General features: G+C 38.3%; 1 long non-coding RNA gene and 1 pseudogene across 4 annotated transcripts; both read right to left on the bottom strand.

The window, feature by feature from the left end:
- Positions 1 to 39237: 39237 nt before the first annotated feature.
- On the bottom strand, positions 39238 to 108397 carry LOC143669035 (uncharacterized). Of its 4 annotated transcripts, none has more exons than XR_013168660.1 (4): positions 108255 to 108397; positions 89609 to 89807; positions 43449 to 43587; positions 39238 to 39422 (listed from the first exon to the last, which is right to left on the bottom strand). It is a non-coding gene; the product is annotated as an uncharacterized LOC143669035 (long non-coding RNA). The 4 variants fall into 4 exon arrangements; XR_013168661.1 differs by lacking the exons at positions 39238 to 39422; positions 43449 to 43587 and adding exons at positions 62618 to 62922; positions 86862 to 87008; XR_013168659.1 differs by lacking the exons at positions 39238 to 39422; positions 43449 to 43587 and adding an exon at positions 62618 to 62922.
- LOC143669124 (acidic leucine-rich nuclear phosphoprotein 32 family member E pseudogene) lies at positions 83666 to 84390 on the bottom strand (annotated as a pseudogene).
- Positions 108398 to 111305: the final 2908 nt, after the last annotated feature.

Raw genomic sequence — 111305 nt, 5'->3', positions numbered from 1 at the left:
CGAACCCGGGTCTCTGGTGTGACAGGTGAGAACTCTGCCTGCTGAGCCACTGTGGCTCACCCTTTAATAGAATTTTTAAAAGCAGTTTTAGGTTTACAGAAAAATTGTGCAGAAAGTTATGGAGAGTTCCCATATATAGTCCCTCTCCATCCCTACATGCTGAGTTAGGATTTTTTTAAAGGTTAAGGATCTTAAATGTTAATATTTAAAGATGGTGAAAACTAGCATATGTGAGTGTATATTTATATAAAATGTTTCCTACTGTTCTAGTTTGCTAGCTGCCAGAATGCAACACACCAGAGACGGATTGGCTTTTAATAAAAGGGGATTTATTTTGTTGGTTCTTCAGAGGAAAGGCAGCTAACTTTCCACTGAGGTTCTTTCTTATGTGGAAGGCACAGGATGATCTCTGCTGGTCTTCTCTCCAGGCCCCTGGGTTCCAACAACTTTCCCCAGGGTGACTTCTTTCTGCATCTCCAAAGACCTGGGCTGAGCTGCGGGTGCTGAGATGAGGAATGCCGAGCTGCTTAGGCTGGCTACATTGCGCTCTCTCATTTAAGCACCAGCCAATTAAGTCAAACGTCACTCATTGCAGCAGACACGCCTCTTAGCCGACAGCAGATGTAATTGGCAACAGATGAGGTTCAAGTACCGTTGGCTTATGTCTGCAGCAACAAGACTAGGTATGCTCACCTGGCCAAGTTGACGACTGACTCTAACTAACACACCTACTAATTGTGCAAAGCACAACTTGCTCAACTGTCTATGATTTAGATCATTTGCTTTCTTCTGTCCTTCCCTTTCTTTCCCTCCTTCCTTTTTTCCTTCCTTCCTTCTCTCCCTCCCTCCTTCTTTCCTGCCTTTGTCCCTTCCTTTCTTCTTTCCTTCCTCTTTCTCTTTCTTCTTTTCCTTCTTTCAATGAGTCACTGTTTCTATTATTGAAAGGAAGAGAATCATTGATTTTGATTTCACCTTTTGACTAAACCCTTTCTTCTTCCATCATTCCTTTTGGGGCATTCATTAGCCCCCCTCAGTAGCTCTGGCATGGCCAGGTGGGCATACCTACTGACAGGTAACACCTTATGATGTCATCTGAACCTACGACGGTGTCCTTGCTCATTGGGATGTGTTCATAACACTCACATCCTCAAATGTTTACATCCTCAAATAAGTACACAATGGTCTATATAAGAGGGTAAAAATTAATAACTCTTCAGATTAGTACAAAGAGAATTGTTTCTAGCTTTATCCATCAAATTATCAGCATTACATAGAAATAAATCATAATCCTCATCCTCATGAATCTTCTATCCTAAAAATAGTTGTCTGACACACCTAGAGCTAGATCAGAATATAGACAAACAAAATGGCTATTTCATTCCAATGGAAATATTCCAAACTAAACTAAGAAACACCTAGCTTTCTTCTGCCCTTCCTTTCTATCCCTCCCTCCTTTCCTTCCTTCCTTCCTTCCTTCCTTCCTTCCTTCCTTCCTTCCTTCCTTCCTTCCTTCTTCCTTTCTTCCTTCCTTCCTTCCTTCCTTCCTTCCTTCCTTCCTTCCTTCCTTCCTTCCTTTCTTTCCTCCTCTCTCTTTCTTCTTTTCCTTCTTTCAATGATTTCTTGATTTTCTTTCTATTATTGAAGGGAAGAGAACCAATTATTTTGCTTTCACCTTTTGACTAGGCCCTTTCTTTTTCCATCATTCCTTTTCTTCCATTGTTATTGTGGCAGAAGGAAATTGAAGGAAATAATCTAAGTGCTAGTGATATCTTGTTAATTTTTCAGCTAAGTTTGACTTTTTCTTTTTCACATTCTTTATCACTTGGAACCATTCCTTATTTTAATTTCCCTTTGTCTTCATTTCTATTGTTCACATATCTTCCTTGAAACCAACTTACTTTGAGAAATTGAAAGCACTGATTTTCATTCTGGAATCACTTTATTGTATTTGCTTTGAGGGGTTGATGTTAGCTTGTGAGTTTCTTGAGCCAATTTCATGCGTTCAGCCTAGTTTATGTACATGCCTCCTCAGATGTGAAAGTTTCTTTCCCCTCGTTCTATGTAAAGTTTTGGGTACCATGTGTCTGCAGTCTTCTGCTTATTAAAGTTCAGTGCTCGATTGTCTATGATTTAGACCCAACCTACCTGTGTAGGTCTGTGACAAACTGATGTTTCCATCATTTCTAATGAGCTCAATGTGGTTGCTTCACATTTCGATGAAGTGAGATTTTTTTTCACAAAATTGACTTGTAGTGTGTATTTACTCTTTCCTTTGCTCTCGGATGCTTTATTCATCTCAGTGGTGGTATAAAGGGGAAGTCCCTGTAGACCCACTGTGCAGCCACTTACAGGGGCCTGAGGGCATGGCTTCGGATCATTGAATGGACACCCACAGGTGGCTTCCTCAAAAAGAGAGGAAATGATCTGCCTTGTAGATTTGCTTAACTTGCATTTCATTTATTCTAAGAGCCAACAATGACGTGTGCACTGCGGTTCAAGTTAATTCTGTGCAGTTCATTGTTTATAATGATAGAGTATCTGTAATATTTGCCAGGGGGCCTATTGTACAAGGCTGGCCAGTCCCTCTTCAATCGCAGTAACTTTGTTTTCTAGGATGAACTAGGTAGTTAGCCCAGAGTTCCTTCTGCTCATCCTGGACATGCCTTGATACTCCAACAAATGTCAGGTCTGAAGGATTTTGTTAAAAACAACAGGGGCAGCAAACTGGGTAGAGGCCAACATTGGAATTCCATGATCATGTTTGCTAACAATAGCAAACACGTTAGTAGGGAGTTTACTGAATCGTCCCAGGTGGCATAAATGAGGACATGGGGAAAGGAGAATGTCAGCGAGGGAGAAATGCCCAGAATGGTTAGGGTATTTATCTACCACCTCCTATCCTTTGCTGGTGGCACACTGTCCCAAGGGATAGCACCTCTCTGCTGTTCCCAGCTGCTTGGCATACTAGCCAGACAGATTGGCATGGTTTGGGCCAATCTGCAAAAACCCAAAGCAGGACAGCCGAGTGAAGGGAGCTGTCAGTTTCCCCAGGACCTGATGACTGCTGATGCAGGTGAGTTTGGAAGCATTGAGGATATGGGCAGGCAGCCCCAGTATCCTCCACACCAACTGCTTCAAGTGTCCTTACAGGCACCTGGGTAGGCTGTGTTCTGATGAGGACTGTTTTGAAGATTTTGCAGAACTTGATGTGAGCTTTCCGAGGGCTCTAGTCTGAGAAAATCTATTCTGGCTGAAAAGAAATCAAAGAGATATTCAGAAGAAAAGAGCAGTGCATCCCAGATAAATTACGGAGAATGGGGCAGGACAGTGTGGCTGAGTCATTATGCATGCAACTCAGGCTCAGGGCTCTGACTTCCTGGGTGTGAATTCCAACTTGAATGCTTATGCTTGTGTGACATGGAGCCAGTTATGGAACCCCTCTGGTCCTGCGTTCTCTTCCACAACATGAAGCTGCTCATAGTACTTGCCTCTCAGAGATGTGTGAGAACCAGGGGAGATCTTAGCATGCTGAATGGCACATTGAAGTAAGTGTCACTCATCGTAACAACAGCTGACTGCTGTTTCTTGACTGAAGGGATGTGCAATTGCGGAACTGGTGTTACTCGTAAAAGCATATTGTTCATACGTGCCATCAGTCATCATTAGATGTAATATTTAACAAATGGAATCTACACTCTGCTGAAGGTATTGCTTTTATATTGTGGTCATGTGCTTCAACATTGAAATCTGGGTCACACTTACGGGTAGGATAAATGCATCCCAAAATGCTGCTTAAATGATTCATTTTGGGTATCCAAGAGAAGACCCCAGTCGACGGGAGAGTGTCACTCCCTGTCACAGAAGCAGTTGTTTCAAATTTAAATAGTAGGGTTCCAATAGGGTCCAGAAGACACATGCAAAACAAATTTCAGAGACTTTGCACACCAATATAGGTAACTCTGGCTTCTGCTTCATTGGACGTAGATTCAGTTTTCTGATTACAAACTCGAGCATATGGAAAGCCAATTCTTGAAGAAGAAAGACCATTGTAAGGAAGAACATGTCATAAAAAAAAATCAGAATAAAATCCAGAATGTTAAAGCAGTCATGGATACTGAAGTTTAAAGGGATGTATCCTATCTAGGATGAGATGCTTCGTGATACTGTAGAACACCTAAGTGGCTGAGATAGAAGTCAATTTTAGTCATGGCCCATTACTGTTAGTAATCTCACTTACAAAGAATTTCCTCTTAGAGTAGTTTACAATTAGTAAAGTTCCAAAAATATCACAGAAAGAGGGAAAATACTCTCCCAGAAATGTCCCTCGATATGGTAAAACTTTGGCCTGGTCCCCATTTCTGAGACTCTGGTCCTAAGCTTCAAAGTCCAATTTCTGCTTATACCTGCGAAGGATAGGCTAAGCCTACTTAAAATTATGCCTTAGAGTCACCCCCAGAGAACCTCTTTTGTTGCTCAGATGTGGACTCTCTCTAAGCCAACTTGGCAGATGAACTCACTGCCCTCCCCACTAGGTGGGACATGACTCCCAGGGATGTAAATCTCCTCAGCATTGTGAGACAGAACCCCTGGGATGAGCTGAGACCCAACATCATGGGATTGAGAAAGGCTTCTTGACCAAAAGAGGGAAGAGAGAAATGAGACAAAATAAAGTCTTAATTGCTGGGAGATTTCAAACAGAGTCAAGAGGTTATCCTGGAGGTTATTATTATGCATTATATAGATATCCCTTTTCAGTTTATGGTGTATTGGAGTGGCTGGAGGAAAGTACCTGAAACTAATGAGCTGTGTTTCAGTTGCCTTGTTTCTTGCAGATGATTGTATAAAGATATAACTTTTACAATGCAACTGTGTGATTGTGAAAACCTTGTGTCTGATGCTCCTTTTATCCAGGGTATGGACAGATGAGTAAAAGGAATATGGACAAAAATAAATAAATAATAGGCAGACAAGAGATAAAATAAATTGGGTAGATGGAAATACTAGTGGTCAATGAGAGGGAGGGATAATGGTATGGGATATATGAGTTTTTTCCTTTTTATTTCTCTTTCTGTAGTGATGCAAATGGTCTAAAAAATGACCATAGTGATGAATACTCAACTATATGATGATATTGTGAGCCATTGATTGTAAAAAGAAATCCAGTTTCTAAACCTTCAAAACCAAGATATTGATCCTGGGAAATTAGGATAATATTCAGATATTACCTCTTGAAGGATCTTTCCTAAGGGACCATGCAGCTTCTCTGCAACAGACTTATGTTAATCAAACTTATAAAAGATTGATGTATAATATAATAACTTGTCTGGAATCAGGCCCTGATATCTGATACCAAAGTCAAAGTATTAATCAAAAGATTGCTTATGTACATTGAATAAGATATAATGAGAATGGAATAATTTTATGAGTGATCTCATATGGAAAAAAATCATTGTTGCCTCCCAGTGGTTTATACCCCACCGATGACTTGAATTTCTAGCTTCATTTGGCAGTGTTGGGTTAACACTAATAAATTATTGATCTAAACTAATATCCCCCTTTTAAGCTCTATGTGGATCATCTTCTCTTTTGACACCTTTTCCCATCCAGGGTGTCTTGATTAGGCTCCAGCATTCATAGTTATACTTGTATTCTCTCCCTTTCTGCCTCCTTTAGATGATTCCAAGACAGTCCTTTTGGGCTTGGATTTTGCCCAGACTCTCCAGCCATGTATTTACTGGAAATCCCTTGGCTTATTTATGCTGCTAGCTGATCCCACCTGGCTCCAGTGGTCTACTTTTGCTTTCAGAGAAGAACATTTTCCCAAGTCCTTGGGATAACTCACGTAAAGTTTTTGAGGCCATTTGAGAACATTCCTCAAGTTTGCCAAGGCTTTCCTCAGAGCAAAAACAGCTAAGAAATTGGCACAGGCATGAAATAAGAGGATAGCTTTGCTGTCTATAACACTGCTAACATTTAGCATGGTGCTGAAACATGGTATGGTTTAGTATGTATCTGTTATCACTGTTTCCATATTTATAGATCTCATGAAAATACCTCTTCACCATTAGAGTCACTCTAGAGTGAGTTTCCACGAGACCATGAACTGTGGAATAAAGAAAGACAGGCATCCTTAGTATTTTGTATAGTGCCTGGGATGTAGCAGGTACTCAAGAAATTGTCATTGGATGGAATTGTGATAGCTTGCGATGGACTCAGCGGTACTTCTGTTAAACTAAGGAGGTGCCATCGTGAAACAGCCTGCCAGAATGATGTCAGTTGAAGCCAATTATGTCTCTTACTAGCATGTATTGAAGATGAATCATTTGTCCACTGTGAGCCTCAGTTTCTGCATCTGTAAAATGGAGGTGATAGAATCTAATCTCGTAAAGTGGTTGAGAGGAAATGGACTATCTAAAGAACCTGCGGCAATGCTTGACAACACAGAGGCACTCAAATTTGAGTTCCTAATCCCCTACCCATGGTAATTTCCTGTGGTTTTCCTGAACTGTCTCCTTATGTCAGCCTTCCTAGCTCTTAGGGACACTTATTATTTGATCCTGACAAGCCAACACTGTAATTCCTTAGCATGGAACCCCAATTTGGCATGCTATGCCTGTTCTCATTCTTCCTGTTCAAACTTCAACCAACCCTGGCTTGATCTCTTGCCAGATCCAAGAGATTTTGGAGTAATATAGCCCTGTTTCTTTAGTAACTTTGGAGCAATTCCTGTCTCTGTAGATTGGATTATGCACCCCTCAAAAGACTTGTTCTTAATCTTAATCTGCCATTCCTGGGGGCATGAATCATTTGTAAATAGGACCCTTTAAAGATGCATTATCAGTTAAGGTGTAGATTCATTTATGAATAGGGTCTTCTAAGGTCTTGTTTAGGTTTGACCCAACTGAATTGGGGTTGGCATTAATCTGCATGCATGGAAGCTTATAAAAAACCACATGTCAAGGAACACAGGAGAAGATCAAAGACATTGCCATATAGTGGGAGGCAGAGATGCAAGTCAAGCAAGGAACCCTAGGGTTATGGTAAGTCAGAAACAGAATGCTACAAACTCTGCTAGATAAAGGTTGACCTTGTGGATGCCTTGATTCTGGACTTCTAACCTTCAAAACCATGAGACAATAAAGGTTTGTTAAAGTCAACCCACTGTGTGGTATTCATCATAGCAGTTCCAGCACTTCCTGTCTCTTCTCAGTACTTCTCGGATGTTGGTAGTAGCAAGCTTCTTGCTGTTCTCGTTGCCTCAGATTGGTATTGTCAACAGCTGGACCTATAGTCTCTGGACCCTCTTCTTCTCAACTAGGCCTAGTTCTAGCATAGCCCAATGGGATTAATAAAGACCCTACAATTGTAAGGTTTTGTAAATGTTTAATGATCCATTTCTATATCTGGAATTTCAGGAATTTTTATGCCATTTCAAAACATCAGCTATCCAAGGTAAAGAGGAAAAAATCAATTTGGGATACCCAATGCCACCATCTTGGATTTCATTCCAGTGCTGTTGGTTTTCATTCCTATCAAAGTGAGGAATAAGTTAGCCTAATTCAAAACCCAAAGCAGGAGTTCTGGGTCTTGCAGGGCTACTGCAAATATGCAATTCTTTTCTTCCATAAAAATAAACTTTTCTGGGGCCACGGTGGCTCAGCAGGCAAGAATGCTTGCCTGCCATGCCAGAGGACCCAGGTTCAATTCCCGGTGCCTGCCCATGTAAAAAAAATAAATAAATAAACTTTTGACTTTTGTCTCAAGCATCACCCTCCTCCCCAAACAGGAGTTCCATGTGCTTGATCCAGCCTGGGATTCAGAGTTCAAGGAGCATCAGCCTGGCCCTGGAGTGGAGAAAGGGGAAGGAGAGTGGTTATGGACAAGGGGTTAGACTGGTGCTTATGTGAAAAGTGTGGCATTAAGGATGAACCAAGAGGAAGCAGCAACCATGTGATAAGCCAAAGCCAAAACACATAAAATACCCATGTTAGATGAACTAAGTTATAGGGGAGAGCAGCCACAAGGAAGAAAAGACAACAGGGACTGAGGATTTGGAGTAGAGAGTAAAAGGTGGAATCTGCCTTTCCCAGAGGCTGCAGGAATGTTATGTAGCTACTTTCTGCAGGACACTTGCTTTGTCTGGGAGGGAATGTCAGGGCCCAATCTCCAAGCACCCATTGTTCCCACATTTGGCTGTATTTATTTTCTATTGCTGTGTAACAAATTATTACAAACTAAGAGGCTTAAATTTATTCCCCTTTATGAGCTCCCAGTTATGTAGGTCTGAAATCTGGCTGGCACAGTTAGGTCACCAGCTCGGGGTCTCATGAGGCTAAAATCAAGTTGGCAGCAGGCCTGCATTCTCATCTGGAGACTCGATGGTGGTGGGTAAGTGGGTGTGAATCTGCTTCCAAACTCATTCAGATTGTGGGCAGAATTCAATTTCATGCAGTTGCAGAACCAAGGTCCCCATTTTCCTCCTGGCTGTTAGCCAGGAGCCACTCTCAGCTCCTAGAAGCCACTTGCATTCCAAACACACAGCCCATTCAAATTCCAACCAGCAATCACATGTTGAATCCTTCCTGCGTTTTGAGTTTCATACCTCTTTTGCAACTAACCAGAGAACACTCCGGCTTTTAAAAGACTTTTTAAGAGCTCATGTGATTAAGTCAGGCCCACCCGGAATGTCTCTCATTCTTAAAGTTAACTGTGCCACATAGCATAACTTAATCATAGGAGTATCATATTCACAATATTTGATTATGCAGGATGTGTGCAGAGGTGGGGTGAGATGGGTGTGGGATAAGCTGGAAATTTGGGGGCACCTCTTAGAATTCTGCCTACCACAAAATCCTATGTGATTTGTTTCATCAGTGGGATCCTATCGGCTGTTATTGATGTATAAACCTGGGTGACATTATGCCGAATAATTGCGTGTGTATGTATGTGCATGTGTGTATATTATCAGTGGTGATTCACTTTGCTATTTTGGATTTGTATTTCACCACAAAATACCAGTTGCTGCTAAACATATCAACTCCCTTTTGAAGGATGATGGAGAAGGTCCAGCCAGGGCATTAGCTAAGTGAGCTGGAATCAGGGCCTGGGCCCCAACAAGCTGGAAGTAGAGAGGACATGCTGTTTGAGGCGGCCAAGAGCTAAAGGGGATGAGTCGTAGCCAATGTTATGGAGGAATACTAAAATCCAACCGGAAACCAGAATCCAAGTGCCAGTTCTAAGGGGCTAGAAAAAGACTGAAGTTTGAAATGAAGGCAGAGAGGAGCTTGGCAGCATGGACGTGAAATGGAAGACAAACACAAAGAGGCTCCTAGGTGATTGCTTCAAATGCCCCTCGGGGGAGGGGTCTGTCTGTCTGACTTGGGAGTTGAGGCAGAAGCACGTTCCCTTTGCCTTCTCATAAAGGAAAAGGTCACCTAGATAACATATCCCTGAACACATTAAAAAAAGGAGCGTTTGCTGTTTTCAAGGAATAATTCCCATAACAACATTTGCTCCTGACTGCTCTGGGCCAGGAAGGCAGTCATTCTTTTCACAGTGTACATCACCAGGAGCATGTCGAATGTCACAGACAGTACATCCTTGCATGTGGCGACTGACCTTTACCATAGATGACCTTTCCAAGCCCCCAGATAACCATGACCCCTTTTCTTGAACACCAAATCCCATCTGTTCTGATACCCTCTGTCTCCATCATCAATTTTTCCTTCTACTGGGTTATTTCACCTGCCTTTAAAAAAACCTTTCTTGACCACACCATTTCACCAACTATTTCCCCATTTGTCTGCTCTTCTTGAAGCAAAACTCTGGCTTCAATTACTCTCCTCCAGTTCTTTCTTTAATTCATCCAACCAGGCTTTCACCCCACTACCCCACTGAAACTGCTCTTGTCACAGTCATAGATGAAGTTTTAACTTCGTAACTGTAAGAATTCCAATTCAGCTAGAGAGAAAGGGTTCATCTTTTATTTAAAGAAGTATTTTTAAATTCCCTTAATATGCCAATAAGATCTTCAGTGTTGCTAAACTGTTTGTATTTTTGCTCCTTCCCTTTTCATACCAGGCTTGTTAAATTAATGCTTTCTTTTTAGCATTACAGTTGGGTCACAGAGTAAAATCCCCCAATTGTTATCTACTTGATCTAGCTAAGTATCATAAAGAAACTTCAACCATAATGACCCTCCAGATTTAGGAAAATGGCCATAAGATTTCAAGTTTTGGCTGGTGGTTAACCACCAACTGTGGTCTTTATTTCTTGTGGTGAAATGATGTGCCTTTCTTTGCTAAATCCTTTCCTGGTGTGTATCGGCATTAATTATTGTCTTCTAACTCAGTCATTTTAAAAAATAAATGTGCCTGTAAATATGGAGCCTAAAAAAATCTTATTTATTTATTCCATTGCCCAATGCACTAGTCAATTCTCAGGCCTCACTTTCTTGATTTCCCAACAATCTGGCACTGTCAATCACTTCATCCTTGAGATGATTTCCTCACTTGCTTTCCAGTATTCCACATTCTCTGGTTTCTTATTTCCACCTCATTGATTGTTAGGTGCAATCCAGTCCACCCTTCTTTTTTTCTTTTTTGTTCCCAGTCCCTCTTCTTTGCTGGTCCCTTCTCTTCTCCAGACTTCTTCCAGTTAGAGTGCTCCAGGGATCCATGCTTGGTTGTCTTCTCTATCCACACTCACTCTCTTATTGACCTCATCTGTCTCATGACTCCATGAGATGGTTGCCCCATTTTATGGTTCCCTAAATACATATTTCCAGAGAGCTGTTTTTTAATTTCTTACTTGAAAAGAACATGCAATGGATTAAGTTGACAATAGGAATTTATTGGCTCTTGGTTTCAGAAGCTAGAAGGTTTGCCTCCTCCCAGGTTTGGCATCTTCTGCCTGGCTGGCAATCTTTAGGGTTCCTTGGTTTTCCTGTCATGTGGTAATGCACATGGTGGCATCTTCTTCTTTCTCTTTTGGGTTTGGTTGACTACTAGCTTCTGGCTGTTCTCCAGGGCTTCTCTCTCTCTCCATCTGACCAAACACTCTGCCAATAATGGATTCCAGTCATCTGGATTAGAGCCCAATCTGATTCATTGAGGCCACACTTTAACTGAAGGAACATCTTGAAGAGATCTTATTTACAGTGGGTCCACACCCACCAGAATGTGGACTAAGACCGAGAACATGTCCAAACTGGATTACACAATTTAATCTCTATAGTCATTATAACAGATGCCTACTTGATGATACTACTTGGATGCCAGATAAATACTTTGTCTTAGTTTGCCTGAGCATCTATGATAACTTCCACACAATGGGTGGGCTTAAACAACAGGAATTTATGGCTCATGGGCTTAAGCCTAGAAGAATTCCAAAATGTAGGTATTGGCAAGGCTTCCTTTCTCCTCAAAGGCTGTGGCATTCTGATACTGGCTTCTGGCAATCCTTAGGGTTCCTTGGCTTTCCTGACACATGACAATGTCCTCTCCTTTCTCTCTTGGTTCCCACTGATTACCTGCTTCTGACTCCTGACTGTGGTTTTCTCTTTATGAGGAGTATAGGAATTGCAATTACTTGCTCAGGTGGGCCACAACTTAACTAAAAACATCTTCACGAGGTCCTATTGACAATGGGTTCACACCTACAGGGACGTGGGTTAAGATTTAAGAACATGTGTAAGGTGGGTACATAATTCAACCCACCACACACTTCAAAGTCAACATGTCTGTTCTGGTTTGCTAGCTGCCGGAATGCAACACACCAGAGACGGATTGGCTTTTAATAAAAGGGGATTTATTTTGTTGGTTCTTCAGAGGAAAGGCAGCTAACTTTCCACTGAGGCTCTTTTCTTACGTGGAAGGCACAGGATGGTCTCTGCTGGTCTTCTCTCCAGGCCCCTGGGTTCCAACAACTTTCCCCGGGGTGATTTCTTTCTCCACCTCCAAGGGCCCGGGCTGAGCTGCAAGTGCTGAGATGAGGAATGCCAAGCTGCTAGACTGTGCTACATTGCGTTCTCTCATTTAAGCACAAGCCAATTAAGTTAAATGTCACTCATTGCAGCAGACACGCCTCCTAGCCGACTGCGGATGTAATTAGCAACAGATGAGATTCACCTACCATTGGCTCATGTCCACAGCAACAGAACTAGGTGCTTTCACCTGGCCAAGTTGACAACTGAATCTAACTACCACAATGTCCAAACAAGAATTCCTGACCTTCCTCACAAAACCTGCTTGCCTACTGTGCTGGTTTTAACTGTTATGTGCCCCAGAAAAGCTGTGTTTCTTTAATGCAATCTTCTTGGGACAGATCTAATGTTGGGTAGGACCTCTTAATTAGATTGCTTCCATGGAGATATGATGCCACCCATTCAAGGTGGGTCCTAATCCACTTATTGGAGTCCTTTAAGAGAGGGAAATTTGGAGAAAAGTTCAGACAGACTGACCCAGGAGAAGCCATAAGGACCCACAGAAGCTTAGAGAGCCATTTTGAAAACCAACTCAAAAGAAAAGGGCCAGCAGATGTCTCCATGTGGCTTCCCATGTGACAGGGAACCCTGGACGTGATTGGCCTTTCTTCAGTGAAGGTATTCTCCTGTTGATGCCTTTATTTAGACATTTTCTTGGCCTTAAAACTGTGTAACCTAATAAATACCCTTTGTTGAAGCCAATCCATTTTGGTATATTCCATTCTGGTAGCATTAGCAAACTGAAACATCTACCTTCAGCCTTCACCAGGTTAGATGACTATAGATTCCATTTCTTCTTTCAATCCCCACATCTGATATCCAACTACTGATCACTTCTCACCACCTTCATTGCTACCACCCAGGCTGAGACATCCTTCTCTCTTGTCTAAATCATTCAAACAGCCTCATACCTGGTCTGTCTGCTTTTGCCTCTTTGCAGTCTTTTCTCAACTCATCAGCTAGAGTTTTCCTTTAATATGTCTTTCCTCTGATCAGAACCCTGCAATGCCCTCTCCCTTTCACTCAGAGTAAGGGATCTCCATGATCTTCCAGCCCCTCTCTCCTCATCTGTTGCCACCCGTCCCCCAGCTCAGTCCATGCAGCTCACTGACTTATCGATGCTCAATCATGCCTCTATAAGGCCTTTGTATTAGTCATTCCCTCTGCTGGGAATGCTCTCCCTCAGATATCCTCATGGCTTATTCTCTATTCTTTTTCAAGTCTTTGCTCAAATGTCACCCTCTCAGTGTGGCCTTCCCTGACCACCCTATCGGACCCTGCAATCTGTAGGCCTCCTGTGCCCTGATCCCACTTATTTTGCTCTATTTTTATTTTCTCCATATCACCTTCTAACTTACTAATTAACTTAGTTCTCTATTGTTTCCTTTTTAGTGCCTGTCTCCCTTCATTAGAACATAAGCTCCATGAGGGCTCCTAATTGGCTTGTTCACTGATATATCCCAAACAACCAGAGCAGTGCCTGACACACAGTTAGTACTCAAAAAATATTTTCATCTCCAGGATTTCCTAGTTATCTTGGCTTATTCTGGCTCATTTCTTCTTTTGGTCACCTCTTTTCAAGTATCCTTATCCAGCAAATCTTCTCCCTCTGCTCTCCTCCTTCCTGGGTAATTTTGCCCTTTTAGACTTTCTTGATTTATCTGCAGCCTGGGTTCAGCAAACACCTGTGCAGGTTCCTCATTCCCAGGGAGGCTCCACTGCCCAGGCCGTCAGATCAGAGGGATTTTATGCTCAAGGTTCAATATCTGATTCTCAGTTACTCAACCGAAAACCTGCTCAGGTGCTGTAGAGGAAAGTGGCTGTGCGCTAAGCCTTGTGTATCTTTATTTCAAGTGGGGTATGATGTGCAGGTTACTGGCTGGAATTTGTTAATGTCTTGAGCTAAAACACATGGATGGTGATGTAAATAGTCACCATCAGTGTCAACTAAATGCAGGTGATAGGACCGAAAGTTACAAGGGAGTCACTCTTTGTAGAAAGGTCAAAGAAGCCTTCTCTGAGGAGGAAACACATAGCTGAGACATGATTTCTTAGCCATAGAGATGGCTAAAGAGAAGACAATCCAGGTGGAGGGACTAACACTTGTAAGGGTTTTGAGGCAGGAAGAGTTTGCTATGTTCGGGATACTGGAAGAAGGACCATGTACACCCATGTGAGGGTGGCAGGAGATGAGGTCACAGAGGTAGACTTGAGCTGGGCCTTTCAAACATGGCAGAGAGCCTGGAATTTATGCTGAGAGTAACAGCAAGTTCCAGAGAGTTTTTTTTTTTTTTTTTTTTTTTTTTTTTAAAGAGAGAGGGAGGAAGGGAAGGAAAGACAGAGAAGGAAGGAAGGATGGAAGGAAGGAAGGGAGGAAGAAAGGGAAACATCTTTAAACATTTTCTTGTTTTATTATATTTTGTTTGTTTGTTTGTTTTTTTACATGGGCTGGGGCCGGGAATCGAACCGGGGTCCTCCGGCACGGCAGGCAAGCACTCTTGCCCGCTGAGCCACCGCGGCCCGCCAGTTCCAGAGAGTTTTATGCAAGAATGACACAAGCATTTCCTTTAAAAACTAGACATGAACACTGAACTCTTGGCTACAATGAAATTGTGACCAATAATTCAATTTGATAACTCCTTCCAAGATAAGGTCTGCAGTTTGTTAAGCCTTGTGAACCAGAAGTTCTTTGTTAGATTTTACGTACAGTTAGGAAAGCATCTGTTTAATTTGAGACCTGAATAATGAGAAGGAATCAATCAACCAAAAAGTTGGGGAGAGAGCATCAATGAAGGCCCTGGGGAGGGATGCAAGGAGGGAGAGGAGGCAAGGCTGGGGCTTGGTGGACAGGGAGAGGGTTGTAGGATGAATATAGGGAGGTATAGGGGGAGGGCAGGTGGCCAGATATTGCCAGGTCTTGAGGGTCATGGCCAGGCAGTCCAGGATGGCAAGGAGCTGTAAATAGAAGGGGAAAGGACGATTTCAGTTTTTAACAGCTCACCCAGGTTGCTGTGTGGATGGGAGGTGGCAGGAGTGAAGGTCAGGGAACTGGTTAAGAGGTCAGTGCAGTTGTCCTGGCGAACTGTGATATGGCAGCACCGGGATGGTGGCCTTAGGTGGAACAAAGTGGAACGAGTTGAGAGGTATGTTGGAAGTTACATTGACAGAATCACTTTTGGTTGTGTTGATGATTGGGTGTGGAGGTGAGGGAGATAAGATATCAAAAATGATCCCCAGGTTTCTGGTTTGAATAACTGCTAGGTGGCTGGAAAACGCTTTAAAAAGGCAAGACCCATTGCTTCGTCATCCATTGATTGCTTTTCAAGCATCTCCTCTAGTTTCGTGTTAGTTCTTTAGTCTTACGCTCTCATTGTCTTATTGTCCAAAGTTTCTTTACACCTGGCTTTGTAGAAATGACATCTTTTTTCTTCTTCCATTAGCCCCAAATTCATTCCCATTAAGTAATAAAGAGTGCATTCAAATGGGTAAATTAGTTTTGCTGTTAGCCTTCTAATTTAGTGAACTCCAGGAGCCAGTTACATTGGTCATCCGAACAGACCCTTTGAACAGCAAGACAATTGTTATTCTCTAGTGCCTCTCTTCAACCCCCCTCTACTCTGAAAAGAGTAAAGTTGCAAAGATATCCCCACCAACAATTTGACACCAACTTAGTGAGTTGTGTTTAGGGGTAAATCGTTCACATTTTCCAGCTTTACCAAGAAAATCTGTTGCTTAGTTTAATTTAAGGAATATGTATTTTTGGTTGCATAGTCTAATTTTAGCGCTTTTTTTTCCTTTTAAATTTGACCTTAAAAGTTGGACAAAATAACTCTGTTTACATAGAACTGTTCTATATCATATGGAAGCTTATTTTTTTACTTTATCCTTTTTAGCTACATATGTTGTAAATGAATAGATTCCCAGTATAAAAATTCAAACCAAGAATTATATGGGAAAAATATAGAATAAAATATGTAAATTTCCTTCATATGTAAATGTCGATAAATACAATATGCAAGCAAATAGGTATGTAATTGTATGATATTGATTGATAGGCAACCTGCTTGTTACACAGAGGGAAATATGTTGAAAATCTTTCTAAATGTATATATATAACACTATGTCATTCATTTTCAATAATTGGAAAATATTTGAATGTCTGAATGTTCTATAATTTTTTTATCATTCCTTTTTTAAAGGATAATGAAGTTGTTTCCAATAACTCAGTGTTATAACAATCAAAATGATCTTTCCTCTATATGCTCCCAGGGTACACATTTGAATATTTTTGATAGATTCATAGAAATGAAATTATTGGGTCAAAAGATAAGTGCATTTCATCATGCCAACAATGTATGTGCGTTCTTGTCTTCCCATACAACCTTTAATATTGAATATTAATAGTCTTCCTTTTTTTTTTTTTTTGCCAATTTTGTGAAAAGACTTTCATTGTTTCAATTTGTATTTCCTTCTTTAGTAATGGGTTAAACATGCATGTTTGCCATTGTTTTTTTCTGTGAATAGCCTGTTCATATTCTATATGAATTATTTCTGTTTAGTTGTCTTCTTATTTATTTGTGGAAGCTCTTTATATATTTTATATTTTAATTCAATGTCTTTTATATAATTAAAATGTTTTTCAGCCTGTGTCACATCTTTTCATTTGTTTATGGCATTTTACTACGTATAATATGAAGTTTTTATGACATTAAATCTTTTACTTTTTCCACATGGCTTCTAGATTTTTTATCCTATGTGGAAAGGTCTTCCCCACCTTAAGATTATAGAAAAAATTCACCTTTATTTTATTTTATTTTTGCATGGTCAGGCACCAGGAAACATTACCTTTATTTTATTCTATACTTTTTACATAGATTGAAAAATTATTTAGCTCTATATTGCTTTGGAAATCACTTTTGTCCATGGTTTGGGTTAATGATCTAATTCTCATTTCCAGAACATGTAAGTTTTTAAATATTTGTTGAATGAATAAACTTATTTTTCTCCAAATGGATTCAAATGATCCCAACACCATTTGTTGAATATTTAATCTGTTTCTTCACTAGAGTGAAATGTCATTAATAATCCACACCAAATCTTCGATTATAGGTAACTCTGTTTCTAGCCCTTTATTGTGTTCCATCGATTTCTTCTTATGTTCTTAAAACTCCCACTTTAATTGCTATAGATTTAAAGTATGTGTTTATATTTCTTAGGCTGAATTATTAAAATTTCCTCGGATATTCTTTTATATTTTATCTTCTGAACGAAATTTAGGGTTAGTTTATGAAACTCCAGAGAATTCCTTTTCAGGATTTTTAAAAATTCGAAATACATAGAATTAATAGACTAATTTGTCTCTTGCTTTTTTCCCATAATGCATCCATTATGACTAGAGATGTTTGGTCTTCATTTCTGGAAAAATAAGAATTCTCACTTAATATTAGTGATTAGGATTATTTAAAATAACTGGAAATGTGTGTGTGAGTGTGCTTAGCTTTCTTTAGATGTTTCTTAGCAAAGTGTAACAGAAAATATTCAATAAGTATTTGTTCATTGAATATTGTTATAATTAAAGATATAAATAATTACACTATTTAGTGTAATAGACTTTTAGCTTGTAATATTGGAATAACTTTAGACTTTAGAACTCTCTGAAAAATAGTTTAGAAAGTTCCTGCTTACTTTCACCCAGCTTCCACTTATGTAAGCATCTTTCATAACCATTGTACAATTATTGAAAGGAGATAATCAATGGTCAATACCATACTATTCACTACTTTACAAACCTTATTCACATTTCATCAGTTTTCCAACTGGAGTCCTTTTCCAGTCTGGGACCCAATCTTTAACCCTGTGTGGCACTTAGTTGTCATGTCTCCTGCGTCTCCTTCAAACCATGACAATTCCTCAACCTTTCTTTGCTTTCATGATCTTGACACTTTTGAAGAATACCAGTCAGTTATTTTGTAGAATGCCCCTTAATGTACAGAACCAATATTTGGGTTCTTGGTGTGGTAATTGCAACCAGGTGGTCATTGCTTCCAGGCCCTCTCAGCAGATAGAGCTATGAAATGTGTGTGTGTGTGTGTGTGTGTGTGTGTGCATTAAACCACGCATACACACACATCTTATTTCTGGGTCTACCCAGATGTATATATATTAAAAGCCATGAATTCATGCTAATACCTCTCATTTCAATCCCAGCGCCATAGGTTAATTCTATTCTTCTCCATTTCCTTATTTGTAACTTTTTTTTCTCCAAAAGCAAAATACCTGGTTCTCATGATTCACAATATACTTACTTACTTGTTCAATCCTAGTATAAACACACATAGTACCTATAGAATTTTTCAGCTGGAAAAACCTTGACTGTTGTTTAGTATAACTCTCCAATTTTACAAATGAGAAAATCCAGACCCACAGTGATTAAGTTGCCAAAGGGAAGAAGCAAATTACTGAAGAAAAGAATTATAAATTACAGGATTTAAAATTTCAATATTGTGTATATTTTCATAGGAGGGTTTAGAAAGAACAGGAAATGTCGGGTCAGTGCTAAGAGGAGGCATTAATTCACATTTTCACCACTTAATGTTATACAAGCTGACCATTCTGGCTAAAATTAAAACATTTGGCCAGCATGGCTTATGTATACAATATGGCCAAAGGCCAGAAAAATTGGACATACTTTTCATGTGGTGTTAAGACAGCCTTCGGAAATTAGAAGAACCAAGTGCTTCATTATCATGTCTAATTTCCACAGTTGTAGATATAGTCAAATTCACAGAGGTCATTAAAGTTTATTGAACTTGTAACATGAAGTAGAAACAAAGGAAGGATTTTATTTCTTCTTTCTCTCATAAATAGCATCAACATCCTGCCTTTTTGTGACTAGCCACAAGTTCTGACATTACTGAAGTTGAGATGAAGAGAATATTTAGAAGTCTGGACATCTATTTAATTTTTGAGCCTAAAAATTGATAATTTTACATAATGTGTTGGAAACCTGATTGTTAATCTCCTTTAATATTTTTCTCTTCTGTGCTATGGACATTGAGGATTCTTGTTTGACTGATGTCTCAAGATCCTGATTTCTTTTTGTGATTCAGTGTTACATTGGAGAGGAGGAGAATTTTCACTCTTATTGTCAAGGTGGCAATGAGGAAATGTATGCACCGAGTATCTGGAAATTGAAACATGGTGTTTGTTTTTCCATAAAACGTGACAAATGATGGTCAGGGTCTAAAGTCTGTTAGCAACACGATGAATGTTGGTTAAAGAGCTTGTTTGAACCGAAATTCTGCATTCTATGATTCCCAGATTCTATGGAAAGTATTTCCAAGTAATTAACTTACTCACATAATTTTGAACTCAACTCATTTTTAAGTCGGTGATACCTGTTGAATTGGATCCTGTTGAGTAGGATTGAATTGACGAGAATTGTTATTTATTAATTGCCAAGTATTTAATTCATATTTTCAACAGATTTCATCCTTGCCTTGGGTAGAACAAGCCCTCAGAAATGGCTAAAGATGCCATTGTTTTAGGCTTTGATGAGCTCTGCAAAGCTGGGGTTAGGTCTCCATTGTCTTTCAGTGGGGGAGAACATAGCTAACCCAAGTGAAGTTAAAAAGACTTAAAGCTCACACATCTTCAGTCATTTCACAATCCTTCCTCATTATCTTCAAAGTGAAGAATTGTGGCTACTCCCCAGTTTAACTGCACAGTTGCCCTTTGATATTTTTTGTCCATCCATTTGCACTTGGCTATACATTATAACTTCATGCCATCTATAATAAAAAATTTAAATGGGGATGAGTATATAGAATAATTGTAATGAAAACCACCCTCTGGGGATGTGAGTTAGTCATTCACCTTTATCCTGATTCAAGAAATTTATGGACATTAAAATTAGAGATGTGGGAAATGTGCTCTTGGCTTGTATTATCTAAGGAACTGGAAATGGTTTCCAAGTTATTTGATTGAAAAGGAAAGCTATAAAATTGCCATCCCACAAAACATTGAAGGGTTTATTGCTTGAATAATTCTGAAATAAAAATTCTTACCTCCAAATAAGTGGTGGCCTTCTTAAAGAGAATGTTCATTTTGCATAAGACATTACAATAAATCTGTTTCAGAAAACATATTATTTTTTATGGTTGGAATTTTGTGGAATGCTTTTTATTGTTTATCCAGGACAAAAAAAAAATGCTCAGAACACCTCTCTTCTTTCTTTCAACCCCCCAAATTAAAACAGTTTATAAAAAAATCTGTTTGATTAAAGACAGATACCATTATTTTGAAAAACCAACCAAGAGGATTTGTGAAGAATGGTGAAGAACTGATTCAAATACACGCACATTTGCAATAATAACAGAATAAGCAGAAAATTATCCTCTGAATAGATTACAGTTTTTATTTGTGTGCTCTTTTCAAATCTGTCAAAATGAGGATGTTAAAATTTATAGGGACTTAGCCTGCTTAAATTTTCCCTACAACTCCTATTAACTTCAGTGGACCTCATGGTGAGAAAAGAATAGTCCCCAGCATATGTCTATATGACCTGCTGAAATGGATCCTATAAATTGTATTGCATTACTAATCTTCTCGTTTTTGATCCATTTCACTTTTGAAACAAGAAATTGTTATGGTAAAAACATTTATAAAAACAGTCTGCCTGTCAATGGTAAACAAAGACACTTGAAAAAGTTATACCTGATACGCATAAATATTCAATTTGTGAAAATTTATTGAAAACATTCAGGAGGAGAACGTGGATGATATTTCAAATCCTGAAAGGATAAATGTTTTGACCTAGGAATTAAGATCCTGGGGAAGAGATGTCAGTTGAAAATTCTACTTTTTTTTAAAATAATCATATGATCTTGTTTAGTACATTTCTTAGAAAACTGTTTCTGAAATAGAACTGACTAAACATACAATTACATTAAAAAGGACTTGCCAAGATTCTAAATAATTCAAGTAAAATTCCAAGCACAATCATAACGTTTTCCATATTTTAAAGCAGTGCACCCTACAAATATGAATATGTTGCAAGGCTAAGATGATCTTTGGAAATGCTTGAAACTGCAGATATACTCCTGGGGGTTCAAGAGTGTCCCATGAGCATTAAATTTTACATGTGTTTATTTTAATGATGATCTAAAAAAAGACTATTCAATATTGTTTGGATAACTTTTTTATAACTAAATGCCATAAGTGAACTCAGTGTGTTTGTATTTAGGACTATACTGCAGTCAATTTGTTCTACTTTGATTGTTAAAAGCTAACAAAGGGCAGTGCAACGGTGGCTCAGTGGCAGAGTTCTCGCCTGCCATGCCAGAGATCCGGGTTCGATTCCCAGTGCCTGCCCATGCTGAAAAAAAAAAAAGCTAATAAAAACTGAATAGAGGCAACAAACGATGAATTCAGGGCAAGTGAAGTCCAAGGTGTACCAGAGAAAGTCTCTTGAGACACAGAGATAGGACTGGGCCATCATTCCATCCGTAGGGATAGAGGCACGTGAAATGCAAAGAGCTAGGCAACTTCATTTCAAGATGGTCGACAAAGCATACTGTTTGTCTCTTCTTTTTCCCAAGAGCCATTCAAATGGGAATAAAGGAATTTAAGTAAAACACTGTTTTCAACCTTTGGCAGTAAAGAGAACAAGTGAGATAACAGTGGAGATTAAGATATTTCAACAAATTTTGGGAAATTGGATGACAGGTGTTGATAGTTGAAGGAAATCAAAAGACATTGCAGCTTAGTCAGTGATGATAGCACTTTATGAATATAACTAATATGACTGAATCACACTCTTGAAAGTGGTTAAAATGGGAAATTTTGAGTTGTAAATATGTTCCTACAGTACAAAATTTTTTTTAAAGTACATGGACATTTAGACATGGAGAAGGCTGGATATAAGATGCAGGACTGAAAGTGGGATGATCAACCATCTTGATTTTCTGGGACAATCCTACTTTTAGCCTTGAAAATCCCACTTCTCAGAGAACCCCAATCAACAGGATGGTTGGTCACTCGAATAGAAGGCATGGGGTGTTATGTAAAAGTTTTCGTACAGATTGACCTGCTTCCCCCATCTGCTTCCTCCATAATCATTTAGTTATTTATTAACTGTATAACACAGTTATTTATGAATTATATTATTATAAAATATAAAACTATCAAAATTATCACCATCAGGAAATAAAAACAAACCTGTGTACAAGCCTGTGTAAGTAGTGAATTGACAAAATGAGCAAATGGCAAAATATTTTAATTGTATTAATTTTGTATTTTTGTTTGTATTTAATTACTAAGTTTTCTGATTTTATATGGATGGAGTCAAGATATGAACCTTAAAGTTTGTTTCTACTTTGTTGTCTGTAGACAAGAATTTAAGTGTATATTTCTGTGTGAGAATTTTTTAAAGGGCAATGTACATTAAGTTTGACAAACACTTTATTTTTCCTTATTTAGGTAGCCTGATGATTTGACCTCATAGACTTTGTTTCTTTTGGTTTCCCAGCACTATTGATCCATGCTGAGCTGAACTTCACCTTCCACTCACGTAATAGAACAGAGCAGCCACCACTCCCAACTTGATTGAGGCACATGTCACAGCACAATTCTTTGTTTCTTTGAAGGGTCTCAGTCTCTGTTATGGGATGTTAAACCATCAGTCACAACCCCCCCCCCCCCCCACCACCACCGAGATAACACAGGATTGCGATAACTAGAGTCTTTTTTATAACACCTAAGGTGGACCAACATCCCATAAGATATACTGCTTCAAGAAACTATTTGACTGTGAATAAGAGGTCGAAGTGAACATGCATTCTTAACATACATTTTTTCTAGAGACCCGCAACAGACATTCCAACTTAGGAAATCAAGTCCTGTCTCTCTGCCTCAAAGAACATTTATTTCATGTATTTGAGGGCAGGGTTAGTGGAAAGAGGTATGAAAATAAGCTGTCTTCTATCTCAGGGTGCTCTTGGCCCATGATGTCTAAGTGAATATTGGAGAATATGCAGCAAGTATAGCTATAGTTTTCAGTTTTCATATTCATCAATAATGGCAGTAGAAATGTCTTCAAAAGCTCTTTTGAAGCAAAGAGATCTATAAAATCATACTGAGGCACTTGCACATAGGCTTCAGAAAATGAAACATATTTTTGTGTTTGGGATTTCAATGAATTAGGTTAAGTGGGAGGGTGCCCAGCACATTTATTTGTGAGGCAGGGAGCTTAAGATACTTGGTGTTATTTTGACTGCTAGACCCTATTAAAATAGTCATACATTCATTTTCTTGCAGACTTGGAATTACTTTAAGAAAATTAAGTGTAATATAGCTGTAGAAACTAAATTTTGGCGAGGAATTAGATAACCACCATTAGCAATATTTGCAATAAGTATCCAGAACTAGACATGATCTAAAATATTTCTGACCAGGTGTGAAGGGTTGAGTTGTGTCCCCCAAAAATATATGCTGAAGTTCTAACCTCCTGGTCTCTTTGAATGTAACCTTTTTGGAAATAGGGTCTTTGCAGATGTCATCAAATTAAGACGAGATTATCCTGGATTTAGGAAGGCCCTAAATCTAATAACTGCTGTTTTTATATGAGAAAGGAGAGGAAGATTTGGATACAGTCAATCAAGAGACAGAGGGAAGGAGGCCACGTGAAGATGGAGGCAGAGATTGGAATGAGGCAACTGCAGACCAAGGAGCACGAAGTGTTGCTGGGAGCCACCAGAACTTAGGAAGAGGCAAGGAAGGGTTCTTCCCTAGAATGCTCAAAGGAAACCATGGCCCTGCCACACCTTGATTTCTGCCCTCCCAAATTTTGAGAGAATACATTTCAGTGGTCTTAAGCCACGTAATTTGTGTAATTTGTTGCAGCAGCCTTAGAAAACGAAGACACCCGCCTTCTGTATCTCTATATGCATTTCAGAGTTAACAGTGTGGGGCCCAAACTGTAAGGCAGGCAAGAGTTTGTTTTTGTGACCAGTTCTTTGACTTTTACCTTTGATTATGTCCGATTTGCTTCAAGAGCCTGGTGTCTTTCTGCCCCCATGCCTCATGAAAACAAGTAGGACCCTACTACTGATAATTTACATTTGAGTAGGAACAACCTCTTAACCTTACTCTTGCTTTAAATCTCTTCACTCTAATTTTGCAGTGAAAGGATTTGTCCACTGATAAAATAAGTTTGGCTAGCTACATGGCAGATGTAATATTTTAAAGCTGATGTTGGGGGTTGAACCGTGTCCCCCACCAAAGACAGGTTCCAGCTTCACCCAAGTTCCTGGACCCTTTTGTAAATAGGGCCTCTAAAGATGCTGTTATCAGTTAAGGTGTGGCCTCATTTGTGAATAAGTCTTTGAAGATCCTACTTAGATGAGGTCGAATTGAATCATGATGGACCTTAATTCATATGGCTGTAATCCTTAGAAAGAGAGGAAATATAGATTGGAGGGTGGTGCCCGGACTACATACTCCCTCTCAGGGCTTTATTTTTTAATGTAATCCTAAAAGAGATGAGAATTATTTAAGGACTCACTAAAAATAGAAGAGACCGTGCTATATTTCATTTGGAATAATAAATTGAATTTGTACCAACATTTTAAAAAAAAGAGAGAGTGAGAAAATATAGACAGGCATACAGGCATTTGAGCAGGAGGAAAAAGAAGCCAGAAGGAGAAGCCACATGGCAGAGACAGAAATACAAACCAACGAACCCCAAAGACTCTGAGCAAAATCATGGACTATTGAGATCTTGATTTTGGACTTCTAGCTTCCAAAACTGTGTAACAATAAACTCCCATTATTTAAGTCAATGTGTCGATGGGTATTTGTCATAGCAGCCCTAGGTAACTGTGACAGCTGGGTTGTTTTATCATTTGTTATCCACGGAATCATACAACTCCTGCTTACATGGAAAGACAGAGAGTGACATAGAGATTGGGGTATGGGAAGCTCTACCATTGCTTTCTCTGGAAAAATAACCTTGAGGCTGGTCCAGTCGGATTTTTTGAAAGCCTATGAACAAGAAGGACTAGATTGTTGAGGTGTCACTAACCAGATTATTTGTTTCTTTTCTAGTTTCAGCCTTGATTTTCAGACTGCCTTGCCTCAACAATCTTCTTGTACTGCCATTTTTTTCTACTTCTTTTCGCCTCTCTTCCTAAGCACAGGACAAGCCATCCCCTTTTTGCACTCTTTCCTAAGATTTAAATTCCAGAGATATAAGACCCATTATTTATTGCTCTCTTATCTCTTCCTTCCCTCTTCATTGCATGGATTTATTGCTGTAGTTACCAGAGGCAGTTTTCCAGGAATCAGATTAGCCATTGCCTTAAGCCCATTGACATCCAGGGTACTGGAAAATAGCTGTCCTGTCCTGCATTGAACTAAATTATGACAGTCTCACGAGGAGACTAAGCCTTATTCATATCTCTAGACCCAGTACTCTTGTTCATGACATTTGGGAAATGTCTGTTGACTGGTTAAGTGACTGCTTGAATAAATGATTGAATAAAATTAAGTGGGTGGGAAACAGTCAGATGCTGTTTAAAGACCTTTGGGCGTGGGGTGGGAATTGGATAGACAAAATAAACTGGGCAAATGTAAGAAGACATGAAAACTGACACAAAGTATTGAAGGTGAAGAGTCCCACGATTCTTATTACTATGGAGTTATGTAAGACTTCAATTTTTCCAGGAAGTATGGATATGTGTAAGTGTGTACACACACCTACCTATGGATTAACTATACATAATATGACAGAAATGAATATGTATTTAAAAAATACTAACAAAATGAAAAGAGGGAAACTATAAAATGTGGTTTGGATGAGTAAGAGTTTTATTAATTATATCCCCATAAGAATCTAGTAATAATCATGAAGCATTATATTATTAATATAAGGCAGTAATTTTATTGTAACTGACAGAACATGACATTAAATTCATGAATATGTGTTTTATATTTTGCATTGTATAGGTAGTATACGTTTTGTCTTGACTTAAAAAATCTATATGACGGCAGGTCACAGTGGCTCAGGCAGTGTTCTTGCCTGCCATACCAGAAACCCGTGTTTGTTTCCTGGTGCCCGCCCATATAAAAAAAAATCTACATGAATACCACTGTTGACAAATTTCACATACCACAATGCCTGACAGATAGTAGGCCTTATTAAGCATTTATTATTGAGTGAAGTTGTAGCAGGAAACAAGCAGAAATTTTCAACTGTGGAACTTTACCAGCAAAAATTAAGTATAAACTCCCCTATATAACCAATGAAATTTATTGGAAAGCATATATATCAGAGTAGGCACTTTTTTCAACAAGATTTTTGTGTTTGTGGTTTCCTTGTCTAAAACAAATCCAAAATTGCTACATATAAGCACACACATATATGTGTACATAAAGGCTTTTATGTATATTTTTTTCTTTTAAGGACAAAGACTGATGGTCAGTGTAAAATGAAAACTTATTTTGATTATCATCAACAAATCCAAAAATGATGGAGGTTGTTAAATAGACATAATGATGTATCTTGTCCATGAGACTCATATTTGTTGGTCTTTTCTATTGAAATCAGAGAATGAATAGCATCAAAAGTCTACTGGTGAAAGGTGCACATAAGATAATTCCTATACTCAAGACAGGGACAAGAAAGCTTCAATCTGTGGAAAAATAACAAGAAATTAATTTCTAAATGCAAAGGACTGAAGGTTTAAATTGAGGAGCTGGGCCTGAGTCACATCTGAAGCAAAGCGCTGGAAGGATAGTAAGCAAGAAGGGCTGTAGTTGTGCAATCAACATGGACAGGAACTCCAGGCCTAGAATGGGTTGACAGGCATGGAGAGCAGGAATGTGTACTTCAAGGAACAGATTCTGGACCACAGAATTTAGAGTCATTTACCACCTTCCTGCTTTTTCCTATTAGATGGCATTCATAGCTCTATGCTCCACGGAAAGAATAATGATCAGGTAGGATTTCCTCCAGCTTCCCACCCATTTGGGCCATGTTATATTCCAAACGGAATGACTGAAAAAACTCATCCCTTGACGTATAACAGTAGCATCTTAAAATGTCACAGATAAAGAAAACAAATTCTGTAAGCAGGTAACGTACAAAGGCTAGTCTTGGACTTTTCCTCCACTACATTAGAAGGCAAAAGCTATGTGAAGGAGAAGGTTATGGTCTAAGAATTCTATATCCAGAGAAGATGTCATTCACATGTGATGGTAATAGGATTTTTCAGATATGCAAAGGCTTCAAACCATCCTTGTACACTTCCTAAAGAAATGTGTTGAAAGATGAGTTAAAGCCAATTAAGATATGAATGAAATCTAATAACTTAGAAACAAGAAATTCAGGGCTCAAAAGGACTGAATGACTAGGCAATGCAGTTAAATAATTAATGTTCTTAATGGTATACAAAAGGTCTTTGAAAATCAACCAGAATAACACCAGATTCCCTTAAACAGACATGGCCAATATATGGATAAAATAATATCAACCGTTATAAATGATCAGAGGAAGGCAAATTAGAATTTAAAAATTTCATCTATAAAATAGGAAAAATGAAGATATTGATAAGTCCTCAGGGCTGTGAACCAAACTTTTCATTCACTGCTAATGGGTACTTGTGTTTTCGGAAAGTAGTTTCATAATTGTGAATTAAAAGTCATAAAAACTGTTTACTTGACTTTTAAACTTTTACTGATTTATCTTAAGGAATTAAGTAGAGGAGTGCACAAAGATGTACGTATACAATGTTCATGTGAAGATGGAAAATTAGATGCAACTCTCCAGTAATACAAAAATGGTTGTCTATAATGGTCCATTCATATAAGTGAATACCATGCAACTCTTACAAGCCATGTGTTGAAGACCAGTTAATGACCTTGCACTACAGTACTGTATATAAAAAGGCAGAATATACATTTATGGATATTCTCAATTTTGTTAAATATATTTAAAAAGAGAGTTTAAAGAACTGGAAGGATATAACAAGATGCTACCAGTTCTTAATTATAGGAAGTAAAGTTAAAAGTTATTTTTTTTCTTCTTTGTGCTTTTCTATATTCCCCGATATTTCTTGAGTGGATTTTTGTTAAAAAATACTTTTATAAAATAATCTAACAAAGGTTATGCTTTAGTTTGCTAAGGCTGCTAGCATGAATATACAAGCAATGGGTTGGCTTTTTTTGGGGGGGGGGGGAAGTTGGCTTTTATAAAGGAGGGTTATTAAGTCATAAATTTACAGTCTTAAGGCCATAACAATGTCCAAACTAAAGCATCCAGAGAAAGATACCTTGGCTGAAGAAAGGCTGATTTGGGAAGGCATGTGGCTGGTGTCTGTTGGTCCTTTGGCTTCTGGTTTCAAACAGCTTCCCCAGGGGTGTTTTCTTTCTGCATTTCCAAATGTCTCTCTGTGTCAGCTCTGAGCTTTTTCCACAATGGTTCCCTCTTAAAGGACTCTAGTTAGCAGATTAAGACCTACCTTGAACGGGCAGAGACACATCTCAACAGAAACCACATAATCAAAAGGTCTCGCCCATAATTGGGTGGTTCCCATCTCCATGGAAACAATCTAATCAAAAGATCCCACCCTAGGTTTCCTAATCCAAGGTTTAGGAAAAAGAAAATGGCTTTTCTGGACACATAACAGCTTCAAACCAGCACAGGTTATTTAACAAATGTTTTTGAAAAGTTACACTTATTAAAGAAAATTAGCAAAGGCTATTTATTAAAAAAAACAAATAATTCTTTATTCTGATAAACATATAAAGAAACAAAATATTTTGTACTGCTACTGAGGCAAGAGAAGAGGGTGCAAATTAGCACAATGTTCGTGGAAAAAAATTTAGAAATTGCACATGAAAAGCTTCAAAATAGGGTGGGCCACGGTGGTCAGCAAGCAGAGTTCTCGCCTGCCATGCCAGAGACCCGGGTTCGATTTCTGGTGCCTGCCCATGCAAAAAAAAAAAAAACAACTTCAAATAGTTTGCTCTTATTGACCTAGCAATTCAGTTGATTGGGAGTACTCTTAAAGGCATTAAAAAAATAAACTGAGAGATTTATATACATTGATGTTTATTGCAAAGTGTTTGGAACAACCCAAATGTCAGTAGAAAAGGAATGGCTTTAAAAAATAATGGGTTCATTTGATGTAACTCTAGTCACTCATTCACACTCATGTTTTCTAAAATTATTTAATGACTTGGAAGACACGGTATAACAATAGGTAAAGAAATGTGGGAGACAAAATTGCCATAGGACGAAACAGTTTATTAATATGTAAACAAATGAAGAAAATGTACCAAGATATACTTAGTAGTTGTCTCTGGATAGTGAAATGATAGATAATTTTTTTTTAAATTGCTATATTTTAAAAACACACATATGAACATAAAAATAAAATCTTTAAACTGTTCTCTACGACTTAAGAGATAACTCCCAATTCCTGCTAATCTGGGCTCTGTGTAATGTCCAGACTCATGAGACACCACCTCCCAATGATATTTTGCCATATAACAAGTCAATGAATTTTAAGCTGAGCAAGTTGGGAGCTCCTGTTGCGTGTCTTTGTGTATGTTGTTTTGCCTCCAACAATAGTCACCACTCTTTTTCAACCCATTTTGGTTAATGGTTAAATAAACAGATCAAACATCGATTAAATATCACCTTCATGGGAAGCTTTCTAGATCTTTCAAAATAGGTAAAGTGCCCTTATTCTCTGCTTCTGTGTCACCCTTGACATTCTTCTCTTATGGCACTTATTACACTGCCTGAAGATGACTTATTTGCCTGCTTCTTTCACTAATAGGTAAGAGCCTTGAAAAAGCAGGGTGAGGACCTTCTGTATATTCTCCTGAAGCTTGTGGGTACTATAGGTACTCACTGGTAGTTACTCAATGAAATACTTTTGAATTAACAGATTACTGACTACATGCACTTAAAATTCTTAAACACACAGTCACCCATCAAACCAAGCACCAGCGAAAACAATCTACATGGATTCATTAGACCATTAGAATTTTTACAATATGAGATAGTATTTGTCAATACGTGACATATATATATTAGTGTCACAAATGTATTTGTATTTACAGGCTTATGGTGCAAGATAGATCTAATAGGATGCAAGTAGAAAGAAATTTTACTTTTTCCAACTACTGCTTCTGCAGACCTTGCATTGTGGACTCATGTGTCTTCCTGCTCCTGAGTAAAGTATTGTCAAGTCCTAGAGCTTTTGCATCCCTCTCAGATAAAAACAAACCTTCTGTCTCTTTCAGGTAATGGGAAGTCTGGGCCAGTGGAATGTCAAAATGCCAAGTTCTCAACCTGTTTGAAGTCTCGCTTCCTTTCCCAGTTGGGGTGTAATGTAGTCAGAGCTGCAGTACAGAGGAAAGATGTCAGTTTCTTCCCATTTTCGCTTCACCTCTTGTCTACCCAACTGGCTGCTATTTGGATCCCCTCCTGGGTTAGTGCAGGGAGAGGAAGGAGTTTGAAAGTAATACTTGCTTGGCACTGTTTTAATCTGTGTTAGTGACTTCAGGATAGGTAGATTCCAAATGCTGAGTCTTTCTCTTAGAGGTTGTCTCCTGGGATTTATTGGAGACTCTCTCCCTCCCCTCCATCTCTGAGGATTGCTCACCTGTCCATAACCTGGATGAAGGATTTGCAGATTGGTTTCTTAACAACCAACCCCTTCTCTCAGCTTCTGCATCTGTTGATTCCACCTCCAGCCTCTTTCATGCTAATGTAATCATGTCCCTGATGAAGTATTACATTAGGTAGAGTCCTTTTAAAGATGAACTGCAGCCTGACCCTCTGCAGGCTACACACACACACACACACACACACACACACGCACATATCTCTCAATCTCTCCTCTAAGAAAACCCTCCCCTGCAGTGCTCTTTACTCTGACAACCCAGAGCTCTTCGCATCAGCCATCATCTCTTTCCTTTAGACATTTCAGGACGTGAGTCAAATGCCAGTTTCTGACACTACCAAACTGCAGAAGATCCACATCAAGCTTTTCATGTGGTTCTCTTTAAGGTCCTCTCCCCTCACTTGGCTGGGGGTAAAGGGAAGCACCCTTCTCCCTTTCTGTACCAGGGAAAGAGCACTCCAACAACTCTCTCCAAAGAAATCTTCGCTATTGTCTTCTTCAACTAGGGAGTGAATTCTTGGCTGTCTCATATAGCCTGGAGGTGGTTGGTGGACTCATGCTGGAAGAACCAGTTCCACAATCTCTTAATTTGGCTGCACATGTGATCTAGCACCTTCTCGTAGAGTATGGATCTTTGGTAATGATTGCCTCATTCTCCATATTTAGGGTCTCTGTCTAAATTCAAGACAAGAGCGCTCATATTTGATGTCCTGCTACACATGTATGTCTTTCCAGTTACTTGTTGGTGTTTTCAGTCACACCTGCCCTTATGGATGATTATGCAATCAGTAGTGTCAGGAAAGCAGAAAGGACAAATGCATGTTATAGCCAAATCTCACATAACCAGTGTGGGCAGCAAGGGAAAAACATTGGTTAACTTACGCATTCTGTTTTTGTTTGTATTTCTGTTGTTCAGATGATTATGGAAGTAAAGCTCTTTGTCATGATTATGATTGAGAATATATGTACATTTCCATTTGGGTGGAAACGTGGAAAAGAATAGATTCAACTTACAATAGCACAAAATCAGAACAGAAATGCATAGATAATTTATTTTTGAAATAGAAGGAAAAATAGTAGTACAGTAAAGATAATAGTGCTGCAAAGATATTCCTTGGGCTTCCCTGCCTTTTCCAATCTCCCTTGCATTTGGGTTGGGGTTAGGTGGCTAGTTATGGCAAATGGGCTAGTGGCTGTTAAGAGTTTTGAGTTCGCCATACTTTTTCTTCCCCTGCTGAAGCTCCCTTGTTGAAATGACAGTATCACAAGATGGTAGATCCATTAGCCTGAATACCTGAATGATTCTGTGGAACAGAGCCCCTTTCCAATAAATACGAATATGTAGCATGAGCAAGAGATTCATCTTTGTTTGTGCAAAGCTATTGAAATTTGAGGATTTATTTGTAACCATGAATATTATATCCTATCCTCAGTAGTACAACTAGAACTAATGAATTCTTCTTCACTGTAACTAATTAGCTAGAATTTTGTTCCTTCCTTCCTTCCTTATTGTGTTTTTGCCTACCTCCTACTTCTTTTCCTTCACTCCTTACCTTGCATTGATAAGTTTCTCCTTCACGGTTTCCTCTGTTTCAGAATTCTGATTATCAAGATCTATCAAAATTATTTTGAACCATTTTTGACTGTCTGACTCCACCCCACTACTCTGCCACACTTCTCATCCTCAACAGCTTAGACTATTGTGATAATTTCTCATCAGTCCATTGGTTTATTTATCTAGCACATTATGTCACACAGCCTTGAATATGCAATTTGCTCAGAAACCTGTAGCTCACAAATGTAATCTGAACTCTTCTTAGGCTGCCAGTTAAGGTCCTTCATACCAGTTCCAAATGTGCTTTGCAGTCATAACTCCTGTTATTCCCCTACATTTCTCCTCTTCCTCAAATCAGGCTGGTCTCCCTTCCCTATTGTTGCTCACAGTGGAAGCCTTCTTACTAGGCTGCCTGAGCCCTGGCTACCCTTTGAGGCCAACTCAATTACCTCCTTTCTAAGGCCCCCCTCCTTGATAGGTGGTGGTTGGTGTCCCCTTCTTCCTCTGAACCAATTTGACTGCTCACCTGCATACGTTTTCACATTTTAGGGTCCCAATACCTGTCAAAGAAATGTTTGTTGGGCCTTCAATGAATTCTTGTAGATATCTGGATTCAGACTCTAAGGAAAAATCATTTTCATCAATCCTGAGCTTTAATAACAGTCTCAAGAAATAGCTTAAAGCATGTGAATCAAATCTAATTTTCACATTGTAAGCATCAATCAGTGACTCAGAAAAGGTAGAAACCTGATCAATAATACTGAATTGTAAATGTGCATTACAAAGGTCCACTTATTGTTTAAATGATGAACATAGCTTTTATTTAATTGGTCTCTTCACCACCTAAAATTTGAATCTTGCCGAGGGAATTGACAAATTCACCTCTCTACATGAAGTATAAGCCTATGCCCTTATTAAAAAGTCGCTTGTGTCTCTGTCGGTTAACCAGTGAAATGTGCTCTTTAAGAATCCAAATATTTTTTTGAAATTTATTGCTTTTATATATATGGTTTTTTTCACAAATAAGAAAAAAGAGAGAAGGAGGAGTATAACAGAGAAGATAGGATTTAACAAATGAGTATGACTACTGAATCATTATATTGATATTTCTTTTGGTCTCCAGTGTCTTGGAGCAACTGAAGAAAAAATGAAAAATCATGGAACTGTAACCCATACCCAACTTTAAAATCTGTTCTATGACTACTTGTTAAAATGTCCTTGGAAATTTATTGCTTTTTGGTATATATGTTATATTTCATAATAAGATTCCAAATATTCAACATGACAACATTTATCAGCACATAGTATATCAGAGGGGGTCAGCAAACTATAGCCTGTGGACCAAATCCTGTTGGCAACTTATTTTTAACTATAAAGTATTATTGTACCACAGCCATGCTTATTTATTTACAAATTGTCTATAGCTGCTTTCTCACTGCAGTAGCAGAGTTGAGTAGTTTTGATAGAGATTATGTGGCCCACAAATTCTAAAATATTTACTCTCTGGCCCTTTACAGAAAAAGTTTGTAAACTGTCAATCCTAACTATACCCCACTAAGCCTTTAATTATAAGGCTGAAAGTTATAACAGTGTACCTGTAGTTTTTTATTTAGCTCTCAAGATTAAAATCCATTCTTACTATCTATATTAGTAAAAGTGAGTTAGGTTATGCTGCAGTAATAAGCATCTCCCAAATCTTAGAGTTTTAGTACATCAAATATTGATTTCTCCCTCATATCATGTCCACTATGGGTCTTGGAGGCTCTGTTCAATGTGATGATTTGCAACGTAGGCTGCTTCCAGCTCTAGGTTCTACCATCTCGTACACCTCCCTCAACTGTGCAGATTTAGAGATTGGAGTATGGTTCACAGCCTTTGTATGCCTCTTTCTGGAATTGACAAACTTTAGTTCCTCTCATATGCATTGGCCAGAAATAGTTACATGTCCCTGCTTACCTGAAAGGAGGCTGGAAAACACGAGACCAAATAATATTTGTGAGCCTGTATATCTTGGTCACACTAATACTTTGATAATGTTTTAGTTTCCTAAGAGCAAATCTTAAGTGATTTCTGGAACCAAAAATGAATAGTCCCATCATCAGTATTGTTGGAGAGTCAGAGATAACTACTACTGATAGAATGATTTCTTAGCAACATCTATTAGCTATTCATGAATTTATAATCCTTGTAAATGGTGGGGCTGAGATTTTGTGAAACACCATAAATAATTTTTTTCTCTTTTGCTGTTGTCAAAGAAAAACCTTTGTGCAATTGAAAGTGCAATAAGATTAATAATTCCAGTTGAGAAATACAAAAACCTGAATACAAACAGCCTGGCATCAGACTGTAAGACGTTTAAGCACTATTATTAATCTCTGTCTTCTTTATAAATGAGAATGGAGTCCACTTCAGATGTCACACATGTTACCGTAAGAGATATTATGTGTTTTGGCTTTTTCATATATGTGGAACTCAAATAAGTAGAATAAAGAAAAATAAATGCCACAAAAAGTAAGTCTTTCCAATCCAAGCTACTACTCCCTAGCTGAAAGAGAATGAAGGAGTAAAAGGAGGGCTCAGTAAACTGTGAAATCATCTTTCCTCTGTCCCATAGAAGGAATTGTCAAAAGAAGAGATCATTGGGTGGGAGAAAGAACCACAGACAATGTTTATAGCCACTATAGCTGTGATTGTCCCACCTCTGGTGTGGTGTCCATCTAGAACTTGTCAAGTTAAGGTGATTCCCTATTCGTCTGCTGTTTTGGTTTGGTAAAAACTGATGAAATCTATTATACTGGAAATGGGTTGGCTTTTACAATGGGGATTTATTAACTTACAATTTACAATTCTGAGGCCATGAAAATGTCCAGATGAAGGTGTCAACAGGACAATACCTTCTCTGAAGAAAGGCTGCTGGCAATCCAGGCTCCTCTGTCACATGGTCAGGTACATGACAGTGTCTGCTGGTCTTTCTCTCCCGGGTCTTGTTGCTTCAGCTTATGGCTCCTCCATCTGTGCCTTCCTTTCTCAGCTTCTGTGTCTTTTTCTGTTTGCGTCTCTGTTTCATCTCTTAGCTTCTGTACGTGTTTTATCCTCTACTAAAGGACTCCAGGAAAAGAAGTAAGACTTGCGCTGAATGGGGTGGGACACATTTCAGTGGAAATAACCTAACTGGAAGTTCTCACCCTCGACAGGTCTGTACCCACAGGAATACATTAAAAGAACATGGACTTTTCTAGTGTCCATATGACTTCACACCACCACATCTGCCTTTTTGCCATTGGGTACTCTCCTCTATTAATTATCTCAAGAAAAATATATAATATATTTGGCAAAGTCCTGTAATGCAATAAGGAATAACATATTTGTAATAGATGACGTTTCTGAAAAGCCGGACCCCAACAATCCTGAATCAATAATCTATATTTCCAATCTACCTTGCCAAATATTCCTTTTATCCTGGTTATCAGGAAGCTCAGAGCCTAATTTACAGTTTAATTTGCCTTAACTGTATGTTAATGCCCTTTCCCAATTCTTCTATAAGAATTTTCCCATCACTTTGAATTTTATACTGACGGGATATGTTTTAACTATAATTTGCCGCAAAAATATTAGGGAAGTTGATGCGATTCATCTAACATTATTTCAACATTTATTGAGCAAAACTTTTATCTACAAAATCTGTACTAGGCTATGAGCAAAGTAAAACATAAGTAAAACACAGCCCCTGCCCTCAAGCAAATTATGATTCATAACTATATAAGCAAATACGCAAACAAATAAGTAAGCACATGCACAGATACAAACAGAAGGTCCAGAATCCCACACAAATCAATAATACATTTCAGCTGTTAAGAAATTAACAGAGTTCCTATCCCAAGGTTGGAGTTGGTACAAATAGATGTTTATTGAATGAAAGAATGAATGAATGAATGCCTGGTTAAATGACATCGTGTTGAGTGAAATAAGCCAGATACAAAAGGATAGATACTGCATGATTCCTTCTGCATGAAATACTGGGAATAAGCAAATTCAGAAATACAGAAGGCAGAATAGTGTTCACCACGGGTGAAGGGAGAAGGAATGGGGAAGTATTGCTAAATGAATATGAGTTTTGATTTTGGATGATGAAAATAGTGAGGAACTAGATAGTGGTGAAAGCTATACAGTATTGTTAATGTACTTATTGTCAAAGAATGGTCCACTTAAGATGGTTAAAATGATTTTTATATTATGTATATTTCACCATAATTAAAAATAATTATTTAAAAATATATATTTTAAATCTAGGGATTTTTAAATTTTTAAAGAATCAATTAAAAGATTAACTCTAGGGTGATCTGAAGAGAGAACATCTACCTCTTAGGTCTCCACTGGAGCTCTGCCCTGCAATGCCATTGGGGTGCAGCCCATTTCACCATACTATGGGATCCCAGTTTATCCTCTCCTCACTAATGCATAGGTGGAGGGGTCCCTGGTATAGTGAAGACACCCCCTGCTTTGAGCACATGAAGTGAAATCTAGAAAGAGCTCTCTGAATAGCTCAGAAGACTTCATTTACAGGTCAAGTCCAATTAAGCGGATATACAGAGCATGGGTAAACATTTCTTCATCTGCCATTCAGTGAATACTTGCCACACGAAAGATTTTTTGATGGATCTGAGAGGGACAAAAAATTTCTCAGTATAAAGTAAGGTATCGGATGGTTCAAACTAACAGGATCATTGATGTTGCCTACTTTTATGAAACTAGTGATTTTTTACAAATATGCAAGGTATGGCTTGTAAAAAAATGTTTGTTGAGCATGTATGCTAGCTCGGAACATCTGTTGTTAAAAAGTCTGGAAAGGTCATTTCTTTAATAGGTCTGATGTATTTGAAAGTATATTATATCTGCCAAAAATGAGCAATGGAATTCTTTCTTAGCAGCAAATCAGTGAAAAGGGAATTGTACATCTCCATTTTAGTTTGATAGTACTGCCAGAATGCAATACACCAGAAATGGACTGGCTTTTATAAAGGGGATTTAGTTAGTTCCAAATTTACAGTTCTATGGAGGAAAGGCAGGTACCGTTCATCTGAGTTCTTCTCTCACTTGGGAAGGCATCCAGTGAAGTCTACGGACCTTCTCTCCCATCTTCTGGGTTCAAATGGCTTTCCCTGGGTTGATTCCTTTCTGCATCTCCAAATGTCTGGGTCTGATCTCCTTGGAACAGTGCTAAGCTATTTCTTTCTCTTCCTACTTCTCTCTTTTAAGCCTCCAGCTAATTAAATTAAGCCTCACTCATTGCAGAAGACACTCCCTTAGCCGACTACAGATGTAATCAGCCATAGATGACTTTTTCAATCTTTGATTTAAGTCCACAGCAACAGAACAACTGGGCATCATCACCTGGCCAAGTTGATACCTGAACCTAACTACTACAATCCCATCAGGCATTCGGTAGTCCTGTAGACCGTCTTCTGAAAGGCCCATATATGGTCAATATACTTTGCTTTTCCTTTCTTTTCCTATCTTCTCTCTGGAAATGAGGAAGGTTAAGGCAGAGAGAGCAAGGAACTTCATAAAGACACTATAGCCTGGGACTGAATTGAATTCCTCCTACCTCTCTCATTATCCAAGATGTTCATGGTGCAAAAGTGCTCTTTGTCACACAGATTTCAGCTTGTAAATGTGTTGTAAAACCTAGGAAAGACTTGCTAGAGTGGTTTGATCCTGTTTGTGCAATAAAAATAAGTGAAGGTTGAAAGTATTCTGGCAACCACAAATCATCTCAATAAGGCAGATTTTGTTCTGTTCACCATCTTTCCATATTCATCAGCCCTTTGCTGAAATGTAATGGTTTAGTTTAAAAACCATCAATATGTGAATGACCTGCATGTTCATAGGATGCTCAAGAACAGAAGGAACCAAGGAAAGAAACAATTGGTCAACCCATTCTTTGAAAGCAACTTGCAGTTGGAGATAATTCAAAGATTGGAAGAGGATTAGGATTCCACTCCAGGTTATGTCTTAAACTATTTTGCATTAAGGCTCCAATGACTTCTGATTTGTGGCATCAACATCAAAGAAAAGATTAATAAGAGCTATAAACACTCTTGAAATTTTCTCTGACAGGGTTTTTATAAGGTCCCTGACAGTGGGGACCTTATAAACAATGGAATAACCAGCCTTCTTCTGGCTCCCAGGTGCCTGTTCTACCAGGCCAGGAGAAGATGTAAACACAGGGTTTCTCTTCCCAAACACATGTGCTATGTAGGTAAAAATGTAGTTGATCTTTTATCTGATTTTTACTATGCCCACCTTCATAACTTATTTACATGATCTTTCCATGTCTTATTTATGTGACATCTCTTTCTGGCTTTTACAATAACCTTTGCTTGTTTATGGAGAAACTTCATCAGAACTATATTTTTGGGTACTAAAAAGTTTGTGATGGGTCTTGACTATACAACGAGGGCTGGCTCTGAGCAAAACTGTACCTAGGAAATGTTGAGAGGTCAGCACTTTTGGAATCTCCTTTTTGACATTCTATTTCCTCCAATTTATCACACATTCCTTCCTCTTCCCTTCCACCAGTCACCATTCCCAATCAAATGTCATGACATCTGGCCTATTGGCTTGCTCTGGCTCCTGTATGCTCATGACCTCTTCATTCTCCACCTAGGCCTGACTTCACCCATAGAAGCTTGGTGGTGCCATAGCTACTCTCTTCCTTGTAACTCGAGGCATAGATAGGATAATCTGTGCTCCTATGTGGAAGGAGATGCACCTCCAGACACTCCTTTCTCTTCCAAATAACCTGCATGCCAACAGTGGCTTCTTGGAGACAGCATGCTTAAGGGATCACAGCAGGATCTTGTAAGAGCATAGATGCCCTCCACTCAGCCCTGTGTGCTGTTGATTCCTTGCATGTGGGGTGAGACCTGGGAACATTTACATTGATAAAGGATCACAGGGAACTCTTTGCCATCAGAAACGAGATATGTATTTGGAATGGTTGCTCTTACTCCAAGGAGAACTCAAATATGATGAATTTTAGATCAGTACGCAGAGAAGGTGAGACCGTAGAAGGAGTTTGCTTGGATGCAGTTGCTTAAATTGAGGTGGCCAGGGATCCAAGGTAAGCCTTTTCCAAGCATAGTAAATGTAGGGCCTGAAGGCTGTCACCCCGCTTCTACTTTGTTTGCTGAAAGGGAAGGAGAGAAGATGTTGAAATCAGAGGAAAGTAGCTCAGAGACAACTAACTGAAAGTCAGTCAAGAGGCTTTTATATGGAAAACTCCCCTTCCAGGGATAGAACCCATTTTTTTTTGAAACAATGTCTTTCTTGAAAGCATTTTGTTTTGTTTTTTCTAATGGAAACATCTCCTAGCTGACCATATGGGACCTACACATTTGTGTAATTCAGCAAATCCTCAGAAATTTTGATTTCAGAAAGCCTATGCTCTTAAAAATGATTGAAGACTTCCAAAATCATTTTTAAGGTAGATATATCTATCAGTATTTACTGTCTTAGAAATTAATACTGAGAAATTTTTAAAAATATTTATTTATTAACCCATTTAAAATAACAATAATAAACTATGACAATAATATCAATGATGGGCCTTAATGAAAAAGTCTTGCATTTTCCAAGACAAAAATAATAAGTGAGAAAAGTAGTATTGTAGTAACTTTTTACAAATCTCTTCAATGTCTGGCTTAATAGAAGGCAGCTGGGTTCTCATATCTGCTTATGCATTTTGTCTGTTGAGTCTATTGTCATACTACATGCCTTTGGAAAATATCAGTGTATGCTCATGAGACAGTGAAAGGGAGAAAAGTCAGATAACATCTTGGTATTATTAGCAGAGCAGTTTTGACCTTGTGGAACCCCTAAAAAGGCTTTGGGATCTTCAGCAGATCCTACACTTTGAGAACTGCTCATTTTGTTTCTTAGTTCTCACATGGGCAGGATTTTATATGTAGGTATAATGGAGTGTTTTTCTTTGTGGACAAAACTTCCCAATAGTGGTTCTGAATACCGCTCTTTTGAATTATAAAAAAAGAAACATGTTGTTGAAACTGCATGCAAACAGTTTTCTTTTGCAAATGTTTGCATGCTAAAGAATTCCCATGAGTTTTGAATTTGGGCTCATGTTTATTCTTTAGAACTACATGGGAACTTGCCCCTTCTGGGAATAAAAAAAGGAACCTAGGAACTGATATAAATGATGGTAGAATGTATGACGTAGTTAACCAACTTGGGGCATGGTTCACGTTGCAAAGTGGCCAGTGTTGAGTAATTCCAGGGAATGTTGTATCATGGAACAGCAGCTTTTCCATTTGAAGAGCTTATTCATTGAGCTTATCAGATGTGAATGAACATCCCTTGCTGAGTGTTCTTGGAAGATTGTGTAAAGGGGTAAAAGAAATCTGTCATTGATCTTGTGATTAGGATAGAGATTGAGTGAGAACAGGTGGGGAGTGTGGGGAGGGGTGACACCTTAGCTTACGATATTGTGAAAAACAGATTTCTATATGAGCAGGATGGCTAAGGGAAAATAAGAGGTCATCCTATTGAAACAACTTGTTCTGTTGTTTGCCTCTTTCCTCTGAACTTGTGCATATGTCTCTTTGTTGTATCTTTCTGATTAAAAAAAAAAGTTTCTCTGACTCAGGTCAATCTCACATCTGTCCCCTGGTTCAAGGTGACTTGTGATAAACAGGTCATGTCAGCCCCAGGGGGCTTCTCTTGGAATTCTAGGGAACCTGGACCTTTGCACGTGCAGCTGCCCTGGTCAGCGCTGCTGGTGACCATATGCTAATTGTGAATGTGGCTGTTGACCCACCATTCTCCAGTGGTGTAGCTGACCTCTTCTTTACAACCTTCTGGACATTTAAAAACTGATTCACTTCATGGAGACAAACTAATTGAAATATGTACATTCTAACATCCCAAATGGGAATTAAGATATTTTCCTTACATTTGGAAATCTTGATCATTCTTCATGTCTTCACAGCTAATGACCATATTTGTCCATGTTTATGTTAAAGCTTAAGTTGAAAAAAAGACTTGTAGTTAAAGTGTTAAAATTTTTTCATTAAGTTGAAAAAATAATAATTCTTTGATTTTTAACAATTTACTTCTAGACATAAACACCATTTCAAATTTGCTCTTATAATTCGACTTTAACATTTTTAGCAAAAGTACAATGTCACAACTCTAATTTCAATAACAAAAAAATCTCAAAAGTCTTAAAATAAGTCTCAAATAAGAATACTAAACTTGGAATTTCCCTTGCAAACAAAGAACCACCTCAGCTGGGAAATTCCTTCTTTAACCCAATAGCTGCAAGATTTCTCTGTTGCTCTCAGTCAAGACTGCCCTTGGCAGTTTTTCTTCTCTTTGACAATGCCCAGGTCCTGGCCACAGAAGCTCTAAGCATCTCCTTCCCAGGGCTGTGGAAGGGCCCTTGGAAACCTTAGCTTCCCTTGCCTCCTACACTTACTAATGCTCCTTCTGTGTCTTCTCTGCTGTTTTTCTATTTCGTAAGCAGTCGCTGTTCCTCTTCTTTACCCCTTACCAGAGCCCAGTGAGAGTTTTCAATTCTCCCCCAAAGCCTCTCCTTCTGTCCTCCTGGTGGGCTCACTTACAGGGTGTTCTAGTTCGCTAGCTGCCGGAATGCAACACACCAGAGACGGATTGGCTTTTAACAAAAGGGGATTTATTTTGTTGGTTCTTCAGAGGAAAGGCAGCTAACTTTCCACTGAGGTTCTTTCTTATGTGGAAGGCACAGGATGGTCTCTGCTGGTCTCCTCTCCAGGCCCCTGGGTTCCAACAACTTTCCCCGGGTGACTTCTTTCTGCATCTCCAAAGGCCTGGGCTGAGCTGCGAGTGCTGCTGAGATGAGGAATGCCGAGCTGCTTAGGCTGTGCTATATTGCGCTCTCTCATTTAAGCACCAGCCAATTAAGTCAAACGTCACTCATTGCAGCAGACACGCCTCCTAGCTGACTACAGATGTAATTGGCAACAGATGAGGTTCAAGTACCGTTGGCTTATGTCCGCAGCAACGAGATTAGGTATGCTCACCTGGCCAAGTTGACAACTGAATCTAACTAACACACAGGGCCAGTGCACAAAGGTTCGGGGCCTGGCTAAAGAATTGGAGCGCAGTCCGAGAGTTTGTGGGTGCTTCCTTCGATTGGGGTGCACCACGCTGTTGGGTCTGATGCAATCTATCTTTCCTGTAGCCTACTCCATGTCTGACTTCCAAGCATTGCCTCCGTACATATCTTTCCATTTCAAAAGCGATTTCTTGTTAATAGGCTCAGCCTTATGGTAAGGACAGAAATAAGTTCTAATGGGTGATAAAATAATCCAGTGGAAAAAAAAAGATAATCCAATGGGGGACCATACAAGTTACATCTGTCCTTGCGTGAGTTACTGCTCACAAGTAGATCTGCCCCCTTTAGTAGCAGGTTATAAATGTCTGGGAAGCATGAAAGACCCACATTCCAGGTTCCCTCACTGAAACTGGGGTTGTTTACCAGATGGTAGAGCCCTGATGCAACATTGAGGCGACTATTTTCATGAAGGGGGAGGTCAGATTTTCAGTGACGGCAAACATTTTGCAGAGGAAACACTGTAAGCTAATGAACATCCTTAAACTCCAACATGTGATGGATTTGTCTAGTTGCAGAATAGACATAGCCATGTGGAACTATAGAAAACCTATGCTTACCGCCGACCTTTTGAGTTATTTGCATGAAAAATCTCTGCAATTGCTTTATCAGCCCAGATGCAAGGAAATGACTATTTCAGGCTAGATGATATAGAGGACAGACCAGGGCAGGAAAAAGGGAATTGCAGAAGATGATGGCACCCCAAATTACATCATAAAATGAAGAAGCTGGATGCTTCTCTTTAATCCTTGGGTGAGGATTTTACCAATGCAATAACACAATATATTTTTAATTTAACAAATTGTACCTAATTTGGATTATCAGTCTTTACTCAGTTTAGTTCATTTTATCAGACACTTCCTGTGTGTTTCAAGTCACGTTATAGGCATGGGGATGCATCAGACCTCGTCCCTGAGCTCAGGGAAGGCAGGGCCAGTAGAAAGGACAGACAGACAATGCAGAACAGCTTGATAGAGTTGAAGGAGGCCCAAAGGGTCAGAATGCCTGGTTCAGTGTGGGGTCAACCTAAGTCTGAGAAGTGCTGACCTTGAGCAGCTGTGAAGGAGGAGAAAGGCTGGCAGGCAACTTGGTGAGGTTTGCAGACATCTGGGGGATGTGTCATGGAATAGCAGCTTATCCATTTGAAAAGCTCATCCATCGAGAAAGTCAAACCAAGGAAGGGTTCCTGTATTAATAGAGAAGTAGCATGCCCAGAGAATTAAATAAAAAAAATAAAACACAACAAAACTTTAATGCTATTTCCCCTTTACTTCACAACTGAATGCACAGTCTGATTAAATCCAGAGAATAAAGAACCACCATTTTGAGCAGGCTCAGCAATTTTCATTTTCATCTCAGTTGTATCCACTGAGAATTGTTTCTTATTGCTATCAATGGCATCTGCTTTAATCTTTATTTTTTAATTAATTCTTTATTCATTCTTGCCTTTGCAGTAGAGCCACTACTTTGTTGATTTTTCTTTGACCAGCTGCCTTGCTCAGCTATTCTTTTTTAAAAAAGAAATAATATATCACAGATGCAGGTAACACATGTTACATACCTGATCCTCTTTGTCCTCTCTTCTTCCCCAGGGACAACTACTATCCTTATTTTAGGACTTTTATTTCCCATACATTTTTTTGTACTTTAACTATACGTCTTTTGTGTGTATTTGCAATATTGCTTTATTCTTGCTTTAGATTTTATACAAATGGCATTGCACTGAGCATAGCTGTCAGTAACTTGCTTTTCTCCTCAATATCATATTTCTGATATTGATCTATATTAACCCATGTAGTTTATTCATATTACCTTCTGTATAATATTCTAATATCTAAGTACACTAAAATGTTTGTATACATTTATGCTCCGTTCCCATTCCAAATTTTTCCATTTCTACATGCTGTAATGAACATTCTGGTTTGTATCTGTTTGTGCATGTGGACTTGAGTTTCTCTAGGGCATATTCTGAGGAGTGATATGGCTAGATGATAGGAACATGACTCAATATTGTCAAATTAATTCTCAGGCAGTCCTAGTTATACTCCCATTGACAATGTATGAAGGGCCTCTTAAACTTAGAATGGTCAAATGTTAACATTTTTACCAATTTGAGGAATGTGAATTTTGTCAGGTTCTTTAATTTCTTTTCCTGCTCCTTCAAGCAGCTTTCATTCATTCCTAAATGTATAAATTTCTCTGCAACTGAAGACAAATAAACAAAAAAGGAAGCTTGCATGTTTTTTAAGACTGATGCAAACTTTCTCTTATTGTTAAACAGAAGGTTCCATTTGACTGTTCAAATGCTAGGCAACCTAACAATTAGACTTTTCATACTTACAAATGATGTGGAAAATGTATTCTGCCATTCCTGCCTTCAGTTAACAGTGCATGTAAGTCTTTCTGTGAAGCATCATTTACTGCAACTAATTTAAGCTAGGATATATTATGCAAAGCTGGAGAATCCTGCAGGAAGCTGCTATATTGGAAAGTTGAATAATTGTAATTAGGCAGAGTTTTGAAAATACAATGACTTTAACCCACAACAAATGGCTACCGAATAACAACCAAACTTGGGAGAGTTACAATCAGAGAAAGAAAACTATCAGCAACATAACAAGAGGAGATGCTATTACTGAAAAAGAGAGGGGGTAGTTATCAGTGGTTTTAGCCTATAAAACAATCATTGTCTCGGACAATATGGAAAAGAATGATTGGGAAGGCAATATTTGTTATTTCTTTTTTCCTTCCTCTAGCTAAAGCTACACACATGAATAATGTGCATGGCTACATATTCAAATCCAAGAAAAAAATCATAAGCATTAAAGGTATGTGCATAAAAGATATGTGCTTAATTATCTGCACAAGAAAGAGCCAATTTAGAGCGAAAAGAACTAAGAACCTTAAAATAGTGTAAATAACTACTTGGCATTTGATTATTGCATAAACAAAAAGGAAGGCAGAGTTAAAGATTAAATAATGATATAATTCTATTCATTGTTGAATATTTCCATGAAAGAATGCATTAGTAATTCAACGTGTAATTGTGAATTTATACAATAAAAAGCAAGATGATTGTCCTGAAGGTGGTTGCAGCAGTTATGTGGTATTCACACCCTACAACTATTATTTCATGCATGCGTACACGCATGTCCACACTAGCGCTACCACTGCTATCACCACAGGTGCACACATGCCAATGTAATATCTCAAGCATTTTGTAGGCAAAGAAAACAAGGAAATGGCTGTACAAATGATGACATTATGTGATTGGTATCTCTAGAATGGCCAACTATTTGATTCAATTACCACCATGCACCCAGTAATATATTGCACAACTTGTTTTAAACCATTTTTCAAAAATTGTTAAGTAGATGGACACCTTTGGGAAGCAGGCTTCAATCAAAATCTAACAGCCCTTGGAAGATTTCATTCCTTGATACTTAATCCATTTCCCAGACTACTTGCCCTGTCTTCTCCTGCCTCCCCCGTTCCCCCCGATTGCTCATATTAGCCATCTTAAATCACTTTCATTTTCTTCTACAATCCTTTTTATTTCCTATTCTGTTACATTTTAAGTCAATTTCTAGCACTATTGGGAAGAGTTTTAAGGATTTTCAAGGTCAAAAACATTATCTGCTGTAATAATGTGAAATCATGTAATAATTCTCAAAAATACCTTCTTTCAATTAAGGTACGATTGAACCTACCGATTTAAGTTCAAAATGAAGAACAAAGAAGGTACCCAGCATATAATAATGTGTTAAATATACATATATTTTATCCCACAGAAATTTTTTATACATGTTTATGGCAGAACGATTTTTTCTAAATTGACTGATTTCCCACTAGTCTCAATTTGGCAAAATTGGTTGTGCTTTTAAGATAATTCTGCATAGCCTTCAGAAACATTAAATACATCCAGATATGTGTGTGCATGTGTGCACATATTTTATATATTACAGGTTATAGTCATAATTAAATATTTCTAAAAAGTACAAATATTTCTGTACCACATGAAGGAAAAATATGTTATTCCTCATTTCTCCTTTCAGACTTCATAAAACGTAGAAACTAGAGAGTTATCAAAATTACCCATATCATTAATAGAATAATATAATGTTTCTAAAATAGTTTTAATTTGAAAAGCTTATACTGTTCTACAAACATTATTTAAGTTCTGTTTTGACATGAAACTGACATTCTAAAAATTCAACCTCCAGAATGGAGAAAAGAGAGGAAAAACATTTCAAAGGATGAAGACACTGAGTTACAAAAATACCCAATTGTGTAGTTTGAGAAGCTGCCATAAAAACCAAGTGAAACAAGGGAAATAAAGAGAAAAAATGTAAACATCCCAGCAGATCTGAATTTTCCATAATACCTCGGGTTTTGTGAATTTACTTGCCCAGGGCACCAAGTATCAGTTAGTATAGGATGTTTAACTTGCTTAAATAGGTCTCTGAAGAAAGGGATCCAAAGGAGTAATTTCCTGTGATTTCTTTTCTTATTCTTACAAATCTTCGCATTTGTTTTTAATTTTATATTCATAATTTGTGTTCTTTTACTTAGACTGCTCCTCTCCAAATAGGGTTGCCAGATTTAGCAAATTAAGATACAGAGCTCTCAGGTAAATTTGAGTTTTAAACAATGAATATATATATACATATTCTAATATATATATATATATTTACAGTCACATTGTGAAAGCTACATCATATATATATTAGTATAAGAATGTCCCATGCAATTTTGAGGACATGTTTATACTAAACAATTATTTGTTTGTCTGAAATTTGAATTTAACTGGACATCCTGTATTTTATCAGCTGGCAGCCCTAACCCCAAAATACAGAATCTTTAAGTCCCACACCACCTGGTTCCACCAGGTTTCCCTCTTGAGCAAGGGGAAGTACTAGGGAGTGAGGAAGACTTCAAAAATCATTAGAATCATTTTATTCTAGGATTGGAAAGAAAAAGCTTTAAGGAACCTCTAGTTTCTACAAGCGAGGAACCTCTAATCTTCCACTCTCCTGGTTTATAGATGAGGGAATTGTTGTAAAATGAAAAAGTTAGCTGGAAAGCAGCCCCCTGCACTTGAGAATTGCCCCATGGAAGGGTTCCCTGAGACTTTACTCTCACCCCAGACCATGCTTTTCAAAATTATTCTTTATTCTGGCTGCATGTTTACCCCAGGGCTGCTTCCAGAGGCAAATTGTGAGTCAGTAGGGTTTGGTTTGGCTCTTTTCATACACTGAGACTTCAGCACACCAGGGGCCCTTGGTGTTTTCTGACTATTACTGGTGTCATGCTTTGCTTCTCCACCTAGGGCTTTCCCCTGTCCCCGAGGTGGGACACACCCAAGGTCTCTCCAGTTCCCAGCAAACCCACTGTGCTGGAAGGAGGTTTTGCAGGGCAGAGTCTGCTTTGCTGTCCCTTTAATTCTAGAGCCTTTTGAGAATCTAACAAAAACTATGGATCTTTTGGTTCCAAATATGCACTTATGCACCCGGACAATTTTGCATCTAACTCCAGGGGACGCAGAGAGCTCCCGAAGCCCCCATTTTTGGATGCATAGGTGAAGTGTCACAGCATGACATCATGTTATGCACCTATATATACAAGAAGGTTGTGCCCCACTAAAATGCACACGCACACACCCCCACACACACACCCCCCCCCCAAGAGTAAAGTGTATACGTCATGAGGAGCCCAGGACCTCATACCAGAGCGGGGCGTGTCTTGGAGCACAATATATTCATCCATGGAGTGGGGGCACTGCAGGTCACTTCTGGAGATGCCATGCTGTATATTTTTTATTTTGCATCAAGGACTATTCCTGAGAAACCAGAGAAGTACTCTAATGAGGAACTTCGGGCATCCACAACAGACTGCGTGGGTACACTTCCGCCCGTGGAGAAATTTCCCAAGATGTCTCAAAGCACATTACAGCATCACTTCTTCCCACAGATGGGGCAGACTCCTAAAAACGGTGACTGTAATAGCCGCCTTTAAATGAGCAATCGCGCCTTCTGCAGGCGTAGATTTAAGAACATCACAGAGCAATGCCTCAGTGAGGGTGGTCCGATGACTGTCCCCTTTATTCAGGCTTCCAGCTGACCTGCTCAAAACCACGCAGCTCTCACGGGGTGGAACTGAGCTTCAGCCCCAAGGTGGCAGGAAGCCAGGTGTCTTCGCCTGCCCCTGAGGAAGCCACCCAAAGCCCTTGGAAGGTCTAGCCACAGCTGCCTGGTAGAGATAACAGGCTGCAGGATGTGCCAATCTCCTTCCTTGCCTGGATGCAAGCACCTGACCAGGAGGAAAACAGTGGTGAGCATTTCGGGTCCAAAGTCCCGTTAAAACAGAAGAGTTTGGAGCCACTTTTTTAAAGCCACGTGAAATTTACAGAGTGTCTTTCTCTCTCATAATTCTCTTCAATACACACACACGAGACCTGCCGTTCAGAGCCATTTTCTAAAATTGTGGTAATCTTTATATAGCAAAACCTGCATTTCAATCATTCCCGGTGTACAACTCAGCAGTATTAATTGCCTTAACGATATTGTGCTGTCATCACCACCATCCATTGCCAAAACCTTTTCATCACCCCAAACAGAAACTCTGTACCCATTAAGCAAAAACTTCCCCATTTCCTCCCTTCCCTCAGCCCCTGGTAACTTCCTACTTAGGTTCTGCTCTATGAATTTGTGCCTGTTCTTGACATTTCATCTAAGCAGTACCCTACAATATCTGTCACTTTTCTAGTCTGCCTTCTTTAGCATAACATCTTCAAGGTTAATCCATCATGATGAGCCTTGTAGAATATATTAAAACATCACTTTTTAAATGAAATGAATAAGACATTAATATTCTATTAATATCTTATTAATATTGATATTATTAGTTGCTGTCAATTAATAATAGTATTCCATAGTGTGTTTATACTACATTTTGTTCATCCATTCAACTGTTGAGAATGCTCCACCTTTTTTCAGAGCCATTTTTTTTTGAAATCACATATGTCCTGTCTTTTGGCCCAGTGACCTGAACCAGCTGTTTAGGTGATAGAAAAATACTGAATTGACTGTGGTAGGGCTTGGTCACCTAATTAAGACTGCGATTCAGTAGTAGGTCATTTCCTTCCCAGCCTGATCGGTTCTCACGTGTGGAAGGCGTTGCCTGGTGTAATCTCTTCAAGGGGGTCTCTAACCGCCCTCAAGCCTTTTTCCAGCTGGGACCTCCATCTCAGGTTCCTATTGCCTTTAGGGGATTCTCTGGTTAGAAGGCCCTGCTTATGACCAGCCAGTGTGTACACTTTGTAAATGTAAAACTATTGTGAATTTAATGTCTAAGCAGCTTTGTTTAAGAAAAGACCTGTTCTTGGGCCACAGAACCTCCCTCCTTGCTCTCTCTAGCCAGCTTTTAATTACAGATGTTTGCTCACCAAGGCAACTGGGATCCCCGGGTGACCTCATCACCACTAAAAGAAAAACAAGAAAAGTAGCAGTCATTCCCTCTTAGTTGGAGCATACTTTTTTTTTTTTTTTTTTTTTGCATGAGCAGGCTCCAGGAATCGAACCTGGGTCTCCAGCATGGCAGGCAAGAACTCTGCCTGCTGAGCCATTGTGTCCCGCCCTGGAGCATTGCATTTTATTCATCGGGACAGCACATTAACGGGACAATTTTACCTTGATAATGTTGCTGGATGCTAACTATGTCTTGGTTGAGTCCTGGCTCTCTCTTTGTAGACTTTGAACCACTTGAGAAAAGGGAATGTCTTCTTTTCTTTGGAATTCTTTGTTCTTTCCACACACACACTCTCTCTCTCACTCACAAAGCTATGCGCACACACGCTTGCTCACAGCCATATATATTCACACGCATACACTCAAACTCGTGCACACTCTCTCAAACACAGTCACACATACTCTCACACACACTCATGCATGCCCACATGCTCAAACCCACCCACACACTCACATTTTACATGACTCAATGCGCTACTTTACACTGAGTTAGGATTCCTTCTTCCTCGTATCTGTTGGCATAGAAATGCCAAATGTTTCAGGATAGACGCATCCAATTTAGAAGCTTCACCAGGTCAGGAATAGGGAGAAACCAGATTTTAATCTCTGGGGAAGCAGGAATTTGCCTTGGAACACTGAGATCAGAGTTGGCCAGTCAGAAGGATTAAAAGTTTGGACAGTAAAGTAGAAGAGATCTCTGGACTAAGAGGTAAGATCCGAGACACGGTTTGTCTGAAGTTCTGAGCTGGGAAGGCTGGGAAGAGCAAGGGTCCCCAGGTGTGGCAGTGACTTTTGATACCTTGCTGGCATCCCGATGCCCTCACCATGCCATGCACATTAGTCCAACACCCAAAGGCTAGAAGCTGCGTTTCTCTGCTGTATTCTTTCCCTGGGTATTGAAGCTGGCTTTGCCCATCTGCAAGGCAGGTCAGAACTGGTGCCTGTATTGGATCTCTATGCTGCCTAAGGAACTGCCCCAGTGGCTTAGTGAAACAACCCCTTATTATTTTTCACGATCCTGTAGGCCAGAAATCCAGCCAGGGCCAAACTGGGGGTTTTCAGCTCCCTGGGTTCTTGGGCCACCTGCTCAATCGTATTCAGCTGACAGCTCCTGGGTTAGAAGGTCCCAGAAGGCTTCCTTTATGTGTCTGGACCCTGGTGCCGCTCTGTGTGGCCTCTTTCTCTCTACATAGTGCCTCATCATCTAGTATCCTTTTCAGGATGGCAGCTGGCTTCCCTGGGAACCACGGAAGGGAAGCTTCTGAGTCTCTTGCTGGCTCAGAATTGACATGACATCATTTCTCTGCATTTTATCGGTAAAAGCAAGTAAAAGTCCTCTCATGATGGAATGCCATACAGGTCAAGCCAGGCAGCACCCAAAGGATTGGCCATTACCAGACCACACCGTCAATTTTCTCCCAGTCCTTTGGCATTCTATTTTCCAATTAAGGGACTGATGCTAGTTTGTTGACCCTTGTTTAGAGATATTTCAGTATAGCCCAAAAGAAATGAATATTTAAAGGAATTCAGACTCCTGAGTTGGACGCGTGGGGAATTGTTTGGAGAAGAGAAGAACTGCTGCATACCCTCAAAATAACGCCATTTAGGTAGGGAACTAGGAATTAGACCGATATAGCATGGTGCAAAGCTTTCCTTTAGTGTCTCACCTCTGCGTTCAGAAGTATCTCCATGGTCTGAAAGAGATAACTCGGGCTTCCCAAAGGATTTGCTTATGTGGTGTTTCTGGGGGTGAACTCCCCCCACGGCAGTTTCTACACAATGTACCTGCCAAAGCATTTTAAGGAAAGTATGACTGCCTGACAGAGCTAAGCTGCAGACTTTGGCAGACACCACATAATAGAGACACATTTCACATTTATTCTTTGGAAATCCCGAGGCGAAAATATTCTTCTTCCTTCCTTTAGGCTCTGTGAAATGTTCTGTTTGGCCTGCCCTCCAACAAGCTGTCTACCTCACGCTTTTAAATTCACCTCTCACATTCATTTCCTCTGGAAAGCTCTTCCCAGGCCAAAATAAACTCCCCTGAATGGCGTTCAACCCTGTTCATTCCTCTAGCGTCGTGGGTCTCCGTTACCATGGACAATTTCCCCCACAAAAGTGGCCTTAATCTCACCAAAATAGTCTGCTTGCAAATGTTTCCGTGCTTGTTTATTTAATTGCAGTTTCAAGTCCGCTCCTCAGCAGAAGGCTCTGGGACCATTGTTTCTACAGCACACGGTGCATATTGCAACTCCCAATAAATTGTAAATGAATGGTTTTGCTCTCGTACATGTTTATTATGCAATTCCTCCATCATCAGCATTATCATCTCTGAATGGAGGTGTAATCATAAAAACCCTTTTTCAAATTCCGCAGCCTCATCTGTGCTTGCATCAAGTTTCCTACTATTTTTCTTTCTTTTCAAATAGCTTTATTGCTTTTGTAAAACTGCTGAATATTCATTGTAAAAATTCTAGAAACGTGGAAAAGTACAATGAAGAAGACACAAATCCCCCCAAATCCTACCATTCAGAGAAAACTATTATTAAAATTCTAATGAATACTCTTCCAGACATTTTTATATTTATATGCACAAATGGATACATGCATATATTTTTACATAAACGTAGCAAATCTTTATATTCTGCCTTACAAACTTTTTTGCAATTAGTCATATACATTGGACAGATTTCCATGTCAATGTATATATATGTAGAGAGAAAGATATATATAAATCTATATCACCATTTTTAAGGTTTTCATAATATCTTTATACCTATGTTCTATCCACAGCCCTGTACTATAAATATTCATGATATTTCTCAGTTTGCAGTAATCTAAAGAATATAGTTGTGAGCACCTGAGTGCATGTAACCTTTGTGCTTTACCTTGGGGGTAAATTCTTGGAAATGGAAATTACAGGGTCAAAGGAAACACGAAATATCACGTCTTGGTTTATGTTTTGATATGCATCGACCATTAGCTGTAATCAGTTTACACCAATCGTAAGTGAGGCTTTTCTCTCTTGCCTTGTCTCATACATCATTGCTGAGCCCAAGAATATTTTCGGGGGGCTGCTAATTACCACCCTGGATGAGCCATAACTCAGTGGCAGCTCTTTGACATTGTTTCCCTCATCAGCACTGCGAAAGGTATCAGCTTATCGCCTTCACTCTCTTGTCACCCATTTACCACTTTGTTTTCATCATCTGAACGGCATGATCTCACTGAGTTATCACACACAAGGATTTTATGACAGTCGATTTCTAGAAGCACCTGAACCCATTATACAGCATAATTCAGACTTGATGTGAAGTGACAGTTACTTGCAGATAGCTTTGGCATTCCCTTAGAGAAGACAATTACTCAACAGGAATCATTCAGAATCAATTAATTGAGCCGTGGCTCAGCTGCAGTGCTGTGACACTTTGACACCGAGAAAAAGAAGCCACTTGTGAATTCTGAACTGCATTTCTGCCTGTAGTTTTACACTGATGAGCTCATTAAGGGCACGAGGTCCTCAGCAGGGATTTTGTCCATCTAACACCCTCAGCTTCCTGTGAAGGCTTTGGGAGAGACCAATTCTTCACCTCACATTTCTGACAGCTAATGTGGGAATAGTGAATTAAAATATATATTTCTGTTAAATGAATGTAATTAAGTGAGGGTATTCATGAAAAATATTTAAAAAGCTTGTTTCTGGTGTGATCATGGCTTTGAGAAATTAGGATATATTAATAAGCATGTATGAAACATGTCTTAAGAGTCCTGGAAAATGTGCCTTGAAAAGGTATATAGGAGTAAAGAGATATTTTGGAGACACGGATTTTTTTTTTACCTCTTTTGTGTTATTTCAGCTCTAGTGGTTTCTTAATAATTAGCTTTGCCTTGAAAATAATCTTCTCTATTGTCTTTGACTAACCATCTCCTATCCATAGGCCATCCATGGTTCCCACACTCATGCCTGTCCCACCTCCACTCCCTGCCCTGCCTTGCAATGAGATTCTGAATTCATCCTTCCACAGTGTGGTCTAGACATCAACATTTTGAAAAACTAACATGAAGCTGAGGTTAAGAACAACTGATGTAAATCAAGACCCTTAAAATGAATCAGGTGCAAAACATTTTTAAAATTCTTCCCGTTTTCTCTATAGCTTGCCCAACTCCAACCGGTTAATATCCTCCCATAACTTTAATGGTTCATACAACTTTTACATTGGAAAGCAATGACATAATCCCTAAATTAGGGGAATGGATTTTTCACAGTGATAGAAAATTACTACCTACGTAAATTTCCTCTTTCCACACTGATAAGGTAAACCTAGGGCAGGAGTTCCCAAACTTTACTGTGCATATGAGTCACATGGGGAATTTCTTAAAACTGACATTATCAGGCCATGCTCTTGGAGATTAGGATTTTAAGGCTAGGAAAACACCTAGAAATCTGTTATTGTGACATGCACCCTTGGGTGTTCTGATGAGACGGAATTATGGACCACACTTTGCAAACACTGATGGAGGTACAGACCCCCCACAAATTGGATCATGTATTCCCCTCTTGGTGGACATTCGGGAGACTTGGCAAGAGCAATTTAGAACTTGGAAAGGATGTCAGCTTGCTTTCTTTTATTTTCAGTACACAGGCTCATACATAATTCCTCACTGTTCTTAGCAGGTTTCAGATAAGTGCCTGAAGCTCACTGTCAAAGAGAAAAAAAAAATCATCTAGTTACAGCTTAAATTTTTGTATGGATAGGGGATACAAGAACAAAGGATATAATGCAAATAAGTGCAGTGCGTGTAAATTGGTTAGAAGAGATACAGAGACATGGAAAACAAACTTTTTTTTGGTCCTATTTGCCAATGGCAAGCAGCAAGGCAAAATTAAGTATAACTCTGGGTATTTTTAAGTAGCGTAAGTGATGCAATGGACAAAATACCCATTTAGAATTGCCTTATGCAAAAATAAGTGTGTTGATTCAATTAACTGAAAGATCTATGGATAAAAGTAACTTCAGGTACCACCCAATTCAGCCTGCAAATATGTCCATCTGCTACCTCTCATGGGTCTCTCTCCTTTGGGTTACCTCTAAACCATGTTGGATGTGGCGTTCCTATTAGATTCAGGCATTCTCCAGATTTCTAAAGTAACTACAACTGTTAAACCCTCTCATCTTCAAACCTAGTGGAAGAGAGAGAAAGTTTGGTTTGCTTGCTTTCCCAGAAACCTCTCCAAATGGTCTCCTTGACTCTGTGTAATTTGAACCGATCACTATGCCCGCGTGTACGTGGTTTGCTGATTGTCTTAAAGACCAAGGAAATCCAACTGTTGGAATTGGACGAGGATTCGACTCCATCTGGGAGCACGTGAACTGACTACAGTGGGGAAGTGATTTTTCTGAGGATAGTCTGGTTAGCAAAGACAGGCAATGTCTGTTCAATGACTGTGAAAACGTGGCGGTTCACTAGAAGTAATGTTTACTAAACATAATTGTTTTCCCATGGCAGTAGCTGTGCTTTCGGACAGTTTGAGAGGTCTCAGGGAATTTAAAGAACAGGAACTACTGCAATACTTTTCTTGCACAAAAGGGTGAGGACTGAAGCAAATGATCATGGGATGGTAACTTGTCACTGTAACTTGGTTTTGACCTCCCTGAGCAAATGTGGGATCAATTTAAATTTAACAAGATGTGACTTACATTAAATAAAGGTTCCCTGCAGCTAAAACCCCAGAAAATACAAACTGGCATTTCTGTAGGTATTTTGAAAAGTGAAACGTGCCTAGAATATTGAAAAGCGGCTACTGTGTCAAAAGAGAGGTGTTTATAGGATTACCTCATTGGCCATGCTTTCTTTACCTCACTGTCACCTTCCAAACTGCTTCCAGAAGATGATTCAAAACAATGCATCTTCCTCATTTATTACAGTGAATCATCTCTTGAAAGTGCCTAAAGGCCAAATCAGCACATTTTTATAGGGTTCTTCATCCGCTTTTATTTGTCATTTCAGGTTCTCTGTCTCCACTACTTCTCCTTGGTTTTTAAGTTTCCCTTTTTCTGTTGAACTGTAGTTAATTCTCTACAGTAAACATTCTATTACTTGTTCTAAGAATGCTTGAAAGAGACCTGCAGAATATTCATTTGTTTATACTTATTAATACATTAAAATACACCAAGGTAAAATAAGTACAAGTCATCTGGTGAAAGTTAAATAAGCCTTCGGAAAGTAAAATGAAGTCAAAAGAGAGAGGAGTCGGTGAAAAGCAGGCCATGAAAAACTGCATCTGTGGAGCTGACTTTGGGTTTTCTAGTGGCCAACACACACACACAAAGAGATGTGATTATTTACTTGAATCATAAGCTTCTTAAGGTAAAGACACAACTTTTCCTGGTTCTGTGTTCTAAAAGAATTTCCTCCTGGGATTCGCGGCCATGTGAAGTAAGTAGGTTTTATAGATTTGTTTCTTCGAGTGCACTTACCTGCCTGTTAATGCCATCATCTCAAAAAAATAAAAATGTAGTTCTATGTTAAATCAGTTCTATGAGGCAAAACGGAAAGGGAGAGAAAAAGAGTTCGGGCTTCAGATAGCCTGGCTTCATCCTAGACAGATCTTAGTTGCTTAGAGGAATAGATGGATTGTTTATATCTCAGGCAACCCCCAGTAAATATTGTTTCTTTCCCAGAACTTTTGATAATACTAAGTAGCGCTGATTTTGAGATTAACTTAATCTTGCTTATTACATATAGACCTATGTACTTTAAAAGATGTCCTAGTTGAGGGTTAGCTTTATATCTTCTATGAAATTTGAGTAGTCTGTTAGGAAACTAGCTACCCTATCTCATTCCTTCACTTCACCTCTGTGAGCCAAAATATTCCTTGAAAGCTATTTTGGGAGTCAAACTTCTTTGCACTGAGATGAATTTTTTTTTTTTAATGAACTTGAAGGCAGTTTATTAGGCAATTCGTAGACTTTTAATTCAGTTTACAAACTTTTTCTAATTGTAAGTCTAGCAAATTTTATCACTCTTAAAGAATGTTTGAATTCAGTTTGGGTGCGTTCACAAATTTAACGAAAGTGTTTAAATCTTCAAACATTTTAGATTGCATTTATAAATTTGACGTTTTATTTTATTTTAAAGTACATACATTTCAATAGTTTCCATACCAAAAAAAAAAAAAAATCTTTTCTTAGCCCTTAACTCTAATACACCATACAATTTGCAATACTAAACTAAACTTAGTAAGATTTCATCATAAAAATCAAAAGTTTAACTCATATACTTAAAAGTATTTTAAATTAGAGTTACAGGACTGTCATTCTATTAGATCAAACTCTCTTAAAACAATAAGAAGTACTAAATATGCACAAAATCCTTCTCAACATGAAAATGTTAATGATACAGCTTTAATTTTTAAGACTTTCTATATTTTTTCTCCAGGCTTGAAAGATGGACACCATGCAGTATATATTGTGTGAGTTGCTTTTCATGCATCATAATGCTTTCCAGGAGTAACCTGAATCAATGGTTTGCCCCTCCCTTAGAGATCTTTGTCCTGTGTTTCCTGGTGTCTTATATCTTAAAAGCATTTTTTCCATGCAGTTTTTCTGTTCTGTAAGTTGTTTCAGATGAAAGGATGAATCTGGTCTCTGTTACTCTACCTTGATTGGAAGTAGAAGTCACCATACGTTCTTTAATACATTTATCTGTATGTGCTTGTGATAGCCTTGGCTTCTTTTTGCCTCTGCCTTAACCTCCTAGAGGGTGGGCATCTGCTCTAGCCCCAGCGGACACACCATCATTGATCTAAACCAGTTTTTACAACCTCATTCTCTTTGATGGGGACACTTAGGAATGATGGTGTGAGGGTGGTGGAACCCCTCCCCATCAAAATAACCATAACTGGTGAAACTTATGTTTCTAAAACTCCAACTTTAGAGTCTCCACAAATGAAGGGTGTGCTGCGAGTAGAGAAACACTTATTCAATAAAATTTACTAAATACTGGTAAGAACATCCTAAACTCTCCCAGTTCAGCTAGATGGAAGCTCTAGCCCTGGAAGATGCAGGCAACAACACAAACCTCCCTCTCCCTCCTCCACCCCACTGTTCCAGCTCCTAGTGATATCCCTGGAACTGGCATGCTGCCAGCATTTCTTACCCCCATCCCCACTTCCAAGCTCCATGTTGCAGAAACTCATGCAAGAGTGGCAGAGAAGTTTGGAGCTCTCTTCCCATATCAAACCTTCTTTGAGTGGAAGCTTTATCCCAGGCATGATTCACTGAGTGCACTGGATTCTGGTTGCTCTCACCCCAGCTTGCTCATAGGATGAGGTTCCACATGAAAGACACAAGCCAAGAAGGACAGCACAGTAAAGATGGGGAGTCACTAGAGAAAAGTCTGCCACTGTCTCTGCCCCAGGCTCCAGAGGTTTTGCTCAGGAGAAGAGACAGTCTATAAGAACAAATAGCTCCATAACTCTCTTTAAGGGAGCTGGCTTTATTCAGAACAGAGCACAGGGAGGTTCAAACTTAAGGGTGCTGTTAGAAATAATGCAGATTTTGGTGGTAAGCAATTAAGAGGAGGACAGTAGACTGATGATAATGAAAAGCTAAACCATGGACGAGCTAGAAGTTTAACAGAAAGAAGCAGGAAAAGAGCAAAGAGCCTTCCAGGGATCAGAACAAGCCTCAAAGACTGGCCTCAAATACTACCCTTACAATGGGATCAGAGTAAGAATGGGGAGAAATTTATGCTCCAGGATATTGTGGAAAAACAATAAAGAAATTAGCTGGAAATTAGTGGTGGCAACCACTGTCATGATATTAATAAAGGCAAGCAAGAGAGAAGCTTAACAGAGAGATCAGAGAAAAGAGACAGTTGAGGAGAGCACTGCTTAAACCACTGTCATCCCAGGGTGACCGAGGGCACCCAAAACTGCACCCTCTAAGGAGCAACATCAGAGGCTGAACATTGCAGGGAAAATACACTTTACTGGCATAGTCTAACCAAGTCATGAGTTTTCAACAGACTTTAATAAAAAAATTTACTAGAAATGCAGAGAAACAGGAAAGTGTGATCCATACACTGGAAAAATAAAGAAGGTTACAGAAACTACCTTTGAGAAGGCCAACACATAGAACTTAATAGACAAAGAATTCAAAGAGAGATATAACTGTATTGAAAGAACTAAAGGAAACTATGCTTAAAGATGTAAAAGAAGGTGTGATGACAGTATCTCATAGAATAGAAAACAAAAATAAAGAAACAAATGATGCAAAAGAACAAATGGAAATTCTGGAGTTAAAAAAATTCATTAGATAGTTCAAAACTATTTGAGCTGGCAGAAGAAAGAATGACTGAATTTGAAGAAAGATTATTGGAGATTATACAATTTGAAGAACATAGAGTAAAAACAAAGAAAGAATTCCCAAAGCCTCAGAGAAACATGATATAATTAACGAAAGAAAAAGCATAAAAGCATTCAAAGAAATTCCTGAAATCTAAGTTTGTTGAAAATTATTATTCTAAACATGAGAAACTTCAACAAACTTTAAGTATGGTACTTGTTAAAAGTTCCACAACCAAACACTTTGCAGGAAAATGTTAAAAACCAAAAAGAAAGAAAAAATCTTGATAGCAGCAAGAGAAAAATGACTAGTCACATACGAGGAAACTCCAACAAGAGTGACAGCTGACTTCTTAGCAGGAACAATTGAGGACAGAAATTAGTGGGCTGATGTTCAAAGTCCTAAAAGATAAACTGTCAAAAAGAATCTTATATCCAGCAAAGCTACCTTTTAAAAAATTAAGGCAAAATAAAGACATTTCAAGGTAAACAAAAACTGAGAGAATGTGCTGTTAATGTACCTGTCTTACTAGAAATATTAAAGGAAGTTCTTTAGGGTGAAAGTAAGTGGCACCACAGAGCTTTTTTAATCCATAAGCACTTTCAAGAAACAAAGAGCATTGGTGAAGGAAATTATGAGGATAAATATAAGAAATAGAGCAATTGCATATTTCTTATCCTTTCTTCTCTTGATTTAAAAAACAATTGTATGAAACAATTATTTATATAACTGTATTGTTGATTCTGTAACATAGAGAAATTTAATATAATTGAAAATAATAGCACAAAATGGGCAAGTGTATTGGATGTACTAGAGTAAAAAATGACACCAGATGATGATTAAAATCTATAGAGAACCAGTAGTAATAAATAAGAAGGTTAATAATAACAAATCCCATAAATATAAATTTGCTCTCCTTTCTTCTCTCAGCTTCTTTAAGTGGCTTAAATTATATAAAGTAACAATTATAACAATGTATTGTTGGGTTTGGAACATGTATACATATAATATGTATAACAACCAAAACAAAATGGGGAAGAGGGACTAGAGTTGAATAGATGTAACATTTTTATATCTCACTAAAATAAGTTAGAAGAAATCTGAAGCAGTGTCTGATAAATTTAGATGAATATTGTGAGCCCTAGAGAAAGTTCTAAGAAAATATCTCAAAAATATAGTGAAAAATCATTAGATGAATTAAAATGTCATACTAGAAAGTATTCATTTAATGCAAAGGAAAGCAGTAAAGTAGGAACAGAAGAGGGAAAACACGAGAAATACAGAAAACAAAAAGTAAAATGTGAAGTGTATATGCATCCACATCAACAATAACATTGTGAATGAATTAAAGAATCCAACCAAAGGCAGATTATTAGCTTGTATAAACACCAACCAAGATCCAACTTGGTATATTGTGTACTGGAGATATATTTTAGATTGAAAGTTGCAAAGTGGTAGAAAGTATAAGGATAGAAAAAGATACAGCATGCAAATAACAACCATAAGAGAAATGATATCATGCAAAATAGACTTTAAAATAATAGAGAAAAACATTAAGAGGGACATTAAATGATGATGAAAGAGTCCATCTATCATGAAGATAGAACACTAATCGCTTATGCCCTTAATTATGCAGCCCCAGAACACATGAAGCAAAAACTAACAGAATTGAAGAGAGAAAATAAAACAAACTGCAGTACATTAAAAAGGATTGAATTTATCAAAGTATGTTCACCAGCCACAGTGGAATGAAATTAGAACTCTGTAACACATAAATCAATAGCAAATGAATAAATAACAAATAAGCTCACGAGGATATGGAAAAAATTAAACAACTCACTTCTAAATAACCAGTAGGTCAAAGAAGAAATCACAAGGGGAATTGGAAAAGATATTGAGATGAATGAAAATGAAAACACACCACATCAAAACTTATGAGATGCAGCTAATACAATGTTTAAACAGGAATTTATAGCTTTGAATGTCTACTTTAAAAAAGAACTATCTCCAATCAATAAAACCTTTCTTAACATACTGGGTAAAGAAGAACAAACTAAACCTAGAGGAAGCTGAAAAAAAAAATAGATATTATAGCAGAGATAAATGAAATAGATAATTGAAAAAACATGGAAAAAAATAAATGAAAACTGTCTTGGTAACCCAAGCTGGTAAGATAAATATGACACAATAGGTTGATTAGAACATAAACTTATTGCTTTATGGCTTCAGAGGCTAGATAAATTGGACTTCATAAAACATAAAAGCTTTCATGCTCCAAAGAATATTATCAAGAAAGTATAAAGATAACTCACAGATGAGAAAAAATATTTGCCAATCATATATCCGATAAGGGACTTGCATCTGAAATGTATAAAGAGCTTTTATAGTTGAAAAATAAAGAGACAAATTACCCAACTGAAAAAAATGGACAAAGAACTGGAACAGATATTTCTCTAAAGAAGATATACAAATGGCCAAGAAACATATGAAAAGATGTTTAACATCATTAGCCATTAGGAAAATGAAAACCCAGCCCACATTGATACACTACTTCAAACCCATTAGGATGGCTATCAACAGAAAAGCCAGATAATATCAAGTATTGGCAAGGATGTGGCATACTGGCGGGAATATAAAATGGCTCAGTTTCTTTGACAAACATTCTGGAAGTTTCTGAAAATATTTAAGATGGAGCTACCATATGATCCATCAATATCCCTAGATATACTTAAGAGAAATGACAACATTTATCCAGACAAAAACTTTTATGGATGTTTATAGAAGCATTATTCATAACAGATACAAAGTAGAAATAACCCAAATGTCCATCAGTGGATAAATGGATTAACAAGATGTGGTATATCTGTACAATTGAGTATCACTTGCCAATAAAAAGATATAAAGTACTGGAATTTGCTATAACCGGATGAAATTTGAAAGTGTTCCACTAAGTGAAAGAAGGCAGTCACAAAAACCGCATGTGTGATTTCATTTATATGAAATGCCCAGAATAGGTAAGCCCAAAGAGAAAAGAAATCTGTTTGTGTTTGTCTAGGTGTGTTGGGTATGTTTTGGGGAAAATGGGGAGTGATTGCCAATTGGCACAGGGTTTCTTTTGGGGTGATAAACACGTTCTAAAGTTGTGGTGATGCTTATACAATATTATGAATACATTCTTAAGAACGCTGAATTGTATACTTAAAATGGATGAATTGTAGAGTATATGAGCTATATCTCAATAAAGCTCCTAAAACTTGAAAATATCTCATTCCCCTTGTTTAGTAATTTGTTTAGGTATTGGTTAATGAGATGTAATAAAAAAAAGCTTTTGTGAATCACTTTATTTCCAAATACAAAAAAAATAAGACTTCTTCAGAGAAAAGCCCTTTGCTTCTCTATTTTTTTTTTCCTGCCTTAAATTCTTATGTGAAGCCTGGAGCTGCAGCAGTCATCTTGTGGTCATGAGGCAAGAAGCATAAGGATGAAATCCAGCCCACTAAAGGCAATGGAGGGGAAGCGTGGAAAGAATCTGGCCTCTGATGGAATCAACTGAGAGCGCTGGCAACCATCTCCATCACAAATATTGTTATGTGAGAACATCGTTGGGCTAGCTTTTCTGTTAGTTGAAGCTGAATGCATTCTTAACTGGTAAGAGAAGGAAAGGCAAAAGGTTTGTGTAAAGAAATGGGCAAGAACATAATAATTATATAGAAAGGAAATGAACATTTCCTCAATATCTACTCCCTATCAGGGATTTTCATATATATAAATTTTACTTTGTTTAACCTTCACAACAATATCATGAGGTAGGCATCATTATCTCCCATCGACAAAGGAAGAAACAAAGGCTGATTGAGGTTAAAGAACTTGTTGAAAATCACACAGTTAGGGGCACATGGGAATTAGAACACCAATTGGACAGACTAATGTTTGTTGTTTATGTTATTACACACTGCTCCATTGTGTTATTACCGTGGCTATCATTTGAATATGCAATAACGTTTCACGGTGCTCACCTCTCAGTAGTTATCAGAGTTTTCCATCAGGTTTTTTTCTTTTTCTTTCCTTTCTTTTCTCTTTTTCAGAAAACACTCCAAATTTCCACCTCATTGCTAATCAATGCCTTAGCTGGATCTTATATAAACTAAGTAAGTCAGTCCCTTAGCAACCAACTCTACCACAACATCAAATATCAACTTGCTTTAGTTCTAGGACTTAGAGATATAAAAATATTGACTCACATCAGAAATTTTTTCCTTAACGGTTCAATATCTCTCCGAAAAGAAACTATCTTCAATTAATACTTAAAGCAGAAAACATGACATTTTTAATGTAAAAAATTAAAATTTTAAGGTCAATTTTATTTTACTTTACATAAAACCAATCTTTTTTTTTTATAACAGAGAATCTGCAAGAGAGCAGGCAAAAAATACTCACCCATTTCCACCTCTAACAGATACTATTTTGATGTATTTCCTCCTGGTTTTTTTGGTATGCTATGTTTAGATTAAAATTCCATTATATTTGTGCAATTTCGCAATTCCACTTTTAAAATTATTTTTATACCATCAACATTTTTATACATGGCAAGTTTTTATTAGCTATAAATTCCTTCACTTTCTTTCACTTCCCTCTTTTAAGCTACCTATACTTTAAATATTTAAGGATAACTGGTAGTCTTCAAAATACTTATTAAATATGAATAATGCTGCAAAGACTAGAGATCACATGTATGCATATTTTTAAAATATGGTATTTTCTTATTGACCACATCTAGATCACTTTACTTTACTTTCCGCAGCTTAGATTTTTTAATTGGACTTTTGCATTAAATTGCTTATTACATGTTATAAATGGGAAAGTAGAGTGCAAGAATAGAAAATGAAAGTGGGAAATTAGTGGAGAGTGATTTTCCCATAATAATTTTTTTTTAAATGCAATTTTGTTGCGATATATTCACACACCATACAATCCATCTGAGCTTGTTTTTTTTTTATTTTTATTTTTTAACTTTATTTTATTTGAGCTGCTTTATTTTCTATTTTGTTTCTCTGCACTAGAATGTAGGAACCATGAAGAAAGGAACTTTTAAAAATGTTTTTTTTAAATTAATTAATATTTTTTTATTTATTAGAAAAGAACCTTTTTGGTGCATTGTTACTAGGGGCTGTTACAGTGCCTGGGATATTTTAGGCACATCGTAAATATTTTTTGAATGTATTAATGGTTTATATTAACAAATGATTGAGTATGCATTTGTGGTTATTTGCATGTAGAGTATTAGAGTGTAAGAATATTTTATTTTATAAACTTTTAACTGGCCTCCATCAGGGGTCAGGCTCTCTGAATCATACCCTGGCCTTTGAGAGCTTCCTGAAAAATGCATACCATAATAATTTTTGATACTTTTTCCCACAATGCAGCTTGAACATTCCCCCCAAATGCAAGAAAACTGGGTGAAACTATTTTGCTTAATCCTAAAGCAGCATAGGAAAGTCAATAGAAGAGTTAGTCACACACAAAAATCCTCTTTAAAAGAATGTGAATCTGGGTGGGCCATGGTGGCTCAGCAGGCGAGAATACTTTGTTGCCATGCCAGAGGACCCGGGTTCAATTCCCGGTGCCTGCCCATGTAAAAAAAAAAGAATGTAAATCTTTCTCCATTTCCCAAAGCACTTACATTCAAATTCAGTCATAATGCATGATATTGGAAAAGGAACAGTTATTATTTCCTAACTTTGTCATGTCATGATTTGCAGAAACTTTTAGACTTTTTTTGTGTGTGGATGAAGACTTTTATAATTAAACTGGAAAGAGGATTGAAGAAGGATTACGGGTGCTTGTACATTTGTGTGTGGGCATGCCTGCACTAATTGATTTGGATGCTGGGTGTGTAGTAATTGGGGACTGAGTCTCCTCAGTTCTTTAGTGTTCACAGAGATGGATGTTAGCAACATTTGATCATTTTCTTTTCCATCATAAACACGCATATGTACCTGTGCGTTTATTTAGATATAGTCAATATATATTTAAATATTATACATAGAATTATATATGCATTATATACTATGTGCTATACAAAATACATGCTATTTTAAATACATCACATTAACTTTTAAAACTTAGTCATTGCTTCCTTGTCAGAGAGTCAAACCAATTTTCAGAAGTTTGGGGACAGAAATGAGCATGGCTTATTCCTGAGTGGGCTTGTATTTGGTCTGACTTGAACAAAGCATGCTTAACAGGAGCGTACAAAGTCAGGTTCAATAGATTTTAAAGTAAAAAAAAAATCTAAAATAGCTAAAATTATTTATTAACCTGTTTATTTGCAAAGGAAAGCTTTATCCCCGTACCTTTGTAAGTGCAATTGCAAAAGAACATGCCAAGTATTTGCAATTCTGGACAGATAAAAGGACTTAGGGCCCCACAAAGGCAAAGGCAAGATAAGAAGAATTATTTGTTTCCTCAGAGTGGAGCAGTTTGCAGAGTATTTCCACCACATTATGACACTTAAAAGATCTGTGTTCCTTGACAGCATTCCCGCTAAATCCCACCTTTCTCCAAGAGCTCCTTGTTGTAGCCTGAGAAGAGGTTGACCTGAGTCTACTCTGTCTGGTCAGCACTCCCATAGTTTTGCTTCAGCTTTATTTTTCCATCTTTCACCTATCAAAATCTCCCCCCCAGAACTCTGTCCTTGTGTCTACTTCCTAAGGTGGTTAAATTGTTAATGGGAATCCCCACGTCCTCAATGATCTCTTTAGGTGGCTTCTGAGGGCCAGCTTACCCTTCAGTTCTGATCTCATCATCCAAACTTCAAATCATCCTCAACTTCTTTCTCCCTCTTGTATTCTCCCACCTTTAACCACTCATCGTGTCTCTTCTTCTATTTCCCTTGAGATGTTGTCTTTTAACCAAGGATTATTTAAAAACGTGTTGATCAAATGCTAAGTGTTTTGAGATTTTCTGTTATCTTTTTGTCGTTGATTTCTAGTTTGATTCCATTGTGGTTGGAGAACATGCTTTCTTTCTGTGATGTCAATTATTTTTTTAAGTATGAAGGTTTTTTTTTAATGGTCCAGAATGTGATCTATCTTGATCTATGTTCCATGGGCTCTTGAAAAGAATGTGGAAGAATTCAACAATGCCATCAACCAATTGTTGGTGTTGTCGGTTAATGGTGTTGAATTCCATCAACGGCTACATCTGAGCTACATCTGAGCTGATGTTTTGTCCAGTTCTATCATGTGCTGAGAGAGGGGTGTTGAAGTCTCCAACTACATTCATGAAATTATTTATTTTTCTTTTCAATTCTATCCATTTTTTTTAATTTGAGAAATTATAGTCTTATTGGAAAATCATGTAAAAATACAGCATTCCTGTATGCCCCCTGTTGTAGGTACTTTTCATTAGTGTGGTACCTTTGTCACAATTGATGAAAGAATGTTAAAATTGTACTATTAACTGTAGTCCATAGTTTACATTAGGTTTTTTCCTATTATTAACACCTTGGATTAGTGTGAAACATGTTATAATCCGTGAAAGAATATTTTTATATTTGTGCTATTAACTATAGGGTGCCATTTACAGTAGGATTCACCATGTTTTGCAGTTCTATGTTTTAAGTTTTATTCTAGTAACATATATATGATTTGAAATTTCCTCCCTTTAACTACATTCACACATATAATTCAGTGATGTTAATAACACTCACAAAAATATGCTACTGCTACCACTATCCATTTCCAAAACTTTAAAATTGACCTAAATGGATAAATTAAGCATTATTTCCCCCTTCTCTACTCCCAACTCAGCCCCTGGTAACCTATATTCTGGATTCTAACATGATGTGTTTGCTTATTCTAATTATTTCATATCAGTGAGGTCATACAGTAGTTGTCTTTTTGTGTCTTGCTTATTTCACTTAGCATACTGCCTTCATGGTTCATCCATGTTATCACATACATCAGGACTACATTCCTTTTTATGGCTGAATAATATTCCATTATATGTATATACCACCTTTTATCCATTCATCCATTGATTGACATAGGTTGCTTCCATTTTTTTGCAACAGTGAATTATGTTCCTATGAACACTGGTGAGAAAATATCTGCTCAAGTCCCTGCTTTCAGTTCTTCTGGGTATATTTGTAGTAGAGGGATTCCTGGGTCATATGGTAATTTGTACTTAGCTTTCCAAGGAACTGCCAAACTGTCTTCCACAGTTGTTGCACCATTTTACATCCTCACCAGTAATGGATGAGTGTACCTATTTCTCCAATCCTCTCCAACACTTGTAATTTTCAGTTTTTGTAATAGTAGCCATTCCAGTGAGTGTAGGAAATAATATCTCATCGTGGTCTTGATTTGCATTTTTCCAATAACTAATGAATTCTCTCAGTTCTTGTTTAACCTATTCAGCAGCTCTGCTGTTAGATGCATATACATTTAGGATTGCTACATCTTTTTGGTGGATTGAAACTTTTATCATTATAAATGTCTCTTTCTGTCTCTGATAATTTTCTCTTCTCTGCAGTCTACTTTATCTGATATTAATATAGCCACTCGTAATTTCTTTTGACTGTTTGCAGGTGTTCTAGTTTGCTAGCTGCTGGAATGTGATATATCAGAAACTAAATAACTTTTAAAAGGGAGAATTTAGTGAGTTGCTAGTTCACAGTTCTAAGGCCAAGATAATACTCCAATTAAAACAAGTCTATAGAAATGTCCAATCTAAGGCATCTGGGGAAAGAGACCTTGATTCAAGAAGGCCAATGAAGTTCAGGATTTCTCTCTTATGTGGAAAGGCACATGGCAAACAGGGTCAGGGTTTCTCTCTTGGCTGGAAGGGCACATGGCAAACATGGTGTCATCTGCTTAGCTTCCTCTCCAGTTCTCTGGAGGCGTTTTCCTTCTTTATCTCCAAAACTCCACTGGTTGGTGAACTCTGCTTCACCGTACTGTAGTGTTCTCTGCTCTCTCAGAATCTCCCCTTTTCTCCAAGATGTTTCCTTTTTTATAGGATTCCAGTAAAGTAATCAAGACCCATCTAGAATGGGTGGAAACATGTCTCCACCTAATCCAGTTTAACACTCACTCTTGAGTGAGTCACATCTCCATGGAGATAATCTAATTAAAGTTTTCAACATACAGTACTAAATAGAGACTAGAAGAAATGGCTGCCTTTACAAAATGGGATTAGGATTAAAATATGGTTTTTCTAAGGGTCATAAACCCTTTCAAACTGGCACAGCATGATTTATCTTTTTCCATCTTTCAATCTGCCTGTATCATTGTATTTGTAGTGAGTTTATTGTAGACAATATATAGTTGGGTCAAGCTTTTAATCTTCTCTGTCAATCTCTGTCTTTGAATTGGTATATTTAGATCATTAATATTTGATGTAATTATTGATATGTTAGGGTGTAAATCTGCCATTTTGACTTTTGTTTTCTGTTCATTCTCTCTGTTTTTCATTTATCATGTTATTTTTTCATGTCTTCCAATGCATTACTTGAACATTTTTTAGAATTTAATTTTGCTTTATTTATAGTGTTTATAAGTGCACGTCTTTGTAAATATCCGTTAGTGGTTGCTCCAGTTATTTCATTATTAATAACTTATAACAGTATTTTATATGATCACTTTATCAGTTTGTTTGAAGTGTGAAAATCTTACCTTCCTTTACATACCTTTACTTTCTGTATTACTCAGGGTTTTCCAGAGAAACAGAATGAACAAGCTATATGTTTTATCTCTATGTCTACGACCATGTCCATGTCCATGTCCATGCCTTTGTCTGTATTTACGTCTATGTCAATGTTTATCTCTATCATCATTCCTATCTCCACCTCCATCTCCACCTCTATCTCTGTCTCTATCTCTCTATCTCTATCTGTATGATTTATTACAAGGAATTGGCTCACAGGATTGTGGGGGTTGGCAAGTCTGAATCCTGTAGGGAAGGTTGGAGGCTGTGAATTCTGGTAAGAGTGATATTTAAGTTCCGAGTCTGAATTCCTTACTGGGACACTAAAGGAAGGAGTGGAGGGTGTAGTCTTGAAGCAGAATTCCTTCTTCTTGGAATCCCAGGTCTTTCTATTTCAGGTGTCCAATTCATTGAATGAAGCCCATCCACATGATTAAAGATAATCTCCTTTGCCTGAAGTCAACTAACTGTAGATGCTTATCCCAATTACAAATACCTCCCCAACAATGTCTAGGCTGGAGTTTGACTAAACAACAGGACACTATAACCTGGCCAAATTGGCACATAGAGGAGCCATCACACACTTAACAACAGAATGTTTTATAATATAATGATGAAAGTCCTGGCTTTCCACCAGACCCCCTCAGATACCAGGGACAGGGTGCCTTGTTATTGCAGGGTCAGGGTGGAAGTTCTAACACCCCATATGGTCGACACTGGCATTTCAGGGTGGTGTAGTCTCATCATTGTCCATTGGCAACAAATTTTGGCTCCCTACCTGACTTTCTCCAATATCACCCCACAGAGAGATTGGAGTGCCTTGTTATAGCCTGGTATGTGTTCCCAACTCAGTCTTTGCTGGTGCTGGTTGGGGTGCAGATGCAGTTTTCTTCTGCAGTATTTGCTACAGTAAATCAAATTTTTTTTCCTAGAAGTTTTCCATCTAGTTCGAATGCTTCTTTCCTGGTCCTTTATCTAGAGAGAGCAGGGCTTTTTTGTTTGTGCTTATTAATATTTCTGGGTTGCTGACTTCTCCAGCCTCTGAGTTGGGGTATAAGAGGCAAAAAGAAAACCAAGGGAACTCACCACCATGTTGTGTTTTTCATCCTGAGGTCCCTAGCTGATTTGCTGTCTCTCCACCTTTCAGTCTTAGGTTTGTTTTATAGACAGAGTCCAGGGTTTTTTGTTTTACTTATTGGGGAAATAGGGAAAAGAATGTCTATTCCATTTTCCTGGAAGTGAAAGTTCCACATCAAGTCTTTTTTAATCTACTAATTCCAGAAAATCCTTGAGTTTGAAGCATGTAGACTTCTCATGTAAGAATTCTCCAAATCTCAATACATAATAATATGTATTAATTTGTATTATTAATACAGAATACTATAAAACATATTTCATAGTTACAATATATTTTCTAGTATTATGTACTACACTACAAAATGTATATTGTGAAAGCCATGAAAATGTGCTGCCCAGATTTGCAGCAGAGAGCATACTTGTCTGATCGCACATCTCATCTCACTTTGGTCTCTACTTTTTGAAGGACCTGATCTAAAATATTGAATGAGTGTTTTATATATCCACATGTAGATATATGTATAGATGGATATATAGATATGTAATGCATAATATTACACAATGCATAATAATATCATACAAACACCTAAGTTATGCAGGACAATTTGATATCACAAAGTATCACTGTTATGGCAATTCTGGGGGATGTGGCTCATCAGTAACCAAGTTACTGTCTCTTAGATGCCATTTGAGTGTTTTCAATCCATGCCACTGCAGCATTACAAATTCTCTATGTCCTTAACTTTCATGACTTATTCTGGGAGAAAAAAACAAACAAAAAAAGACCTACACAGTGCTGGCCGATAGGACTTTCTGCAAACATGAAAATGTTCTCTCTCCGCTGTCTTAGTTTTCTAGGCTGTTATGAAAAATAACACACGGTAGGTTGGCATAAGAAACAGGAATTTATTGTTTCATGGCCTTAGAGGCTTTAAAAGCCTTGCTTCCTCCAAGGGTTGATAGCATTCTGGCAATCCTTGGGTTCCTTGGTATTCTCATCACGTGGCAATGTCCTCTCCTTTCTTTTCTAGGTTTCCACTGAATTCCTGCTTCTGGCTATCCTGTGGCTTTCTCTTTCTACGTCTGAATTTATTCTGCTTATAAAGGACTCCAATAATATGGATTATGGCCCACTTTCATTCAGCTGGGCCACATCTTAACTAAACATCTTCAATGGGTTCACACCCATAGGAATGTGGTTCAAAACTAAGAACCTATCTACGTTGGGGGACGTAATCCAATCCACCACATCGTCACTGACCAATAAAATAGCCACGTATGGCTAGTGTGAATGAGGAACTAAATTTTTAATGTACATTCTTTTTAACTAATTTAAATTTAAAGCACCACATGTGGCTAGTGCTTTCCTTTTTCAATGGTGTAGGCTACATAAAGCCCTTACCTAGTGTCCATCTCTGTTTTCACTGCCTGCAGTCAGGCCTTCACCTTTGCATGCCTAGATGATTATAACATCTGTCCTGTCTTTCACCTCTCCTCACTCCCATTTAGCCTCAAAATGGGTGATTGTTCTAAACCACAAATCATGTAACTTCTCTGCTAAAAAGACATCGCAGAGGCCAACTGTGACTTATTCAATTGCGGCATTCTCTCCCTACCCTCTCTCCCTGGCACCATACCTGGCTGCTTTTAGGCCTGATAAATGTGTATAGGGAGAAAAATGAGCATATTTCTTTCTTTCTTTCTTTTTTTTTTAACATATTTTAAGAGTTGGGTATTCTGGAAATAGCTTGCCTTAAATTACCTTAATTTGGGGGATTTAGGGCCATGTGGCAAGAGAGCGGGAGAATATTTTGAGGTAGTAGACATAAACAGGCATGCCACCCCTTACACTCTCCCCTCCTTTCCCCCCACCCCCTTCATGGACATGCAAGATTGTTTATGAACCATATTACATTTTGGAGTGCAGACTCTGTTTCCCAGCATCCCTGTACCATCACAGTGCAATGATCAGGAGGAAGGAACACATTCCTGGACCCAGAGTGATCCTCTGTGAATCAACTATCTTGGTTAAATGCTAAGGAAATAAGATTCTCAAGAAGGGAAAAATCACATTTGTGAACCATTAGATATCATTTTTCAATCCAGTGAATTGTTTAATAAAGCCAATGTTTTTCTTATTAAAGTCTTGCCTTTCCAAAGCAAACCATGACTAGAGAGAATACTGTCAATAGCCAAGCTTATTTAAGTTTGATCTTGGCCATAAAAAATATTGGGCCCATTAGCAGTATTTTCCATTTCTCAAGGAGACACACACACAACCACCTTGGAGTGTATGTTGAATACACAAAGGCCTAAGACGAGCACGTACATTTCTCTTTCTTCCTCCTCTCCAACATCCTCCTGTTTGTATCTCATCAGTGGGTCTTTCCCACAGACAACATCTCCCCTTCCGACGACTGCAGCCTTCTCTGTGGGGGATGCACTTGGCTTCTCAGCTTGGTGAACTCTCCTTGTTTCAGGGAGGAAGATTTAATTGCAGGGTTTCAGATTTTCAAAGAAAAATGTTTAGACTAGGAGGGATCAGCCATATTAGAGAAATGTGGTTTGCTCAAAAATGTGTGGCAGTAAATCCCCTGCAAAAAGCTGGCCGGGAACTCGGAAGAAACTCTTTGGCTGTGATTGAAATAATCCACATTTGATTATATTTTTTCAAACAAGTCCTGAATTCACTTGGAATCCTGTTGTTAGGCTTGATGGCTGGTCAAATAAATCTGCAATTGCGTAGGCTGTTCCTGTGCATGTGATTGGATAATTCCATAACAGACTCAACGTAAAGTTGACTCCTAAATAGTTTTGTATGCAGCCGTAACATTTAATTATTTTGCAGCTTGCAGTTATGACTCTCGCTCACTGTTCTAAATCCTTTGCCCTGCTTCACCTTTATCAATGGGGCTGTGCTGTTTTAACTCAGCTTGAGAACGCAAGGTGATTGTATTCTTATTATTACACTTGTCCTTTCCATGACCAAAAGCCAGGAAGTCACTTGTCTAAAAAGTTAACTACAAACTGCAGAAAGTTAGAGATCACCTGCAGAGTGGTCTGTTTATTGGGAGAACACTAATATAAAGTGGAAAGGAATAGCACTATCTACAATTACACATCATACTCTCATTTTCTGTTGTGGTGCATCAACATTTAACCACTAAATCTCATTTTCTTGTGCATGTTACCAGCTTTATGCTTTGGTTCAGAGTGTAGAATTCTCCAGTTTGGTCTCCTGCCCGTCCTATAACTTTATGCTGTGGCTGCAGAGCAAAGTCAGTTACTACCTACCTCCCTAGAAAAGGCACTGCGGAAATTCCTTTTCCACTCTGTTAGAAACCGGACATTTTTGTTGGCAAGCTAAAGTAAATAATGCAGCCATTTCTACATGCACTTCTAATGTGAATTTCTTTACTTGACTCACTTTTGGAGAGCCAACTGTTGCACTATAGCAGATTAATCATTTCCTCCTAAATGGGACAGTGATTTAAAAGGTGTGCAATAAGGACACATTTGTAAAATCTCTGCATACTTGAGAAAAGCCAGATACAAATAAGTGCAATCTGTATGATTCCATTTATGCAGAGTCCCAAATGAACAAAAAGAATCCCAGGTGTAACAAGTCAGTATAGCAGTTATTCCTGAGGGACCAGTGGCTGGAAGGGGGATTTCTGGGGTACAGAAAATGTACTGTTTCAATTGATATGAACTGCAGTTATATGGATGTGCTCACCTTGTGGAAATGTACTGAGCTGTATACTCATGGGCACTTTTCTGTCTTTAGCATATTTTCTAGTTTGCTAGCTGCCGAAATGCAATATACCAGAAACAGAATGGCTTTTAAAAAGGGGAATTTAATAAGTTGCTAGTTTACAGTTCTGAGGCTGAGAAAATGTCCCAATTAAAACAAGTCTATAGAAGTGTCCAATCAAAGGCATCCAGGTAAAGATACCTTGCTTCAAGAAGGTCAATGAAGTTCAGGTCCGACAAAGTGGAAGGGCGCATGCCAAACACAGTTAGGGTTTCTCTCTCAGCTGGAAGGGCACATGGCGAACACAGCGTCATCTGCTAGCTTTCCCTCCTGGCTTCTGGTTTCATGAAGCTCCCCGGGGGGTATTTTCCTTCTTCATCTCCAAAGGCTGGTGGACTCTCTGCTTTGTGGTGTTGCAGCATTCTCTGCTCTCTCTGAATCTCCTTCATTCTCCAAAATGTTTCCTCTTTTATAGGACTCCAGAAGCTTATCAAAACCCACCCAAATGGGTGGAGACACGTCTCACCTAATCCAGTTTAACAAACACTCTTGATTGGATTACATCTCCAGGGAGATGATCTGATTACAGATTCAAACATACAGTATTGAATAGGGATTATTCTGCCTTTACGAAATGGGATTTTGATTAAAACATGGCTTTTTTAGGGGACATACATCCTTTCAAACTAGCACAGGATACACTACAATAAGAAGCTTACATACACACTAAAATATACAAAAAATACACTAAAATGTTCTTCAGCACGTTATCAGAGTAGTCAGTATCTGATGGTTTTGGGTCAAAGACAGCTTTCATGGAGAGCACATAATGTCATTGCTGTTTTTCCTTCTTCATAATGTCCCATGACTATGAAGCACCAATATGTGACACCTTAGTGGACCAGTCACAGTTATTTTTCTGAGAGCAAGCTAATTGCCTCCTTTGCTGGTAAATAAACATGAATCAAATGCAATCAAAATGAATTTTCCCAGATGCACCCTACTGCTAAGATAGCTTCAGGAATCAATATCAGGGCCCCTGCCCACCAAGAGACCCTCTTTAAACAGCACTCCCAGCTGCCCCCAACCCAATGGTTATGTTGGGCTAAAGGGTATCAACTCAAGCACACTGGAAAACACAGGAGGAGGAAGTGTTAGGAAAGCATGGGTAGTGGTATTTACTCAGAGCGAGATTCACATCCTACTTAACTTCATAGGAATTCTCTGTAGTTGGTCTTGACAACTCCAGTAATTACAAGGCTCATTAATCTATTTGCAGGTGCTCTGTTTCCTGAGATGCCTGTTTCAGAGAGAGATTTTTCTCAAACTTCTCTGACACAGCCTACTGCCTTAGCACACCTCAGCTTGGAGGTAATCGTGACGTGTTTGGGGGCTTGAGATAGGAAATTAAAGCTTTGGGTGATTCTGAAGTGGAGAGTTTTCAATTCAGTAATCCAATCAAACATTTAATGTGAGATCCTCTGTAATTGGTGAGAGGCATGGTAGGTAAATAAGTGTTTTGAATGGTTGATCAAAGCTTCCTAAGCTGCTATTTATGAAATTAGGTTGTGCTAAAATCCCCAAATATCTGAACCATTTAGAATAGACAAAAAGAGAACCAGAGCATTTCCTCATGTCCTTCCTTTATTTCTTAGGACACATGTCTCTGCTTTTCTGCTGAATTGCAAAGTGGGCTTTCCAAGTTAAATTGTTCTGCCCAATCAGGCTAAGCCCTGGGGAGCAGGACAATTCTTGTTCAGTGGTTTCTATTATGGGCTGCCTTTAAGAATCACATTATTTCTAAAATGCAAGGACTGCAAAACATTCTGCTGGGTACACTCCTTTTGGAGACATTTTAGGATTTAAAAATTTCTCTAAATTCTTTTCTTCTATGAGAGGAGCCTCAATTTCACCCTACAGATGGGGTCTCTGCCACAGAATAAGTTTGCTATAACAAGGTCTTCTCCACGACTCTCAGGAATGAGTCGTTTGGGCAGAGGCCATGACCAATCAGCCTTCTGCTGACTTCCACGTCATGTTGTCCCCAGAAGTGTTAGAATGTCTTTTGGATATTAGTCATCATTCTACTCAAGTTTCTAAACCTTTTTCCTTTCTGAGAGTCATCTTAGAATAACCCCTCTCCTAGGAATATCTAAGAGCTAACTGGTTTGATATATTAAAGTCTTAAACTTGCACCTGAGAGAGTGCGGGTAGGAGTTAGATATTCAAAGCCAGTGGCTGAACCATTTTTTGTGTGGGTATAAGGACATGGACAGAGGGTGGTCACTTGTCCTCTACTTTCTAGGGGAAGGAGTATTTTCAACATAGCAAGGACTAGGTCAAAGGACTACTGGTCTCCAGGCCAGGTATGTTACCACTGGCTCAAAGACATGTATTTACCTTGGCAAAACCAACCTCTATTAATCTTTTGAAATCTGGAGTAAATGATCTACAAATCCTGTACAGTAACTGTGGTGATAACAGGAGGTTGCTGGAGCGACAGACGAAAGTAAAAGTTTCATTTTATGGAGTCCTGGCATTTTTCTGACAACACCCTGAAAAGATGCCTTTACATTTTGACAGAAATGTAGAACAGCCAGGAGGCAAATTCTTTGCAGTTATGACTATCTGTTGGTCTGTGACGTGGTCTGCCAGAACTGCTATGATAAATGCCACACCATGGGTTGGCTTAAACAATAGGCGCTTATTGCCTCCCAGTTTTGAAGGCTAGTTACCCAACATCAAGGTTTTGACAAGCCATGCTTTCTCCCCAAAGTCTGTAGTGTTCTAGTGCTGGCTTGCCACCATCCTGGAAGATTTCTTAGCTTACATCTCTGTGTCCATCACATGGTCTCCTCTGACTTTCTCTGACTTTTGTCTTCTACATCTTCTGGCTTCTTTTGGGTTCTGGTTTCTACTAACTGACTCTGTCCAAATTTCCTCTTTTGATAGGACCTCCATTATATGGCTTTCAAGACCCACCCAGATACAATTTGGCCTCACCTTAACTAATGACATCTTCAAAAAGTCCTATTTACAAATGGGTGCAGACCCCCAGAAGTGCAGATGAAGATTAAAACATGTCTCTTTTGGGGGTGCATAATTCAATCTCTCACAGTCCCTAAGGACCTCTTTATTCTTGGAATATTGATCCCATATCCTGTACAAACAGTGTTAATCTATTTAGTAGTACTAAATTCAAGCCAAGAAGATGGAGAAGGGTTTACCTCACCCAGAAAGACAGCTTTTGCTTTGTTCTTGAGGACCATCTGAAATAGATTACAGAGTTTTTTAATTTTAAGGGGTATCATTTGACTTTGATGACACATATGTAGCTTCCATTAAGAAAAATAAAGTTCAGCATCTGTGCTAAGGACCAAATTAAAGTGTTTATTTCTGGGACTGCCTCTCATAGAAAAAGAAAAGAGAACTGATGTACGTGGGTTTGATAGCAGATTAAAGACTTTGTATACTGAGGGAAGATAGTAACTGGACCTGACTAGCTCAGTATCAAAATAGTTCTCATCACCTGAGCTAACTGCTTCATCTGTAGCATAAACTGGAACTTTTAAGTCTTTGGTGACTTGTAATGTGGACTGGGTATCATCAATTGGGCCCACTGAATATTTTGTACCTATATGATGTAATTGTACCCTATAAAGACTAAACGTAAATCAATCAGTGACTTAAGATGAAAGAAATTTTACTTGAAGCTAAAACCTCTCCTATCATACTTGTTCTAGTTTGCTAGCTGCCAGAATGCAATATACCAGAAATGGAATGGCTTTTAAAAAGGGGAATTTAATAAGTTGCTTATTTACAGTTCTAAGACTGAGAAAATGTTCCAATTAAAGCAAGTCTATAGAAATGTCCAATCAAAGGTATCCAGGGAAAGACACCTTGGTTCAAGAAGGCCGACGACACTCAATGTTTCTCTCTCATCTGGAAGGGCACATGGGGAACATGGTGGCATCTGCTGGCTTTCACGTGACTCTACCAAAAAGGGACTCTCTCCAAGATGTTTCCACTTTTAAAGGATTCCAGTAAGCAACGCCACACAAGTGGGTGGAGACACACCTCCATGGAAATCATCTAATCAAAAGTTACCACCCACGATTGGGTGGGTCACATCTTCATGGAAACAATCAAAATGCTTCCACCCAGCAATATTGAATGAGGATTAAAGGGCATGGCTTTTCTGGGGTCCACCACAGATTCAGATCGGCACACGCTCTTTCTTGGTTTCTTCATCCTGGCAGTTGAACCTCCTTGGGTTCCTTGCACACCCCAGGCACAGCTCTTCCTCAGGGCTTTTGTACTCACTGCTGCCTCTGCATAAATCATTTTCCCCCACCCCCCATGCTTAACTGGCTTATTTGCTGATTTGCTTTATTTTTTTGCTCAAATCTAACTCCAGTGAGGCCTACTGTGCCTACCCCATTTAAAAATGTATACCTCCTTGTTTTGCTTACTAAAGCTGATGAAATACAATATACCAGATATGGACTGGTTTTTAACAATGGGGACTTATTAGCTTACAAGCTATAGTTGTAAGGCCATGAAAATGTCAAATGAAGGCAACAACAGGACGATACCGTCTCTGAAGAAAAGCTTCTGGCATCCAGAACGCCTCTGTCAATGGGAAGGCACATGGCCAGTGTCAGCCTGTCCTTCTGTCCTGGCTTCCTTTGCTTTCAGATTCTGGCTTTAGTGGCTCTCTCAGCTCCTCTGGAGGCTTTATCCTCATAAAGGACTCCAATAAAAGAATTAAGACCCATCTTGAATGTCTAGGTCACCACATCTCAATTAAAATAACCTAACAAAAAGAGCCTACCCATAAGTGGTCTGTATCACAGGAATGGATTAAAAGGACGTGGCCTCTTTTGGGGTACATAAAAGCTCTGAACCACCACATACCTTAAGCAATTCTGATCCTACCATCGCTACTGAAAAGAGTAATTGATTAGAACTCATCTGCATAATCTGTTTTAATTTTTTCCCAGGACACATTCCATATTCTAAAGCAATTATATAACTCAGTCATTAGGTTTTTTTTTTTTTTTAATTGTCTACTTCTTCCCCATTAGCATTTACTTTTTGAAAGAGCAAGGGGTTTTGGTTGTTTTCCTCACTGATGACTCTGGAGAGCCTTGAATGGTGCCCAAGACAGAGTAATTAGTATATATTTGTTGGATGAATGAATGAACAATTAATTCTGTTAGTGCACTGGTGAAGATTTAGTACACAGAAAACTAAGCAATCAACAAGTAAGCTGAACACCTTTAGAAAAATACCAAAAATTTGTCTGAGAATGGTAACATAATCTTGTATCCGAAGTGAATATTAATTTGCATAATCAAAATAATGCAAATGCTGAATATTGATTAATAAACATTTTATTTTATCTTTATTATCAGTGGAAGGGAAGATGATAGTGATGTAAGAGAGCTGGATCCTGACCTATTATAATAAGAAATCAATAGATGATACTTGAAATTGATGAATTAATAGCAGAGAAAGTATGTTATTTAGAAATATGAATGTAAATACCAGAAGATAAAATAAAAGAGATGAAAGTATTGTCTATAGGGGTCACCAGCATTAAGTAAGCTTAAGGGCTGGTATTTTCCTTGTAAAGTACTATGCTGGTTTGAAAGGATTATGCCCCTTAGAAAGCCATATTTTTAATCCTGATCCATCCTGTGGAGGCAGCCATTTCTTTTAATCCTTATTCAGCACCATAAGTTGGAAACTTGATTAGAGTATTTCCATGGAGATGTGATACACCCAATTGTGGGTATTAACCTTTGATTAGAGGGAGATGTGACTCCACCCGTTCCAGGCAGGTCTTGCTTAATTTACAGGAATCCTTTAAAAGAGGAGACATTTGGAAAGAGCCACGGGAACCACAAGAGCCTATGCAGCCAGAAATCTTTGGAGATGAAGAAGGAAAATACCTCTCGGGGAGTTTCATGAAACCAGAAGCCTGGAGAGAAAGCTAGCAGATGTTGCCATGTTCGCCATGGGAATTTCCAGTTGACAGAGAAACCCTGAACTTCATTGGCCTTCTTGAACCAAAGTATCCTTTCCTGGATGCCTTAGATTGGACATTTCTATATCCTTGCTTTAATTGGACATTTTCACGGCCTTAGAACTAGTAAGCTCCCCCTTTTAAAACCTGCTTTTTTTTTCTGGTATATTGCTTTCCAGCAGCTAGCAAACCTAGAACAGATTTATTACTCTTTGTGCATAAAAATAAAAAGTAATTTATAAAACAAACATTTCTTTCAAGTACTTTTTTTCAAAAAATGCTATGTCTCTTCAAGTCATTTTTAGCTTTTCTTCTTGAAGAATACGTTCAGAAAATTAATATTATTTATTCTAGAAAATATAAAATGAGATATTGATATCATGGAGTATTAAAATCAATAGATTAGTAAAAAATTATAAAAATTGTTTAAAATACAATTCAAAGAGAAATGCTTAAGTATTTTTGACGTGGCTCCTTGTTTAGATTTTTCCATGTATGTATTTGTGAGAAAGAAAGAAAGGAAAAAAAGAAAAGAAAAAAAAGGAAGGAAAGAAGGAAGGAGGACAGGAAGGAAAGAAAGAAAGAAACAGATACTAGAGAGAAATTTCCAAAATGAATAATGAATAATTTGGATATCATGTATAATATGAGATTGGAGGCTAAAATAAATCATAAAGCCATTACCTAATTCTGTTTCTTGGGCAGCAAATTGTCTGGGACTTTTTTTGTTAGTAGAAAACTGAAGTGAGAAACACATCATGGCTATCTGGAGACTTGCAGACTGACCTTTGGCACTAAACAGTTTTAAATGCAGAGACTCAGATTGGGGTAATCCCAGGGACGGGCATTGGAGAAATCTCCAAAAGGACCATAGAAGAGTACTGGAGGGGCAGTTGAAAGCAGGATTCAATTTAATGGGACGCTAATTGACAGGTACTGACTATAGCATCAAGCAGACCAGTCTTAGGACACTGCACAGAGAAAAGGGAATGCTGTGCCCACGTCAGAGATCTCAGCTACACTCCTGTATGGGTGGTTCCTACTTAGCACCACTCCGTTGAGTGATTGGATGGGAGATGCTGGGAGTGACTGAGTCCAGGATTTCAAATATGCAAGATTCCTTCACTCAAAATCAGACAAATGAGGGGCGATGTGATGGTGGCTCAGTGGCAGAATTCTCGACTGCCATGCCAGAGACCTGGGTTCAATTCCCAGTGAATTTTTTTACCCATGCAAAAAAATAAAAAACACACAAAAAAATCAGATGAGTGAGAAAGTCCATGGAAGTCTTTCTAGGGAGGTAAAGGCAGTTTTCATAAACCAAAGGAGGCAGATCTTAAGAGTCCAAAGGCCAAGAAGACATTGGTCAAGGACCCCCCCAGAATTCAAGGAGTCAGGAACCTGGCAGATGGTCTGCATAAAAGCAAAGGCAACCCACAGCAAGACTAAAATGTGAGCCTGAATTGAAGCCTCCTGGTTTCTCCAAGTTTCTTGCCATGGTCTTGATGGGGAGTAAGAAGAAGCCTGTCTGTAGAGGCAAAGGGCACCCCTTGGCCAGTACTGAGCAGCAAGAAAATTATGGGAAAGAAGCTTTTCTGGTCTTCTTCCAAGGTGAAAGATGCAGGGGATATAGAAACAAGGATAAATTAAGTTGCTTTTGGGGGTTCATAAACTTTTTGTTTGTTTTGCTTTGTTTTTAACAGTCATGGCTTTATTCAAAACCCAGTTGCACAAAAGTATTAACTTCAAAGTTTTTGAGGGGAGATTTTTCAGGAACTTACACTATATACATACTGCCATACAAGGAGCATTAAAATAGGACCAAAAACCTCCACAAAATATAAAACCCACCCTTATTTATTTGCATGAAAATACCACCCTCAAAGCTAAATAAGTTTTAAAAGTTATCTGGAGGCTGCTGTTTTCAAACCAAAGAACTCTATTTTTTATTGCACAGTACAATGATTGATAAGAAAGCCAACATATAAATTTAATTTTTAAAATAAGCATTTTATATTCTGGCGTACTATGCAATAAGAATTTTTATGGGCTAAAATGGGGCAATTTCAATTGTTGAAAGGGAGTAAAATGTTAAGTCTTTTGGAGATTCCAATCCCTCTAACCAAACTTATTCCAAGAATTTTATTTCAGTCAGTTGTGCAAGTTTTTTAGTTTCTCAAAAAATAACCCTGTAATTGTTACTTTAAAAGCCCAAAATATTACATTTCCTGAAAAAATAAAAAGGACTATACTTAGTAATTTAAATGTGTCTCAGTATTTAAACATAACAATTAATTTGCTGACACCAACTTAAAAAATATTTACAAATATTCAAAATAAAGGGGAAAAAATTTAGATAGCTCAGTGGAGCCTCCATGACAAAAAGGGAGATGTACTTGTCTCCTCATTACAATGTATTTACTAGCCATATAAGGAACACGTACATGCACACTCAACCGACTTATCCCAAATATTTTAATATTTTTACTGGACATCCATTTGAAAACAAATCTTAATTTTAATATCAATTAAGTTTCAAATAATTTTCTAACTGCCTATTATATTCCAATTAAATGCTGTAATATCTGGTAACGCTTTATAGAAAAATAATTGAAAATTAAAAATGCTTTGCAAAGTAGTATCCAAATCATTTGGGAAGCCAATTTTAAAATATTGACTTGAGTGTCTCATTAATTATCAACAAGGCAATTGTTCTGACTTTTGAAGAACAATGATGCTGCTTCCAAAAGCCTCTCCTGCTTCTTTTTCTCCATCCTCCCAATACAGTCTATATATGCTGTCAATAAAGAGATTTATATTAAGCAGTGCCTGTTGCATAAATATGGATAATAATATTTGTATCTGAGAAAATACTTGATTTGTTTAACTTGGTTGTCTAAAACTAAGATCTGAAAGAGTGGTTCTGATAAAAGACTAAAGGTTTTCCTGGGTATCTACAAGTTTTCTGACTTTTCTTTTTGATGTGGAGGGAAGGAAGTGAAACAAGAAAGGAAGGTGAGCATAAAAGAATCATTGAGTGGGAAAAGAATGCACAACCAAAAACAAAACAAAATAAGCCTCTGGCATGTCATGATCTGCAGCTTAAAGAAGAAAAGGAATCACCTGTCTATCTCTGAACTTAGTATAAGCAATTTTTCCTCCAAAAATAAAATCTTATCAGTCACCAGGCTTAACAGAGGTTTCAGAAGCCTCCACAAAATCCATGAACTCAACTGCTAAATAGAACCTTAATGAATCTGCTTCTACTTTCCAAGTTGCACATGGGACAAAAAGTGCCCAAATACTCTTAGCCAAAAGAAAACAAAACATTGTCTTTGAACTAAAGATTTCTGGATTACCTCTAAAAAAAACCCAATTTATCATTCAAGAGACTATTGCCATTCCATATTGAAGCCTACTGTGATTTTAATTAGTTCCTAAATAACTTTAAAACGTTACGAATGAAACACACCATACTAAACCTGTGTTAAAGCTATCATGTTTTAATTGTGTTCTAAAAATGTTGAATACAGTCTTAGAAAAAGACTTAGAAAAATTAAGATTCCAAATAATTGCTAGGAATTTCACAATGGGGGGGGTCAATGAAAACTTTTCTCTGCATGCAATATGTTCATAAACAGAGGAATAAATCTCACTTGAAATGATAAAAAGGCAAAAAATAGCAAAAACCACGCTTTTCCTATAAAAAGTTACACATTTTCTTCAATAGGGATAGCAATCATACATGAAAAAATAAAGAGGCCATCATCGTTCTACTGCAAACCCAGGAACACTAGGGAATCTGGTCTTAGAATGATCTAGTCATCTTCCTCTCCATCATCTTTAGCATCTCATTTCTTCTTTTCCCCTCGAAGACCATCTTCTTCTTCTTGCTCCTCTTCCTCCTCTTCCTCCTCTTCTCTTCCTCCTCTTCCTCCTCTTCCTTTCCTTCTTCAGAGGCCCACTTCTCCTTCTCCCAATTCTGAGCCTGCTTCATCTTCATCTTCCTTCTTCACTTCTTTGGATCCTTCCTTGACCAGCTTCCTCTTCCTCTTCCTCTTCATCATCTTCATTCCCACCCTCCTCCTCCTCCTCCTCTTCAGAGTCTGGTGCTTCATTTCCCTGATCACTTCCATCTCAGTTTGTGCTTTGCTGCAGTTGTGCAAAAACACTTTATTATCATCCGGGTTTGTGACTTCACAGTTAAACAAGTCGAGACTTTTCAAATGTTTATGATTTTGCACAGCTTCTACTGTGCTGAGATTTTAAATTTTGTTTCCACTCAGATTGAGGTGGATAAGATTTGGACATTTCTTTGCCAGAGCTTCCAAGCTTCCAGAAATTATATTGTCACCAAGTTTCAACTTTCGAAGTTCGTTTAAGCTGGGAAGCCCAGCCACGTTAGCCATACTCAGACCCTCCAGCTCTCTTTCCAGTTCAGGGCCTCAATCTCCCCACTGACACAGTGCAAATTATTGAAGACTAACTCCGTTGCCTTTTCTGGAGCTTTGTTCCTTAACTCCAGGTTAATTCCCTTCTTCATCTCCTTGTCCTTCTCCTCTGCTTCTGCCAATACACTTCTCCCTTCTCTTTTCTTGTCTTTCCTATTATCCCCAGCCCTAAAATTTAAAAAGATGTGGAAATGAGTGAAAATAAACTCAAATAGAATCTCCACCACCAACAGATAGGTGTGGAGAAGGGAGAAGAGAATAGCAAATGGAGCCCAAGACGTTGGGACTCTAATCCGGCTGCCCCTACCTCCTTGTCCACACACTTGAGCATGCACACAATATGTAACTCCTTCACCTTCAATGGCTGCTCAGATACACTCATAAACCTTTTTTATTTTTAGGGGAGGTGCATGGTCCAGGAATCAAACCTGGGTCTGCCGCATGGAAGTTGAGCATTCTACCATTGAACCACCTGTGCACCCTCTCACAAACTTTCTAAAGTCTGTTTTCCCACCCAGAGCAAGTAGGACTTGGGCTCTTCCATAGTCACAGGGAAGCTGAACCAGAACCAGCCCCAAGCCTCAAATACCAATTCTTCCTGATAATTCTTTAGTTTTGCACTTGATTCAGCTCTCGGACTTCTAGAAAATAGACCCTGCAGATGTCCCTCCTTTTGATAGGAGGTCAGTATTTGCTCTACTCCTTCAACTCTTTAAGGTGTGTGATGATGTCCCATTAGAGGACAGGCCAAATCCCACTGCAGCAAATTCTCAGAGAATATCTGAGATATCGGTTGCATCAACTGTTGCTTTTGAAATAAGAGGGCCATTGGCTGGAGAGCAGGAATCTTATGATGATGATGACCCTTATTGTAATGTTCTTTGACCTGTCTTAGTATTCGGGACTGCAAGAGAAGAACTTTAAAAGATCACTTTTCCTAGGCTATCTTTTATCATACATGGTTAGATTTTCTTTATTCATCATGCATCTAGGACTGACACTTTGGCTTCTGGTCAGATTTTCTTCCCAGTTTTTCAGGCACTGGCTCCATGCTACAGTGTTTGGGTTGCAAATATTGCAAGGGAATGCTTAAACACAAACAAAATGTCTCACAGATTAAATGTCAGAGTGTGATTTGCTTCCTGAAACTCTGAGGCCTGGGCTCCATGCCCAGCCCTTCCACTGACATTTGGGGTGACTTTAGGGGAAATGATTTAACTGTTTCCTGCCCTGTGTGCTGCGACACTCGGAAACATTCCAAATTCATCCCTGAGGTTGGTAGGTTCTCAGTAGGTTTTTGGTTATGGTGGGTTGCATGAAGTTCTTTTCCCTTTGCTCCATCCATTTGTCACATGAGCACGTGAAGCAGTCTATGAAAAAAAAGTCTTAATGATTGGTTCTAGATCTTAGGCACTTTTGGACTGGATGGTGTCAATCACTGTATCATCTTCTGGAAGAAAAAGCATGAGTGGATATATATATGATACTGTCTCTCGAATGTGCCACTTTCAACCAATTGTCAGGAAATCTATTTTTCCTATAAAACAATCCAAGCATGCCTATTGTATGTAAAAAGCACTATTTTTCCATATGCTGGAGTATGATGTTGTAAATTAGGTAGGGACTTGGACGAAAGTTGGACTGGTTGTGTGACCTTTATTATGGCAAGTTCCTTAACTTCTCCACACCTCAGTTTCCTCTTTGGTAAAACTACGTCTATCTCATAGGCTTGTTGTGAGGACAAATGAGTTCGTACATTTCAAGCACTTGGAACAAAGTGCCTGGCACTTTGTAAACTTTTGATGATAGACCTTCTTGTTGTCATTAACACGATTAGCCCTAGGAAAGAGCACATGCTGCTCAATTTAGAAAGCAAGGAGAAATTGGTGGCCCCAAATGGAAGAACTGGGAAAGTCAGTTACTAAAAAGAAAAGTGCTGCTTTCATTCAGAAGGAGGTTGGAAGAGATGATAGAAGGAGCAGGAATGTGGATCCATGGTTCAATGTCCTCCAGGCACCACGCAGACATCACTGAACAGTTTATGATGTTATCTAATTCTGTCGCCAAGATAGCAAGTGTCTCCTCCCGTGCTAAAAGCAGCCAGTGCAGCTCGGAGAGGAGATAAGGGTCTTTAGATGCAGTCCACCAGGCCAAGACCGTCAGCAGCCATGCTATGATGGGAATGCAAGGCCAAATGTGCTTTGTGCTTAAATTCGATGAAGAATGGTGCCACGACTTCTTTGTTCAGTACAAACTGGCCTACCCTTTCTTTGGGACTAATCAGTGTATCCTTGGATCTAAGACTCAGATTTGGTACTCAGATCTGCTACAGCAAGACCACCTTAAAAATCTTTTTTTATGACTAATACCACTTGTACTCCTAGGGAAATGCTTCTCAATATCTTTTCCCTATGCCCTTGAAACAACTGGAGATTGTATCTGAGTGCTGTGAAAATTCTGGGGTTGTGTCTGTGCTGTCAACAGAGACAAACATTGCTTTTGAGTGTATGGAGAATTTAAGTGGTAGAATCATTTGGGGGAGAGAAAAGAGAAATTAACTAACCTGCCAGATCCTTCTATTCTTGCACAATAAAGTATTGTTTCCCAGGATTGCTCAGCATTCATTTTCTTGCTTCTCTTGCCATTGCAATTTGTGGTGCTGGAGATACTGATGATTTAGTAAAATATTTTCAACAGCTGCACATAGTGGCTAGAAGACATTTTGCTACAGTAAACAATTATTATTACTTTTAAATGTGAATATATATCTAAGACTAGCTGTAACCTCAGTGATGCCAAGTCTTTGTGTTGGCAACTAGGCAGACATTGAAAGCTAGAATTGTGAGTAGCTTATTTTTATAAGATGTTCAATATATCTAAATGTCAATTTTATTGAAGTAATTTTTATTAAAATTTTGACATTCATTCATCATGATTTCCATTTTACTTTTAATTTTAATAATTATAAATATTTGAGAAGAAAAATAGCTTTTTAACATATATGAGAATAATTTTGAATTTAAAAATTTGACTTTAGATAAAATTGAATCATATTGGGTATACACTGCATACAATGACATTTTTAGTCCCTTAGTTCATGACCGTTAATAAGATTGAAATTATGTGAAAATCCTTATCATAATAATGTTATTCGTGTCTTGGCTGAAATGAATGCAAGTAAAAACTGTACACTATACATATATAATAATGTATTAATTAGGCATGCCTTTATTGTTCATCTAAGCATTGCTAAGCTAGCTACAGAACACTGACACAGCCACAATACTAATTAATTCCATTGGCTTTGATGTTTATTTTGATATTTTAGTTGATCGTTTTTAGTCATCTAAAAGCCATAGCTTTGCACATCTCCTTTTATTTTGGCATTATGTATGTATATTTGTTAAGATATGAGAATAGTACATGTTTTATGGAGTAAATTCCGTTAGCTGGATTTTATAAGTTTTAATCTTTAGTCATATGGTATGTAAGCCTCTGTTCTCCTGGGTCCCACAAATGTTAGGAGAGGAGTCGGGAATTAATAAAAAGGTTCCAGCCAAGGGAATTATGCAAGAGAGAGGGGGCTCAGGAAAAAAAGGCTCAGAAAATATGGGATTAGTAGGGAGAAACACACATGGGAAAATCCTGGCAAAAATCTGTATTACTACTCTACCCCTTATGGTAACAAATGGCTAAATAGCAGAATTCACCACTGGGATACAGCATTTGTAGCTGACATTACATATTTTGGTATGTTTGAGAAACTTGGGTAAATATCATAAAAAGGATAATTCATTTTAGAATAGTTTGTTCTAAAGAGATTAATTTAAATGCAAATGAAAATCTGCTCTAGCCAATTCTCTAACAGAAGACATTTAAGGACCCAAATATTCACTTTGTTATCTTTCTCACTGCATCATCAAATTCAGCATTAAATGAATGGATGTGTCTTTTGACACCAATAAAATAAGAAGGTGTTTTGTACTCATAGCGGGGAGAGACCCATTAGTTGTAGCGTTTCAGACCATTTTAAGCTGTTTTGTGTCAGTGGATGAGAGAAACTGATTCCAGATGCATGAAATGGACACAGGAGTTTAGGCAAAGATAACCAGAACCAGGCAAATCTTTAATAACTGCCTTCAACAATGGCCCCAACAACCAACTCAATAGGCTGAGTCCCCAATCTTGGGGTTTGTTCAAAAGAAACTTAACCCCACAAAGGAGAGGTCAAGCCTACTTAAAATTAGGCCTAAAAGTCACCCCAAAGAGAACCTCTTTGGTCGCTCAGATGTGGCCTCTCTCTCCAGCCAACACAACAAGCAAACTCACTGCCTTCCCTCTGTCTACATGGGACCTGACTCCCAGGGATGTTGACCTTCCTGGCAACATGGGACAGAAATCCTAGAAAGAGCTGAGACTCTGTATCAAGGGATTGAGAAAACCTTCTCGACCAGAAGAGGGAAGAGTGAAATGAGGTAGAATAAAGTGTCAATGGCTGAGAGATTCCAAACAGAGTCAAGAGGTTGTCCTGGAGGTTATTCTTATGCATTAAATAGATATCACCTTGTTAGTCAAGTTGTAATGGAGTTAGTGGAGAATTTGTAAAAGGGATTTATTCATTGGACGAATGGTTGGATTATAGAATCTTCAAGGCCACCATCTTTGTTGGCTATGATGGCTCCAACTTTTCTCAAAGCTGTTTTTTCTTCACCTTTTGGTATAGTATTCAGTAATGACCTTACTGTTAATTCATGTTTCATAATGACACCAAAGCAATGTCAATTTATTTTAAGATACCTCAGAACTGTTATACTGTGTCTTAGTCTGCAATGCCTCATCACCCACACAACATCAGGCTTTTCAGAGAAAACTACCAAAACACTTAGGTCCATGTTGCCTTGACAATTTTTAAAGCAACACCGATAATTAAAATTTTGTCTCTATTTAAAAGTAGTGACATGAAAGCCATTCAAAATAACTATACCACTTCGAAGGAACTTCTTGAGGCTAATTTTAATCTGATAGGGAAATAATGAGAGAATTATTTTGACCATAATGAGAGAATCAGGAAAATTTCTTTCTTCCTGGAGAGAAAGCTGAGGTCAGAATGCAAATACTTGTTTTTCAGACTGGTTGCCCTTAGGAAGGAATGTATGGCTCAGGTGGGTCTTGGTTATTTCTTCTTGCTCTTTGTTCTCATTCCCTGATGGATCAATTAGCTATTGCTGCATAACAAATACTCCAGACTTAGTGGCATGATTCAATACCCTCTGTTTCCATGGCTCAGGAAATCCAAGTGTGGCTCCTTACCTTCAGGGTTTATTACAAGTCAAGGTTTCAGTTGTGACTGTAGATAAATCAAGGCTTGACCTGGGGAGGAATCACTTACAAGGTTCCTCCTGTTGTTGTTGGCAGGGTTCCTTGCTGGCGGTTGGCTAGAGGTGCCCTCACCCTCCTGGCATGGGGACCCCTCCTTGAAGGCTGCTCACAATCTGGGAGCTGGATTCATCTGAGCAAGCAATGAGAAGAACCAGGAAGAAAATGTCAGCAAGACGAAAGTCATGGGCTTTTCTAGCCTAATCTCGGAAGCAGCAACCTGTCACTTTTGCTGTTTTCTATTCACTAGACAAAAGTCCCTAGGTCCAGTCACAGTCAAGGGGAGGGCATTACCCAGGGGCATGAAGACTGGAAGACATTTTAAAGGCTGTTTCACATGGACATGTGTCACTTCTCTTTCTGTTTGAATGGCAAAGGGGCGAAAAAGAGACTTGTAAGAGGTAGGTGGAGAAGTAGGGAAAAATCAAATGTATATCCAAGGAAATGGTCTGTAGTTCCAAGGAATGGCTGAGAGACTGGAGCATGAGGGTTCGGGAATTAGTGGAATTATAGCCATTAAAAAGATGCAGTTCCCTGGAGATAGTGTCAGGAGCTTAGTAGAGAAGTGACACAACATTGGGTGGGCCATGGTAATAGTCTTTAAATATCTGAAATGATATCATATCAAAAAGGAATGAATCATAGTCACTTTTTTTTTTAGTGATTCCAGGAAATAAAATGAGTAATGGGTGGAAAGGACTAAGAGAAGAACTTCTAATCCAGGTCAGGAAGTACTTCCTGGCCAAGGGAACTGTTGACCCTTGGAATGCGTATAGCATGCGAGGCTGATTTATTGATGGGTGAACAAGGACCGCACCTTGCCCAAGGCAGGGCTGCACAGGTAAGTGGTCTTGGAGCCTGAGGCACAGAGGGAAGCAACCAGCTCTCCTCTTCCTCCTCTTCTTACAGATGGCCAAGACTTCAGGGCAGGCTCAGTGCATTTCATTAACCAGCCACACAGACAAAGATCAGAACTGAGAGTACTTCCTCCACCTGTACATCAGAATGAAGGAACTATAGAGCTACCTCATTCTTAACAATTGCTACTTAATATTCTGGTGTGTGGATATATGTCTCATAAATCTACTATTGAAGAAGGCGTTTTTTTAAAGTTGGGAAAATAAGACTTATTTGCTCATAGGAAAAAAACAGTTACAGAAGTGATCTAAGAGGAAAATCTAGATCTTTCATAAGCATTTATATTTTTATTTTATTAAACCATTAGGAAATACATTCACATAGGTCTAAAGGTATACTTTGAGTCTCCTTCCAATGTACCCCACTGAGTACAGATGGCCACTTCTATTAGCTTCTTTAGGCTTTAATGTTTCTTTATGCAGATAGAGCAAAACTGAAAATACGTACTTACTTTCTCCTTTTGGATACAAAAGATAGCACATTGAATTTATAGTAGGCTGAATACTATTAACAATATTTTCTGAAGGCATGTCCACATCAATGCACAGAGAGATCCCTTGTTTTTTTCTTTCTCTTTTGGGATACTTCATAGTATCCCATTGAGTGGCTATGAGATAGTTTATTTCACCATTCTTCAACTAGATGACATTGCTTTACTCTTTTGCTATATATAACAAATATGCCACCATGAAAAATCTTGTACTTAGATAATTATGTAAAAATGAGGTGGATCTTGTAAAATAGATTCCTGGAACTGGATTATTGGATTGAGTAAATGTATTTTTAATTTTAAATAAGTATTGTCAAATTTCTTTATACATGGGGGAGATGTATAAATTTATACTCTTTGCAGGCAATGAATGAGTTTTTATTTCTTTACATATTTACCATGGATTTCAGATGTTTGCTAATCTTGTAGATGAAACCTGATATCCCAGCATAGTTTTAATTTGCATTTCTCTATACAAGGAGTCTAAGTCTTTTATATACTTAAAGGTTATTTGCTTTTATTTTTCTGTAAATATCCTTTGCCCAGTTTTCTACTGATTACTAACTTGTATTACCACTGTCAAGGAACTCCTTAAACCACTTGGGAGATCAGCTATTTGCCTGCAAAATGAGTTAGAAATATTTTTCCCACTTTGTCATTTGTTTTGTGACTTTGTGTTGCATGATATTTTTTTGCCCTCAAAAATTACTTATTTTTTTTAACATAGTGAAACTCTTCTTTTTCCAATTCCTGGATTTCGAGTCATAGGTGAAAAGGGTTTTCCTGTTCCAAGAATATAAAGGATATCATCTGTGTTTCCTTTTAGTACTTTATAGTTTTGTTTTATTATTTTTTTTACGTTTATTTCCAGATCATTTTACAGCCTGTTGAATACAGTAAGAGGTAAGGAGCCTCTTGTATCTCATTCCAGTTGGCTACCTAGATGTCTCGAAAACATTTGTTAAAAAGTCCTCTCTTTCCCCACTGATTTAAGGATATCATCTTTACTGTATGCTAAGCTTCAGTATGTATTTTCAATTATTCATCACAATTTCTTCTTTTCCTCTGTGTCCATGCCACAGCAACACATTGTTTGAAATTATTGAGGTTTTGTTGTATATTTTAATATCTAATATGGATTATGACTTCTCTTCTACATCAGAATTGTTTGGCTAGCTTCTATTTTTTATTGGGATCATATTACATTTTAAAAATAACTCAAGAGGAGCTGATATCTTCATGATGTTGGACTCTTCTTACCCTAGTATACATAATGTCTTTTCATTTGTTTGTTTTTACTTTGGGGTCCTTCAGGAACAATTTCATGTTTTCCTCAAGAAGGTTTTATATAAATATATACTTCTAATTCAATTTCTTCTTGGCAGTTTAGCTTCAGCTATTTTTATAAAGATTGCCATTTCTTATACTTTATTAAGGCTTTTGATTTCTCTTTTTATGAAGTTTTTCAGTCAACATATATAAAACATAAAATGTCCCATTTTGACCACTTTCAAATAGATGTTAAGTACACTCACAATGTTGGGTTACCAACACCACCATCCATCACCAAAACTTTTCCATCACCCCAACCAGAAACTCTGTACCAATTAAGCATTGATTTCCCATTCCCCATATACTGTCTGCTTGTTAACCGGTGTTCTAAGAATTTGCATGTTCTTATTACTTCATGAGTGAAATTGCACAATATTTGTTCTTTTGTGTCTGGCTTATTGCATTTAACACATTGTCTTCAAGGTTTATCCAGTTTGTAGCTTGTATCACAACTTCCTTACATTTTACAGCAGAATAATATTTCATTGTATGTATATACTCCATTTTGTTTCTCCAGTCGTTGATGCATACTTGTGTTGCTTCTACCTTTTGGCAATTATGAATACTGCCACTATGAACACTGGTGTGCAAATATCTGTTTGAGTGCCTGCTTTCAATTCTTTGGGGTATATATCGAGAAGTGTTAAGGCTATTGGTTTCTGATATGTTTATCTAACTTATTAAGTTAAATTATTGATTGTAGTAGTTTTTAAGAAAATTCTCTACAATTTTACAATTATAGAAGTATATTATCTACTAATAATGATAGTTTTCCACTTCCTTTCCAATTTTTATACCTCTAATTTTTTTAGAGGTATAAAACTGTATATTTAAGAGGATATCCGTATCAAGTTCTGTCATTCCATACTTCTTGAGTTATCTTTTAGATAGTATCTGTTTTAGTATCTGTTGACTTCTATTATGAATATTTAACACTTTACTCCCTCTTTCCCTCCCTATTACCCACTTTTGATTATCTTTTATTGCCAAAGTTTGTAACACTTAAATTAATAAGATTCAATTAATTCTTACATGCTTTGTCCTTAAGTATTTATTCTAAAAGGAGTAAATAACTAGTGTGAATATATAACTATTATTCATAAAGGATTCATAAAAATCATAAGGTGATCTTGCACCATTAACCTTTGCTGCTCCAAAGAGGATTCCAATTAATATCGATCTGATCCTTTTAAAATTTATTTTTAGCCTTGCATACCTCTTCTAGTAACACTTTATTGTGATTCTTTCTTTCTTTCTTTTTTTTGCGACTGTAACTTCTAGGTCTTTAATGTTGTTTTTTTTTTTAATTATTTTGCAATATGGGGGATGCAGCAGGTTGGGGATACGGTCTCTCTAGGTTAACCCATAATTTCTGCAGGTTCAGTGACCAACGTGGATCCATCCCATGCTGTTCTGAACTATAGGAACGGAAAATTCTCTATAATCACCATATTGCGATTCTTTCTTATATCTCATGTTATTCTCTTTTGAAAATTCCTTTATCTCTGCAGTAACCCCTCAGGTAATATGTTCACAGGGAATGTATGAATTGTGTACTTTTTGTGTCATCACAACTTTATTGACTATTTGACCAGGCATAGAATTCAAGGATGAAGGTCAATATCCTTCAGAACTGTGAAGGCTTTGCCACCTTGCCTCCTAGGATCTCTTGTTGCTGATGAGAAGTCTGATGTCAATTTGATTTTTATTTCTTAATATGTGGCCAGTTCCCCACCCTCAGGAACTTTTTATCATTCTAAATTCATTTTTACAATTCTGAGATTTCATTATTTGGGGTCCAATGAGGAATGTGTATTTTTGTCATTCATCAGCTTAAACTTCAATATGAAGAAGGCTTCTAATTCTTTTCAACCCACAGTGACTCTGCAAAGTATGATTATGATCTCCATTTTACAAATGAGCTTTGGAGAGAGAAAACAATCTGCTCCAAGTACCTGCCTGGCTCTTCCCACTGTATCCTGTTTGTAGTGACTCAAAATAAATTTAAAGGCCATAATGAAGACCACTTGTTGCAAAGTACAGAACACTTTTGAGTTTGCTTTAGAAGTTGGATAGTTGCTGCCTTGACATTTTGGTGGCCATGACAGGACTGATTAAGATAAGCAAATTAACATTTGCAAGTTCTATACGCTGAACAAAGAAATACTTGAAAAATTACCTCCCTGGAGACCCCTTCCTGGCTTCATTTCAAACACATCACTTCTTTTGTGGGACCCTAATGGTGAAAAGAGAGTAAAAGTAGTGGAAATAGGATCCCCTGGAGGAAGCATTAGAATTTGGGATTTATCCCTTGCTTTGTGATCAAACCGTCCCTGTTGGTGGAAGGAGAAGGTGGGTTTAAAGAGTTCATCATTGATTTTTAAAAAGAATTAGAATAATAAACTGATAGGGGCAAGCCCATATGCTCTCAATATGTGACAGATAATCAAGAATTTATGACTCATAATAATTTTAAGCCAGGGAGTTCCCTGAGATCATGTTGCAAATCAGTGGTAAAGTAAATAAGTATTTTTGAAAAAAAGATATCAAATTCCTTTCCTATCATATCAGCGAAGGACAGATAGCCTCGCCTCTTTGCTCCACAGGCAGTCAGAAAAGTTGCCATAACTAATAAGGAAAGCACCAAATTCCCTTCAACATACTGATCCATTTAAACCCTAAGTAATATGAGCTAGATTTCCCCATTTCCAACTTAGTGGTCTGCTCCCTGAACAGACAAAGACAGAAAGGGGGGATGCTGAGCAAATGTAATTCCAAAGGCCACTGGTATATTATGGGTAACATGTGCTACAAGAATGAAATGTACCATAAAGCTGTGATGCACAGTCAATATCTACCATAGAAGGTTCTCTCAGCCTCAGAACCATTGACATTTTGGGCCAGTTAATTCTTTGTTGTGGGTGAATGTCCTGTGCATTGTAGGAGATGAGAAAGCACCCACTACCCACTAGAAACCATTAGTGACAACCAACAATGTCTTCTGATGTGCCAAAGTCATGCCCAGAGAGACCACCTATTTACACAAATAAAGCAGGCAAAGTTTTTGGGCAAATAACTCAGAAAAATATACAACAGGTTTTCTAAACTGCATTCTACTCTTCTACTCCTCTTTGAAGATGTGTTGAAACATAAAAACATCCCAGGATCTGGAAAGAGGCAACGGAGCTTTATATAAATACAGCAAACCCTTGGGACCATCCAATAGCAAAACTGAAACACACACAGTCAAGTTGTGCGTGTGGCATGAGAAGTAATTTTCCGAGCGGATTACTAATCTTGGCCTCGTGTTACTAACTGCACAAACACTACAATTAATCTCCCTGGGCATGCCTTTATGCTACACAATGTCTAAACATGATTGAAAAAATATATTCTTACTTTGAAAATAGAACAACTATTTGCAAAGATGACTCAGTCAGCAGGGCACTCTCCTTGGCGCTCCCTAAATTCTATTTTTGCTGAGAGGAGCGGCTGCCTTAAAAAAGAGACACAGAACCTTCGAGTATTTAAGACCCCTTTTGCTGCACGTTCTTGCTTGGATAAATTTGCTTAATGGTCATAGTTTGTGTCCTGAAAGGTAATCTTGTGCTAAAAGTTTGGAAGGTGAATGAAGTTTTCAGGCCAGTCTGCCAAGGAGGCTGGAATAGAATAATTTCCAGAAAAGCATTTGAACTTTTTTCCTGTTGCCTAATGCTGACATTTCTGACTTCTGTTTACTGTATTGACCATGGAATGTTGCCTAAGATGCCTATAAATGGAATTTTCCATTACTTTCCTCTAACACTGGCCCTCCTTGGTGGGGGATGAAAATGGCTTAGTTGTAAGTTCAAACTATTATTCTACACTAAGCTTTTGAACAGCATTAAATCTATCTATATATCTGCACACATGCATATATATTTTTATATAGGCATACACACATATGTGTGTATTTGTGTGTGTGTGTGTGTGTGTGTGCGTTTTGGTTTCTTTAACTTCCAGTTCTCTAAAACCACCACAGTGGGCCATGGGAGAAGAGCGCTTTTGATTTGTGGTGAAGTGGAGTTAGTGAACTTATTCTTTTCATTTGCTAGTGTTCTAGTTACACTTTTCTGATGCTGTTTGCTAACTCAGCTAATCACGCAACTAATCAGTCAACTGATCCCAAATGGGCCGGAGATCTGAAGCAGAATCGAACTATTGAGTTCCAGAAGGAACCCATGTCCAAAGTTTTGGTTAGAACAAACCACCAAACATGGGGATTGTGATTAAAAGCCTCTGCATATTTAAGGGACTCTAATTATTTAGAGAAGGAATAAACAAGGAGTATGTACATTTCCCAAGACAGCTGGGGAGACATGAAAAACAACTTCATAATCACAGGACAAAAATGAAATGAAAACCAATTGAAGGAAGAAAGCCAGCATGATATGAAAGGAGGGCATGCCTGACAGAAGTTCAAGGTTTGACAAAATCCTACATACCCGTTTTCAGGCCTCTGCTTGGCCCAACCTGTTAGAAAGGGCAAACTCTCCTTTTTTGCTCCTGACTCAGAAAATGGAAAATTCAAAAGAAAACTTGAAATGGAGAAGAAGCAAAGGTTATGCTGCTTCCTTCATAATAGATGTGGTAGCATCAAATCAGACCTTATGGAAGCAATCCAGAAGTGGTCCTATAAATAAATTAAAAAATAAAGTTTCCTCTGAGATGTTATCACGCTGGCAAACATAATAAAGGAAATGCTGTGTTAGATATTTCTCCTTCAAACTAGAACAATCTGAACACACCTCAAGCTGCCTTCTGCAAGCCACAGAACTGAGAGCCTCATGTATTCTCAACAGGCAGAGGCTGGGGCCCCTCTTCTCCTCCACCCCATTTTCCACTGTTTCAGTGACATAAAAAAGGAGAAAGAACTTGCTTTTCTCTGCACACCTCCGCTAAGATGCATCTGTTGTACATACCTCTAATATTCGGAGTGTGAAATACGAACTATAAATATATGAAAGAGCGTATGTAAAAATGGTTCTTAAGCCAAAATGTGCTAGCAGAGTGAAGTTATTAATATCAGGCCTAATCACATACCTAAAACTCTCATAATCAAAAGTCTAAATCTGCCTCTATTGTTAGTGGAAAACATTTCTGAAAGAAACACAAAAGTGTTGCATGATATTTTCTTTTGGCTCCTGTCTTTGGTAATTGTTTTCATTCATGAAGTAATTTGTATATTCAACTGTGTAATCAGTTATCTATGTCTGTAAATAATTTTTTAAAATCTTGAGGCCAACAGGGTTCTCTCTGGTTCTTCAAAATTTTCCATCACTTCTACTGCATTTCAACCTATCGCACTGGTTCTCTATACTATTAGGTAAAAAGAAACTTCCATCTGGACTAAGAAAAAAAAAATAAATGCTTAGCTTCCCTTTTGAAAAGAGTTTGTGGGTGAAAAAGAAAAACATTTCTGGAAAAGCAGAGTTTAATCTATCATATATCACTTTTTGCCATGTTATAAAGCATCCCCAATCTTAATGGCTTTAAACCACGCATTAGCTAATGATTCTGAGGCAGCAATTTGGGCAGGGTTTAGAAGAGCACTTCTAAATATTCTCATCTTGCCAGAGTCACTCATCCACTTGAGATCAGAGCTGTGACTATTATAAATCTCTTGCCTAAAATGAAATGTGATTGTGCCTTGCAAATTCCACCTACTGGTCTCACTTCTACTCTTGGGACTAGCCACACAAAACAAGCATGACTCCATTTCCACGAGCCCTTCTTATACATAAAGATGACTCCCTGGCCCGCAGGCCTTCTCTTCCACAGGCTGCTCCTGCCAGTTCCTTCCACTGTTTCTTATCAGCTGGTTACTGTTCTAGTTTGCTAGCTGCTGGAATGCAATATACCAGAATTAGAATGGCTTTTAAAAAGTAGAATTTAATAAGTTGCAAGTTTACAGTTCTAAGACCAAGAAAAATGTCCCAATTAAAGCAAATCTATAGGAATGTCCAATCTAAGGCATCCAGGGATGGATACTATGGTTCAAGAAGGCTGATGAAGTTCAGGGTTTCTCTCTCAAGTGAGCTGGCACATGGCGAACATAGTCAGGTTTCTCTTTCATCTAGAAAGACACATGGTGAACACAGCATCATCTGCTAGCTTCCTCTCCTGGCTTCCTGTTTCATGAAGCTCCCAGGGAGGCATTTCCCTTCTTTATTTCCAAAGGTCACTGGCTGGTACACTCTCTGTTTCTCGTGGCTATGTCATTCTCTGCTCTCTCAGTATCTCCTCCTTTCTCCAAAATGTTTCCTCTTTTATAGGATTCCAGTAAACTAATCAAGACCCACCTGGAATGGGTGGAGACATGTCTCCACCTAATCCAGTTTAACAACCACTCTTGATTGAGTCACATCTCCAGGGAGATGATCTAATTAAAGTTTCAAAAATACCGTACTGAACAGGGATTAGAAGAAACCATTGCTCCCACAAGGCTGCTTAGGATTAAAACATGGCTTTTCTAGAGTACATAAACCTTTTCAAACCAGCACAGTTATGATGCTCTTAAACATTCCTCTTGATCTCTACCTTTATCCCGATGATTAAGTCTGATGCTGACCAAAGCTGAAAGCAATAACCAGATGTGATCCACTAGCACATGATAGAGGGGACAGCCCTTTCCTTCATTCCATATTCTCCACTTCATTTAAGGAAGCCTTAGATCATGCTATTAGCTCAGACTGAGTGCAAGCCAGAGGTTCCCCAGCCGATGCTTCACACAGATGCTGTTGTGGAAAAAGATGAAGGCTTTTAAATGTCATTCCTGTTAAATTTCATCTTACAGTTTTGATGCTGTGTCCCCTTATTCTTTAGTTCTCTCGGGACCCTTATAATGGCTTGCAAAGTATTTAGATTACACAGATTCATGCCATCTGTGAATTTGGTCTATGTGCTTTCTAAATTTTAATTCAAGTGTTGGATAGACAGGGCTGAGGACAAAACTCTAGGGCAGGTCATCAGGCACCTACTTCCATGTCCCACAAATCGGCCCCAGAACAATTTGTCCACTGACATCTTCATCTTGTTTATATGTCTCCATCTTACTTCAGATAGACTAGTGAGACCTTGTCAACTACATCACTAAAATCTAGTGATGTGACATCTACCTCATTCTCCTGATTTGCCAGGCCAGTTAACCTGCCTCACAAGAGATAGGATTAACATGACATTTCTTCTCTGTAAATCCATATTGATTCCTACTGAAAATAACTTTCTTTTTCTAAATCATCACAAAATATCCTTTAATTATAATGATTTCTTCTGATTGACGTTAATTGAACCTGTATGTATAGAAAACCACTGTACACATCTCCTCTGATTCCCAGTATTTCTTCTGTTCTCCGCAGTGTATTCCCCAAAGAACACTGAGAATGAATCTTCAGATTTCTCTACAGAAATATCTCTGTCAATATCCTGGCTCATTACTCCCAGCAGACAAGCTTATTCATTTGAGCACCTGTCTGCTCCCTTTGTTTAGCTCAGACATCAAAACCCATATACAAATTCACTCTTTCATTCAGTGTGCATTTATTAAGCACCTACATTGACGGGTACCATGTCAGCCCTGGGGGTAAAGTCTCTGTGTTGTTGACTCCATGTCTGTGGTGACATTGACTCTGTGTGTGTGATGTTGACACCATGTCTCTGTGTGATGTTGACACTATGTCTGCGAGTGACATTGACCCCCATGTCTGCAGGTGACATTCCCTTATCTGTGTGTGGCACTGACCCTCAGTCTATGTGGAATGTTGCCAGAATGTCTATGTGTAAGGGATCACATGGTGTGGGTGTGGGGCTGTGAGTTTTTTGCAGGTATAGGTAGGGGTGTTGAGGGGAGAATGAGTACAGGGTACAACCCAACCACGCTTGTTTTGATGTGTGTGTGAAGACAGTATGACTCTGACCCTGGTCATCTTTGATGCAAACATCAGAGTTTATATTCTAGCCAGAAACAGAAAAGTCAATTCATGCTTAGAGCAAAAGCAAAGATGATGCCTGAAATAAGACAGGGATGTGAGACCATGGGGACATTCCGTGCAGTGCCTGTGGGAATTATGAAGAATTTGCTTTGCCTGGATGCTCATTTATGAATGAGCATGCCCAGAATAAAGCTGGAGAATTGCTTTTGATGCCACGCTATGGAGTTTGGAATTTTTCTATATACAATGGGGGATTCGATAGCTAATTCTAGTAGGGAGGTGATATAATCAAATTTGAAGGTTGAATAGCTCTCTTTCCTAGGAGTTTGGAAGATGCAGTGAGGTGCAAGGTAAGAGACTACTGAGAAAACTAGGAGAGTTATAGTGAAGACCTGAATGAATGGAGAGGCAGTGGAGATGAAAATGAGATTCATTCAACAATTGGAATGGAAAGATCTTGGTGACTGATTGAGGTAGGGATGAGAAATAGAAGATTATAGGATCACTCTCCGTAGTTTCTGGTTCAATTAATTGAATAGATGTTGATAAATTTACTGTGAGAGGGAAGAATTTATTGGTTTTATGCTAGTATTTCCAGGTTTTATATATGTTAATAAAATTTGAATTCTTTTGAGAATTTCCTAGGTAGTCACAATTACGTCCTTATAGGTCTCTACTTTGTTTATGTGATATCTATTGTGGTTGTATGATCAGGTTAAAATATTCTAGAATATTCCCAAACCCTTGACATGTTTGCCTCCTTTAGTTTTGTTGCTGTTGATACAATCTGATATTTTCCTTAGATATTTTTAAGTTTGTCTTTCACTTGAGCTTGGCTGTCTTTTTCCTTCCTTAGCCTGGGTACCAGGAATTTATTTTCTCCCAAAGTCACCATCCAATTCACTTCGCTGGTAAATTTCTCTAAATGTAAAAAAGAATCCAGATCACCTCTCCCTTTACCATCTAAGATAAAAAATCATCAATACTCAGTCTAGAATTTCTTAGATGCTCTGCTTTCTGCTGATTAGGATTTAGAGCAGGTGTCTTGATACTGAAAATATCCATGATCCCTCACTTATGTTTTTGTTCTTCTGCCAATTTTATGATTTCTTTCAAACCACATTATCTATTCCCTACACCTGGCTGAGGAGTCTATTGGATCCTATGCTGTCTGGGGGAGAAAATGGATCACGTTTGTACAATTTCAGGGCTAGAACATGAGAGTCTACCTAAGGTTCATTTCACCAGCAAGAAAACCAAAGTCTGGGGGTGGGGGGGCTGTGTGACTTGTATAAGATTACACAGCTGGTTAGTGAGACACAGAACCAGGGTCTGTACATAGATTTCTTGACTCTTAGCCTAATTTTTTTACTGTGTTTTCCCTTGCTTGTAAGCCAGGTAGGGTTTACGGTATTTCTTATCCAGCTCTGTAGTAGCCTAATGACAGAGTAAGAATATAACAAGCAAGTGCATGATTGTGTGATGCTCTGAAAATTTCCCTATAAAGTAGTAAGTAGACCCTACTGTACTCTTACGGGTTGAATGGTGGCCCCACAAAAAATATGTCAAACAAGATCTACCTCCTGGTCCTGTGAATGTGATCTCATTTGGAAGTAGGGTTTCTGAAGATGTGATCAGTTGACATTGAGTCCAAACTGCATGAGGAGATCCTCAATTCAATATGATGGGTGTCTTTATAAGAAGGGGGAACTTTAGACACAGAGTCAGACAGACATGAAGTGGTGGAGAAGGCCATGCAATAACAGAAGCAGGGATTGAAATGCTGCAACTGCAAACCATGGAACACTGAGGATTTCTGGCAAACCACCAAAAGCTGAAAGAGGCAAGGAATGATTCAGCCCTACATGCTGCAGAGAGAGCATGGCCCTGTCGGCAACTTAATTTCAGACTTCTGATCTCCAGAATTGTGAGATGACAAATTTCTGTTGTTTTAAGCCACCTGGCTTGTAGAACTTGGCTATAGCAGTCCCTGGGAAAACGAATACAGGTACTGATGCAACTGCTCCTTCAGCTAAGTGCCCACAGCTCTGGCCATCTGTGACCTGTAAATTCCTTCTCTCTCTGGGACTATGCAGACCACTGGACAGCCTTCTGGGAAAAGCCATGGCAGCATCAAGTAGGGGTGTCCACTCGATGTATCACTGATCATGTGTGTTTCCTTTGTCCTGCATTATCTGGTCCAACCGGGAACTTAAAAGAAAGTGACATTTAACCAAGTTCAAATTGTCCTTCCTATTAATCTCTAAATTTGAACCAGAATCTTTGTGGTCTGCACTATTTCAGGTGGATTCCAGAGAGTTTCCCTTCACTACTGCTCCCACAAAGCAGGGCACTGTCTATGTCCAGTAAAATGAAAAAAATAGTAGGATAAATAAATAAACAAATAGAGCTCCAACAAGGAGGAGGGGTTGTTGCTCTGAGAGAAATCACATAGACCTGGTGCCCAGTGAGTCTCTGGGTAGAGGAGTCTTTGAGCCACGAGTAGCTGGGGGTGACTCCTAAAATGATCCATGCACCGTGCTCTGGGATGCCATTGACTGTACTAAGAATACTGTTAAATGAGCTATCATTCCTAATTAGACTATCAGGGTGACTTCCAGGAACTCTGGAAGAGAAAGGACCCCATAAAGAAGAAGACACCAGCTCACCTGCCTGAAGGAGATGTAACTGATTCTGAGCGACCTGCTTTCCCAGCATAGCTCCTGGAGGACCAGGACACGATGAGCAGAATGAGAGAAGAGGGTGGCACCGAGGACCTTGCAGATTGTCCTGTGTGGAAACTCTCACTCCGGCACTTCATGTTATTATGATGGGACCAGGAAGAACGGACAATGTCATGGGATTTGTATAAGCAATCTGCAGAGCAGGCAGTGTCCACCGATTTTCCATTCGTTTACATTTTCTTCCTTAGGACACCTGAACTAAAACAAGCTTGGCTCTCAACTAACAAGAATTATCCAGGTTGGGTGAGGGAACTCCAGCAAAGAGGAGAGTGACACTTCAACCACTCTCCCTCCCACCCTCACATCAATTTTCTTGCTTTAGGGAATTGGATATTGTCATCAGAAGTCTGAAAGTGAGAGTGAAAGATGGAAGCTGGGACTTTCAAGTCTTAATTCCTGTTCTGTAGTTGGCTCACTGTCTCACCAAAGTTTCTTCGACAAGGACAACCACAGGCCTGGAGATGGATGTTAGAAGTCACCAGCACCATTGATAAACAGTTGCAATACAATGTTCTTTTGTTTTAAAGCTATTACATCAATTTTTTTTAATGCTGAAGAGACAAATGTTTATGTTACTTGTCCTTCTGCCTTGAAATAGCATTTTAGTTCTCTCAAAAGACATAATATGACAATACCATTTACACTGGTAATTTATTTCTTCAAGCTTGCTTTAATCTTTAAAGAGCTATGGGCCACCCCAGGTTTGCCTGTAGGCTGTCTCTGGTCTATGCCTACATATTGTGAACTTGTGAAAGGAGTATATTCTTTGGTTTCTTCCTCAAAAGAGCAGATCCTGCCAGTCAAATTCTTTGGCGCTATGAGGAAAAAGTATCTAAAGATCACATAACTGTAAAATGAAAATTGACTTTAGATATCCACAGAAAGGTGAGATGGTAATTTTCTACCTCATCATCAACTTGGGTTTTAATCCTCAGCTTAGGGTCTGTGATATGTTTTAGATGTGACCAAATAAATATCTCAGGACCCCTCCAGAGACCAACTTGAGCTCAAGTGATCAGACCCTTCTTTATTTACCTTACATTTAAATGTTGCCAAATAAATCATAGAATTGGGTTGTTTTGGTATCAAATACTTCTCTTGGCTACCTATAAAGTGGCAAATCTCTCTTAAGCCTAGTGATGTTAACCAGCACATTGGGTCTTATCTGATTCCAATCAGCTACGTCCAGAGTCAGCATGGTAACTGAGTTTCACCTCCCAGAGCTACTGAGGCATGACAAATGATTTAGGACCATTTTTCTGAGAAGATAATTGTGCCACTGCAGACAATTAAGACTCCATGAACTCTAACCCAAGTCCATCTACGACCTGTGTACCCCCATATGACCACCCTAAACCGCTCAAGCCCACTCATCATTTAAAACCACCATAAGCCTAGACTCCAGGAGGAATTTCAGTTTTTTCAAAGTTGTCTTAACCTACAGATTCCAAAAAGGTCACCACAGGATGGATTCACTTGTTGAGGCACCTCTCTGAAGTTCATCAGAGAAGGTTTCAGATGGCCTTGTGATTTCTCAGATTAAAGGGATGACAGAAGTGCAGATTATTGGTATTAAAATGGGAAAGAGGAACACTGGAAGCTCAAGCGCAGTTGGGGGGGGAATTAAAATTAAGAACAAAGGAAAGGAAATTAAGTTCATGTCAGTTCCTTGAAAGGTTGGGTTCTGATGTTGATCTTGAAAAAAATTTTTCAGGAAAATCTGTTTCCAACTCTGTCTGTCTTTTAACTTTTGGTAATGTCTTTCATCTATCGCATGATTTGGAGGGAAGAAGGGAGTTGATATTCATAAAATCATCACAGCCATTATTTTTAAAATAACAGCTTATTTATATTATATGGCAATTGTAAAAACCTTTCAAAAATATCTAGGTCAGTACAAACAAGAGCAAAAAAATATGACATAGAATTTTAACTAATCAGCAGCAACAAATTTATTATTCTAATTCTTTTGCTATTTATCCCTCTGAAAAAGATATAATGTTCCATTTAAAGTAAGAAATATAAACTTGTGTAGGCATTGGAAGGGGTGTATTGTCGGAATTGAATTCTCTAAAGAATTAATGTGTGGCTTTTTCTCTTCCTTTCCATTTGTTTTCAGCCTCTCCTGGGAGATCCAAAGAGGGGTGCTATTGGTTAGATTGACAGCTATATATAAGATGGCAGCAGTTTAGACTGCAAAAGTGATTTTCAAGATTGTTACAGATAACATCCTCATTAATAAAAATTGAGACCATTTCCACGAAAACCTTTACCTGGTGTGAATAAAATATTTTTAAATTTCAGCATTAGACTAACTCAAGAAAGAAAAATATAGTTGGTCCAAGTGGTCAGAGGATATGATGGTGAAGTTGAAGGTCAATCCCCCTCCCTTAGTTTTCTCAGAAGTAAGGGAAATAATATCATCTTCCCTGAGTCCCCCAAAGGTACAAAAAATGAAATAAAATTAAAGATCAAATGTTTCCATGGAAATTTTTAATCGATATGCAGTTTGAAACAATTGTGTAGCCAGGATGCTTTTGTGTCTGTCTGCTTATAATCAGTCATGAAGAAACTTCTAGATGGTGGTATGGTTACAAGTAGGGCCAGTCTTAGCACCAAGCGGAATGTGGTACTACACTGGGTACCACATCTTGCAGGCTTCCCAGTGAGAACCATTTTTCTCCACTTTGCTCTACCAAATGCATCCATAGCAGCATCCCTCATCCGGGACTTTTCCTAACTCCCTTTTCCCAGTCTCCTGATGAAATTTTATTTTGCAGCTCCATACAGCGGTTTGAGATAGTGTGATAATGGCTTCATATGGAATTCTCTCCCCAATCTGCTTGCATTTTAACCTGAAAAAGTGTCTGAAACCAAATGAATGATTTCAAGGGCAGAGATCTTGGGCCTCTGTTCATTCATTCATTAGTGTATTGTTCAATCTTTTGAGTATTGACTTGATAAATATTTTTGAGTGCTGACAGCCCACGTGCCAATACTGGGGATGAAACTGAGAAGACAAACCTTATCAGAGCCCTGAAGAAGCTCACTTTGAAGTAGATATTCGGAAGGACACATGGAAAGATAAGCCATGTGGTGAGGGGGTTAATGGGGAAGACCAGTTGCTGTGGGAAGCTTCTAAGAAGTAGATGCTGGGGCAGCCTTCTTGAGAGAATATAGGGGCAGCTGTGTAGGTTTTGGTGCCCACCACTTAGGACAGTGATATCATGATCTATAAATAGGGCCAGTTCTGTTTAGAGGAGAAACCGATTGGGAAAGGGGAGTAGCACTGCCTTGAAAGCAATACCCGAGATTAATCCCCAGCTATGCTTAACCAGCTGTGTTTCTTGAACTAATACCACTTTCCAACTTCCTCCCAGGCAAAATGAGAGGGTAGAGTAGGTGGCCTTAATGTTCTAAATGTTATTATCAAATCATTTCTCTAATACCTAAATGAACCCTTTAGAGCTGAGGAATTATATTCCAATTCTAAGGTCTAAAATGCAGTTTACTTGGATATTTCCAAAGGGTAAATTTTATGACTTGACTATTTTTCAGTGAAAATATTTCTTTGCCACCCATCATTGCTGCACCTATAACTTCCTTGGAAATCTGATGCAAGGAACTTGGTCAGATGAATGATTAACATGGGCTCTCTGTTGTCACCTCATAGCACTGAAGGATGGACTGATAACCAGCATGGGGTGTTTAACTAAACACAGCCCTCCCCATGAGATGCTTTATCTTATCAAAATTGGAATGCCTCGGTCCATTGCACATGACAGATTTAATGAATCTAACCAAGGGGGGTGTTTGGAAACATCAGAGGAAAGAATGATTCTAAATGGATCACAGCATTTTCTCATGAAAACTTTCCTTGTTATTAAGCTTTAGAAAACATGACTCCAAGAGAGCCAAATCAAAATGACAACTTCTCTCAGGCGTATAATTATAAATATGAAAGGCACTTTAGAAGACATTTAATCCAACCCCCTGCACTTCAGAGATGAGGAAATTGAGGCCCAGATAGGATAAAATACTTTGGCCAAGAACCTACAGCTGGGTGGAAGCAGGCTAAGAGCGGAATTCAGATTTCCTGATTCCCAGGCTTGGGACTCTCCTTCACCTAGGTTTCTACCTTTCATCTTAAAGCTGTCCCCCTTTGGGTCTGCTCTGCTTCCTCTAGAGTGGAGAGAGAATTTCCTATGTAGTCCCTAAATTCACCATCATGTGTTTGAATCATCCAGCTCTTATCCTGTAGGTACCTGCCTTGTTGTAGTGCCTTCGACTCCTGGTCTCTGGAAATCGTATTTCCTTTGTTAGCAATTTTCTTCATGAACTAACATTGTCCCTGCTTTCAACCAAATGTGTCCTGGTTCAACACAAAGCAAGATTGCTGAAGAACCAGTTAGGGGACTTGGTGTCCTCAGCATACATTATTTTTGTGCTTTCATGCATCGCTCATTTTCCTTGAGATTTGAATGTCATCACTGTGGGACAAACGCTAGAGCCATCAGAAAAGACACTGGTGCCAGAAACACTCTTCTGTGCCAAGTTGATAATGCCTTTAGTTGAAGTGGGGCCCAGGCCAAACCTTTTTAATGATTCCCTGTCCATAAGAGAGCCTGCTGGAAGATAGAAGCTGAGAATAACCAGTTCAGGGACCCTGAGCTTTCTCCTCTTAAGGAGAATTTCAATTTTTAATTGAAATGATGTTTGGAAATTAATCCTCATTTGTTTCTTATAGAGAGGGAATATGATCATGTTTTGCATTCTCCTAAGAAGATGAAGCAGCAAATACTTAGTACATACAGTATAAGAAACAAATAATGAAAACAGCAACACATAAATGCAAGGTCATTTTGATTTAAATAACAAGGTCAATTTCAAACCCAGCATCTCTAAAAGTCATTTCGTAAACACACCATACACATGCATACACACACACACACACACTCTTATTTTTAAAAACGATGGGAAAAGCACTACACTATCTGCATTCCAAAATTAAAGCTGACTTACAAGTAGAAGAAAAACGTTGTATTATCTAAGCCAGAAGTGAAAGAAAGCAGTGAAGTATCTTATACATGCTCTGGCACAATCTTTTCAAAGTCCAGGTCACCCACCTGTTGGTTATTTTAGGAAGGGGAATTCTGAGAGCAGCTGGGACTCTGCCATAAATAACTTACACACCAGTGTTCTGATCTTGTTCCCTACTCATCACATCTTTCTAAGTGAACTTCACTTTGGAGTTGTTTCAGGTGATCAGTTTCTCCAGAGCAGTAGACTATGACCAAGGCATGCTTTGTGACACGGTCATTTTCTTCTTACTAGTTGCCTCCTTTTGCCAGTTGGCCATTGGCTTCAAAGAACTTTCCACTCTTGGAGGGATGAAAGAACATGGACAGCACTGAAATAATCACAGTTATTCTCTGAGGCCATTTGCAGCAACTCAAATAATTAAACCCACCCACATTTCAAAATCTTCCAGTAGCACCTCTTATCTTCAGTATCAACCTCAAGCTCCCAAAATCGCCATTTGAAGCTTTGTCAAAACTTCCTGCCTCCTGTCATTCCTCTCCCAACCGACTCTTGCTATATTGGTGCCTTCCTCTTTGAATCTGATATTTTATTGGAATCACTGGTTTCTACCCCTGGACCAATGGAGTCCTATTGCTAAGTAGAGACCAACAAGAGCAACCACCTTATCTAGAAGACTGGAAGAAGCTTGTCCTGGGATATACATTATACATCCATATGCTATGCATGTATGTGCATATATGCACACTTTTTCTATGTCATGGCCCAAGTAAATAGGCTTACTTGCAGAAAGTTAGAGAAACTTAAGTCATTCAAAACCATGACATATATGAACTTACCCTTAAGAATGGCATACAAAATAACAACAACAAAAACACATCCAAGTGGAAACTTGAACTGCTGCCTTTCTGGGTCTTTGAAAAGCCAGCAAAAGAAGATTCTTTCAGAAGGTGATTTTTGTTTATTCTGTTTATCCCTTGATTGAAGCTAGAAAATGCTTTTCAATGTATTTGTGTTATCCAGAGAAACAGAACCAATAAGATGTATACATATATATCAGAACTGGCTGGATATATAGATATATATCCATATGTAAATATTAAGAAATTTATTGTGAGAAATGGCTCATACAATCATTGGGATTGGCAAGTCCAAATTCTGTGGGGCAAGCTGCAAGCTGGAAACTTCAAAAAAGGTGATTTCAAAATCTGGCATGTCTGAACTCTGTAAGTTAGGTCACAAGCTGGAAACACCAATGATGGTGAAGTTGAATTTCCCAGGAGAAGCTGGTTGACTGAAGAAGTGGCAGAAATATTTCTTTTGGCTTCTAAAATCCCTAGTTCTCACTTTAAGACCTGCAACTGGTTGGATGAGGAGACTTCCATCATTTTCTGAGGGCACTCTCGTTTGCTGATTACAGATGCGATCACTTGTTAATGCAATTAACTGATAAATGATGTCAATCCATCTATGAAATACCCTCACAGTAACAACAAGGCTATTGCTTGCTTTGACCAAACAACTGGACACCATAACCTAGCTGAGTTGACACATCACAATTGAGGTTAGAAATATTTTATCAATGTACAACAATGTAGCTGGCTTTGAATGACATTGTGACTCCCATAATGGACATTCATAGATAAAAGGAACAAAACACAGATGGAAATGCCTTTACATACAAGGTCAAGCACTATTTATGCCCTACTTGCTTGAATAAGTTTTATTCACTAAATAAAATCTTGAAAGTTGTATCATTTAAAAAATGTTCTAGCATGGGGTCCTGTGCTCAGAAGGAATGCACAAATGTTGAAACTATCACAGAGAATTTAACTTAAAGAAAGTTAAGTAATTATTGATTGATACTGTGAAATAGGTATATAATATAAATGTACTATAAATGTATATTTATATTATATCTAAATATAGCATATATAATATATATAAATATAAACTATTTAAAAACATGTATAAATATAAATACATAAAACTAAAAATCTAATAATATGGCAAAACTTAGTCCTAACTTTTATTTGTTATTTGATTTCCCAATAGGAAATACAAATTCAACCTCACCCTTGTTTCTTTGGATTTTATTTTTCCATAGATTTCAACCAGGAATCAATAGCTTTTGATTTTCAGGATCAACCTTTTGTTAAACTGCTATTTTTTTGTGCTGAATATGCTTCTATGACTTTAAAACATACTAAGCATATTCAAATAATCATTCTACCAGACTTTATTACCAGAGAGTTAAGTTCATGGAAGTTTTTGCCTACTAATAGGGCACAATGGAGAATTTTTTGATAATTGACTAGTTAATTAAGGGCCAGTGAAACAGATTGTGCCATTTGACTTCTCATCCCTCATCAACATATATACATCTGACTTGATGCCCTACATCCTGCTCTTTAGGTGTAAATAAATAATTTTCAAAATGGTTTTAAGTAATATTTAATAATGACCATCATTTTAAAGCAGAAGTTTCAATGTCATTTTTTTTTCAGTGAGTTTAAATTAAACACACTTAGTCCTTAAGTGGGAGATGAAAACCAATGAGTTAATAAGAGTAAGTTAGCATCACTTTAGTTTGGACAGACTAAGAATCCCATGAAAATACATGTCATTGAGCCAGGTTTGAGCATATGTCCCCTTCTTCTAAATGTCTTTTCCAGTCACAGACGTATTTTAATGGGTTTCTGCATTAGTCACTCGCAGAGGGCAGAAAATATGAAGTTTGGCTTTTAGCAATTAGGAGGGGGGCAGAATGTAAATATATTGCCGGTTTGGGTGCCCAAAGCAATTCTGAGTAGATACTATGAGAATAATGCAAACCCTGCAAGCACTGAGGAGGCACTGGGGACTCGGAGCCCACCCCCTTGTGACCCCATAGAAGAAAGACGCTTGTCCTTGTGTCTGTCCAAATGACAGAGGTTTCCTGTGGAAGCAAGAGAAGGGTGTCTCAACTCAATGCAACTAAAAAGTCAGTTTACAGGAATATCTAGATCACCAACTCACACTCCCCAACTGCTGATTGATCTTACACAGCACTGTGTCCTTAGCACCCAGCTCGGTGCATAACGCAGAATCGGCAGTTCAGCAGAGAATTTCATGACCTGCTGGGGAAGGGGCAAAGG

The sequence above is a fragment of the Tamandua tetradactyla genome, chromosome 25, assembly GCF_023851605.1.
Source record: "Tamandua tetradactyla isolate mTamTet1 chromosome 25, mTamTet1.pri, whole genome shotgun sequence".
NCBI classification, from domain to species: Eukaryota; Metazoa; Chordata; class Mammalia; order Pilosa; family Myrmecophagidae; genus Tamandua; species Tamandua tetradactyla.
Note: the sequence above shows the minus strand (reverse complement) of the source record. Positions and strands in the feature narration are given on the sequence as shown.